Here is a 117,589-nt window from a genome sequence, read left to right on the forward strand (position 1 = left end):
GTTCAAGGTTACCTCAAAACCCTAATCGAGTATCACAAAAATATTTTATCAAATATAATCACAGCAGATACTTAGGGTTTATGTTTGCAAAAGATTTTTCAAATGAAGTATCCAAGCTCTCAAGTCTTGCAATTTGAATGCCAAGACTAGGAAGCCAAAAATACGATTTTACCAAACAAATATTTATATGTGAAATATTGTGGGAAAATCACACAAGCAATTACTCTCAAAAATATTTTCAAGACCTATGGTATTGTGAGAGTATTTTTCCAAGGAAAAATGATTTTGAATTATTCACAATAACACAATCAAATTTTCCTACACCTTGCAATTGATTTGCAAGTTAGGAGAACTAGAAAAATAAACTCTCTATTTCAAAATGATATTTGCTAATAAGTATGTAAGAGAGTATGAAAAAAAAAATGCTTGGAATATTGAGTATATAGAAAAAGAAGTATAAAAGATTGGAGAGAATTTTTGCTAATTACTTTTACTAATCTACTTGTTAATCAAGGCAAATGAGAGGGTATATATAGATATCCCTCAAATTTTGACCGTTGGGGACGTATTGGGGATTTTGAAAAAGTTTAGTTAAAAGTTAACCCCTGTTTAGTGCTTATTACCGTGGTTAAGAATATGGCAACCCGAGAGTTTCGGTCGACCATATTTAAGATTTTGTTGACCATATTACTAAGTTCGATCGACCATGACACTTTTGAACTAGAGATTTGGTCAACCACCTCAAGGCGATTTTGAGCCCCTTCGTGGGTTCGGTCCACTGAAGGAAAAGTTTGATTGACCGTTCATGTAGTTCGGTCGATCGTAGCCAAAATGAACTGCAATTTTGATCGTCCAAATAGTTGGGTGTCAGACACATGTCAATTTGGTTGACCTATTACAATACATTCAAAAACTGAACGGTCGACTCGATCGAGCGAAGTCAACTAGTTGACTTCTGACTGGTTCGGTCGACCGTGGCATTTGTATTGCCACAGGTTTGGTCGACCGAGGTCTCTTGAAAACTTTTCTTCTTCTTTTGACCTTATATAATTTAATCCCCACTTGTATGTGTTTGCAATTTTGGCTTAAAGGACTTAGACATGATATATCCTATGATCAATCATGGCCTTGAGAGTTAACCCCAAAAATCTGACATCGGTCGACCAAGGTGATCCCTAAGGTTAATCTATGGTCTTGAGCATTAATCCCTATTATGCATGAGATGTAGTTATTACAAACTGTAAAAAAAACTTATTACAATTACAATGTAACTTGAAAGAAAAACAAAAGAACTTCATGCTCTGCTCCTTTGCAATATCATTGTGCTAAATGATGTGCTTGTTTAAGTGCTTCTCGACTTCCATTTATCATCTATCACCCGTGCTAAGAAAAATAAACATATTTATACACTTAACACATAAATGAGATACTATGGTTTGTCATAATCAAAATAGGAGACAGACTCAAAAAGTCAACATAACTAAATGATGGATGGCCTACCGACGATGCCATAACCAAATCTGCTTCTCCTTACTACTCTACATAGGTTGTATCACTTGAGCCCAACTTGAACAAAAGTCTTCCATGTATTACAACCCCGCCCTCTTAGTACCACACCCAATGATCTCCTTGGTGAAAATATCTTGAAAAAGACAAAATGTAGGATATATTAGGGCAACACAATTCAATTCAGTAGTAGCTTGACAAACTAACATTAATTTATTCGAGAGAGATGGGACAAGCAAAGTATTGGATAAGGAGAGGGTGGGTGATAGGGTCACTATGCCAACCTCTGTAACAGGATAAGGAACACCATTGGCATTAATTATGCTAGTCCATCGAGGTTTCGTGATCTGAATAAAGTTTGAGTTGTCGAATGTCATATGGTCAGTGGCTCCAGAATCAACTAGCCAGCCATCATATTTACCTTGGGCTATGTTCAAACAAGCTTGTTCCTCATTACCATGATTAGTAGAAGATGTTGTAGTAGGGCACAGTTTGCGGGATGAGGGACAATTGTGGTGTTGCCTTAACCTGTGCTGCCCAACCCGAACCACTCATGATCTCATGGGCCTTCTGTGCCTTTATGTTATGCCACCACTCTGGATACCCGTGAAGTTTGAAACATGTTTTGCGGGTGTGCTTGAGATTCCCACAGTGGCTACATCCCCCTCCTTCTGTCTAAGACTTGCCTTGGTTGAGATGAGTGACTTTGTCACCGCCTATTGGCATCTTTTGGGACAATTGAATAGATGGAGGCTATCGTGGCCCCATCTTGGTGCTCTTGGAGTCCATGACAGTGCTGGTCGTGGTCTCGGTTCTTGCAAGCATGACAGCTTGACGAATGTCTTCTTGGTGTACATATGCATACACCTGTTCCACTGTGGGAAACGGCTGCATCTGCAAGATGTCACTCTGAGCCTTATCCAATAGGTTATCTAACCCATCTAGAAAAGCATAGACCTGGTCCTTTTGGAGAAGGAAACTAAATTTTTGTATATCTCCGGCACATCAGATTCACCTGACGAAAATCAATTTCTCACCACAATCCCTAAAGGTTGTTGTAGTAGGTGTCAATGGAGTCGCTCGCCTAGCATGTTCGTGAGACACGTCGTTTCAAATCATATACTTGTGAGGTATCAGTTCCGTCATAATACGTTGTTGCAATTGCGTCCCACACATCCTTTGTAGTGCAGAAATGAATGAAGTTGCTGATCAAGGATGGGTTCATAGAATTTATGAGCCATCCTTTCACAATTGCATTCTCGGTACGCAACTTTTGGAACTCTGGGTCAGTCGTCGAGGGTTCCGGGATATCACCATTGATATACCCAAGTTTTTCCTTGCTGGAGATGAACATCTCCACAACTTAGGACCAAAGGGCATAGTTTGCCCCGTCTAACTTGATGCCGATTTGTGGATTCATTGGATCATAGATGGGAGTTGAGTTCTTGGTCAAAACATTGGCCATTCTGGCTACCAGGTCATCAAACACCGTCATGGTGGTGTTGTTGCCATGAGTAATTATGTCTACCATCGTTGGCTAAAATGGTATAAAATGTTGTGATAAAGAAGAGAAGGGGCGAAAGCCCTAGACTCCCCGCTTTGATACCATGTTAAGACAAGAAGAAAATGCACACAATAATTACGTGGTTTGGATGACTCCAGCCTATTTCCACGAGAAATGTCACTCCTCCTTTCTTTCTTATTATATCAGTCATCAATTTATACAGATACAAGGGAAGTTAATTTTAACAAATGCACAATCTTCTCTTAAAAATAACATATTTATGTGCCAAAATAGAAAGAAGAATATACATCAAATATTCTAACCCCAATCATGGTCAATCAGCTATAAATGAAACGAGATAGCTTATGCCAACATATATATATATATATATATATATATATATATATATATATATAAACCAAATGGAAGAGGTCATGTGAATACATAATTGGACAAAATATTTACCTCAAGCCTTGGTTGATAGTGGTTCAACATTCAATGTATGTTCATATTCAACACTAATGTAATTGGGAATGGACAAGTCCTCAATAAGAGAAATGATACAATAGTTAAGGCTTTTGATGGAACCATGCGAAGTGTCATGGAAGAGATCGATCTTGACACTAAGATCGGTCTCTGTATCTTTATAGTTGCATTCCAAGTCTAGGAAATTGAGCCTTCCTTCAAATTTTTAATGGGCAAGCCATGGATCCATACAGTAAGGGCAGTTCCAGCCTTTTTACATCAAAAATTGAAATTCATTCATGGTGATCATTTGATTACTATGAAAGGAGAAGAGAATACCAAGACAATTCAACCAAATGTGATACCTTACATTGAAGATGAATCAATGGCTTATCCAACTTTTTGCAATAGGAAGGTAGAAATTCTAGAATCAAAATTTCTAGAAGTCAACATGGTAACTATAGAATGAATACTAAAACAAGAAGTTGAAATGAAAGGAGAAGCCTTGTATGAGTCTGGATTATTAATCCCAAATATTTGCTACAATTTTCCTAATTCATCAAATACTATAAGGTATGGACTAGAGACTATATTAGAAAAAGATGTCAAGATTGAGAAGTCACTGAATTGTTCAAAAGTAAGCCACCAATTGATCCGAGGGGCTTTAGCTGGATGTTTCAATACATAAGTGATTTACTAAACACAAACCTTTCTTTGGTTTTACTTGTAGCCAAATGATAAATCATCATTGTAAATAGGCTTATCATTTTATTTTTCTTTGTATTTGTACCATTTACCACTTCCCTATGCCATTCCTTGAACCCTTAGATTATTGATTGCAATGAGAGTACTTTATATAGTCTGAATGGTAAAAAATAAGAAACTAGAGATGTAAAGTAGCTTTTGAAAATGACTGAAGCATGAAAATCAAGCATATGGAAGATATGAAAAAGAGATTCAATGCCAAGGATGATCTTTGGTATCTCATCAAATCGGAAATGATGGAGTTCAAGGGTGCATTCATCTAATCAAGTAAAAAAGGAGGTTGAAGACAATGAACAATAGCATCAACAAAGAAGGATCAACACATTTGAACCAGAACAAAAAAGTTGGTCAAGTTTAGAGAGAGAAGCTCTCACCTCTCTCTAGGGAGAGGCGCTTGGCCGTGGAGTGCTACTGTTCTTGTGTGAATCTGGATCGTTCTTGCTCATCTATAGCGAGATTTGGAGCAGAAACTGGTGATTTTATGTTAGTTTGCTACTAGATGTACTGGGTTATGGCTTATCTTCGTCCGGATTGTGAGGAAGGTGAGTTGTGAGGTTTCCCGCCTAAGAAATTTTGAAAATGTCAGTCTCGGGATGTTCGGAGATGGAGGTTGATGAGAATGGATCCTTATCGCTGGTCAAGGTGTAGAATGACAAGAAGCAGAATCTGGAGGATGCTCTTTACTTCATCGCACTTAATGGTGGGGATAAAGAGTCATGGTCCCGTAGAGTAGACTCAGAAATTTTAGAAGAGTATGACAGATTGAGGAATGAGGTAAAACTGAAATTAGTTCAATCAAATCCTGATCTCTCCCCGGATACTCTCATGGATCTTGTTCAAAGACAACTAGGGCTGTCTGCATGTGAATCTGGGGGTACGGATGTTGCTGGGAGGGAAGCGAATATTAACACCCCGATGGTGTTAAATGAAAAAATCATGGATGCTCTGGGTCTGGTGGGTTCGCCTTCTGGTGATGTACCAAAAGGGTTTCTGGCTTCTGGCCATGATGCGAATGTTCGATGGGGTGATGTTGAGGAGTTACAGAGCCCTGTGATGCCTTCTCCAGTTAAGGTTCATCCGGTTGATCCTGAGGTGACTGGGAAGCAAGCTTTAGTGAATCCTCGAAAAAACACGAGGGTCCCTTGGTCTGCACTCTTTGCAAATAACAGAGCTCCGGAATCCTGTACTCCCATCCCTGCGTTTCCTTCAGATGGGTTGGGTGCTAGATTGAATCTGTCTGATCTCACGAGACCAGAGGATTCCTATTTGAAGTGCTTAGTTGGGTATTTTGCAGGTAGATACCCAGGAAATGCTACTATTAGTGCCATTGTGAACTCATGGAAAGCCAATGTTACCTTTATCAGACATGTTGACAACTGGATCGTCTTTAAGTTCCAAGATGAAGAAGACTTGGATAGGATCTTGCAGAAAGCCCCATATATCAAAAGAGGCAGAACCTTATTCATTAAGAGGATGCCAAAGAATTTTCAGTTTGGCCCTGAACATAGGACTATCCTACCTGTGTGGGTTCAACTGAGGAACCTCCCCATGGAGATGTGGAATCCCTTAGCTCTTGGGAAAATATGCTCTGAATTGGGTAAACCTTTGTGTGCAGATAAGCTTACGATGCTGAAGGCTAGAGTGTCTTTTGCAAGAGTCCTAGTTGAAGTAGATGTGGCTAAAGAGCCTAAGTACTCAGTTAAGGTATTCCTCCTAGATGATGAGGAACTGAATCAATCTATTATTTATGAAAATCTACCTCAATTTTGTACTCACCGTAAGTATGTGGGTCATACAGAGAGAATGTGTGGAATAAAAAAGCCCAGGGGGGGACCTGCAAAGGTTAAGACTGATGCTCCTGGTCCCTCTAGGGTTAAGGATACAGTTACTGTCCCGGATAAGGTGGGTCCTTCTGCTAACATTGTGCAGGATGCCCCTCCTCGTGATGCCAGTGTGGTGATTGACAAAGGTAAATCTGTGGTGGAGGATCCTGAGTCTTCTGAGAAAATGACTTTGGAAGAGGGTTCTCTGGGGAATGCTCATTTAAATGATCCTGCTGAGATAAGATCCCCCCCCCCCCGGAGGGCCATATTGTGGATACTGCTTGTGTGAAAGATCCAGTGCCCCATGAAGCTTGTGAATCCCCTGGGGATAACTTAGTGCAGCCTCAGCTGGACCTGGGTAAAGAAATGGATACCTCCATCCCCTTGGAGATTCCAGTGCAACAGGAATGCCAGACTCAGTCTGAGGGCCTAGGAGTGTGTGCTCTGCAGGCTACTGGTGTTCCTAAAAGAACTCCACCCCTAGGGAAACCAGGACACATTTCCAAGGACCCTAATGAGGGTTTTACAGAAGTAAGAAACAGGAAAGCATTGAAGAGGGGGGGGGGGGTGCCACAGTTCAACAAATCAGGAGGGGGAGGTCCAGCTCCCATTCTAGTAAATGAAGATCGCTTCTTGGAACATCAGGGGTTTAAATAAACCCTTAAAACAGAATGGGATCTCGGATCTCATTAGAAAGAATAAGCTAGATATGCTTGGTATCTTGGAAACAAAAATGTCTCTGGATAAACTTAAATCAATGATGCAGAAAAAATTCAGTAATTGGCAACAACTCAACAACTTTGACCTTCATGATGCAGGAAGAATTGTGATCCTCTGGGATCCACTAAAAGTCTTGGTTCAGACCCACCATGCTAGCCCCCAGGCTGTTCACTGCACTGTCAAATGCTTAGTTTCCTCTAACACATTCCTATGCAGCTTCATTTATGGTTATAATTCTCTGGTTGCCAGAAGACCACTGTGGCTGGATCTCATTCAGACTGGCAGTTCCTCTACAATGCCTTGGATGCTCCTTAGTGATTTTAATTCTGTCCTTAAGCCTGTGGAAAGGAGGAAAGGCAGTCCAGTATCTGTATATGAAACAAAGGACATAAATGATTGCTTTAATGAAGTTGGCTTATCTGATCTGAACGCTTCTGGATGTCTACTTACATGGTCTAATGGAAATGTCTGGAGCAAGTTGGACAGAGTTGTGGTTAATCAGTGTTGGCTTGGCACTGGTTGGAACTCCCATGCAGTTTTTCAATTTCCTAGAATACTGTCTGATCATTCTGTTTGCTTAGTAAATTTATTTGCTGACCAGGACCTGGGTGCTCTTCCATTTAAATTCTTCAACATGTGGTCCACTCATGCTGATTTCATGAGGATTGTAAAGGATGTTTGGGAAAATGAGTTTGTTGGTAAATTGCAATATTGCTTCTGCAAAAAGCTCCAGATCCTGAAAAAACCATTGAGACTTTTGAATTCCTCAAACTTCTCTCATATCTCATCGAGAGCTGAGATAGCCACTTCTGAAGTGAAGGACCTCCAACAATTGCTACACAACAACCCCTCATGTCAGTCCCTGCAGGAGGATTTGAAATCAAAGAAACTGAATGCCTTAAGACTTGAGGAAGCCAACAGACTATTTTTAGCTCAATTGTCCAAAAGTAAATTCATTAAGTACAGTGACAGGGGCTCTGCTTTCTTTCACATTCTGCTTCGAAGAAACAGAGCTAGGAATCATATTGCCTCTATTACTTTGCAGAATGGGAACCTATCTGAATCTTATGATCAGGTTGCCCAAGAATTTGTAACTTACTATAAGCAGCTATTGGGGTCTACTGGCTATAACTCATTAGTAGACTCTCACATCTTGGCTAGAGGTCCTGTATTAAATGAGGAAAAAAGAAATAGTATGATGGCTCCTATAACAGATGATGAAATTAAGGATGCTCTTTTCAGGATTGGAGACAACAAAGCCCCTGGTCCTGATGGGTTTTCTGCTGGTTTCTTTAAAAGTTCTTGGAATATTATAGGCAACGAATTTATTATGGCTGTCAAGGAATTCTTTGAGAGTGGGAGGCTACTTAAGCAGTTAAACCATACTGCTATTGCACTTATTCCTAAATCCAGCCATGCTACTTCAGTAAGAGATTTCAGACCAATTGCATGCTGTAATGTGTTCTACAAAGTAATTTCCAGGATTATAGCTGAAAGAATTAAACCAGTTCTAGATGACTTAATTAATCCTGCACAAGCTGCCTTTATTAAAGGTAGGAGCATGATGGAAAATATTTATATGGTGCAGGAATTAGTAAGAGGGTATGCAAGGAAGAGGATTTCCCCTCGGTGCTTATTGAAAATTGATCTTTTGAAAGCTTATGACTCTGTGGCTTGGCCCTTCCTCAAGGAGATGCTCATCCACCTAAAGTTCCCAGATAGGATGATTTCATAGATTATGGAATGTGTCACTACCACTTCATACTCTATTGCTCTAAATGGTAGATTTTTTGGTTTCTTCAAGGGTGGCAAGGGTTCCCTTTGCTCTTTGTAATTTGTGCTGAATATCTCTCAAGACTTTTGAAAACAGTGGAGAGCAAACATGACTTTAAATTCCATCCCAAGTGTGAAACTCTCAGACTTTCTCATCTTGTGTTTGCTGATGATTTAATGTTGTTTTCAAGAGGAAGCTACCTAATGAATTGCCTCAATAAATTCTCTGATTGCTCTGGCCTAGCAGTTAATGTACTGAAGTCAGAAGTATATCAAGCTGGTATTTGCCCTGTGGATCTGGAGAGTATTTTGAATATCTCGGGAATGAATCTGGGTACCTTTCCTTTTAGGTATCTAGGTATTCCCCTTCTGTCTTCAAGACTTAATGCTGCCCACTACTCTCCTTTGATTAATCGAATTGCAGGAATGTTCAAGGATTGGCCATCTCACACACTCTCTTATGCAGGAAAACTTGAAATCATTAACTCCATAATTCAGGGGGTTGAGTGTTTTTGGCTTGCTATATTTCCCATGCCCCTTAATATCTTAAAGCAAATTATTAAGCTTTGCAGGACCTTCCTATGGGGTGGCAGGAAAAAGCCATTGGTGGCTTGGAGGGAGGTATGCCTTACAAAATCTGAACGAGGTCTAGGTGTGTTTGATCTCTGTACTTGGAATTCTGCCCTTCTATCTAAAGCTTTATGGAACATCCATGCTAAGAAGGATTCTGTCTAGACTAAGTGGATTCATCATATATATTTGCTGGACCTGAACATATGGAGTGTTACTACAACTAAAAATGATTCCCCTTTGTTCAAGAAGCTACTATCAATTAGGGATCTGCTGGTGGATAAGTGTGGAGGCACTAATGCTGCAGTTAACATGCTTAACAGATGGGAAAACAGGAGTAATTTAAGCTATGAATTCTGGAGAGCTCATGGCCAGAAACTGGCTTGGCCTAGAGAGATCTGGTACAGAGGAATTCTCCCCAAACATTCTGTATGTCTTTGACTTGGTATGAAAAGGAAACTTCAAACTTGTGATAAACTGACTGCTGATGGAATTGATAGTACCTGCTGCTTCTGCAAGTCAGAAATGGAAACTTTGGATCATCTATTTTTTGATTGCAGGTACACTGCTGAAGTTTGGAAAGGTATAAGATGCTGGCTGGATATTCGTAGATCCATGTCAACTTTTAGAGCTGCTGCAAAATGGCTCCATAAGGAGGCCAAAGGGAATGGAACTCATGCAACTGCGCAGAAGATTGGATTTGTTGCTTGTGTGTACTTCATTTGGCATTTTCGCAACAGAGCAAAGTTTGAAAATCACTCCATCTCTATCTTGGAGTTGATTCTTTTGATTCAAAAACATGTATATGGGTCAATGTACGATATTTTTGGCTTATACACGGCTTAATTGTAACTCTAGTCTCATTAAAAGTGTATGATCTCTTTTAGGAGGTAAAAGGAGTAAGTTGTACTTGGCCTTAGTGGCCCCTGGGTATGCCCAGATGTGATGTTTTTCTAAAGTTGATCTTGCTTTTACTTGGTTGGTTCTTTGTTTAGCCTGGGGATGCCCAGTGTACTTGTAATTATTTACCTTGATCAATTATATTTTTACCCTTTGATAAAAAAAACAAAACAAAGAAGGATCAACACTACAAAGGACCCTGTGTAGCAAAGATAATTCTTTGGAGAAGTTCAATGTTAACAAAAAACGTATAAAGCTTTGTTTCTAAAAAAAATAATGTAATGACCTTTTTGAAAACAATAAAATTCAAGTTTTCACCTCAATATGTCTTCAATTTCAATTGTGAATTTATCATTATTCATGAGAGATGGTCTTTGAAAAAAGGACAAAAAAAAGAGAAGAAAATTATGGGAAAAAAAAGAGAAAAAGAAGAAAAAAGAAAAAAAAAAGGAGAAAAGAAAAGAAAGAGAAAAAAATGTGACTATTATTAAAAGAAGGATTTTACAAAGTACCATTTCAATAACATTTGAACTACGGATGGACTTCATCATTAAAATAAGATACATAGGCAACCTATTGAGTAAAATAATAGGTTAAGTTCAAACAATCATAAGGCTGAGGTGTCTAATAAGGATTTAATGTTTGTCATCTGGCCATATAAAGTAAAGCTCAAAATTCCCTCAAAAGACTTAGAATATTGAATGGAAGGTTTGCACAATTAAGAATGGGGCAGCTAAAGACGTTCTTTGAGGTTCTAAGAATGTTAACTAGGCCCCACAGGCATGGCACAGTGGAAAGCTTCGGGCATTCAAGTGTCAGCATCGTGGGTTCAATTCCTGGTTGATGCTCCCAGTTGTATCCTCCCAGTCTCTGGGTGAAGGGTCCTAGGCTTCGAGTTGGCCGAATGTCTAACCTAGGTATGACTAAGCGGTGACCACATCCAAACTTTACCATGAGCAGCGAGATATAAAAGAAGGGGAAAGAGATATATTTAAACTTGCTTAAGCTAAAGAAAGGAGGAGTAAGGACTTACAAAGTATAACATGTATAAAAAATAAAGATGATATTGTCTTGGTTAAGGATGAAGACATTAAAGAACGATTGTGAAGTTTACTAAGTTGTTTAATAAAAATCAAATAGAATGCTTAAACTTAGAATTGTCAAATGAAGAAAAGACTAAAAATATGAGATTTATTTGCAAAATTAGAGTTAACAAAGTTAAGTTTACACTAAAAAAGATGTAAAATGAGAAAACTATAGGACCAAAAAACATCTCAATTGAAGTTTGGAAATGCTTAGGTCATAACAGAGTTATATGGTAAACTAATTTATTTATTACAATTATAAAAACTAAGAAAATATCAGATGAATGGAGGAAAAACACTTTAATACCTTTATACAAAAATAAATGAGATATCAAAAATTGTAATAACTATCGTGGAATTAAACTTATAAGTCATACGATGAAACTATGGGAAAGGGTAGTTGAACAAATATTAAGGTTATAAATGAAGGTCTCAGAAAATCAATTTAGTTTTATATCTGAAAGATCTACCACAGAAGCTATATATCTTTTAAGAAGATTAATGAAAAAGTTTAGGAAAAAGAATAGGGACTTGAATATGATATTTATTGACCTTGAGAAACCGCTTGATAGGATACCTAGGGAAGTTATATGGTGGGTTTTAGAAAAAAAAAAAAAGTGTATGTAATAGATATACTGATGTCATTAGAATTATGTACGATGGAGTAATGACTAGTATGACTAGTGTAAGGACTATAGATGGAGAAATTAGAAAATTTTCAATCACCATAGGTGTACATCAAAGAATCTGTTTGGAATCCTTATCTTTTTGCTTTAGTGATGGACCATCTGAATAAAAGTATTCAAAAGGAGTTCCATGGTATATGTTGTTTGCAGATGATCTTGTATTCATTGATGAAACTAGGGACGCAATAAAGGCTGACTTAGAATTATAGAGAGAAGCTTTGGAATATAGAGACTTTAGGATAAGTAGAAATAAGACAAAATATATGAAATATAATTTTAGTAATGATATGAGGAATATTGGAGACAAAGTTAAATTTGATGATGAAGAAATAAATAGCACTTGTAAATTTCGATACTTTGAATCTATTATGCAAGCTGAAGGAGAAATTGAAGATGATGTAATGCATAAAGTTGAAACAGGTTGGGTAAATTAGAGAAGTGCTTCAGGTATACTCTGTAATCATAGAATACCCTTAAAATTAAATTAAATTTTTATAAGATAGCTATAAGACCAGCTATGTTATATGGATCAGAATGTTGGGCGATGAAGAAACTAAATATCCAAAAAGTAAAAGTTGCCGAGATGAGAATGTTTAGATGAATGAGTGGTATAATATTGAAAGATAAATTAAGGAATGAACGTATTCGCGGTAAATTAGGTGTAGCTCCTATAAAAAGATAAGATAAGGGAGAAACGACGCAGATGGTATGGATATTTGCAACGTATGTCATATAATGCACCAGTAAGAAAGAGTGAGTTAGTTACTGTGGGGGACAGTAGAAGGGGTAGGAATAGACTTAAAATAAGTTGGAAGAAGATAGTGAGTAAGGATTTAATATCCCTGAATTTGTCAAAAGAAATGGTCCATAATCGCATAAATTGGCGAAAAAATATTCATATAGCCGACCCCACCTAATGGAACTTAAGGCTTGATTTTGTTGTTGTTGTTGTTTGATTTATTTAAACTACTTTATTTTGATAATCAAACACTAATTTTTTATTCAATCCAATTTATCGCCCAAAAGGCCGATTGCCACTTGGAACAATTATACTGGCACATGATTGTTATGCTCAAGAGCAAATTTGAGATGAATCTACGTTACACTTCGTAGCATAGTAATGACCAATTTATGCACTTCTGAATTTAAATCATGAATCTATAAATCCAACTTTTCCATATTCTTAAGCCATCCTAACTTGAAATGAACTACATTTGCACTTGGGAACATTGTGATGTACTTTTTAATCATATACACACAGTTGTATTAGCATTTCAAAAAATACTGATATTTATCTTATCATGTATTAAATGATAATCTTACTACTTGATTATCCCAATAAAATGATACATTTGTTCTTTATTTTACTTTTTAACCATAAAGTGAAAAATGTATAAGAATAAAATTATCATTTAATAAATAATAAAATAAATTTGAAACATCGTATTTTTTATATTGCTAATAAATCTTTCCTTTTATTTTTCTAATTTGCACAGTACATGAGAGAGTGAGAGAGAGAGAGAGAAAAATTATTATTTAGACCGAGTTGACCACCTCATCCATAAATTAATCCAATAAAGTGGTGACAATTTATTTTTTTTTTCTTTCTTTTTTTTAAAAAAGTGATGACAACTTATATACTGGACCACATAAGTAAAATATAATTAACCTTTTTAATCCAAAAAAAAAAAAGCCATGATTAATTTCTCTTCCCATAAAATTATAAAAAGAAAAAAAAAAACACTCATTGCTAATTTTTCCTCCTAAAGAAAATTATAAAGAAATTTATGGTTAAACAATTACAAAAAAGTATATAACAAATATAATTATTTAACAAAAGAATCAAAGTTTGAAGTGTTAGTGGTTTTCATTAGTCATGCACTGGAACACATATATGTTTTATTTAATTGAAAATTTTGTCAACTTACTAAGCTAAATTTTTAATGAAAAAATTAGTATATTTATTGAATTTTTAGATATTCATAAAATTATTCAATCATATGATTATGTAAAATATATTATAAATTTTTTTGGCCTAACCATAAATTTTTTTTATAAAATATAAGATAGTAATTGTGTTTAATTTTCATATGAAAAAAAGTATAGTCCGTTCTAAAAAATAATATAATACGTTTGATAAAATAATAATTAAATGATGACTTATAATGTTTTTAATGAGAAATTAGATGGGAAATACGAGTAATAGAAAAAAAATATAAATTTAAAAAGAAAAATAATTATATATTTTTTGGTAACTTTTAACCATGAATTAATCAAAGATTTCTTTGCAATTTATTTTGGAAAGTATAATTAGCTATGAATTTTTTTTATTTATAATTTTTATGGAAAGGAAAATTAATTACAATTTTTGTATTTGTTTTGGTGAGAAATTTAATTATGTTTTGCTCATCTAGTTAAGCGTATAAGTTGTCATCGATTTATTAGATTAGTTTATGAATAATTCCTTATAATTTTTTTTTATTACATAGGAACTCCAGCCACCAATGAATCCTTTAGATCCTCTGATGCGGCACTAAACCTACGGATCAGCGTCTTCTGTCTTCAGGTCTCACTGATCAGGATAAAGTTCGGAATGCGGACACGACTTCTATGCATCAGTTGGATGTTCGGCCAATTCGACCCCCAGGACACATCTCCATTACCATCTACGGTCCCCGCTGACTCACAAAGTAAACTCTCACCATTCATAGGTATCGCTGATTCCGTGAGTGTATCTATCTAAAATTAAACACCCGATGCTCCTTCTTACTTGCTGATGTTTTTCCACTGCGTCATGTCTGTGGGGGCCTTATAATTTTTCTTGTAGGGATGGTTTGGGGAGAAAGACATAGTCCCTTAGGTAAGATTTGATAAAACATCAAGTTAATATTTGAATTTATATAAATAAAAAATATTGTTTATATATATATATATATATATATATATATGTTATTCCCAAAGGAGGAGTGGAGGAGATCACAGAGATGGACTTTTGACGTCGGCATTGCTTCCCCTAAGCCTCAGGAGAGGAGAGAGACGCGGCTCTCATGAATGAGGAAGCTTCGATGATAAATAAATGAACTGCTAAAAGTCCAACCAGTATCCGTGTTCTTTTCTTGCATTTTTCTTCGGTTTTGAAATTTCATTGGTCCGCTGAGGCGGGCGGCTGCCAATGCCACAGACGATTCTTTTCTTCCTCGTTTTTTCGTTTCTCTTTTTTCACATTTTTATTTTATTTTATTTTATCCTGTCGTCCTCTGTCTCTCTCTCTCCCCTCTTCTTCACCTTCCTTTCAAAGTCAAAGTAGAGGGCATTGGAACCCAAACAAACGGAGAGCAGACCCCTCCCCCCCTCTCTTTCTCTCTCTATCTCTCTAAACAAACCAGGAAAATAAAGTACGAGATCAAGCATTTTTCTTTCTGTTCTTTCAATCGTCGTGGTGAAGTTCTTGGCTTTTCACTTGATTTGTAGAAACAAGCATCCATGAGTTCCAACGCTCCGTCTTCCAGCGCCGGGGGGCCTGGATCGGCCGATTTATCGGCACCCAGAAGGAATTCCAAACGACCCAAGTGTAAATCCTTCTCTTGAACACTTCTTTAACGTATTTTATTTACTTATTTTTATTTTTTTGCAGTTTTGGGGGCGAGGGTGTTTGTGTTGTTGTTGGGTTCAATCACGAGCATCTAGATGTAGTTTACGGGTTTATGGTTCAATCCTGAGGCACCCAGGGACTATCTTGGGATTCTGGGTCCACTCCAGAGTACAAAGATGCTATGTTGGGTTTTATGGTTCATGTGTCCCGCTAGGATTTATGGGTTTAATCCATGACTTGGGGTTTATGGATCAAATTTTTAGAGGCACGCTGATGTTTTCTTGGTTTCTATGGTTTCAAAACATAAACACAGCTGCGTGATGTTGTGCATATCCTTCCGAAGTTCCTTACTCACTTTCTGACATTTTGTTGTCGTGTTTTGATTCCCTTGAATAAATTTATGACCTTTGCTGTAACTAGTTTACCTTCTTGTTCACTTAGTTGTACAAGCCCTAATTTTAGATGTTTTGACTTTCCATTGGTTTATAATTGTCTGTTCTGGCATAGATTAGTTTACGTTTTTGTTTGATCTTTCTTTGTTCAATTGTTATTGCTTTGATCCTTAAATTCTCCTTTGATCGTGTTGGAAATGGGTATTTAGTTGAAAGCTTGCTTGTGCAATTTGGGTAGAAAAAGCTAGTAAACTGGATTGAATTGGGTTTAATGGAATGCAAAATTGAATATTGAAATTTAAAAAAATAGCAAACAAAATACTGAAAAATTGATTCAAGTGCAATCAATAGTCATTTGAAAAATCATGATGAGATGCAACAATTTTCAATTGTGCTTGTGTATGTGTTTACCCAAACAGAATACTCCGACTTAGGGTAAGCCATCTTCACCAGACACAATATCAGGATAGAAACTGAACATTATTGAATTTCAATTAGAAAAAGTGCAATGCTAAGGATGCTAACACTAGAAAACTTGAAGAATTTAAAGGAAACAAAATATTGGAACAGAAAGGAAGCATTTGAAAGGGGATAAAATTGGTCAAAGACCTTTGCACACAGCACTTTGTCGTTTACTTATACGCTTGAAACAACTTCTTGGATGTTTCTGAATTTGATTCCAAGCCCTAGCTCTCATCGTTAGGCTTATTGTCTGTAACCTCTATCAATCAAATTTGTCTCCAAACTTGTCAGTTGCTGCCCTTATTATTTTGCCTAAATTATAGGAGGCGAGTCCTACTTTTTTGCTGACCACCAATTCAGCCAAAAAAATGGGATATAGGCTCTGCTGGCAGTTCAGCCAGATTTCCATGGGCCTGATCCTAGGAAGCACCGATATTGATACGAGACACAGATACACATGGCCCTGACATGGTGATATGTCAATTAAAAAAAATAAGGATGCAACATGGTGGGGATTCTTTAATTAATTATTATAAAAATATATTATTTGGGTTTAGATGACAAATATTGGTAACTTTGATTTAAAATGAAATATAAGCACCATACATGCAAAATTATGAATTACAAATTTAACAAGCTACACGTACATGATCATCAACTACATACATATTATAGAATATTGGTCCAACAACAAAATAATAACTCAAGGGCATACTGATGATGGGCAGGAGCATGGCTCATTGAGAAATTTAAAAAATAAAAGTAAAAATTAATGGATAGTGCAAAATGGTGATTGCTTTGTTTTTGGGAGGGGGTGCTGGGCACTAGAAGGTTCAATAGTGCCCTACAAGGCTGGCAGAGTGGCACTAGGGCTCCAAAACCCAGCCACTCCAACGTCTAAGAACCTCTTGACTCTCAGTCTCTGAACTTTTCTCCCTTTCAGCTGTGTCTCAGCGTTTTTTTTCCGTGCTAGGAAGTGTTGGGAAGTGTCTCAGCTGTGTACAGAAATAAAAATAAATTAATTTGTTTTTGATGTGTCGGGCAGGTTTTGGTATCCGACGCATGTTTGACATGGATTCTTCATGCTTCCAGGCATGTTGGTTTTTCCAAGGCCTGATCTTATCCCCCAATTCCAGCCATTAAGTTAACTTCTCAGGGATATCTCCACTTTGCCGCGCACAGTTGAATCTAAGGATTCCTCTCATTTGCTTGGCTTAGCTTTCTCACCTAACATGACATGTGGTGGGTGCCTATTTGACCTAAACAATATGATAATGCTTGGAATGTAGAAAAAAATGTGGCTTTTAGGGTAAAATGTAAACGAATAAGTTCTTTTGAACAGTAGTAATGGATTTTTTTTTTACTGATTTTTATTAGTTTCCTATATGCCCCAACATGCTGAAACATGTTTAGTAATTTGCTGCGTTGTTGCTGACATTTGCTGTTTTTGAGTGTTTGTGCATTTATGTTTGTATCCAACCGGAGTTGTTGGAATCTTATGATTCACAATTGGTTCATATGAATCTAAAAAAACAATTGAATCATTTCAAAATTTATCAATTCACCTTGTCATCTAAATTCTAATGAGTTGATTTGAATCTATTGATTCACACGATTCTAACCTATCTTACCCTGACAAATGCAACTAGTTTAAAACCCGAAAACAACATTTCTTTCATTTTTATTGCTTTTATTTTACACGATCACCTTCCATTACATTATTTTTGTGCTAAAAAGGAGGATAAAATAGAACTTTAGGGCTTATGTTGCCTTTCCCAAAACCATTCTTCATCATCCTAGAGTATAGTGTTTTGCTATTGAGAACAAAGGGCGGAACACTCACCTATGAGGTGGTACTTATGTTTCATTGTGTTGTTAAGATTCAAAAGTTGGTTTTTTTGTTTGTTTGTTCAATTATTATCATTTTTTTAGGTTAATTATTTTTTTCTTTTTTATTTAAGAAAGAATATGCATGAAAAAATTATTTTTTTAATTGTTTATAAACACCAATATTTCAATTTTTCATTATCTTTCTTCATTCCTTCTCTTAAACAACACAAAGGTCTTTTTTTTTTTTTTTAATAAATATTTCCTGATTCATTCTCTTACTTTTCATTTGTTTGGGGAAAGCATACACATAATATATGTATTTTTTTATTGTCAAAATTTAAATGTATTTATTTATTTGCTTGTTATTTATATATCAATGTATGCGCGCCATTTATAATTGTTTTTGGAAATTTGTATTGAATCATACTATTTTATTTGATTCTTAATTCCCAAAATTGGAATTTTAATTTATGATTAAAATCTTGATTTGACAACTATGATACCGATTTCTAGGGCATGAAAGCAAGATAGTAATGCTTTTTATCCCTTCATTGATGGAAATTTTCCTGAGAACTTTCTTTTTGAATTCATTTATCTTATTTTCTAAATAATATATTATTGAATTAAAGCTACTAATTTACATAAAAATAGACAATTCAAACGGGTAGCTCACTCAGTTGCTGGCTACGCCTCATCAAGCATCTCCCCATCCCCTTTAGGCTACTATGTTTGCTATAAGAGAGAATTTACATAAAAACTGACAGGAAAATTAGAATAAAGAAAATGCAAAGCAGAAAAAAAAATTAATGGTAATCATGTTCTATTTATTTGTGCCATGACAGCTGTATGTTAGGTAATTCTTGTCTCTATCCATTTATAATCCTTCAACTTCTCTCGACTATGGGGGTGTTTGGTAAAATTAAGTGGTTAAGTTCTGAACGTTCTGAACACTAAATTTGAATTTGATTTTGTGGATCAGTTCTGAATTGAACTTGTACTGGTCACTGAATCTAAAATCTGAATTATTTTAGCCATTTGGTATTTAATCTGAATACATGTTTTTTAATTCTAACATTCTCAACTCTTAGGAGCATAAATATTTAATAAAATTAATAAGCAATTACATAAGCTAAAATTTTTAATTTGAGAAAAAGTAGTATTTTCTTGTCATATATTAATTAATAACTATAAATGAAAATAATATAATTTATTGTTGTACAAAAAAATTTATTATTTTAATTTTAATCACTGGGGTAATGAGTTTTTTTTTTTCATTTTCATTTTTTATAAGGGATAAAATTGGGAAAAAGACCTTTGAATCTGAATCATACATATTCCCATGTCTGGTTTTATCATAAGAATTTTAAGAAAATTCAGACAATCTCTATTCAGAGGCTATTCAGACCAAACAAACACCCCCATATTTTTTTTTCATCTAGATATCTAGTAGATTGATGAAATAAATTTGCCGAAGTGGTTTGTTTGCCTGCCAATTTTTAGCAAAATTCTATGCATGTATGCATATGAAGGATCATAATATCATATCATATCCAATGCGCTTTCCTTGTTTTGTTCTTCTTTTGAGGAATCTTAGTTTCCATTATCTTTCAGTATGCACAGTTTTCTTTCTCAATATAATTAAGTTATTTTGTATATGTAGCCACAAATTCAAGAGTTAATTTATTTGTTTGCCCATTGTTTGGCATGAAATGTTTTATGTTATAAAGCTTTTAATTCTTAGCAACAGTTATTTTGTTGATTCCTGTTATTTTTTAAAATTGAGGGCAAGCCTTTTCTTGCGGATTATTTATTTGATGTTTTAAAAAGTTTATGCAATGTTCATGGGTAAGGTTACTCGCACAATTTGTATCAATACAGAGCTATATCAACTTGAATAGCATAGCAGAATCATAAATATGCCTGAATTGACCCTGAATTAATCAATTCATATGTGAATCAATTGAATTTGAATAAACTAATTCTGGCGATTCACCTCAGGGTCACATCCAGATCCTTCTTGGATCCAGTCGAGTTTGACTGGTTTAAAACCCAAAAACTCCTCTCCAATGTTTTTCTTTTTTCATCAAAAGTGGCATTTGCTTCCTCTCGAACACCGTTCTGTCTTTAGAGAGAGCGGAGCGCCACGACTGGTGGCCTCTCTTCAACTATTTTGATCAAGGCTGGATTTTGGGGTTTTCTTTGCACACCTGAAGCTGAATACTGTTCTGCCATTGGGGTTTTGTACTGGTTGACTGAGGTGGTTGAAGTTTGCAAAAGTGCTGAAGATTTAGAGATTTGTTTTTATGAATTTATTATCAAAATTTTTTTGGGGGTAGCTTTCTATTACTCTTCAATGTTTTCTAGTTCTTGGAGAAATCATGCTCATAAAATATGATTTTTTTATTGGTTAAACACCATAAAATTTGAACTTTTATTATGATCCTTTATCCCTTTAATTTTTTTATTGTTCCTTACTCCCCTTATATTGAAACTGTCAATATTATATCGTATGAGCATGCATCAATGTTCATAGGGTTATATAATACTTTTACATTTATTCACATGCATATGTCCGTCATTTTATTTCATTTCTCTATATATTTAGTTTGTTTACATATATATATTTATACACACACACACACACAAGTAAATTGAAATTGATTTTTTTGAAAATTTGTACTCAAATCTATTTTTATTCAGTTCTCAATTTTTAATTCCCAAATTGGGATTTCAACTCATGATTTGAATAATTGAATCTCAATTTGACCGCTAGGCTTAGTTTTACAGTGAGACAGTGGAAATGCTTCTTTGTCTATGAACTGAAATCTTTGGCATGTTCAAATTTTCCTTGTTCAGATTCAAGGTTTACTCAGCAGGAGCTTCCAGCTTGTAAGCCAATTCTTACTCCACGTTGGGTACGCTATTGTCATTTCTCCTGCCTATTGCAATTTCTATGTTGTCGGTTTCATAAATCAAAACTAAGAACACATTTCTTGTATTATTTGCAGGTGATATCTGCATTTATGCTTGTTAGCATTGTATTCATTCCTATTGGAGTTGCTTCTCTGTTTGCTTCCCGAGATGTATGTTCAAGACAGTGAAATCATTTTGCAGTATCTTTTCTAATTCGTTAGTTGATTGTCTTTTATAGGCTTATAAGAAAAAGTAGTTAATTTTTATATCTTTTTCGTTCCATTAGGTGGTTGAAATTGTTGACCGTTATGAGACTGCGTGCATTCCAGTGACCGATAGAGAAGATAAGGTGAAATACATACAGAGCCCTGGAAATAAAACCTGCTTCAGAACACTACGAGTGAGGTTCCTCTGCAACAATATATTGTAATTATCATCGTTGTTGCTGTTGGTATTAATTTTTTCTTATTTAAATATATATCAGGTTCCAAAGCATATGAAGAAACCTGTCTATGTATACTATCAACTTGACAACTTCTATCAAAACCATCGGAGGTATCCATATTTTGCACTGCTGTTTCCATAAGTAATTGCAAACATGACCTATATTGTTTCTTCATTAAAAATATTTTAATGAACATTAACTGAAGGAATCAACCTTGTCACCAAAGAGTTAGTTTTGTGAAGGACTATGATGATTCTTTTATCAAATCATGATATTTGTCTATAAAGTAAATTTTATTCAAAATTTTTAATGATTCATGTCATGACTTGAAGCAGGGCCTGTCTCTTATGCCTCTTATTTATCTGATCCCCATCCCCCCTCCCCCAATTATGCAGGAGCTTTTGAAATGTGAAAATAATAATTGTTCTACCATAAGAAAAAAATTATAAAAATTAATGACATTTTCTTGGTAATTGTCTTTTGACTGCTTTGTACTGAAGTGGGAAAAATTGCATACAGGAAATAATTTTAGAGAATTTCCAATACGCAGTAGTTTTTTGAACCGTGAGATAATTTATCGTTTTGTAATGGCAATAAAATAAATTCTTAAAATGGAGGAATGGATTGACTTATCATTTGTCAAGACAATGAAGAAATGGTTAAAAAATGAAGGAATTAACTGTCTGCTTTCAAAATTTTTTATGATTTATTAGCATTATCAGGAGAGTAACTGCTGTGTTTATGAATATATTTCACACATCTCATGACTTTATTTTAACTGGATACTACTCTTGTTACCTTCATAAAGATTGACATCACACCCCTCTCTTGATCTTTATTTGTATGCATATGGCATTTCAGATTTCAGAAGCTGATTTGCAGTAAGGTGGTTATATTAGCCTCTTCTTCTGTGACATTAAAAACAACTAATTCTACAATTATCCATAATGAAGAGACTATATTTTGTTCCACGATGTCAGCCCTATATATTATGGTCATGTTGTCATCTCGTATATTTCATATGCTTCAATAAATAACACATTACATTGCAGTTTTACGATTGCATTGATCAACTATCAATTATGATATATTCCTTATTCTTAAATTTTATTGTCAAGTTAAACGAAGGCCCTCCAGTCAGACGTTGAAAATTGATTTCCTCCAGTCAGAAGTTGAAAAATGATTTTATCTAAACCAATTTTTGTGTCTGAGCTTGATGATGGCTTTGTTTGAATAAGGTATGTGAAGAGCCGAAGTGATGAGCAGTTGAAATATAATAAAAGCGCATCTGAAACAAGTGACTGTGACCCTGAAGATACCACCGCAAATGGGCAGCCTATTGTACCTTGTGGTCTCATAGCTTGGAGTTTGTTCAATGATACTTATAATTTCTCTCGTAACAACCAACCACTGGCAGTGAACAAGAAGGATATTTCATGGAAAAGTGATAGGAAACACAAGTTTGGAAAAGATGTCTATCCCACAAACTTTCAGAATGGTACTCTCATAGGTGGTGCACATCTCGATTCTAATATACCGGTGAGTGTTTTATCCCATTTCCTTATTTGATCACACATGCACACACAGATTTTAGAATTTTGAAACTCTGGTAAATCTTGGATTATCCACCATCCCAATGTTCTACCTAAAAAAAGCCAACGTATAAGCTTTCATGTGTTTACCTTTGTGTTGTTCTTTATTGTCTATACTACAGGCCACCATATTCATTTATATTAAATTTCATGACAGTTATAGATTGATTTTTTAATTGCTTTTTTGCTAGAAAGAAATTTACACTTAAGGGAGACTGGCTTGTGCTGATGGGTATGTTGTGACCGAGTATAATTAACTAGAAAGATTGTTGAGTACGACAATCAGAAACACAGTACTGTACACTTAAAATTTTTACAACGAAATACAAGAATAATGACCCAGAATTAAGGTGTTTGAAGCCATCTCTCATTTATAATTTGGAATTGATTCTCCACCCCATTAAACTATCTTTGGGCCGTTTCTCTCAAATTCTGACATTCAGTTAGTCATTCTCATCCTAAGATATGGTTATTCTTACTTGCTCCAGTAGAAGATAGCTATTACTTGGAATCACTTGAACAGGGTGATAAGCTAGGTGTAATTTTCCCCCCTGGTAGGTAAGTGGGAATGGGGACATTGAGGTTGAAACCCAACTCAAATGCCAGGTGGGATGAGCCCATTACCAGTGGACCATCACATGCTTTTCAAACTATGTGTATGGTTTACCTTCATATGATAATAAAAAAAACCTTGTCAAATAAGCCTGTGATTAAGCAAAGAATATAGCCTTTGATGGAGAAAATAACAAAAAAGGACTACGTGTAGCTGACTTCAGAGGGTGGCTGAATTGAATTCAGGCTTTGTTGAAGTGGGTAATACGGTACATGTGAATAAGCTATTAAAAATCAACTGATGTGCAAGTATAAATGATTTAAATGAAAAATCATTGAGGTATGTGTCACTTTAATGAAAAAACATCGAGGTATATGTCACTTTAAATTGAAGTTTATTCCATGGACCAAATTTGCCTGAATCTTACCGAATGTACTTTGTTCAACAGTTGAGTGAGCAGGAGGATCTTATTGTTTGGATGCGAACTGCAGCTCTTCCAACATTTAGGAAGTTGTATGGAAAGATAGATGCGGATCTCCAGGAAAATGATGCTATAAATGTGATATTGGAGAACAATTACAACACGTACAGTTTTAATGGGAAGAAGAAGCTTGTGCTTTCTACCACTAGCTGGCTTGGTGGAAAGAATGATTTCCTTGGCATTGCTTATCTTACTGTTGGGGGACTCTGCTTCTTTTTGGCTATCACTTTCGCCATTGTGTATCTGGTCAAGCCTAGGTAAGATCTCGAGCCCACTCTTATCTGACCTAATTGTTGCTTTTGTTATTACCTCTGATGTTTCGTTTGGTTGGTCTGTGTGGGAAGCACACGCGAGTTGGTAAAAATTTCATCCTCATCTGTCTTGTTGACGCTGCATGCACTGGTGCTTATGCAGATATTCTTTTTAGTGATGCATGTGGATATGAGATTTTTATGGTGGAATGAGCATGCTTCTCCCCAATAATTAGCCAGTTGTATCTTGTTTTGAGAATTGTGTTAAAATAAATTGAATAGGGATTAGAGGGAGATCTTGTTGTAGGCATATGAAAGCATCATTTCTTTGTAATCTTCTTGCAAAAATGAAAGGGCAGGGATTTCTTAAGCTAGGCTCTTTCGGGACACAGTCATTTCTTCAAATGTTTTTAAAGTGCTCTCGGATGTTTTGGATCATCTGGGACACTTTTAATCTCAGAGACTGCAAGTGGGCAATGAAAAAAAAAGGTTTATTCTGATATTTTGTCAACTGATTGTGCAGGCGACTAGGGGACCCATCGTATTTGTCATGGAACAGAAACCCAAGCGGGCGTTGAGCAAGTTACTGCAATGTAATTTTATATGTAGTAAGATGTGTATCACGATTTTATATCGTAACTGAGCTTTCTGCCTGTTCACAATTTGATTTGATTTTTTATTTTGGTTTGACAGTAGCAAATTAAATTTTGTGTATAATTTTAGATATAAAAATATAAGGCGACCATGTCCACATCTGTTCTTGTAGGCTTCGCACTTGCAGCGATGTTAAGGAACCGGAATATTATTGAGCTTTGGAAGGGAAAGGAAATTTTGCTTAGTCTGTAAGGAATTAAGTTGCCCTAAATGTGATTAATTATAAAGCTCAGAAAGTCAGTTGTGGAAAATAATTTCTTTTGTTTTTGTTTTTCTTTTTTGGATTACTAAATTGATATTAATGTTTTTAATCCAAATATTAACAAAATTAAAAACAGTAAAAATAAAATTGTTCCACACAACGAAATGGGTTCAGTCTTAATCCATCCGTTATTCAACTGCTGTTAAATGGTGGCCGGGACAATTAAAGAATAGTTGTATTCTACAAGTCAACGGAAAAAACACTATTAAAGCAAGTAGATATAAAAATGAATTCAAGAACAAATCAGAAAAGAAGTACGTAGTGTCCAATGGATTGTGGATTATGGCTGAATTAAAATTATTTCATAAAAATTTTATTTATATCTAGAAATAGAAAGATTGCAACATAAAAATTAAAAAAATTATGGAACAGTGTCCTCATAAATTGAAATATTTCCTCATAAATCTGTAGATGGAGATAATTATTCCTAAATTAATTACAAGAATTATCTATCTTATTTTATGTTAGGGAATAAAATAAATTTTTTTTTTTTATGTTCCTATAAAATTTCCACACCATCTAATCCTATCACTCCTTTTCTAGGAATATGCATTCCAATTTGAAAATTAGTCCCTCACAGTTGATGCCTACATTTTTTTTTTTGATTACGCACCGGGTATCCACGTGTCCATTTTACGGTCCACGTGACTAATCTTGCACCCCTTGAAATTGATCCCACAACTCCAAAGAGAGGGTAAATTCAAAAGTTCAGGGCCTACCCTTGAATGTACGAGAGAAGTACACTTGTCACCATAAAACAAATGAGCAAACAACTTTTTATTGATCAATATATAATATGATTTAAAAAAAATAACTATTCTTAAATTTTTTACGCATTTCTTGTTATTAAATGAAACATAAGCTTTAACATGAATGACCTCATGAAATTATTCTCCACGCAACTTGGATTACGTTCCCCTTGTGTCATTCTAGAAATCTTATGAACCAAATGAAACCCTAGTGCCTCCCGCAAATGGAAGACTCCAAAACATGAGCCTACACTTGTTTTGACCTGAAAGGGGAAAAAGAAAAATAAAAATGAAGATCATTTTGGTATGCCATGCCTGGGTTGCTGTTCCGAGTACATTTATACACGATGCATTCCATTCATGCATGAAAAAAATTGGTCTCTTGTCAACTTCTCCTGGGTTAATTCCAACGAGTGCGAATCCAATCGGCCTTGATAAAAAAAATAAAAAAAATAAAGATGAATTTGAACTTTTCTAAATTAGCAGCCCAAGCTGGGTAGCTAGCTTTGTGAGCCAAATATATCAATAGGCAGTTATAAATAATAAGATACAAGGAGATGGTTCAAAGTACTCGGAGCAAGATGTTGGAAAGGTAAAGGCCTTCAGGGTAGGATGGATCAACAGGATGATCAGAAGCAGCCCCAGCCTGCCTAACGAGGGTCACTTTCCTCCCCGCCATTGCTGCCGCACCCTGCTCCCAAAACACAACAAATTTATTTGAATGTGATTGCTTTTCACAGGCCATCCCAGAAAATGTGACATGTACATGAATGAAGTTGTCTGGTCCGTACCAATAGAATGAAATGTAATGAAATTGATACTAATGTTTTTTTTACATGTTTGTCATATATTTTTCATTTGATTCCGTTCGCAAATATGCTCTAATCATAATATTTTTTTTTTTTCTCCGTCTTTACATTTAGAGCTTGCATATGGGTATTTCATGATAGATGTTAAAAAATCAATGCTAAAGGTGTTACTGGTTTATAGCTTATGAGACGCACAACATTTTTTTTATATTCTTATTTGCTTTAACACTAGACTAGTATTTATATAGTAATATTTAAATAGGGGGGGGAGGAGAGCACAGGCAAATTTCCATTCTATATATAATGGGCATCATATACACAATGCTCGTTAGATATAAATTCATTAAGATTTTAGAAAAATTATTTTTTAAAACATTTTTGTTTGTATATATATATATATATATATATATATATATATATTTATATTTTTTCTATCTCTAATGTTGATCTCGATCCCATTATGAATTATTATAATTTTTTTTGGCAAAATATAGTATAGTAATAGTAAGAAAATAGATATCAACAAAAGTGTATAATTCTAAATTAGTTAGCGGTGAGTTATGGAACATTTTCATTATTTATATGTATACATGCATCAGTTATGTATTTTTTTTATTTTTTATAATGCACTATAATTATGTATTAGTTATGAGTTATGCAACATCATTAGCTTTGCAATCAATATTTGGAAAAGTAAAAACCGAAATTGGGCAAATCTCAATTTAGGTAAACTAGTTCGCAGACACAATTCTTCAATGTTTTCATTCGTGTTCTATAAAATTAACTAATTCTTTACACTTTTTTACTTATTTTTCTAATTTAAATTAATTTTTTTTATTAGCATTGACTCTGTTTCACAGTGAATTATTGGAAGCTGCTAGGTAAAATAGGTCAAATACTAGTAAATTTATTTTATTGAAATTTAGAATTTGTATTGAAATACTTTAGGATGTTAAGAAATAGACACAGAGAAAGAATTATAACCATAAGTTATGAGTCAGCAATTTAATCTTAATGCGTTAACTACAAGTAGTAATGCAATTAACTGTTTTTTCTGCACTTAGTGAGGTTAAGAATGAAAATGAAGGACAAGCAGAAACTTCCAATAAGATGGAGAAGAAGCCAGAGATGGAAAGAAATCAGGACAAGTGGATTGATGCAAGCAATGGAGTCAAGACGACAAAGAAGAAAGGTAGGCCTAGGCCAAAAAGAACTGTCAAATGGCACGTTGATGTGAAGACAGCAGCATGGAATACAAGAGGTCTGAATGGCCGCCTACTAAAAAAAAAGGCGAAGTCAAGATGTATTGCTGGAAGGCCAAAAATAACTGTCAAATGGCACGTTGATGTGAAGAGAGCAGCATGGAATACAAGAGGTCTGAATGGCCTACTAAAAAAAATAGGGAAGTCAAGATTATTGCTTCCAATAATATTCAGTTATGGGCCTTTCTGAAAATACAATCAAAATGGAAAAGCTTAGCAAATTATCAAAAGCGTTAAAAATAAGAATTGGAGCTTCTTAAACAATTACAATCTAGCAGATAATTCTGGGATAACATGGGTTTGGCTATAACCCTTCTATTATTAATATTGTGAATGTAATTAGGAGTATGCAGCACATTACTATCAGTATAAGGTAAATGAAGGTATTAGATGGATTACTTTTCTCTATGGCTCAAACAGAACTTCTGAAAGGAAATATTTTGGGCAAGACCTCATATCTTTTATAGTTGTATTAAATATTCGCCTTGGGTTGTTTTGGGGGGATTTCAATACTTGTAAAGCTTGATTCAGAAAGCACAAATGGCTTAACTGCAGGAAATTCATCCAGGGGTAGATGATTTCAGGGGATTTTTTCTACTAAAATCAGTCCTTGAAGATGTTCCTTTTAAAGGCCCTTTCTATACTTGGTCTAATAAAAGAGAAGGATTTTGCGAGAAAGCTAGATAGCATTCTAACTTCTACTCACATCTCTTAAATCTTCCATCTTTGAGAGCAGAATTTCTTTCACTAGGTATCTTTGATCATAGTCCATGTTTAGTGGATTTTAGCCCCCTTGTCAATAATGAGAAGATTACTTCCCCCATCAGATTTCTAAATTGCTGGGTAGAACAGAGAGATTTTATGGGAATATTTGATAAAACTTGGAAAACCAGTATTAGTGGTACTCCAATATATATTCTTCGCCAGAAGCTGAAAATGTTGAAAGTCAAAGAGTTTCACAAGAAGAATTTTACAGACATAAGCAGCAAAATAGAAGTTCTCAAGAAAGATCTTGATGAAGACATCTTAACTTTATGAATGGAAACACTGAGCATCAAGCTCCAAATGGAAAAAATCACAATTATATGAATCTGATGAGAGCTGAAGAAAATTTGCTAAGGCAAAAGTCTAGAGCTTCTTGGCTTCATTTAGGAGACAATAATAATAATTTTTTTTCCCATGGCTATTAAGGAGAGGAAAGCAAGAGGACAAATAAGATTATTGTAGATGCTGATGGTGATAGTTTAACCTCTCAAGAAGATATTGCAAATGAACTTATAAGATTCTATCCCAATTCGATGGGGATGACAAATGAAGTAAAAGGCTGTAATCCAGATTATCTCAAGTCAGTCTTGAATTTCTGCTTGGTTGTAGATGTTAAAAAAGATGCTAGCTAAGGAAGTTAACAATGATAAAGAATGCTTTCTCATTTTCAAAGGATAAAGCCCCTGGACCAGATAGTTTTAACTCTAAATTCTTTAAGCATCGCTAGAGCATTGTTGGACAGGATGTTTGTAAAGCTGTCCATTTCTTCAAAGACAAAAATTTGCTGAAGCAATTTAATTATCCTCTTGGTTCTGATTCCAAAAGTAAAAAATCCTACACAAGCTAGTGAGTTAATACTGTATAGCTTGTTGTAATGTCATATACAAATGCATCGCCATGATTTTGGCTAACATACTGCAGTGTTGCTTTTCTACTTTCATAGGTCCTAATCAAACAGCTTTTGAAAAGGCCAGAACTATACAAGATAATATTCTGCTAGCTCAGGAATTATTGCATCCCTATCACGTATTCTAAAAGTTGACTAGAGACAAGCTTTTGACTCAGTTAATTGGGATTTTATCTTCACAACATTTGAAAGTATTGGTACTCCTATTGAATTCATCTGCTGGATAAAGAAATGTATCTCTTCACCTTATTTCTCTATTGTGGTCAATGGATCTATTAAAGATTTTTTTGAAGGCAATAAGGGGATCAGGCAAGGTGATCCTCTTTCCTCCTATATCTTTGTCATGGTGATAGAAGTCCTAACTAGATTCTTAAACTTGGCAGCTAGTAAAGGAGAATTGTCTTATTATCACAGGTGTAGCAAATTGGGTTTGAAAAACTTATGTTTTGCAGACAATCTTCTTATTTTGAGCCATGGAGATTCAAACTCCACTACTGCTATTAAGATTGTACTGAATGTATTCTATAGTATATCTAATTTTCATTACAATCCTTCGAAGTCAGAGATATTTTGTTCTGGCATGCATAATGAGACTGCAGGAAATAGCAAACATTCTTGAAATAAAGAAGGTTCTCTTCCTGTCAAATACCCTGGACTTCCTTTGGTAATTAAAAGATTAAGCAAAATAGACTCTGACATTCTTGTGGAGAAATTTACAGAAAAAACATATTCTTCGTCTCATAGATTCATATCATATTCAGGCAGATTGCAATTGATTAAATCTAACCTTCAGAACATTCAAGCTTGTTGGGCGGCTATCTTCTTTCTTCCTCGTTTTGTTTGTCTTTCAGGATTTGAAAAGAAATTTTAAATCTTTCATTTGTAAGGGAAATGATTTGAACTCAAAGGATTGTAAAATCAAATGGAAGGATATTTGTTGTCCAAAGAAGGAAGGAGGTCTTGGCCTTGAATCTTTGTCTGACTGGAGATTGATAACAGCTATAAAACTTTTATGGCACATTGCTTCAGCAAAAAAATTCCTGTGGGTAGTGTGGATTCATACTTATAAGTTGAAGAAGCATAGCGTTTGGGCTGTTAAACCAAACTCAAAAGGTACATGCACATGGAAAAAATTGTGAAGATCAGACAGCTAGTTTACAGTTGGTTCAAAGTAAAAATGGGAAATGGGGAGAAAGTGTACTTCTTCTATGATAATTGGATGTCATTATCCTCTCCAAGTGTTCACTTCAATGATCAAATACCAATTGAGTTGGGAATAAAGAAATGCAGAAGTTAAGATTTTTATAAAAATGGCAGATGGAATTGGCCAAAGAAGACTATCTCAAAATGCTGTGCAAATTAAGAACAGTATGTCAGAAATCTCAATATTTGATGCTGATGATAAATGCACCTGAATGTATACATCTCCATTTGACTTCTCCTTTAATTCAGCCTGGGAGCAAATTAGACATAAAAAAGACCCAATCACTTGGTGTTCAGCAAAATGGTTTAAAAAAAATATACCAAGATTTTCATTTGTTGCTTGGGTGACAACTCTGAAGAGGCTCAACACACTGGATAGACTTCATAAACAGGGATCAGTCAAAAGCCCCATATGCAGAATATGTGGTAACGCTACTAAAGACACAGATCATTTGTTTATTGTGATACCGCAAAAAGAAATATACACTGAAACTTATGCTAAATACAGTATTAGAAGAAGATGCAGGTCATGGAACTCAGAATTGAAATAGATTTGTTCTTTTTGAAAGAAGAATGACTACTTAAAACTGACGTGGACTGCCATTATATATCATATTTGGAGAGCAAGAAATTCTCTCGTTTGATCAGATTGCATTAAATCCTGAAACTATAATTTGCAAAGTTCTTCAGGATATTGACGTTGCAGCTTGTAAAGGGAGCTATTTTGGTTTTCATTGCAGGGTGCTGTTTTTGCTTAGTTTGCTGCAGATTCTTTGGTTGTCTTAGTAGTTCCTTTCAGTTAGTTTTCCTCTTTCTGTTGTAAGCTTCACTTGTTTTGGCCTTTGTCCTTTTGTTGCTGGTCTATTGCATATGTTTGGATTTGCTGTAACTGTTTTGATTGGTTCCCAATGCCAATATAATCTTCTTAACTTTTGCAGAAGAAAGAAAAAGAAACTTACTATCAACCGATATATCTATATATGAATAGATAAGAATCTTACTCTCACACACAAAACAAATGCTCCTGAACATAGACAAACACAGTAAATGAGACTTCATTAGCATAGCATGATATTATTTTAGTAGAACCAACAAATAATCGCATTCCCATTCATTCAAAAAGAACAAAATACAACTTTAGAACACCCATCCTTCAGTGATATGGAAGTGAAAAAAATGGTAAAGGTCATAATGACCACCGTTAAACCAATTTGCAATATTGTGTTTTCTTGTAACAGTCCTCAGATGGTTCAATATGAAGATTTTTGTGGTGTAGAAAATGTCGAGGTGACAACACCACCTTGTGAAAATAATGCCACCTTGTTTTCCAGTTTTTCAACATTTATATATTGAAAATTTTGGGAAACAATAAAATTATGCATTCCAACCTGCCTATACAAATATTGAAAAACTAGAAAATAAGGTGGCAATTTTTGTAATTATTAGAAAAACTGAAAATAAAATGAAAACTATTTTTCACAACTAAACAGACCCCAATTTTTTTTGCAGCTGTGCACATTAAAACAGAAATAATTACTTGCCTGAAGAACACGTAAGAACATCCCACTCTGGGTCATGGCTCCCGAACATGAACAAGTCATCAGAAGTCCACCTCTGTTTGTTAATCGCATGGCTAGCGAGTTTAAATTTCTGTACATGCCTGCAGCAGTTTGTAGAACCTGCCATTAACACTATTCTATTAAGCAGTATCCAAGAGTCATCAAATTTGAAGGAAAAAGAGCACAAAGAGAAACAAATGGCCTGTAGAACAAGCCACAATTCTTCTCCCTTTCAATTACACAAGGACACGGATGCCTAAGGTCATGCTTATGTGCACATAAGCATGGCCGATGACTCGATATACATTGTTGGCCCACAACCTAACTTAAGCTTTCAGGTAAAGTGGTAGTCTAACAGCCCCTATAATTGCTCATTCTTCTCCATTTGAAAAAAGAAACTAATAAAAGTATAATAGTAAAAATAAAAAATATATTTTTAAAAAATTAAAAAAATAAGAAATTAAGGAGCAGTGTAGCACCCAGTAAGCCTACAACTAGTAACAAGAATGCATTTTAGTCCGTCTGTGTAGTAACCCGATAAAAATAATAATAATAAAATAATAATAATAATAATAATAAATAAATAAAGAGATATTTTGGAAGAGATATTTTGGAGAAGATATTTTGAGATATTTATATATAAATATCTTGGAGGAGATATTTATTTTGATTACTTAAAGGCTAAGGTTTTTCTTTACAAACTCTCTCTCTCTAAGATTTCCAAGCCGTGCGTTGCTAGAATCGACGATCCGACGTAGCTACGTGGATCAGGGAAGGAATCTGTACAAGTTCTATGGATCAGAATTTCGTTTCGGAGATCTCAGAGTTTTTCCTGAAAATCGAGGTAAGAGTCGATTTTTGCTTTTGGTTCGGTAGATCTGTAGTATACGAGATTATACTGAAGTGTTGTGATACCAAATGTCGCGGTCCGCCTTTTTCACACCGTTGTGAAGGGCCGTGCGGCGCTAGCTAAAGCACTCTTGCTTAACTAGCTAGCCTTTTGTTTACCAACATTCATCCACGAAGCACTTTTATTAACATTCAATCAGATAGCAGCGGAAATAATAATCAATTCATGAAAGCCGTGGCAACCAAGCAGTAAATATTGAAGCAAACGTAATTCATTAACAAATCCTCGGTTGACATGTTGTACTTAGAGTGTTGTTCTTCGAGTATTAGGTTTTGGGGTTTTTGTACCGTTGTTTTGAACCATTTAGGTTTGGGGTTCAGAAAGCTAGGGCTTGAATTTCGGGTCGTTTCAAACTCCGATTCACATGCAAGTAAGGGGGTTATGTTAATACAGTGATTTATACAATATTTATCGATTGAAATGTTGAAATAACTTTTAGATATCGAGTTACGACGGTTTTAGGGTTTCCGGGCCTCGGTTTAGTAAACCGGCATTATTTTCAAAACCAACCGGTCAAATTCAATTATATTTTTATAATATTGTACTTGTCATTCTAGACCTTTTCACTAGTTGGAAATATTGTTTTCGTTGTTTAAAACCTGTACTGTGATATTAATTGTTTATAATTACTTTCGGGTTGTTTTCAAATGTGGAAAACTGTGTGGCAGGTATTAATGTTGTGAAATGGCTACCGGCCGGATTTCACGTAATGATGTGTTTTGTGAAATGATTTCAAAAGAGTGTTTAAATTGCTTAAATTGCACGATATGCTTTAGGAATCCTGAGGACTGATAGTGTAGGCACGGATCCGTTGCCAATGAGGGCACCATACTTTCGATCTATATGAACCCAAGTTGTATTGAGAGAGTAGGGGCGGTCTTAGTGTGAGTTTGCCTCTTAATCGTGTACCTAGGCTGTATTGAGATAGTAGGGGCGGTCAACCCCGATTGTGGGAATTTATACATGGTATAAAGTTTGAGGACGTGTCCTATCTTACATATCTGTACATTTATCTAATTGTTGTTATATACTATGGGGTTGTTCATATGATGAAAATGGGTTATGTATTTTACAATTATGGAAACGATGATTATATATGTTTATGTTTTTGTTAAACACTTAAAGCATGCTGGCCACACACTGTTATTAGCTTAATCGTCCCTTACTAAGAGATGTCTCACCCTATCATACAAACTGTCTTTTCAGGTCCTTATCGAGGTTGCGATTAGCAAGGACTAGGGCAGGGTAGCGATCTGTTTTTGAGTGAGAGTCTCCACGAGCTCGATTTTGTAGGGTTATGTTATAGGCTTTCAGAACTTGTAAAATGTTGTAAAAATCAAGGATGCATCGAGTATCATACAGTATTGTATATGGATGTTGGAATAGTTGTATGTATCTATTAGGCAGTTAGAACTCTGGCAATAGGTTGAGGGATATTTATGCTTTTCGCTGCGTATATATCTATTGAGAAGTATATCAAGTACACAGACGTCACTACAGTAACACTCGGGCCGTAAGTTGGGACCATGACGTTAGAGGTGGTATTAAAGCCTAAGTTTGCTAGGTTCTGCAGACTTTGATGGTGAGTGAGTAAATTACCAGAGTATTGGTTGTAATGAGATAGAGTTAGAGAGTTAGTCGAGTTTAAGTCTCGAGGCTCGGAGGCGGGAGTTCCTTCGACGGTCTTCTGTACTTTTCCGAGAACGACAATTTCAGAAAAACCATGGTAAATCCATCGATGGTTTCGTTTCTAGGTTAAGAGACTTGAATTGGATGTCGAGGTGAGAGGTTAGACGGTCTAGTGTGTAAGGGCTGTCGGTGTCTCGAATACATGTTGTTTAATCTTCTTGTTCCATATTTGCATTTATTGTGTTAAATGTGGAATGATTAAGTCGATTTTTACCTGTGTATAGGATGGAACCCAGAGGAAAGGGGATTATGGCAGGAGGCGATAATCACTTGGATGCCTCCAGTGAGGATGAGACTGTGGCTCCTGTGTTCCTTCGTGATATAGCGAAGCAGGCCAGGAAGGAACCCAATAGGGGTTCCAAGGAGCAGGATCAGATGGTTGCAGATAGAGGCTGCACGTACCAGCAGTTCCCCAAAACGAATCTGCCGACACTTTCGAAAGAGCTTAACCCGATTGCGGCAAAGGACTGGTTACAAGGGATGGAGGATCGGCTGGAGGTGTCTAAGTGCACAGAGGAACAAAAGGTTAAATACGCCGCCCTCAAGTTGGTGGGGGAGGCTAAGAGATGGTGGCGATCAGCTAAAGTGGTCGAGGAGCAGCACCCAGGGTACGTGTCGACTACCTGGAGTCGCTTCAGGGAGGTGTTCTTCGCACGATACTTCCCCATCACCACTCGTGAGGCGAAGTCTGAGGAGTTCTTCCACTCGACTCAGGGATTGATGCCAGTGCAGCAGTACGCGGCTAGGTTCGTAGAGTTATCTCGATTTGCGCTTCACATGGTTTCAGATGAGCCGAAGAAGGTTCGTATGTTTGAGAGGGGCCTGAAGCAGGCTATACGCGCGCAGGTGGCAGCGTTGATGGTCGAGGGCTTTTACGACCTTGTGGATAGAGCCATGGCGGCTAAAGCCAGCATCCAGGAGGGGGAGAGAGAGGCGAATCAAAAGAAGAGGCCTTTTCCCCAGAGTTCACAGCCAGGCTTCGACAAGAGTTATTGGAAGAAGTATGGTGGTCCTTCGGGTCAACAGCAGCAGCAGTCGAGATCTTAGGCTTCCCAAGGGAGTTCAAAGAAGCCAATGTGTCCCAAGTGCCCTAAGCAGCATTGGGGCGAATGCAAGTCTCAATTCACGGGCTGCTACAAGTGCGGGGAGTTAAGGCATCTGATACGAGACTATCGAGCGACAGTGACTCTCCCTTCAGCACAGGCTCAAAACCGGGGTGGTAACCAGGCACCTCAAGGTGGTCACCAGGGAGGCACCGCTCAAGCTAGGGTGTACTCGATGATGCTGGGCGACGCAGAGAAGGCCGACAATGTGGTGATTGGTACCATTTACAGCTTATCATATAATGCTGTAGTTCTTTTTGATTCGGGTGCAACCCACTCCTTTATATCTCGAGAATTTGTTAAACGGTGTGGAGTGGAGGCTCAACCGTTAGAGGTCGAGTTAGGTGTGGATACGCCATCAGGGTTAGTGGTGGTATGCGGTAGAGTGGTCAGGGATTACCCGATAGAAATTCACGGGAGGAGGCTGGCTGCCAGTCTAATCGTGTTTGATATGCATAGGTTTGATGTAATCCTAGGGATGGATTGGCTGGCATCTAGTTTTGCGAGCATTGACTGCCGTAAAAAGGAAGTAGTGTTCAAGCCTCCCGGAGAGCAGGAATTTCTATTTGTTGGGTCGTGTGTGCGTTCTAAACCACGGATCCTCTCGGCGATGCAAGCGAGACAGCTGCTTCTGGAGGGTTGTCAAGGATACCTGGCGAATGTGAAAGAGTCACCTAAGGAGGGATTGAAGTTGGAGGATATCCCGGTGATAAGGGAGTTCTCCGATGTCTTTCCTGAAGACTTGCCAGGGTTGCCTCCAGATAGGGAAGTGGAGTTTGCTATTAAGTTAGTACCGAGGACGGCACCAATCTCCAAGGCGCCTTACAGGATGGCTCCAGCTGAGTTGAAAGAGCTAAAGGAGCAATTGCAGGAACTTTTGGACAAGGGGTTCATCAGGCCGAGCGTGTCACCCTAGGGTGCACCTGTGTTGTTTGTGAAAAAGAAGGACGGGTCAATGAGGATGTGCATCGATTACTAGGAGATCAATAAGGTGACCGTGAAGAACAAATATCCGTTGCCTCAGATTGACGACTTATTTGACCAGTTGCAGGGTACTTAGGTCTTTTAGAAGATCGATCTGCGGTCCGGGTATCACTAGTTGAAGGTGAAAGCAGAGGATGTATCGAAAACTGCTTTCTGAACCCCGTATGGCCATTACGAGTTTTTGGTTTTGCCGTTTGGTTTGACGAATGCACCTGCAGCATTCATGGACTTGATGAACAGGGTGTTCCACGAGTACCTGGATAAATTCGTGGTGGTGTTCATTGACAACATCTTGGTGTATTCAAAGAGTCCAACAGAGCATGATGCTCATCTTAGAGTAGTCCTTCAAATACTTAGAGAGAAGGAATTATTCGCTAAATTCAAGAAATGCAAATTCTAGCTTGAGCAGGTTGCATTTTTAGGGCACGTGGTGTCCAAGGAGGGGATTTCAGTTGACCCAGGTAAAGTTGAGGCGGTAGTTGACTGGGCGAGACCAAAGAACGTGCATAAGGTTTGTAGTTTCTTGGGTCTGGCTGAGTATTATCGCTGGTTCGTCGAGGGCTTTTCTAAGCTGTTGGGTCCTTTGACACAGCTTACTAGGAAGGGTAGCAGGTTTGCGTGCACTGGAGACTGCGAGCAGAGTTCCCAAGACTGGTAGCAGGTCACGGCTCTAGTGTTGACCATTCTATCAGGGGATGGTGGCTTCATGATCTACAGAAACGCGTCTCTGAAGGGACTAAGTTGTGTTTTGATGTAACAGGATAAAGTAGTTGCCGACGCTTCTCGTCAACTCAAGGAGTACGAGAAGAATTACCCTACGCATGATTTTGATTTGGCAGCAGTTGTGTTTGCTCTAAAAATCTGGCGGCACTATCTGTATCGTAAGAAGTGCGAGACCTTTACCAATCATAAGAGTCTCAAATACTTTTTCACCTAGAAGGAGTTGAATATGAGGTAACGTAGGTGGTTCGAATTGATCAAAGACTACGACTGTACCATTAGCTTTCACCCCGGAAAAGCTAATGTGGTAGCCGATGTGTTGAGTCGAAAGTCAGTGGAGGCGTCGGTTTCAGCAGTTGTGGGGCAGCATCAGATCAGGATGGATCTAGAGAGATTGAGGGTAGAGCTGGTGGACGAGGATCACTAGGCCTTCGTTGCCGGGTTGGTGGTTCAACCAACTTTACGAGAATGAATCAAAGTTGCTCAGTTGAACGACGTAGAGTTGGTAAAGATTGTGGAGAAACTGCAGAGTGAACCACATTCAGACTTTAATGTCTCTAAGGATGGAATTCTTAGATTCAACACCAGAGCGTGTGTACCAGACGACGCAGAGATAAAGAGGATGATTCTGAAGGAGGCTCATCGCTCTCTCTATACTATTCATCCAAGAAGCACGGAAATGTATAGAGATATGCAAGAATCGTTCTGGTGGAGTAATATAAAGAGAGAAGTGGTCGGATTTGTTGGGCAATGTCTGACATGTCAGCAGGTGAAGGCTGAGCATTAGAGATCAACAGGACCACTACAGCCGCTTGACATTCTCAAGTAAAAGTGGGAACACATCTTGATGGATTTTGTTTCGGGGTTGCCTTCAGCGGTGCACGAATAGAATACTATCTGGGTGGTGGTGGATTGGCTAACGAAGACCGCACACTTCATTCCAATCAGAATAAGCTATTCTATGAAATAGGCTAGCAGAGTTGTACTTACAGGAGGTAGTACAAATCCATGGCATCCCGGTGTCTATTGTTTCAGATCGAGACCCACGTTTCACGTCTCGGTTCTAGAAAGGGTTGCAGGATACCTTGGGGTCACAACTCACATTCAGCACGACATTTCACCCACAAACGGATGGGCAATCTGAAAGGATGATTCATATTTTGGAGGATAAGCTGCGGGCATGCATATTGGATTTCGGTAACAGTTGGATCCAGTATCTACCCCTCATAGAATTTGCTTATAAAACAACTACCAGACCAGTATTGAGATGACACCATATAAGGCCTTATATGGTCGTCGGTGACGATCTCCGTTGTACTGGGATGAGGTAGGTGAGCGGCAGATTTTGGGACCGGAGTTGGTTCAGCAGACCTCTGCGAAGGTCGAGCTTATCAGAGAAAGGATTAGATCAGCTAAGAGTCAGCAGAAGAGTTATGCCGATACTCGTAGACGAGAACTGAAATTTGATATCGGAGATATGGTATTTCTGAGGGTTGCTCCTATGAAAGGAGTGATGAGGTTCGGGAGGAAGGGCAAGTTGAGTCCTCGGTACATCGGGCCGTTCGAAATCTTGGAGAGGATAGGTCTAGTTACTTATCGAGTAACCTTACCCCTGACCTTATCTAGGGTGCATGATGTGTTTCACGTGTCGATGCTGAGGAAGTACGTGCCAGATCCGATTCACGTGATCGATTATGAGTCCTTAGAGATCAGTGAAGCGCTAGCTTATGGTGAGATTCTGGTTCATATTTTAGATTAGAAGGTACGGAAGCTGCATACCAAGGAGATACCATTAGTAAAGGTGCTATGGCGTAACCACGCGGTTGAGGAGCCTTCTTGGGAATTAGAGACCGAGATACGTCAGAAGTATCCTCAACTATTCAAAGATGTTCAGAGTTAGGTAATGTAGATATGTGAGTGTATCCCTTTTTGCTTATGGTAAGGGTATGTGGATTGTCTCTGAGAGAGTTTGTATATGTAATGAGAGCTTCCGAGACTATTGTATGTAACCACGGTATTCCTCCGCCATAAGGAGGGTAGGTAATAAATTTGAGACGGGACTGCTATGTGGGGGGCCACCGGCTCTTCCTAGAGACTAAGCAATTAGAGTTCAGACGATTTGATAGGAACAGTTAGCAAATTTCGAGGACGAAATTTTATAAGGAGGGGAGATTGTAGTAACCCGATCAAATATATATATATATATATATATATATATACATATATATAATAAATAAATAAATAAAGAGGTATTTTGGAGAAGATATTTTGAGATATTTATATATAAATATCTTGGAAGAGATATTTATTTTGATTACTTAAAGGCTAATTTCTCTCTCTCTCTCTAAAATTTTCGGGCTGTGTGTTGCCGGAATCGACGATCCGACGTCGCTACGTGGATCAGGGAAGGAGTCTCTACAAGTTCTACGGATCAGAATTTCGTTTCAAAGATTTCCGAGTTTTTCCAGAAATTCGAGGTAAGAAGTCAGTTTTTACTTTTGGTTCGGTAGATCTGTAGTGTACGAGATTATACTGAAGTGTTGTTCTTTGAGTATTAGGTTTCAGGGTTTTCGTGCTGTTGTTTTGACCCATTTAGGTTCGGGTTCTGAAAGTTAGGGCTTGAGTTCCGGGTCGTTTCGCACTCCGATTCACATGCAAGTAAGGGGGTTATGTTAATACAGTGATTTATACAATATGAATCAATCGAAATGTTGAAATAACTTTTAGATATCGAGTTACGGCGGTTTTAGGGTTTCCGGGCCTCGATTCGGTAAACCGACGTTATTTTCAAAACCAACTAGTCAAATTCAAATGTTATATTTTTAGAATATTGTACTTGTCATTCTGGACCTTTTCACCGGTTGAAAATGTTGTTTTTGTTGTTTAAAACCCGTACTGTGATATTAATTGTTTATAATTACTTTTAGGTTGTTTTCGAATGTGGAAAATTGTGTGGCAAGTATTGATGTTGTGAAATGTTGGAACTATTGTGAAAATGCAGGAAGTTTATTTAACGGCTACGGGCCGGATTTCACGTAATGATGTGTTTTGTGAAATGATTTCAAAAGAGTGTTTAAATTGCTTAAATTGCACGATATGCTTTAGAAACCCTGGGGACTGATAGCGTAGGCACAGATCCGTTGGCAGTGAGGGCATCATACTTTTGATCTATATGAACCCAAACTGTATTGAGACAGTAGGGGCGGTCTTAGTGTGAGTTTGCCTCTTGATCGTGTACCCAGGCCGTATTGAGACAGTAAGGGCAGTCAACCCCGATTGTGGGGATTTATACATGGTATAAAGTTTGAGGGCGTGTCCTATAATGCATATTTGTACACATATGTAATTGTTGTTATATACTATGGGGCTGTTCATATGATGAAAATGGGCTACGTATTTTACAATTATGGAAACGATGATTATATATGTTTATGTTTTGGTTAAACGCTTAAAGCATGCTGGCCACACATTGTTATTGGCTTAATCGTCCCTTACTGAGAGGTGTCTCACCCTATCATACAAACTGTCTTTTCAAGTCCTTATCAAGGTTGAGATTAGCAAGGACTGGGGCAGGGTAGCGATCTGTTTTTGAGTGTCTCCATGAGCTCGATTTTGTAGGTTATGTTATAGGTTTTCAGAACTTGTAAAATGTTGTAAGACTCAAGGATGCGTCGAGTATCATACAGTATTGTATATGGATGTTGGAATAGCTATATGTATCTATTAGGCAGTTAGAACTCTAGTAATAGGTTGATAGATGTTTATGCTTTCCGCTGCGTATATATCCATTGAGAAATATATCAGGTACACAGACGTCACTATAGTAACACCCGGGCCATAAGTTGGGACTGGGGCATTACAAATGGTATTAGAGCCTAAGTTTGCTAGGTTTTGCAGACTTTGACGGTTAGTGAGTAAATTACCAAAGTATTGGCTATAATGAGATGGAGTAAGAGAGTTAGTCGGGTTTTAGTCTTGAGGCTTGGAGGCGGGAGTTCCTTTGATGGTCTTCTGTGCTTTCTCAGGAATGGCGATTTAAGGAAAACCATGGTAAATCCATTGATGGTTTCGTTTCTAGGTTAAGAGACTTGACTCGGATATTGAGATGAGAGGTTAGACGATCTAGTGTGTATGGGCTGTCGGTGTCTCGAATACGTGTTGTTTAATCTTCTTGTTCCATATTTGCAATTATTGTGTTAAATGTGGAATGATTAAGTCGACTTTTACCAGTGTACAGGATGGAACCCAGAGCGAAGGGGATTATGGCAGGAGGCGATAATCACCTGGATGCCTCCGGTGTGGATGAGACTGAGGCTCCTATGTTCCTCCGTGATATAGCGAGGCAGGCCAGGAAGGAACCCAGGAGGGGTTCCAGGGAGCAGGATCAGATGGTTGCAAATAGAGGCTGCACGTACCAGCAGTTCTCCAGAACGAATCCGCCGGCATTTTCAGGAGGGCCGAACCTGATTGCGGCGGAGGACTGGTTACAAGAGATGGAGTATCTGCTGGAGGTGTCTAAGCGCACAAAGGAACAGAAGGTTAAATACGCCGCCCTCAAGCTGGTGGGGGAGGCTAAGAGATGGTGGCAAACAACCAAGCTGGTCGAGGACCAGCGCCCAGGGTACGTGTGGACTACCTGGAGTCGATTCAGGGAGGTGTTCTTCGCATGATACTTCCCCATCGCCACCCGTGAGACGAAGTTTGAGGACTACCTGGAGTCGCCTCGGATTGACGACTTGTTTGACCAGTTGCAGGGCACTCAGATCTTTTCGAAGATCGATCTGTGGTCTGGGTATCACCAGCAGAAGGTGAAAGCAGAGGATGTATCAAAGACTGCTTTCCGAACCCAGTATGGCCATTAAGAGTTTTTGGTTATGCCGTTTAGTTTGACGAATGCACCTGTAGCATTCATGGACTTGATGAACAGGGTGTTCCATGAGTACCTGGATAAATTCGTGATGGTGTTCATTGACGACATCTTGGTGTATTCAAAGAGTCCAGTAGAGCATGATGCTCATCTTAGAGTAGTCCTTCAGGTACTTAGAGAAAAGGAATTATTCGCTAAATTCAAGAAATGCGAATTTTGGCTTGAGCAAGTTGCATTTCTAGGGCATGTGGTGTCCAAGGAGGGGATTTCAGTTGACCCAGGTAAAGTTGAGGCAGTAGTTGACTAGACGAGACCAAGGAACGTGCATGAGGTTCGTAGTTTCTTGGGTCTGGCCGAGTTTTATCGCCGGTTCGTCAAGGGCTTTACTAAGTTGTTAGGTCCTTTGACGCAGCTTACCAGGAAGGGTAGCAGGTTTGCGTGGACTAGACACTGCGAGTAGAGTTTCTAAGAGTTGAAGCGGCGCTTGGTCACGGCTCCAGTGTTGACCATTCCATCAGGGGATGGTGGCTTCGTGATCTACAGTGACGCGTCCCTGAAGGGACTAGGTTGTGTTTTGATGCAACAGGGTAAAGTAGTTGCCTACGCTTCTCATTAGCTCAAGGAGTACGATAAGAATGACCCTACGCATGATTTGGAGCTGGCAGCAGTTGTGTTCGCTCTAAAGATCTTGCGGCACTATCTGTATGGTGAGAAGTGCGAGATCTTTACCGATCATAAGAGTCTCAAATACTTCTTCGCCCAAAAGGAGTCGAATATAAGGCAACACAGGTGGCTCGAATTGATCAAATACTACGACTGTACCATTAGCTATTACCCTGGAAAAGCTAATGTGGTAGCTGATGCGCTGAGTCGGAAGTCAGTGGAGGCGTCGGTTTCAGCAGTTGTGGGGTAGCATCAGATCAAGATGGATCTAGAGTGATTGAGGGTAGAGTTGGTGGACGAGGATCCCTAGGCCTTCGTTGCCGAGTTGGTGGTTCAACCGACCTTATGATAACGAATCAAAGCTGCTCAGTTGAACGACGCAAAGTTGGTAAAGATTGTGGAGAAACTGCAAAGTGAACCACATTCAGATTTTAATGTCTCTAAGGATGGAGTTCTCAGAATCCACACCAACTATGTGTACCAGACAACACAAAGATAAAGAGGATGATTTTGGAGGAGGCTCATCGCTCTTTCGAAACTGTTCATCCAGGGAGCACAAAAATGTATAGAGATTTGCGAAAATCGTTCTAGTGGAATAATATGAAGAGAGAAGTGGTCGGGTATGTTGGGCAATGTCGGACATGTCAGCAGGTGAAAGCTGAGTATCAGAGACCAGCAGGACCACTACAGCCGCTTGACATTCCCAAGAGGAAGTGGGAATACATCTTGATGGATTTTGTTTCAGGGCTGCCTTCAGCGGTGCACGGACAGAATGCTATCTGGGTGGTGGTGGATCGGCTAACGAAGACGGCACACTTCATTCCAATCAGAGTCAGCTATTCTATGAATAGGCTGGCAGAGTTGTACGTACAGGAGGTAGTACGACTCCATGGCGTCCCGATGTCTATCGTTTCAGATCGAGACCTACGTTTCACGTCTCGGTTCTAGAAAGGGTTGCAGGATGCCTTGGGGTCACAGCTCACGATCAGCATGGCGTTTCACCCACAGACGGATGAGCAGTCTGAAAGGACAATTCAGATTTTGGAGGATAAGCTGCGGGCATGCGTGTTGGATTTCGGTAATAGTTGGATCCAGTATCTACCCCTCGTAAAATTTGCTTATAAAACAGCTACCAAACCAGTATTGAGATGACACCATATAAGGCCTTATATGGTCGTTGGTGCTGATCTCCGTTGTACTGAGATGAGGTAGGTGAGCAACAGATTTTGGGACCAAAGTTGGTTCAGCAGACCTCTGCGAAGGTCGAGCTTATCAGAGAAAGGATTAGATCAGCTCAGAGTCGGCAGAAGAGTTATGTCAATATTCACCGACGGAAACTGAAATTTGATATCGGAGATATGGTATTTCTGAGGGTTGTTCCTATGAAAGGAGTGATGAGGTTCGGGAGGAAGGGCAAGTTGAGTCCTCGGTACATTGGGCCGTTCGAAATCCTGGAGAGGATAGGTCTTGTTACTTATCGGGTAGCCTTACCCCCGAACTTATCTAGGGTGCATGATGTGTTTCACGTGTTGGTGCTAAGGAAGTACGTGTCAGATCCGTTGCACGTGATCAGTTATGAGTCTTCAGAGATCAGTGAAGCGCTAGCTTATGGCGAGGTACCGGTTCAGATTTTGGATCAGAAGGTACGGAAGCTGCGTACCAACGAGATACCATTGGTAAAGGTGCTATGGCGTAACCACGCAGTTGAGGAGCCTTCTTGGGAATTAGAGGCCGAGATACGTCAGAAGTATCCTCAACTATTCAGAGATGTTCAGAATTAGACAGGTAATGTAGATATATGAGTGTATCCCTTTTTGCTTATGGTAAGGGTATGTGGATTGTCTCTGGGAGAGTTTGTATATGTAATGTGAGCTTCCAAGACTATTGTATGTAACCACGGTATTCCTCCGCCATAAATGAGGGTAGGTAATAAATTTGGGACAGGGCTACTATGTGGGTGGCCGCCAACTCTTCCTAGAGATAGAGCAGTTAGAGTTCAGACGATATGATAGGAACAGTTAGCAAATTTTTAGGATGAAATTTTAGAAGGAGGGGAGATTGTAGTAACCCGATCAATATATATATATATATATATATATATAATAATAATAAATAAATAAATAAATAAAAAGATATTTTGGAGGAGATATTTTGGAGAATATATTTTGAGATATTTATATATAAATATCTTGGAGGAGATATTTATTTTGATTACTTAAAGGCTAAGTTAGGTTTTTCTTTATAAACTCTCTCTCTCTCTCTCTCTCTAAGATTTCCGGGCCGTGTTGCTGGAATCAACGATCTGACGTCGCTACATGGATCAAGTAAGTAATATCTAAAGGTTCTACGGATCATAATTTCGTTTCGGAGATTTTTGAGTTTTTCCCGAACATCGAGGTAAGAGTTGGTTTTTGCTTTTGATCAGGTAGATCTGTAGTATACGAAATTATACTGAAGTGTTGTTCTTCGTGTATTAGGTTTCGGGGTTTTCGTGCCGTTGTTTTGAACCGTTTAGGTTCGAGGTTCGAAAAGTTAGGGCTTGAGTTCTAGGTCGTTTTAGACTCCGATTCACACACAAGTAAAGGGGTTCGGTTAATACAGTGATTTATACAATATGAATCGATTGAAATGTTGAAATAACTTTTAGATATCGAGGTACGGCGATTTTAGGGTTTCGGGCATCGGTTCAGTAAACCGGCGTTATTTTCAAAACCAACTGGTCAAATTCAAATGTTATATTTTTAGAATATTATACTTGTCATTTTGGACCTTTTCACAGGTTGGAAAAGTTGTTTTTGTTGTTTAAAACCCGTACTGTGATATTAATTGTTTATAATTACTTTTGGGTTGTTTTCGAATGTGGAAAACTATGTGGCAGGTATTGATGTTGTGAAATGGCTATGGGCCGGATTTCACGTAATGATGTGTTTTGTGAAATGATTTCAAAAGAGTGTTTAAATTGCTTAAATTGCACGATATGCTTTAGGAACCCTGGGGACTAAGAGTGTAGGCACGGATCCGTTTCCAATGAGGGCACCATACTTTTGATCTATATGAACCCAGGCTGTATTGAGACAGTAGGGGCGGTCAACCCTGATTGTGGGGATTTATACATGGTATAGAGTTTGAGGGCGTGTCCTATCTAGCATATCTGTACATTTATGTAATTGTTGTTATATACTATAGGGTTGTTCATATGATGAAAATGGGCTACGTATTTTACAATTATGGAAACGATGATTATGTATGTTTATGTTTTTGTTAAACACTTAAAGCATGCTGGCCACACACTGTTATTAGCTTAATCGTCCCTTACTAAGAGGTGTCTCACCCTATCATACAAACTGTCTTTTCAGGTCCTTATCGAGGTTGAGATTAGCAAGAACTGGAGCACAGTAGCTATATGTTTTTGAGTGAGCGTCTCCACGAGCTCGATTTTGCAGGTTATGTTATAAGTTTTTAAAATTTATAAAATGTTGCAAGACTCGAGGATGCGCCGAGTATCATACAATATTGTATATGGATGTTGGAATAGTTGTATGTATCTATCAGGCAGTTAGAACTCTGGTAATAGGTTGATGGATGTTTATATTTTCCGCTGCGTATATATCTGTTGAGAAGTATATCAGGTAAAAAGACGTCACTACAATAACATCCGGGCCCGAAGTTGGGACCGGGGCGTTACAGTGTGAGTTGAGGACATGTCTAGCAAAAAAAAAAAATGAATTTTATGACATGCTGAGCAACAATGTCAACAAGTTTCTAGCTCATGCATTATATACCCAAAGAGTGATACATATGCATAAAAGATCCTGAAAATTAACATATAAATATGTAGTATGACTATGGTTTTTATTCAAAGTTGTTATAACAATTGTATGAGTGTGTATGCTTGACTAAATGTTATTTCTCTTTTACCACTCCTCGTATGCAAAATCTTAACATTTATTTTCGCAGGATAATACATATAATATATATGATTTGAAGAACTCTAACCAGGGCAGCTTTGATGACAGAGAGGTGGTGCGTAGAGATAGAGGATGATGCAGTAACTGCCAACTCACAAGGTAGGCAGTTAAGCCACTCCCACTAAGATAAGAACTCCCCCTCAAGTAACTGCTCAAAAACTGTATGAGAACTCTTAAAAGTCTAAAACTTATAAAATGGAGGGAGAGCCCCAAAAATGGATGTACGCAATCCTAAGTAACCCCACAATGATCTCCATCTTTTATCCCAGTTACCTTACATATGATAGTGCATGTTAGTAAGGGTATGACGATCATTATGATGTACATGAGATATACTATACACAGGGAGACATATCATTGAGTTAAGTTCTCCATTTACCAAATTCCTTTAACATGGTATCACAGCATGATTCCAAAACCTTAAACCCTAGAGAGCTGCAATCACAATCAAACCAAATCAGAACCCCTCAGCCTTATGCTTGACTATCACCCCAGGAGGGTGGTTTATATCCTGGAAGAGCTAAATCCCTGTCAGAAGTTGCCAGAAACTTGTTGGACAACACTGCTAGATCATAAAGACAGGATTCCTTCAACTTCTCAGGAAAAAACCAACACAACGGTTGTTCACAGCCAGTGCCAATCTACTAGTCCCTGAAAGATCATTGCCGGCAGCAGCCAACATGCCCTCACATGCCGATCACAGGCTGGCAACTCTGACGCAACACATGGGCATGTGACAATGTGAGACATTGTTGAAGCATGTTTTTATTTCAATTTGGCTTTTCATGGCTCAAGCCTTCTTGTAAACCATGACATCAAGTCAGTTGCTAAAGCTTTTAGCCCCCAAAGTTGCAGCCTTGCAGTTGTTTGCTCACATTTAGATTGAGTGCAATCTTCCCATACGTGTGTTAATCTTGGTATCTATTTGTTGGCACTTAGCAGTAGTTGGGGCCATTGGTAGAGCGGTTGCTATGTCATCGTATTTGTGATTCAACCTGTTGGTTGGATTGTTTCTCTTGTTTGCTGTTGGCCAGGTTATTGTTTGTTGGGATTGCGTCCATGAATCCCAAAATTGTTTGATTCCTCACTGTTACGACCTATTACAACAAAGAAATAAACGGAAATAATTATTTACAGTTAAGGCTGTCAATATTTATGTGACAGGCTTAGCAGTTGTCTGCTCACAGTTCAGGAAAAAGTCTTCTGTCTCATTGCTGTGGAATTCAATGGAATCCCAGATTGCATGGATGTGTATACATCTTGACATGCATAGAGATTTGAGACTACATCAAGCTTCTATGTTCCAATAATGTGACCCACATGACCATATGTATGATCTCTCCTGGACTTCTTTCAAACATGGTTTTAAAAGCCAGACCAGCAATCAACCAAGTGAAGGCACTGGGTCAGTCGAACTGGCCAGACCAGTGGGTCAAACAGGTAGTTGAACCAGTAATTTCAATATAACATAATATAATTTATATATTAATATTGATGCATGTATTTATGTTTGTATATTACAATGATAATATTATATTCATTAGAGATAATTGGTAAAGATGTTGGTCATAATCATGTATTGGCTAATTACAATAAAAAAATAATTACTACAAATAATTTGAATTTTGCAATTTTTTACTTTCCTAAAATATTATTAAAATTTACTATTATTATTGTTATTATATAATTAGTCCAACAATTATTAGAAGGCAGAATGAGAGCGTATGATTAATTATTATTAAAGAGTCAAACAATTGAGAAACATATTTAATCCATGTGCAGTACAAATTGTGTATATTAAATTTTAAATGTCAATGATAACAGAGCAGTATTTGGTTGAGTGACGGCAGGCAGCTTCCCACATAAGTATTACACAGGTTCAATTCCCGTCCGCTACATTACAATGAATTATTAACATAATTTTTTTGTAAACAGGCAGTTTATGGAGAAAAGGTGGGTTGAACAGCCAATGACTCCGGTCCAAGCCGATTCACTCTAGTTCTGAGCAGGTCAACCGACTCATCACCAATTTGAGACAAATCCGGTCCTGGATGGTGGGTGACCAGACCAACAGGAGTCCAGTTCTGATCAAACCAATCGGACCAGATTGTCCAACCCAGGTTTTAAAAACATGGTTTCAACCAAATCAGAGGGATAAGAGCGTCACTGAGCTGAGAGTAGGAATTTGATCCTGCAATAGCCCCTCAATCTAGAGGTTAGAATATAGCTACCAAAAAATTCTAACACCCTAGCAAACCAAGTATTGGTACGAACACTCCATAACATGGACCACATTTGGCCTAGAACTCTAAATCTGATAATCCAAATTTTTAATTTAATATTTTTCAAATAACATAGATATGTTAGTTAAAAGTGGGAAATCATGACATTTTAATTCTATAATCTATCATTACTAATTTATTTCTCAACATAAAATCTCGTCTTCATTTAGAACACCTCAACGTCCTCTCCAAAATATAAAGTGTCATTACACTTTCTTCACCAATATATCTATTTATGTGGACCCCTAACGTTCCAAATTTTAGAGCATGTGCTGTACCACGATCCCGTTCCCGTTCCACGCACTAGGAAACATTGGTTTAGACCTTCTGTGTCATGCACCAATGTGGGGTTTGAACTTCTACACTAATCCCTCCAATGAGTCTTTGCAAGCCACTCTGTATCACACAGAGCAAAAACCAAGGAAACATTAGTTTAGACCCTCTGTGTCATGCACCAACGTGGGGTTTCAACTTCTTCACTAATCCCTCCAATGAGTTCTTGCAAGACACTCTATCACACAGGGCAAAAACCAAACCTGCCCTTGCAATCATGAATCGAAGAAATGAAATCTGACATGCCCAATCACTCTCATCATGTATCAAGAAACCTCGCCCCCCTATAACTGAGCCTTCTTCTTGTATGTGAGAGGAGTGAGATCCCAATAGCTAGAAAACTCTAGGGTGATGCCTAAAGGCCCTTTTGATGCAGGGGCAACATCAATGATCAACAACCATGAGAGATACAAGGGAGGAAAGGGGAAGAAAGAACGGAGGAGTGAGCAAGAGAGGAGATACAAGGGTGAAACACACGCTTACTTTCTCAATTCAATTTCAACAACTCCCTAAAACATGGCTTTCACACACTATTTATAAGAAAGCCTCTTTAAATGAAATTACGCATATACCCCTAAAACTACATTAAATTACATACCTCTAAAACACACAATAGTACACATAAGCCCCCAAATATGCATAATACTATACTAATTAAATGAAACGTATAATAAACTACTAACTAAATCCAATAATCCCTTGACCCAATTCTTCTTAATTATTCTCCTACAAGGGATCTTCCCAAGGTCTTGCTTCTTATTATGCTTTTTGTACTAACCAATGCATTTGCTACTTTTTGTACCCTAATGAACTAGGTTTTTTGGGACTACCTTGACAAATTGTGGTTGTCTACCTTGACATTGTGGTGTTTAGGTCCACTATAGCTAACCACAAAATAGGCTCTAGGAAAATCAATTGTGCCTTGAAGGGGAGAAGTGTGCCTTTGCCCAGAAACACATTAAGTTCTTAGGTCATATCATTGAAGAGGGGCGGATGTGAATGGACTTAGAAAAAGTTTGGACAATTTATAAGTGGAAACCACTGACATCTATAAGCGAGCTACATTCAGGCTCCAGGAAAATCAATTGTGCCTTGAAGGGGAGAAGTGTGCCTTTGCCCAAAAACACATTAAGTTCTTAGGTCACATCATTGAAGAGGAGCAGACATGAATGGACCCAGAAAAAGTTTGGGTAATTTATGAGTGGAAGCCACTGACATCTGTAAGCAAAGTACACTCATTCCTTAGGCTTGCCAACTACAAAAAAGTTTATTACCCTCGATGAATTGTGCCATTAATACATTTGCCAACAAAGGGGGTATAGGGTATAGTGGTCTTGGTGAGAAGACAATCAATCAGCTTTGATGAGCTTAAGCATAAAATTCAGAGGACCCAAAATTAAGCTCTCTCAAAAATAAAAAAAGCCATTTTCAAATGGATGCTTCTCACTTAACGCTACGAGTCCTACTGCAGAAGGGAGCTAAAAATTGACCAATAAAAAATGGAACTACATGGCCCAAGAGAAAGAGCTCCTAGCCACGGTATAGTGCCTCCAACTCTAGCAGCACTCTCTCTAGGGGTGGCAAAACGGGTCGAACCCGACAGGTGACACGCCCGTTTAAATCGGGTTTGGGTTAAAGCAAGCTAACCCGTTTGTAAACAGGTCAACCTAGACCCGACCCGTTTATTAAGCAGGTTAGGCAGGTTCGGTGTCTTCATTTGAATCAGCTCCTATTAATGTCTTTCAAACGTTGGTATTCCTTGTAAAATACTATCCATATCTTCCCAAAATTGTCTTATAAGATTTTCTACTAAGCCTATTTGGGAAGCATAAACACTAATGACATTCACTATCACTAGGCCTAGAGCTATCCTAATTTTAATGATCCTATCCCCTATTCTTTTAACATCCACTACATAATCTTTTAGGCCTTTGTCAATAATCCCTACCCCATTATTATGTTTTTCTTTTCCAGTGTACAAAAGTTTAAATCCTGATTTTTCAATTTCTCTAGCTTTCTCTCCTACCCATTTTGTCTTTTGAAGGCAAATTAAGTTAATTTTCCTTCTAAACATTATTTTCATTATTTCCATACTTCTACCCATAAGAGTCCCTATATTCCAAGTTGCTTATCTAATCAAAGTTTCTTGTGCTAACTTATTAGTCCACTCCCTTCTCCCGGTCTATTCCCTCGACCTAGGTGAATTTGGTAAAAATTCATGATTATAAGATTTGACAAAGTTTGACGCTAGCTATCAGCTACCTAACACAACCTTGCTCCTTTATCAATGCTTGGGACCAGCTGTGTGTACAAAGATAATTTGTGTTACACAGGCAAAGTATACACTTTGAGTTTTTTTTTTTTTTTCAAATGCAAACTTATTTCACATAGACAATTTTCTAAATCACACCCTACAACCAGTTGAAACCACACAAACAACACAATGCACTTAAAAAATCTAAAGCATACAACTTTGGGTGTGAATCCAAGCTAGATTAAAATAAAAAAACAAAAACAAACTGCAATAGTATTTGAAAATTTTGGTATAATCCAAGATTTGCAAATAGAAAACACAAAAATGCATATATTAAGCCTACAAATCATAAACACAAAATCTACACTACCAACCAACTAATGGAAAAATAATAATAGTAATAAAAAAAAAATAACAAGAGAGGAGAAGATCTCACCAATGGCTGAAACTAAAAGGTAATGACAACCGACTGAAAATACTACAGTAAGTACCCTTTGGTGCCGAAAATTTGATGTTGCTAACAAAAAATCAATCAAAGAATATTGAAGCAACAAGGGGTTACAAGAATTCTTCAATCTAAATTCAATATTCGAATTCAAGATTAGCGATGGAGCTTAGTAGTATATGGTGCCGGCATAAACTCTCATTGGACTCACGCTCCCTCACACGTAACCTTGATCAAAGTTGGATGTTCTTTTTCGACATGATATTGAGCTAAAATGTGCAATCTTGCGTATTTTCAGTTGAAATTATGTGGACTCAATCCTTTGGAAGAACTCAAAATTTGGCATTTATAGAGAGATGAAAATACTAATTGCAAAAATAAATAAATATATAAAAATTTGAGGATTTGATTTCTTTACTTCCAAGAAAATAAAATTCAGGAAGTGGGAGTGTGTATGCAACTCAAGATTTCATATTATACAACTTGGAAGACGAAGAAAAGAAGAGGAGAGGGTTAAGCTCCGCAAGATGACAAAGAAACTTGTAAAAGGAACCTCTTTGAAGAGAACGGAGGGTGGTGGTTGGAGTCCAAGATGTCAAATTTCTTTGCTACTATGGTGAGCGATGGTCGAACCCAAAAGAAAACTCGTACAAGAACATCGATGAAACATCAAGAGAAATCAATAAACTGGAACCACTGCTGAAAATTTTGCAGCTAAATTTTCAAAGCAGTGTAAAATTTTTAATTGCAGAAGCTGCAGCACTTGAGGATGCGTTCTTTGAAGAAAGAGGAATCAACATTCCCTTTAAGAATATTTCTTTAGGCATTCAGTTGGACAAATTCAGAGAATTGTTGCCATCACCATCCATCTATGCCCATGAAAGGGTGCTGTAGTGGAAGCAACCAGAGGATAACAAGAAGTCCCCATCGTCGCTGCCGAGATGGGTGGTCTTCCTGCCAGCAAACGGCAGAGATGTCTTAGTTGACAGAACCACCTCTTCACGGCATTTGGAAGGTGACAGCATGTGCAATCAACAAGCAGGAACTGAGGTAGAAGATGGTCAAGAGGTTCTTGGAGGATCTTGCCTGACATCAACGATACACCCACCCCATATCTCCTTTGATAGTAAAAGAAGAATTTCATTAATAGAATGAGAATATACAGCTTAGAGAATAAGACATCAGCTTAACGACGTCTAGAAAATTTAGATAACAAACACAAAGAAACAACCTGGAAACTAAAAGAAAAACAGGAGAAAAACTAACACGAATCTAACACTCCAACACATAATGCCAATCATGTTTAATATTGAAAAAGCTCACTCCTTTAAAATTCCCTAGTGCCACACACCAAAGAGAAGCCAAATAATGTATCTTTACCCAAACCAGCAAATGAGACAATTTCTTCCCAAGAAAAATATGCACATTATGCTCCATCCACAGCCCCCAAAAGACTGCCAACAAAAAAAAAAAACATTTTCTCCCTTTCCCTTTTCCTGCCAAAACCAGCTAAAGAAACAGCTATAAGGTCCTCCGCCGCCCCAAAAACTCACCCAACATTCGCCTAAAATAAAAAATAGTTTATTCCATACCCTCCAAGAATAATCACAATGAATGAACAAATGCAATGCAGATTCTAAACAATTAAAACAAAGAACAGAGATGTCTGGAAATTTAGCCTTCAAAGGTCTCCTAACCTGCAGCAAGTTATTGGTATTAATTCTACCAAGCACAACCAATCACATAAAAGCCTTGATTTTAAAGGGGACTCTGGCCTTCCAAATGGATCTACAGATAGCAAAAGGTAAATTATACCTGTTCAAAAAATCAAAAAAATATTTGATAGACTAAGCCCCCGAAGGATCCAAGGACCAATACTGACTATCCTCCTCTAAAGAAAAATGAAAGTTCTAGAGAGCCCTATTACCGATCGAGATGTTAGATTCACTAGAGCATTTTGGGACAAACTCTTCTGCCTAATGAGATAGAGCCTCAGTCTCTCCATAGGCTACCATCCTCAGACAGATGGTCAGGAACACGTTAATGGGTTGTTGGCACAGCACTTTGTGAATGCTAAACAAGAGAATTGGGTTCACTATTGGATAGAGCTCAATTTTGCTTTAAATCTAAAAAATATTACACAACTAACAAAAGTTCCTTTGAGATTGTAACAAGTAAGCAACCTGCTCTCCCAAACACCCTTGACAGGCCATACAATGGAAATTGCCCATAAGCATACCAATTTACAAGGAATTGGATGCAAAATATAGATTTAGCTCAAGGTCAGTTAGAAAAAGCTTCAAAACTCATGATTAAATGGGCAAACATAGGGCAACATCCACATTAATTCAAAGTTGCAGACCTCGTGCTTAGGAAAGTGCCACTAGAAATGCAATGCTTCCTTCATAACAAAGTTAGGAGGCTTATGGAAGTATGAAGGTCCAAATCAGGTAATAAAGAAAGTCACACAGGCATCATACGGAGTTGAAATTCCTAAGAGGATGGCGGTCCACCCAATGTTCTATGTCAGCAACTTGAAGCTATTCAATGCAGATGAAGAAGATCCTAGTCAACAAAAACCAAGGAGACCAACCATTTCTTGAAGACAGATTACAACTGGAGATGTTGAAGAGTCCTCGCATATAGAGTCATCAATGAAAAAAATCGTCAGCAACAACAATACCTAGTTATGTGGAAAAAGTGGGAGAAGAAGAGACCACTTAGGAGAAAATCAAAGATCCAATATATTACTCTAAAGGGACTTCTTACCCTATATGTATTCTCCGGAATTTGCATTATAAATTGAAACTCTTTGAGTTAATGTTTGTACTGTTGCCTTGTTTATTGAATAATATAAGTAGACCCTTTCATCTCTTTGTGTTGTGATGCCTAGTTACGATGTGTACTGTTCCTCTGTCAATGCCATACTTATAACTCTTACCTACGTGAAACAAAGATAAACTTTAAAATTATTCTCATTGCCACAACTTTGGTTAAGGTGACTTATGTGATGCTCCTTTATGCACGCTTAGAAGAGTGAATGTTGGTTGTCTCGGGTGGATGAGAGCTCTCAATAAGTGCCTCATGGCCCTTCAAAGCATTAGTAGTTATGGGTTCATGACACCTAGCCCATGTCCTTCGGAATGATTCACAAAGAGGCTACCACCATGGTGAACTCCTTTGTGGTAAATTCCCTCCTTGGCATACAACACCATATTAGTCAGCATAGCTTGAACTTGTTGAGGGAAAATGATCATGTGATCATCAAGTTTCCCACAAATGGAATCAAGGAACTCATAGGTGATCAAATGATGGTTAAGTAGTGCTATGACAAAACAAATAATGTGGCAGTCACTAGCTAACTTCAAAGCCAGCTCTTTGGTAAGAACGATTGGCAAATTTTGTTTATAACTTCAAATATAAGGCAGGAAGAACCAACCAAGTGATGGATGCCCTAAGCAGAAAAGTGGAGTTAGTAGCACTAAAGCCAGTAATCATCTGTCAACTAGCACATTTACTTTTTCCTTGAGAGACCTTATCAAAAAACACTTGGCAGCCGACTAGAAAGCCAAGGAATTAGTGAAACTTGTTAAAGAAGGGAAAACTCAACAATTCTAGATGGAAGATGATCTCTTGGTGACAAAAGGGCAATGATTGTATGTGCCAAAATCCAAAAACTTAAGAAGGATGTTATTAAAAAAGCCTCGCGACACCTTACGAGCAAGACATTTGGGATGGCAACATATGTCCTAATCAAACAGGGCATTATTGGCCACAAATGGAAGATGGCATCATGAGGTATACGAAAACCTATTTGATTTGTCAACAAGATAAAGTCAAGAGGAAGAAGATACTAGTTCTGTTAGAGCCTTTGTGATTACCAACAAGGTTGTGGGAGTGTCCCTAGATTTTATCACCTCTCTTCCAGTAGTTTGAGGACCATGATGCAATCCTGGCAGCAATCAACCGATATTAAAAGTATGGAATTTTTGTACCCATTTCAAAACCTTGTTTTGGAGAGAAAACAACTCAACTATTCTTTAACCATATAGTGAAGTACCGGGGGGTGCCAAAGAGCCTCATTACTAATTAGATGTCAGATTCATTGGGGTATTTTGGGGCGAGCTCTTTTGCATTATGGGATCAAGCCTCAATCTATCCACAAGCTACCATACTCAAAACAAACGATCAAATAGAACACTTTAATGGGTGTTGGTGTGGCACTTTGCAAATATTAAACAAAATAATTGGGTTTCACTATTGGATACAACTCAATTTTGCATTTATTCTCAAAAATCTCTTGCAACTAACAAATGTCCTTAACAGGTCAGCAACCTACTCTCCCACAAATCCTCGACGGTTCATATAGCAAAAAAGGCCCAAAAGCATACCAATTCATAGAATTGGATGCATAATATAGAAGTAGCTCAAGCTTAATTGGAAAAGGCTTCAAATTGCAAAAAAATAGGCAGACATGGGCAACATCCACAGCAGTTCAAAGTTGAGGACCTCATACTTGAAAAAGTGCCACTAGAAATGTTCAGCTTCCTTCGTAACAAAGATAGGAGACTCTTGTGGTAGTACGAAGATCCTATTCAAGTGGTAGAAAAATTCAGACAAACATTATACAAATTTGAAGAGCCAAAGTGGAATGCAGTCCACTTAGTATTTGACATCAGCAACCTGAAGCCATTCCATGCAGATGGAGAAAATCCCAGCTGACTGAAACGAGGAGACCAACCATTACCAAAAAGCATGATACAACCAAGGATGTTGAAGAGATGCTCTCATAGAGTCACCAATGAAGAAGGTTGCAAGCAACATCAATATTTAGTTACATGGACAGGGTTGGGAAAGAAAAGACATGAGTTGGGATAAGATCAAAATACTTCAACATGCCACACAAAAGATTCAAGACTTCCTGAATTCCAAGACAATGACGACCCAGCTAGAAGATTAAAGACATACTAAAGCAAATCGACAAGGAAATTGACTAATTGGGTGGGGGAGAATGTCAAGGGATGACAATGCAAGGGGAAAGAGGTAATGGGGAAGATAATGACCCCATATGTTACTCTCGACGAATTTGTTACCCCTAGATGTATTTCTTCAAGAATTCGTATTGTAAATGGAAACTCTCTTGTACCGTTGCCTTGTCAATTGGATAGCATAAGTAAACCCTTTTAACTTTGTGTATTGTGATGCTTGGGTATGATGTGTATGCTTGTTTTGTGAATTGTTGACCTTATAAGTCATATCTCGTTTTGATTAGGACAAATACTCTGGTATTTAATGGTTGATGAGTTTGTGTGCAAGACCAATCAGAAGTATCATATGGTGCACGCACATGGGCTTAAAGAAGACAAAGACCTAGAATGTTTATTCATTGTAATTTAATTAAGTTGTTATTCGGGTCTATAATAATTAATGCTCAATGGTATGTAATAATTAATGCAATACATGCATGATAGGGTAGATAAGCTCAGTGATGACCATAGACTGACCATAGGGGGCCACAAAACCTTAGGGATCACCCTTCAGTCGACCGATGCAGGATTTTTTCGGTGTCCTCAAAAAGGCCTAGACTGACCTTAGGTTCCCCATGCATGCATAAATGAATGCCCTATCAAATTTAAGTTAATCATCATATGAATAGGAAAAATATTTTAAAAAGAAAAAGACTGAAAAGGCCGAAATTGGCACGTTCGGTCAACCGACCTCAGTTACACTGAGATCCTTGGTCGACCGAACTCCCACCGGGTCAACAAGTTGACCTCTCAGTCGACCGACCAGATATATGTAGGCAAACTTGGTCAACCGAACCTCCCCGAGTCAACAAGTTGACCCCCTGGTCGACCGACCAAAATTATATGGGCAACGCCCTGGTCAACCGAACCCCCATGTGGGAATTTCCAACCGCCCGATCGATCGTACATCGTAGTTCAAATTGACCCAGTCGACCGAATCACGTGGAATTGGAAAATCACCCTTGAACCATGCAATTCCGATAGACCATCCTTTTAGTTTAAATTTCTCCCGGTCAATCGAACGCAACCACTTAGTCAACCAAACCTCAAGTTCGGTCGACCAGTGCTCTCGGGTTGGCAAGAATTACCGAGGTTAAAATGCAGTTAAAATTTATTAACCTCAGTTAAACTTTTTCCAAAATGACTAATATGTCCTGAACGATTATATTTTTGGGGAATTCTATATATACCCCCTCATTTGCAAAAATTAGTCAAGGATTAGCAATCTTAATTAGCAAAAATCCTCTGAAATTCAAAAAATCCTACTTCCATTTTTAAGCCTCCTACACTCATTCTTACTAAATTTTATTGCTTAAATTTCTTTGTAAGTGTGATTGAGTGTTCTTCTCATAGGCTTAAGTTGTCTCTTGTTCTTGTTGATTGAAAGTATTTTATTAGAGAGCAAAGCTTTAAGTTTCCCTAGGAGACTTTGTTAATAATTCTTCCTTAGGAATACTCCATTGAATCTTTGAGTTTTGCATTGTCATTGCAATACTCAAGGAGTTCGTATTGGATTTTGATTGCTAAAAATATTTTATACATCATTTTCAAAAATATCTCTCGTGCTTATCTTTGAAAAATTTATTTTGAGATATTTGCTTGAGTGCTAAAGATCTTTGTTACTATACATTTTGATTGAGATTATCATTTTAATACAAAGATCAAATAAGGCTTTACAAATCATTTTTGAATATCTCCTGTAATTTATTTTTGAGAAAAACATCTGTTGAGATATTTGAAGCATACTTGTGATCTTTGTTGTTGCACTGTAATTGAGAATATTATTTTGACACAAAGATCCTATCACTTACACTCTCACATACTGATTGCATTATTTGCATAAAACTTTGAGAGTAGATACTAAGACTACACTGAGTTTATCTTATCATATCATTCGATAGTGTACTGATTACATTGATACATAATCTACTTAGTTGAGAAGCATATTGATTGTACGCAAATTTTATTGTGAAATCTATTGTATTCCAAGCGTGACCTAAGGGGGCAGTAATCCAGCCCGGTAAGGATTGGTTGTTAAAGGTTGAGGTCGGTCCTGTGTTAATTTGACCTGGTTGTAAAGGTTGAGGTCAGCCCTGTGCTAATTGACCTGGTTGTTTAGGTGTCGCTCCATCCGCTAAGTGAGCCTATAGTGGTAATCCTTGTGCTTGTTAGCTAAGGCAAGGACGTAGGCAGTTTGCCGAACCTCGATAACATTTCTGGTGTCGTCTCCTTTACTGCTTTATTGTGCATGCTTGGTTAAATTTCTATTGCAGTTTAAATTTCGTCGTATATTTACATTGATTTATTTTACATGCACTAGATTGACCTTAGGCTTGTGTAATACTGTTGTTAGTGGATTGACTTAGGGGATAAAATTTTTAAATACCAATTCACCCCCCCCCCCCCCTCTCTTGGGATTGCACCAAAGCTAACATGAATGTCTGTTATAAACTTATACATATCACTCTTCCTAATTGAAATTGTTGTTGCCATTAACATTATCCTCATTGTTACCACTTTGGTTGAGATGACTAATGTAATGCTCAAGCCTGTAGGCTTGAAAGTGTGAACGTTGGTTGACTTGGTTGGGCAAGAGCTCTCAACAAGTGCCACACGACCCTTCCTAATGTCAATATCTACAAGTCCGTGACACCATACCTTATATCCAAGTATTCAAGATGAGTGAACCAAACAAAATGATTCCCTTGAGATAGTGTTTGTATTCTCGGGCCTAATAAAGTGATTCCAAGAGGGCATTTAGGGTACCTGAGCCAAATGCACCCCTTAGGGATGTCTCCTTCATTCAACTTGTGCTAAAAAAAACAAATAACAAAGCAATAAATTGGTGGAAGGAACATACCGACCCTAGTTTTAGTTTGGAGTATCTAGTTCGAGAAAACGCAGAAATGGAAACCCGGCATATAATGGTCATCTAATGCTTCATAGAGAACCATTAATGCTCTAAATGCTTCTAGTTGATTTAATGGACGCATCTACCATCGCAAGGTTCTAGTGATGGAATATGCAATTATGCAAAAAGAGGCTCCATCATAATCTTCTCGTTAGATGTCATATCTTCTAATGATCTAGGATTGGCTCCATTCAGTTTTTACATCTACTTCCTTGACCTCTATGGATATTTTCTTGATTCCTTCATCAATTGGATTAGCTAGGCGGAGCCCTTCGAGGAAGTTGAACTCCTGTGGCCCTCAAAGGCCTTACCTTCATCATAAGGGGCTCCAACCACACTCCGTTCTTGGTGGGAGCTATAACCTGCTGACAGCACTTGCACATTATAGGCTAGCAGGCTCATTAGATTTTTGATCGCCTAAAATTTTTCCAAAGCAAAATGCATTGTGGGGAGCTTCTAGGAGGGACACGTCGATTTGAGTTGCTAGTTCACCAAGGTGATAGAACACTACAGGATTTTAAGTTGCCCCATTATGGAACAGGACTTAAAAATAGCCTTTTCTCTAGTACCAATTAATGCTAAACTACTAATGAAGACTTTGGCAAGAACTCTAGTACAGCCACTCATTGTCCTATAAACAACAAAAAATAGGGTGACCAACCAAGTGCTTAAGAGAAACCCTTTCATAAATGACTGAGCCACTTGGATGAATAATGCAGATTGCCATGAGGTTGATTATGATTGCATAGGTGTCACCTTTCTTTTTATAACTTCAAGTACATGTATAGTTTTTACTTGAGGGGAAACTCTCATCTTAGTAGGAGTGGAGAACTCAAATTGCCTCCATGTGACATGGCATTAACGATGTGGCCTATCTCTCCACATGCCACCTCTCTCTAAACCAGGCAAAGCAGAGCAGCGAATTGGATAGGATAATCCATGGCAAATAAGGTGGATTATCAAGTGAGTAAATCACAATCCAGATTCAACTCAATTAAGTGGTTGTTCGGATTAGGATAATCCATAACAATTGGAAAATAATCCGTTATTCCTAAGAACAATATATTTTCTTGATTTGATCGATAAATTATTTTTAAGATTGTAATTGAAATTGTGTTTGAATCTATAATTTGGTAGATTGTAAAACACTTGCTAAATAGAAAAGCATGTGTTCCTAAAACTAAGTTGTAAAGGTAAAACAACTATCTAACACATTTACTAAATAGAAAACATAATTATTATCAAAACTATAATCATAAACATAAAACAACTAAGTATTTAAATCTAAATAGAAAATATAAATATTCTTAAAATGTAATTCTTAGAAATCGACAAAAAACACACAATTCTAAATGTAACTTTCCATATAAATTTAATATTAAAGCTTAATTATTATAAAAAACTAACGTTAAACAAGTTGACTGATGAATCTTTATCAATTACTTTAAACCTTGAAAATCTCTATAATCAGTTGTAGTGTTCTAATTAACCACATTATAGCATCCACTATAGACCTAGCATAGCAGATTGAATCAAATAAATTTTGAGCACCGTGACGAATTAGGCCAATAATTGGATAAGTGATTTGCATTCCATATCCAACTCATTTAATATGCGGATCAGATATGAGTAAGTTTAAGCAACATCAACCTCTCTCAGTACAACTAAAGCCCAAGCAAATTATGTTATCCTGATAACAGAACCGACAGTAGACATCTCTCTCTCTCTCTTTAATTTGACAACTGAACCAACATCAACCTCTCTCAGTACAACTAAAGCCCAAGCAAATTATGTTATCCTGATAAAAGAACCGACTCTCTCTCTCTCTCTCTCTCTCTCTCTTTAATTTGACAACTGAACCAACATCAACCTCTCTCAGTTTAACTAAAGCCCAAGCAAATTATGTTATCCTGATAACAAAATCGACAGTAGACATCTCTCTCTCTCTCTCTCTCTCTCTCTCTCTCTAATTTGACAACTGAACCAACATCAACCTTTCTCAGTACAACTAAAGCCAAGGCAAATTATGTTACTCTGATAACAAAACCGACAGAAGACATCTCTCTCTCTCTCTCTCCCTTAAAAAAATCAGATGACCTCTCTCGCAAGTAGAAAAACTAAAGCCCAAGCAAATTATGTTACTCTGATAACAGAACCGACAGAAGACATCTCTCTCTCTCTCTCTCTCTCTCTCTCTCTCTCTCTCTCTCCAAAAAATCAAATGACCTCTCTCCCAAGTAGAAAAACTAAAGCCCAAGCAAATTATTATGTTAACCTAACAGCAGAACCAACACTAGACATCTCTCTTCCTCCCTCCCTCCCTCCACATGCACACGCACGCACGCACAAACAAAAGAACCCATAGAGAAAGAGGGGGGGGGGGGGGGGGAGAGAGAGAGTGTGTGTGTGTGTCTATCTTTGGTCCGTGTGTAACCATATAGAGCCAACCCAAAGTAGTGAGACTTGATAATTGGATTATGATAAAAAAATTTAGCCCAAACTCAACCTGAACTTCCGTTTTGTGTGTGTCCATCTCTGCTAACTGTGCATAGCCAACCCGAAGTTATGAGACTTGGGCTCTGTTGTTGAAGTTTTGGGTTTGAAAAACCAAAATTTCTCCTAGTTTGTATTGAAAAGCACCTTTTTCTTGCTAATATTGTATAAAATAGGATTATATGCATGTTACGATACCTTTTTCCGAGGTGCTAATTTAGGAGGATCCATAATAACTATATCCCATGATTCATTCCTACAAACAGCGTCTTTCATAAACTCAGTTGCATCTTGTCGCATAAATGATATTCTTCCGAAATCTAGGTTGTTTAGAACTATATTTTCTTTGGCAAGCTCCAAAGCAGGCAACGATGTATCAACACCTGGTAGATAAGATAATCAATAGATTAAAATAGACTTAGGTATGGTCAAAATCTTAATAGTGATTAATTAGCAACATCAAGATAGAACTGCTTCTGTTAGCAACCAAATGATCTTCTTTATTCTAATTTTGACAATCAGGGAAGGGAGGTGATGATGCACCAAAGTAATTTGTAGGCAATAATTTATGGTAGACTATTTAGATTCTTCTCAGGAAGGGAAAAAAAAATGAGGAGACAACAGAGTGAAATATGAAGTGACTTATCTTAAAATCTCCAATGCCTTTTTTCTCTTTCCAAAATAAGGCATTGGATAACTGCTTTTGTTAGAACTAGCCTCCACAGCTCTCAGACACCTTAATCCTTACTTAAGGGAGAACTGAGAAGACAACTCTTATTTTAAACAATGTTCTCATCTCTCAGGCATATATATAATTTTTTAACCCTTATATCTAAATAAATTTAAAGGGTGTTTTTGGAAAACAAACAAGCAGAAAAAGTTGGGCAATTCTCTTTCTAAAAGTACGTATTACTTCAAGGTTATTATGCTTTGATTGCAATTAATAAGATCGAGAAACTCATAGAAGATTAGAGGCTCCGACCATTTTAAGAGCTTCATTAGAATTTTTTTTTCTTTTTTTCAAGTTACTCCCAAACAAACCCTTGCAAAAGGCAACTGATAACTTCCCAGAAAAGACAAATCCAATATAACACCAGCTGAAGCATGACCATGACAGTGAGTAACAAAAGAAAATTAGAATTCTCACCAGTAATGATTAAAGAATGGTCCATTACCATGTTATTTGATTCGCAGGTATAAAGAAAAGCTTTAATTTGGCCCAAGTCCATACTAGTCCAAACTGAAGAATTTTCGGCTAAACCTCAACAAAAATTGATTTTCAAATTCTAATTATTTGGCCCACAGTTAGAAGAAATTTCTTCAGGATTTATATTTTTTTTGGAAGCACACTTGGGATAAATTATTTCAATAGAATTTTTTGAATTTTGGAAAAAGTCTCACTTATAATAAAAAAGAAGCCCAGTCGCTCTGTCCAACTTTATATACCTTAAATGCAGGTCTCCATTCTAAATCTGACTTGGCCCAATTTTATACTAAAAGTATGAATTTTCAATCCATACAATTTACAATCTTAAAAAACATCATTTCAAAATTTTTTACAAAAAATTGAAAGGAAAGAAGAGAGTTACAATAATGAACTATACCAATCACATCAATGGCACCACCACGAGCTGCATTCAGAGCAAAGCCACCACTATAGCAGCACATATCAAGAACTCTCTGACCATTTGAAATTGATGATATGAACTGACGGTTTTCTCTCTGATCAGCATAAAATCCCGTTTTCTGGCCTTCCAATGAGATGGCATAAGAAATCCCATTTTCCATAACCTGGAATCAAGAAATTACAAGATTTCATAAACCAATCATGTTCAACAGTTTCAACAGAACACAAAATCACAAATGTCACACAAAGTGCTCCATGAACAACTTTATCTGCACTCAGGTATGCACATCGAGGGTGACATGTGCTAGGTGTGCCCTGTGCAATTTACTTAGCTCTGAGACCTTAGGATCTCAGGATGTGGTTGAGTTATCAAAAAGCCTATTTTCTTCCATCTAATCATCTCAAACATCATGTTTTGTTCATAGAATGGAATGCGTTGGGAATGGAATTGAATAAAATTAAATGAACAGCACACAAAAATCAGTGACAAATTCGATTCCATTCCATTCCTACATAACAAACGTATAAGAGAAAACCTTTATTAAAGATCGAATCAATGTACAAAAGAAGAGGACTAGATGTCATAACAAACATAAACAAGCTGACAATAGAGCTATCTTCCAATCCCTTTGAAGGCCAGGTAGCCATAAGCTCAAAAAAAAATAAAAAAATAAAAAAATAAAAATAAAAATAAAACAGAACAAAACAAAACAAAATAAAACAAAACAAAAAAACAGTGTGGATTCAAAATGAACCCAAGAGCAGCACTCTGCCCACAAGAAATGGGGACAAATTGTGTGGCTCTTACATATTCTCATGTTCCTCTCAATCCATAGAGCCCATAAGATGGCAAATATTTTTTTGGTAACAAAAAGTGAATCTAGCAAGGAAGAGAATAATTTCAGAGAATTGAGGATAAGAAAACCTCTCGGTAAAACAGAGATAGAAATGCAATTACATTAGAGCTTCCTTTTAATCTCTTAGGAGGACATCAGACAGCGACAAACCCTCAAAAACCCCAAAAGAATGTGCTTAAAATGAGGCATAGAGAAAAACTTTATCCCAAAGTAAAGGAGTGATCTTCTTATCTCTGAAAATACTGGATTTCCTTTCAATCCACATCACCTGCAGCACTGAAAAAACTGCAGAGACCAAAAACTTCCTTCCTGTTTTATTCTTCCCAAAGCCCCAAAACTTTAACTTTTAAAAAGTCAAATATAGATTCCGGAGCCACCCATTCCTCTCCAAAAAACGAAAACAGATTGTTCCACATGTCTCTCGCCACCTTACAAAGAAGAAATAAATGGCTAGAACCCTCATTTGAACCACTGCACGGCATACAAATATCTGTACTAAAAGCTTTGTACGGTCTCCTAATCTATTAACGCATCATTCGTATTAATCATATTGAGTATGAGAGTCCAAACGAAAGCACGGACTTTAAGTGGAACCGTTGCTTTCCAGAAATTTTTATTTAATAAAAAAGGACTAGGGTTTGTGGATTTTGTAAGATTTGAGAAAAAAAACTTTGAAGAGAAAGACCCCAAAGTGTCCCCAATACAATGCCTTGAGTCCTCCCACAAATTTGGCAAGAAAGAATCCAACACACTCAGCAAGCGAGTTAACTCATCAACCCCTCTTTTATTGAGACTCCTAAAAAAATGGAAATCCCAAGAAAAAGAGCCCCCCTCATTGAAATAAAATGCTGAAATTGGAGCCTCATGGACAGAGGAAAGTCTAAACAAGCATTGCACTAACAGCTCCAACAAAGACTCACAAACCCAAATATCCTCCCAGAAACGAATTTTATCCCCAATCCCCACTTCCAAACAAGTAAATGGAGGAAAGGGGAAAAAAAAAAATGACAAGCTACCTGTGAAATAAACTTCCAAGGACTTGCATGAGTAGCATTGCCACTTCCTTTGGAATCCCACCCATTCCTGTGCAAACCATATTTACTCGTTATTACTTTATGCCATAAGGAATTAGGTTCTAAGGGAACCCCCATAACTATTTCCCAGTTAAAGAAATGCTTTTAAAACCACATAACCAAGTCGCAAGTCCCCCTTCAAACTTAGGCCTCCTAACAACTTCCCAGCTAACCAAGTAATCCCTTTTATTCTCCCTACTACTAGACCACAAAAAATTCCTCATAATATTTCCAATGTCCTAGCCACCCAAGGAGGTCATTTGAAAAGGGATTCAACTCAAATACCCTAAAAAGTGGATCCCGCTCTAATAGCTCCGAATTTGTAATAAATGGAAATGTTGGCTAGGGAAGCACTGATAAGTGTTATTCTAACTCCTACAGAGAGACAAGCCTTCTTTCAACCCTCCCATCTATTGCCTACTCTCCCAATCACAGAATCCCAAAAAACATCAGACACGGGATTTCCCCCAATAGGAAGACTAAGATACAATAGCTTCCAAGAAAGAGATTCACAACCTGCTAAAGATCTAAAAGTCTCAAAATCTCTAGTACACCTATTGATACCCGCAGGCCACTCTTAGACAATATTTTGGACCATTTCTCAACTTGTATGTGTCACCCTTGCATAGGGGCCATGCTAATCTTCTATATATCATAAGATGGAAAATATAGCACCACTCTATTGAGCTTTGTCATCTTTTCTTGAACCGAAGTCCCTAACCTCAAAAGCAATAGATCATCCACATTCCTCGGCACCAACCAATCTTCACCAAAATAAGAGGGCATTCCAAAGTGGTGTGATTATTAAAGAAAATGGCTATATCACTCCATTTTAAAATATTCAAGGTAACAAAGAATTGTGTTTCATCAATATCTAAAACCAGTGAAAGTACCAGTGTTGGGCACAACATGGCATTAGGAGAATAGGAATCATTTTCAATCCATCTACCTTTGACAGCAATAACATGTGTTAACAAAGGAAGGATGAAGCACAAATTCATAATTTACCAAAAGTTTTCTAGAATATCTTCTCACTTGTTGCCATGGATCCATTTCCATAATCTTTTAAGCTTTGATAAGGAATACTGCTAATTTTTTTAAAGGGAAAACACTATTCAAACTGCCAGAAAAATAATTAGCTAAAAAAATTCTAACTATTCCCTGGTCTTGGAGTCTCGCTCATTACACACACACACACACACACACACACACACATATATATATATATATATATGTATATTTTCTGATTGGTCCTTCAAAGTTCAACAAGTAAATCTGTAAAGTATTAGTAATTTTTTCACTTCAATTTTTGGTGGTGCCTGACATGCAGCTAGTGCAAGATCATAAAGATTCATTGTTTGTTCCCTTTTTTTTTTTTGGTTACACATTGTTTGTTCCATATAAATAAGCTATGTTGCAGTTAGGTCACAGCCACCCAATTGCTATGATTCAACAGTCAATCCATCTTTGGGAGCACATGCCTCTTTGGGAGGCATGTGCTTCAATTTCTAGTATGGTCAGCGTAGTAAGGAATTGACTTAGCTACTCTGCGCGGGTCTATTCTGAATTGTCAAAGAGGCCTCCATGGTTTGCTTTCTTTCATCAAGCAAAAGGGCTTGACAATCATGAGATGAGGATATTAACAATCTGTCAATGAAGGCATACTGCCATTAACATTGCACTCAATCAAGGTGTTGAGATGAAATTGACATTCTTTTTTTATTAAAAAAAAAAACTATGTTAAAACCAGAACCAAAAGGTACAAATGTTCCGGTACACATTTCTGAGCAACTATTTGCCAAAATGTGCAATCTGATATACTTCACATCAGAGATATTCCTAGCTAGCCTAGGTACCTGCGGAGGTTAGAGATGAGTAGGTAACGTATGTACGTGTCAGTCACATATGGAGAACAAATAGCACAAGTGGATATAAAGGCTAATTGGTGTGCAAGTGTGATGTTCATGTGCACACGTGGAACCTCTTTCATGAGCCCACCAACAAGAACCATGTATAAAATTTTATTGTTACCATAAATTGACAATGTTAAAGGTATCGGTGTCTCTCAATACCATTGAAGGATGATGTCTCCAAAAGGCCACAATTCACATTTGTGTCATATGCTACAATGAAATTATGGCTGGTTATAGTCTTCTACCAGTTGATGTGCCACCATACTAGTTTTCTACACTATTTTTTTATTTTTTGAAAATAAATTGAACTTTTAAAACTTGAAAAGAAAATCTTATAACAATATTCATCATAGTTTCTTCCATACTCACCAATGAAACTGAAAATTAAGATTAAACTAATTGATGGTAAACAACCCAAGAGTTTGGTGAAAGAGTAAGAATTATATTTTAAAATTTTACTTCCATTGCTTAATAAATCAGATTAAAACTTTAATTTGAATCCATACTACTTATCCTTTGATTAAGTATACACCTTTATGTAATTATGCTATGAAATTTAAAATATGAGTATGTCCTCTTGTTCATTATTTTTATGATTTCGTATTTTATATTACATTTATTAAAATAGTGAATATAACTAACACATTGTTTTCCCTTTAGTGACAAAATAACAAATATAACATTTAATATGTTCGGTAGATGTTTTTTTTTTTTTTATCGATAAAGATAAAAATATATTAAGGGGAATCAAGGGGACACCAACCCGAAGTACAAGAACTCAACCACACTAAAGGGTGTCACAAAAATCAAAAATTATATTGAACTCTTTTGCTACAAGACCACTATGCCAACCAGTAATCACAGTAAACTACTGCTCTTTGCCGATTTGAAGCGTTGAGATTGCGTTTTTGAATACTCTTCTGATCCTCTCTTTCCAAACACATCAGAAAATTGCGAGAGGAATGAGAGACAATGCCTTCCTCTTTTCCTTTGTTGCCCAGGTCCCTCTCGAAGCCAAGAGCTCCCCTCCAACAGATCTAGCAGTAACCCGCTGTTATCCGATTAGAGTCAGAGCCACATTCCAAAGATTTCAAGTCCAAGGGCAATGGAGAAAATTGTGGCCTACTGATTCTACCTCAGCCATGCAAAGGGTGCATTTGTTGGCAATGGAGAACCCCCTACTCTACAAGTTATCCAGGATCAAGATCTTACCATAAGCTACTAATCTTACCATGTTTGGTAGATGTTATATATGATTTAATTTGAGATTTGATTTTAATATTTAGAGTATTAGTATATTTTAACTCAAAGCATGTAAGTTTCTAACAAGTTTGCCAAAGCAATGGACAAATTCACAAACGCAGTGTCTAATGAGTTGCTTAACATTTAAATGACAGCAACTGTTACAACATGAACATCCCAATCACGAACCGCCACCATTTTTTAAAACTATATCCCAAAAGGTGGTTGTGAAAACAATTTGAATCAGAGCACCTTATAGATAAAGGAGCTTAAGTATCAAACACTCATCTCCATATCTATTACACATATAAAAAGGATTCTGACTTCGGTGCCCATTTCTTAATCTCCTAAATTACCCCATATAAATGTTGGTTGAATAGTAATGCTACCTAGCCCATAATTACTTATACTTAACACTTAAATATTTTATTAGTAATTCATAAGAACAAAGCCTTGGCTCAACATTAAAGTTGTCTTCGTGTGACCTGGAGGCCATGCGTTCAAGGCGTGGAGATAGCCTCTTGCAAAAATGCGAGGTAAGGTTGCATAGTGTAGACTCATCATGGTCCACCCCTCCCTGGACCTCCATATGCGAGAGCTTTGTGCACCAGCCTGCCTTTTTCTCCATAAGTAATTCATAACTCTCTTTCTTTTTTTTGGTGTTTACTTTTTAACATTCTAAAATTCCCCTATGATCCTCTACAAATTCTAAATTAGGGTTAAAAAAATTACTATTACTTAACCAACTTTTGCCCACCACCTCACAATAATTTACAGAGGTATAGAGATTAAATGTTAGCGACGTAGAAAAAATTTTAGTTAAATCATAAAAACATAAAATTTAATAATTTATACAAAATGAAGACATCTCACATGCATCGTGTTTGTCTAATGGCTAGTTCGTATATAAAAGGGATTCCATACTTTAGTGTCTACTACCTACTTTTCATTTCTTAAAAGATCCTTCACAAATATTAATCCCCATTTTACTTTGAATAGCATCTTCTTTTACTCCCACAGCCACTGCCTCCACAATTGGTTTAGCTACCCATATTTCCCCATTTTGCAGTGAGTAGTTGAATGTCCAAGCATTTTGCAGCTATTGCACTTAATTGGCTACCAAGCATATTCCAACTCAATTGTGAAGATCTACAACTATGGCAGATCTAGATTCATATCAATCTCAACACAGAATCTGGCATAAGACAGATTTTTCACTTGTTTTGTGTAAGAATCCAGATAAAGAGTGTTCCCTACCAAGTTTGCAGTGTAGCTTAATGCCTTAGCAGTCCAATAAACAGAGGGCACATGGTGAAATTTCACCAAACAGGCACCTTATCCATCTTTAAACTTTTCAATTCAGCAGTTGGACTCCATTATGATAAGAATAAGGATTGGTTCCGATAAACCAAGGTCCATTATTCAATATCCATTCTTTATCTGCTGCATTCTCAAATTTAAACATGCAAGAACCAGAAGCTTGAGAAAAGATTTCTATTTTACCAATTTTCTTCCAATTCTTGTCAATTCTGTTTCACACGTAAGAAAATGGCAGAGGCTTTCCTAAGAATTAACGAATAAGTGCACAGCTCCACTTTTCTGATCCAAGAGTAAATACATTTACTGGTGGATCAATAAGAATTCTCCCCTCAGCTTTCTCTGGCTCAAAGTATTAAAGATTATACTCATCTACTTTCTCTTCCCCAAAGTCTCTCCAATTTAGAACTGTAGCCTGATTACCACATCCTTCCTTCTCATTATCCTTGAGAATATGTTGAATATCCTTCAATGCCAATATCATTTCATTGAAAATCATTACCTGTTAGGTCCTTGATTTCTGCTGCAGAAGGTTCAGTTGCCATTTACAGAAGTAAATTGGCACTGAAATCCAAAAGGATCAGTACAAGATCAATAGGAGACATCAAAATTCATGAACAGCCAAGAGCTTTGAGAAATCCTACTATTCACGTCTCGAATAGTAAATATAATGAAATGTGTGTGTGTTTTTGGCATCTCAAAAATAACCTATAACTACTTATAAATAGCATAAGTATCTCATATATAACACCACAATTGAAATCTTTCTTTGGTTCTATATACATCCTAAAATATTCACATACAAATTAAAAATTTAAATAAAAAAAGTTTACAATTACTTGACCTAGCCAACAACTTATAATATTTCAAAGTAGAATAGAGGGTAAATGTTAAAAAAATATAAAAATAAAAAAATGTAAAAGACAAATGAATTGTGTTAAAAAAATTTACAACATATTATTACACATGCATCATGTGTGTCATTCAGAAGTGATAAAGCCATCAACATTTTTTTTTTTTTTAAATTTGCATCACTTTGAAATTTTAACTCCGCCTGTGATGCACTTAATGTCCTAATTTTTTCACACACAGCCGGTCCCAAGCCCGAGTTAAGGAGGAGGGTTGCGTTAGGTAGCTGACAGCCAGCATAAAATTTGTCAGATCTCTATGATATGAATCCTTACCGAATATTTGCTGGGGCATCCCCTACGAGCGACGCGTTGCACTTGAACCACCCGGGTGTAGCAAAAAGTGGGCGAGGGAGGGCTAGGTCGTCGCCCCGAAGCGACGCGCCGTGTCGACACCCGGATACGGTGTCAAATATGCGAGGGTTCCTACATCATTCTGGACGTGGGCAGGTAAAGACGTTAGTTCAAGAAACTAGGATTAGATTAACAACTTGGAATATGGAGACACTTACGGGTAAAAGTATGGAAATTGTGGATATAATGATTAGAAGAAGAATTAATATAATTTGCCTTCTAGAAACTAAGTGGGTGGGGGAGAAAGCTAGAAAAATCGATAAATCAGGATTTAAACTTTGGTACACTGGAAAAGAAAAACATAAGAATGGAGTAGGCATTATTATAGACAAAAACTTAAAAGATAGCGTTGTGGATGTAACTAGAGTAAGGGATAGAATTATAAAAATCAAAATGGTATTAGGACAAGAGATAATAAATATCATTAGTGCTTATGCTCCTCAAGTTGGCTTAGCAGAAAATCTTAAGAAACAATTTTGGGAAGATATGGATAGTATAATACAAGGCATACCAGGGACTGAGAAAATATTTATAGGAGGAGATCTGAATGGACATGTTGGAAGAGATAATAAAAATTATGAGAGGATACATAGAGGATATGGATATGGAAACAAAAATGAGTCTGGGGAGATGATCTTACACTTTGCTATGTCATATGATTTTAGTATAATGAATACTTGCTTTAAGAAGAGAGAAGAACACTTGATAACCTTTAAAAGTGGACAAAATAGAAGTCAAATAGATTTTTTTTTAACTAGGAGGGTAGATCGTTTATCATGCAAGGATTGTAAAGTTATTCCAAGTGAAAGTCTAACCACACAACATAGAGTCTTAGTGTTAGATATATGCATTAAAAAATGAAAGAAAAAGGATAAAATAAACTAGTGTAGGAGAACTAGATGGTGGAACCTAAAAGGAGAAAATATAATAAAATTTAAAGATAAAATGATCAAAGATGGGGATTGGACCGTAGAGGATGGGATAGATTCAAATACTCTTTGGAATAGATTAGCTAGCTCTATTGAAAAGATAGCAAAAGAGATTTTAGGTGAATCAAGGGGAAGATTCTCAAATAGCAAAGAAAGTTGGTGGTGGGATAAAGATGTACAAAAAATCATAAAGACAAAAAGAATTTGGTATAAAATGTGGCAATAATGTAGAAACGGAGATAACTTTGAAAAATATAAGGAGGCAAGAAAAGATGAAAAAGGGCCGTTAGTGAAGCTAAATATAGATCATTTAATAGTTTGTATGATAGATTAGGTACAAAAGAAGGGGAAAGAGATATATTTAAACTTGCTAAAGCTAGAGAAAGGAAGAACAAGGACCTAGGAAATGTAAAATGTATAAAAAGTGAGGATGATATAGTCTTGGTTAAGGACGAAGATATTAAAGAAAGATGGCGAAGTTACTTTAGTAAGTTGTTTAATGAAAACCAAATAGAAGGCTTAAATTTAGAATTGTCAAATGAGGAAAAGACTAAAAATATAAGATTTATTCGAAAAATTAGAGTTAACGAAGTTAAGTTTGCACTAAAAAAGATGAAAAATGGGAAAGCTATGGGACCAGATAACATCCTAATAGAAGTTTGGAAATGCTTGGGTGATAACGGAATTATATGGTTAACTAATTTATTTAATACAATTGTAAAAATTAAGAAAATGTCAGATGAATGGAGGAAAAGCACTTTAATACCTATATACAAAAATAAAGGAGATATTCAAAATTGTAATAACTATCGTGGAATTAAACTTATGAGTCATACAATGAAACTATGGGAAAGAGTAGTTGAACAAAGATTACGGTTAGAAACAAAGATCTCAGAAAATCAATTTGGTTTTATGCCTGGGAGATCTACCACAGAAGCTATTTATCTTTTAAGAAGATTAATGGAAAAGTTTAGGAAAAAGAAGAGGGACTTGCATATGATATTTATTGACCTTGAGAAAGCATATGATAGGATACCTAGGGAAGTTCTATGGTGGGTTTTAGAAAAAAAGGGTGTATGTTGTAGGTATATCGATGTCATTAAGGATATGTACGATGGAGTAGCGTAAAGACTATAGATGGTGAAACTAGAGAATTTCCAATTACTATAGGTGTACATCAAGGATCTGCTTTGAGTCCTTATCTTTTTGCTTTAGTGATGGACCATTTGACTAAGAGTATTCAAAAGGAGGTTCCATGGTGTATGTTGTTTGCAGATGATATTGTATTAATTGACGAAACTAGGAATGGAGTAGAGGCTGAGTTAGAATTATGGAGAGAAACTTTGGAATCTAGAGGCTTTAAGATAAGTAGAAATAAAACAGAATATATGAAATGTAATTTTAGTAATGATAGGAGGAATATTGGAGACAAAGTTAAACTTGATGATGAAGAAATAAATAGCACTTGTAGATTTCGATACCTTGGGTCTATTATGCAAGCTGAAGGAGAAATTGAAGATGATGTAATGCATAGAGTTAAAGCAGGTTGGGTAAAATGGAGAAGTTCTTCAAGTGTTCTATGTGATCATAGAATACCCTTAAAATTGAAAGGGAAGTTTTATAGGACAGCTATAAGACCAGCTATGCTATATGGATCAGAATGTTGGGCGACGAAGAAACATAATATCGAAAAAGTAAAAGTTGCCGAGATGAGGATACTTAGATGGATGAGTGGTATAACATTGAAAGATAAATTAAGGAATGAACATATTCGTGGTAAGTTAGGTGTAGCTCCTATAGATGATAAGATAACGGAGGGACGACTCAGATGGTATGGACACTTGCAACGTAGACCTTATAGTGCACCTGTGAGGAAGAGTGACTTAGTTACTTTGAGGGGGGCAGTAGAAGGGGTAGGGGTAGACCTAAAATAACTTGGGAGGAGATAGTGAGTAAGGATTTAATATCCTTGAATCTATCAAAAGAAATGGTTCATGATCGTATAAATTGGCGGAAAAGGATTCATATACCCAACCCCACTTAGTGGGACTAAGGCTTGGTTTTGTTGTTGTTGTTGTTGTATCACTTTGAAATTTTAAATGCATTATTGCATTTAAGAACCAAATGAATACTTTGAAAGGAGAACTGTGGATGTACTTCAAATGTTCTTTCAAATCTCAAAAACGCTCTTCTCTTATACTGTTACAAAGCTTGAGCCTCTATTAACTTGTCATGGTGGTTATCAAATTCTTGTCAAACATGTGACCATGTAATTCCATATCAGGGTGTAACTATTTTACATATACTTGATATGCACACAAGAATGCATAAACTATTCACAAAGGCAAATTCAACATTGTTTTCATCAAGGTGAGGAAAATAATTGTAATGCCAAAACTGCCCTTGTTTCTATGCAGGCTGGGATGTCTTCATCACTTACTCTCATATAAAACAAACATCTGCAAAATTATTGATAAAATAAGCCGATAATGCAGCCAATTTTACACGAATATAATTTTTTCCTCATTTCTGCTATTCAGTTATATGAGCAATGAAATGTTTCCCAAGAATCATCTTAATAAAATGTGCTTAGATGGCCATAGGTCATCCCACCCTCACTTTTTTCTCAAATTGGCAAATTCTTGTAAACAAGCTTGATCAAAATGCTGATATATTTAATAAGGCAATGGCAATGCTAAATTATCTATAGATTGTTAAGATTTTTTAATAGTGACTTTGTTTACTAAATAGAAAATTTTACCTCATAAAAAAAAAACTAAATAAGAACAATAAGTAGATATGGATATGCACAGGCATGCATATTTGTATTTCACACTCCTAATATTTATCATATTACGGTAGGTTATATACATACATGTTTCTTTTAAACAAAAAGGTATACGCGTGTCAACTCTATAACGATGCCCTTTCTGCATCATGTCCATGCTTAGCAGTCCTCAGACACCCCTCTGACACTATCCATCTCTTCATAAACATATTCATGATTTGTTTAAACAATTTTCACTTTCAGGCCTTTTCCAATACTCCCCTAACAAGCCCCTGGTGCTTCTCCAACATACTCCAAACATAATAATGACACACTGTAGTAAAATTTTCTTTCTATTTTATTCATGAAAAAAATCATAATTATAAAATTGGGACAGCCACAATGATTTTTTTTTTTTTTTTTTTTTCTAAAAAAAAACTGAAACTGATCAATGCTTACAATGGAAGAGGAGATATATTAAGAAATCTTATTTTTGGATAGATATATATTAGCCACTACTAACATCTTAATCTTTTAGGTGTTGGGTTAAGTCATGTTATCCGTGTTTTCCCGTTAGGTCCATTATAAACACACTTTGTTCAGTTCATGTTTGCATTTGTGTTTGTGCACCCTTTTAAGTTCATTTATTTGCCCCTTCACAAGTGAGACAGGATTGCATGTGAGGGGAAGTGCTGGCTAGCTTGATATACATTGTTGACAAACCTAACAAATTCAGCTTTTGGGTACAGTGGAGTCTAAACACCTATGAAATAAATAAACAAAGAGTAGGGTGCTTCTATGCTGATTATATTTGTTTAATATATGGAGTAATGTGAATATAAAAAATTTGATATTTTTTCTATAAATAATATATAGAAATAGAATATTATATATTTATTAATTGTGATCTCACTACCTTGTCATGGCTTATATTTTTTTTTGCATGCTTCATTTGTTCAAAGAGAAGTGAATAGAAGAGGAAAGAAGAAGGGTATTTTTCTCCGCCTCACTTGTTTGGTTGACATAAGATGGAAAAAAGGGAAAAAAAGTGGAGCAAAAAAATCAAAGAGAAGGGACACATTTTTTTCTCCCCCAAATTGGAGAGAAATGGAGAGAGTACACAAAAAACCTAAAACACCGCTAGACAATTTTTAAAGATGGACAGTGAACTCGTAAGGTGGAGTATTGGCTTCTTTCCCCAGGTTTCTCTCAAAGAAACACAAGCTCTAAAGGAACTGACACCTTTTTAGGTAAAATAAAAAATACACAGTTTTCTTTCCTTCATATAGATGAAAGGTTTTGCAGCACTGTGGATTCTTTTTTTATCAGAGAACCTGCATTGCTGCATTTAATTTATCTGATGCAGTTGGATGACTCCCCATTGGAGTCTTTCTTTAATACAATTTTTCTTATTTGCTAAAAAAATAATAAAACAAGGATCCTCTCCTGTCATCAAAATAGACAGGAGAGAAACTAGTTTTGTTTTTCTCTTCTCCTCTTCCCTCCTACAAGTTTGTTTTCTCTTTCCCCACTTCTCTCCAACTAAACAGTGTCATAGTTAGCCATGTCACCATATCTGTCATGTCAGACTAGTATCCGCACCCATGGTTTACAGACAACTGCACTTTCTATTATTACAAGACGAATATTCAAGGCTAAAAAACATGCCAGGTCAGTTACTATGAAAGAACTTGGATATTAGGTCACTTTATGAACCTCAAATGTGCACTATGAAGTGTATCAAGGAAGATTCTACCTTTACCCTCTCAAGAGAACAAGGCAGATGTGTTTCCTTCAGATCTTGTAAATCCAATCCTTCCTCCTTCAAAATCTCAACAGAGGGTCTCCAGGCCATGTGACTAATTTCATCTATTCTACGAATACAAGCCTCAATTTGTGGCTTGTACTTCTCAACCCAAGCAGCAGATGATGCTATTACAGCTAAATCTCCAAAGACATCAATAATAAGACCTGACAACCTGTTAGCTTATCCCAGCAGAAATTCAGTGTACAGTGTTTAAAGACAAAAACTGTTAAAACAAGGAGAAAAAAATATATCGGCAATGAGTACTGAGACATAACTACAACAAACTATGAAACCCAAAGAATGAGGTTTTCAATTTATTTGAATAACTTCAAACCATTTCCATCAAACTGATAAATTAACATGTTGGATAACTTATATTTAAATTTTTTGGCCTTTGCAATTAGGTATAACCACAAAACAGAATTCGTAAGTTTAGACACCTATGGTTGATAAGGCCTTGAAGACTTTTGCAGGCTTTGTTTGCCACCCAAGTTAGGATGGAGCTATTATAAAGGAGCTGATTCACATTGTTATAAAAAAATGTTTGGCTTTGACCAAAAAACCAACTAAAGAGGAGAAGGTGTTTCCAAACATTAAACGAAAACTGTTGAACTTGTTGAATGTATTAAATGACAAAAATGGATACTTTTGTAAACCTGCAGAAATATTTGAACGAATAGATGACTATTAACGAACATTTAGGTCAAATATGATGTACAAAATTTACAAAAAAAATTTAACTTTTTATCTTAAAATTTTCAAATTCCTAACTTTAAGTTCACCAGGGAAAGAAAAAAAAACTAGAAGTAAGCATTTTAAAGCTTGAAAAGGCTTTTCACCAAATGCATCTAGCCTGATCTTTTTTTTTAAAAGGAAAAGTTAGTCCAAAAGGGGCCACAATTCTACCTTCAGATATAATTTTTTAATATTTATTAGCAGCACAGATTTGAGCTGAGCATATACTTCTTTAATTCTATAAGTCCCATTTGTTCGAACTATGTGGTGTTTAAAATATCTTTATATTCTGCAGCAGGTTTCAAGCCTAGGAAAAATGTGATTGCATTAGCTAGAAAACCAGCGCAAAATTTTAACTGAAAATTTTACGACAATAGTACTTGATTATTGCCAAGAAAAGGGAATAACAGCAGTTTACCTACAAAGAGTCTTAAAAGTTTGAAAAAACTGGACGATAGAAATAGCCCAAGATAGAGAAAATGGCCAAAACAATGTGTGCGGCCACCTCCAAACACTTGGAATCAGACTCCTTTAAATTAACGAATTCTTAGAATCACTAGGAACTACTTATGCATGAGAAAGTAACCATTAGAAACCGGCACGTTCAACTCCATCATGAACCAATAACACTCAAAACTGAATACAACCCAACAAATATGATTAACTAACCTACACAGATGCTTGACACTTTCAAAAAGAAAAAAAAAAATGAACAATAACTTTCAAACCTTCATCCCAATTACTCGGGGCAATTGGAATTTGGAATTTGGAAATTGAGTACTTGTCTGCAGAAAATTATTTTTAAGCACATGAACCAGCATAACAATAAATTTGCACATAGGACAATCTGAATGCACATCGAGAAGTGGATGATGGAAGGAGGCTTCCACCTCGACCTAGAGCCATATGAAGGACAACTTTTACTCAAGTAATAAACTCGAGAAGGAGAACCAATACAAACAGTATTATCCCAAAATAATAAACACATACCTGTCCCCTTCACTATTAACAAGCCGATAAGCATTTGTATGGTTAGAGGGAAGCCCCAAATTTCTACGTAATTTTATAGCAGCATCAATTCTTGTTTCAATCAGTTTCTCCATATGCAATGCACAGGAAGGATCTCTGCACCATAAAATGAACAACATAAAAAGCCTTTTGTAAGAAATAACATCAGATTAGGAAACCCATATCTAGCAAGTACCTTGAGGCTTCTTCTTCCAGCTGCATGATCCGCACACAAAACATAGAAACTGAATTATATAAGCCCCAACCGATTGGTTTCTCAGTCCCATCAGCAACAAGTACAATGTCTCCAGTCTTGGGTGGTGGTCTACCAATTATTCTATCAACTGCCCCACTATAGACCATTGGACTCCCATCCCTAAAGATCTTTGTCTTTCCCTTTTTAAGGACAACCTTTACAATACCTATCAACAGAATAAATTACTAATCAGCAATAAGGTCTAGATAATTGCACACATTTGGTTGAAAATTGGAAACAAAAAATTATAATCTTATACCAGTTTGCTTAAGGGGAGCCAAGGCACAATGGTATAGTTGTTGCCATGTGACCCAAAAGTCACAGGTTCAAGACATGGAAATAGCCTCAAACAAAAAATGCAAAGGCTATGTACCAAAGACCCCTCATGGTCAGCCCCTTCTCAAACCCTACATAAGTGGGAGCTTTGTGCACTAGGCTGCCCTTTTTTTTTAATCAGCTTACTTAAGAAAGAGAACATCTTCCAAGTAGATGGAACAAGGAGATTAATGATAAACAATCTAACAAAATAGAATCAATAATATTTAAAACTAAGGTAACATCATGACAGCTCTTGCTTGCATAAGCATGAGAATAAATATTCGAATTGTTAAATGCACCTATGCTTTTAAATGCAAGGACATACATAGGGGTGGCAAAACGGGTCAAGACCCAACAGGTAACCCGTTACCCACCCGTTTAGACCGGATTGGATTTGAGAGGAGACAACCCGTTTATACCCAAACCCAACCTGTTTCATAAATGGGTTTAATAGGTTTGGGTTGGGTACCCGTCGGGTCACCCATTTATGTTTTAAAAAATAATATTCTATAATTTTTATTTTTGTTTTTGGTCTTTTGGATAAATAAACTCTGCCTGTGATGCACTTAATGTCCTGATTTTTTCACACACAGTTGGTCCCAAGCCCGGGTAAAGGAGGAGGGTTACATTAGGTAGCAAACAGCCAACGTAAAATTTGTCAGACCACTACGATATGAATCCTTACCGAATATTTGTTGGGGCATCCCCTACAAGCGATGCGTTGCACTTGTACCACCTGGGTGTAACGAAAAGTGGGCGAGGTTGGGCTAGGTCGTCATCCCAAAGCAATGCGCCATGTCGGTGCCTGGGTACAGTGTCAAATATGCAAGGGTTCCTGCATCATTCTGGACATGGGCAGGTAAAAAAGTTTGTTCAAGAAACTAGGACTAGATTAGAAACTTGGAATATAGGGGCACTTATAAGTAAAAGCATGGAAATTTTGGACACAATGATTATAAGAAGAATTAATATAATTTTCTTTCAAGAAACTAAGTGGGTGGGGGAGAAAGCTAAAGAAATTGATAAATCAGAATTTAAACTTTTGTACACTAGAAAAGAAAAACATAAGAATGGAGTAGGAATTATTATAGACAAAAACTTAAAAGATAGTGTTGTTGATGTAAATAGGATAGGGGATAGAATTATAAAAATCAAGATCGTATTAGGACAAAAGATAATAAATATCATTAGTGCTTATGCTCCTCAAGTCGGCTTAGCAGAAAATTTCAAGAGACAATTTTGGGCAGATATGGATAGTATTATACAAGGCATACCAAGGATTGAGAAAATATTTATAGGAGGAGACTTGAGTGGACACGTTGGAAGGATAATAAAAATTATGAGAGGATACATAGAGGATATGGATTTGGAGACAAAAATGAGTTTGAGAAGATGATCTTAGACTTCGCTATGTCATATGATTTTAATATAATGAATACTTACTTTAAAAAGAGAGAATAACACTTAATAACCTTTAAAAGTGGACAAAAGAGAAGTCAAATAGATTTTTTTTTTTTTTAACTTGAAGGGTAGATCGTTTATCATGCTAGGATTGTAAAGTTATTCCAAGTAAAGCCTAACCACACAACATAGAGTCTTAGTGTTAGATATATGTATTAAAAATTGAAGAAAATGGATAAAATAAATCAATGTAAGAGAACAAGGTGGTGGGACCTAAAGGAAAAAAATATAATAAAATTTAAAGATAAAATGATTGAAGATGGGGATTGGACTATGGAGGATGGGATAGATACAAATACTCTTTGGAGTAGATTAGCTAGCTCTATTAAAAAGATAGCAAAAGAAATTTTAGGTGAATCAAGGGGAATATTCTCGATAGCAAAGAAAGTTGGTGGTGGGATAAAGATGTACAAAAAGCCGTAAAGCAAAGAATTTGGTATAAAATGGGAATAACTTTGAAAAGTATAAGGAGGCGATAAAAGATGCAAAAAAGGCCATTTGTGAAGCTAAATACAAATCATTTAATAGTTTGTATGATAGATTAGATACAAAAAAAGGGGAAAGAGATATATTTAAACTTGCTAAAGCTAGAGAAAAGAAGAGTAAGGACTTAGGAAATGTAAAATATACAAAAAGTGAGGATGATATTATCTTGGTTAAGGACGAAGACATTAAAGAAAGATGGTGAAGTTATTTTAGTAAGTTGTTTAATGAAAACCAAATTGAAGGCTTAAGCTTAGAATTGTCAAATGAGGAAAAGACTAAAAATATGAGATTTATTCGCAAAAATAGAGTTAACGAATTTAAGTTTGCACTAAAAATGATGAAAAATGGGAAAGCTATATGACCAGATAACATCCCAATTGAAGTTTGGAAATGCTTAGGTGATAACGGAATTATATGGTTAACTAATTTATTTAATACAATTATAAAAACTTAGAAAATGCCAGACGAATGGAGGAAAAGTACTTTAATACCTATACACAAAAATAAAGGAGATATTTAAAATTCTAATAACTATCATGGAATCAAACTTATGAGTCATATGATGAAACTATGGAAAATGGTAGTTGAACAAAGATTAAGGTTAGAAACGAATGTCTCAAAAAATCAATTTACTTTTATGCCTAGGAGATCTACCACAGAAGATTAATGGAAAAGTTTAGGGAAAAGAAGAGGGACTTGCATATAGTATTTATTAACCTAGAGAAAGCATATGATAGGATACCTAGGGAAGTTCTATGGTGGGTTTTAGAAAAAAAGGGTGTATGTAATAGGTATACTGATGTCATTAAGGATATGTACGATGGAGTAATGACTAGTGTAAGGACTATAGATGGAGGAACTAGAGAATTTCCACTCACCATAGGTGTACATCAAAGATTTGCTTTGAGCCCTTATCTTTTTGCTTTAGTGATGGACCAACTAACTAAGAGTATTCAAAAGGAGGTTCCATGGTATATGTTGTTTGCAAATGATATTGTATTAATTGATGAAACTAGGGATGGAGTAGAGGCTGAGTTAGAATTATGGAGAGAAGTTTTGGAATCTAGAGGATTTAGGATAAGTAAAAATAATACAGAATATATGAAATGTAATTTTAATAATGGTAGGAGGAATATTGGAGACAAAGTCAAACTTGATGATGAAGAAATAAATAGCACTTGTAGATTTCGATACCTTGGATTTATTATGCAAGCTGAAGGAGAAATTGAAGATGATGTAATGCATGGAGTTAAAGCAGATTGGGTAAAATACAGAAGTGCTTCAAGTGTGCTTTGTGATCGTAGAATACCCGTAAAATTAAAAAGGAAGTTTTATAGGACAGCTATAAGACAAGCTATGCTATGTGGATCAAAATGTTGGGCGACAAAGAAGCAGAATATCCAAAAAGTAAGAGTTGTCGAGATTAGAATGCTTAGATGGATGAGTGGTATAACATTAAAAGATAAATTAATGAATGAACATATTTGCGGTAAGTTAGGTGTAGCTCCTATAAAAGATAAGATAAGGGAGGGACCACCCAAATGGTATGGACACTTACAACGTAGGCCACATAGTGCACCAGTGAGGAAGAGTGAGTTAGTTACTGTTGGGGGCCAATAGAAGGGGTAGGGGTAGACCTAAAATAACTTGGAAGGAGATAGTAAGGATTTCATATTGTTGAATCTGTCAAAAAGAAATGGTCCATGATCGCATAAATTGGCGGAAAAAGATTCATATAACCGACCCCACCTAGTGGGACTTAAGGCTTGGTTTTGTTGTTGCTGTTGTTGTTGGCTTTTTGATAAATAATATTTTATAGTTTCAAGTTATATAATTAGATTTGTTGAAAACTTGAATAGGAAAAAATGATACACAACACAAACAATAGATTATATTTATATTGGTGCTGTTTTTATTTTATTATTAAATCATATTTTTTCAAAACAAAAATTAAAGAGATGTACTATTTTTTAAATTTAAAAATATTTGTTAAGATATTAATAAATAAAATAAATGACTAAATGAGTGTTGTTTTAAAAAAAATTAAGCCAATTTTGGTGAAATGTTAAAGAAAAAATTAAAATAAATATATTATATTTTTAAACAGGTGCTTAGCAGGTACCCATTTATGACCCGTTTATTAAACATACAGGTTTGAGTTTATAGATTATTTACCCATTAATAAACGGGTCAACCCGAACCCAAACCCAACCCAACCCTATTTAACAATCACCCATTTATGACCTGGACCATGAACCTGTTTTGCCACCCCTAGACATACATAGGACTTGTCTAACTATGGCAAACAGTTTTCATTGAATCATTTTTCATTTTTTTATTTATCCAAATGAACACAAGAATGCCACCTTGTTTTCCAGTCCAACATTTGCAGACAGAACACAGAAAACAACAGAAAGATATTTTTCTGACTTTCCTGCACAAATGTTGGAAAACTGAAAAGCAGGCAGTTTTGTAATTTGTTAGAAAACTGAAAATAGAAAATGGAAATTGTTCTCCACGGCTAAACAAACCCTAAGAATTGTCAAAGCTACCTCTCCTAAAGTGGACATGGCTACAGCTAATTTTTCAACTCCATAACATTTGTATAAAATATATAAACAAAAATAAAAAGCTTTCGCATTATTTGGTCATGGAAATAATTTTATTTTCCATTTCTAATTTTTTAAATATTTACAAAAATGCTACTTCGTTTTCCAATTTTCTAAATTTATATAGAAAAGTTGGAAAACATCTTTCCATTAGTTTCAAGATTTCCAACTTCTTCCTTTGCTTCTGGAAGCATGAAATCCGGATTTTCAACTTTAATTTGTGAGAATTGCGTATTGAATTTCTACTAAATCCACAAAAATCCAAATCTAAGCCCCAAAAGCCATAATCCCAAATACTACTTTATATAATTTTTGGAAAATTGAAAAACAAGTTGTCTTCTTCTGTAATTATGGAGTGGTTGAATAATTATAATAGAGAGTGGGAGAGTTGGCTAAATCCTCACGGCGCAAGTTAGTGAAGATGAGCAAACGTGCACCATTTTCTCTGATTCTTAATTTCATAGAGTGCAGGTTTTCTGATAGTGTATCACTGCATTTGTGTTCAATCTAATCCGTATTGATAGTTAAAACAAATTTGCTACCACAAATTTCATCACCAGTGCCAAGAAAAGCTGACTCTACTGCAAGCAAATTCAAAGAATCCACCGGAACTTATTTAGATGTCCAGCTGAATAAAGAAAATAATGTAGATACAGTAAATCAAAGTGATCCTGTGGCCTCTACAAGTTGGAGTAATCTGTTCAAAAATGATATAGTTTGTGAATCAGAATTGGAGTACTTCAAGCCTTCTATTGTGGATGGTGAATTGTTAGTAGATCCGCCAGCAGAGTTGTTTAATCTTGGTGCAGGTAAATGGAATGGTTGACTTATTGGCAAATTCTTGGGTAAACCCCTTCCTACTCTTATACATGCACTGTTATTGAAAAAAATTGGAAAAGAATTGAAGGAGTTGAGATTTTTCACTTGCTACTGGTTCATATATATATATATATATATATTGATTCTTAAAAAAGGATTATATGTTTTAGATCCTTGAAAATGGACCATGGTTTATTGGAAACCATCCTATCTTCTTCTTTGAATGGAAAGTGAGCATGAAGATCTGAAAATGGATAAATTTCCAATTTGGGTGAAATTCAATCATATACCTTCAATATAGTGGAATCAGACTGGTTTGAGCTACATTGCAAGTTCCGTTGGAAGGCCTTTATATCTAGATTCTATACGAAGCAAATGAAGAGCTTGACTTTAGCAAAAATCTGTATTGAAATTTATCTAAATAAGGATTCCCCCTATTTTTATTTTTTATTTTTTTTAAAAAAAGGCATCCTCAAGCCATACAGCTCCCACTATGCAAGAGTAATGGGAGGGTAGTCACAATGTATGCAGCCTTACCCCTTCTTTATGCAGAGAGGCTGTTTCCTTGGACTCAAACCCATGACCAACCAATCACAAAGGAGCAACCTTAGATTGATGCAAGGCCTGCCTTCAAGGATCTGCCCTACTTTGTTGATATTAAATTGCCAAATGAGGAAGTTCCGACTATTAATGCTGAGTATTCTTGGAAGCCAACTAGGTGTGCTAAATGTTCTAGATTTGATCACAATGAAAAATCTTTGTAAGGCTACAAAATTTTGTATAGCCAAAGGAAATACTAGTAAGGAGAAGGGTTTTAAGCAAGAAGGCACCTCATTTATAAATGATATAAAGTAGTCAGAGCGGAAAATTGAACGAACAGAAGAACAGCAGACTAAGCTTGGTTGCACAAGAAAAATTCAGCTGAATAAAGAAAACTCAATTTCTATTTCTAATAGTTCTAATAAGGAGACTGGACAGACTGAAAAGGTAGCAATGCAGCAGAAAACATTGGGTGTGCAGTAAGTGTTCAGTTATCTGATGATATTTTTACTTCAAATAGTTTGAAAACTTAAAAGAATGAACTCTGTTGCTCTTGCTGAGTGTGGACACAATCTTGAATCTTGGACTTCTCCAAGATTCCCAAAATTCCGAACCCACTTTTGTGACCAAACCTCGCCCACTTAAAGCAATCTGCTGCTCTACAACCAGCGTAGCTCCAGCTGGCGCAGGTAATTCTCTGCCACTCTAGCGCACCTCTGCATTGGCAGATTCTCTGCCTCCCCAGTGTAGCTCTGACACATACTCAGCGTGACTACGTGCAACCTCAGCAATTGCCCACTCTGGCTGATGCTGGGGCTTCTATTTTAAACAGAAGAAGAAGAAGAAGAAGATATTTGGTCTCTCTGCTTCTTTATCTCCATCCTCTGCCTCATCCTCCAAAGCTAGGTTCTCTCCAAGAAGCTAGTGCGAGTAAAGAACTCAATGCCTTTGTGCTTGCTTCTTCGAATGAAAGGAAAGGGTCCAGCTAGCAGAGAACTCTTGATAGAAGCAGCAGTTTTGTTTTTTCAGTTCTATTTGATAAGCTTGCATGAATGTTCGTGTTTAAACAACTCTGTTTCTCTTAGTCGAGTTCTCGCAGAGTTGTTGTTTACTCAGTTTGGAGTTCTTGGGTTCTTCTTGACTTCAATTAGTTTTTGTTTTCTGGAGTTTGACGAGCATGCAAACTTTTTCTTCCTTGAACTTGCAATCTGGCAGATGCAGAGAGCTCTGGAGTCGAACCTTCAACAAGAAGAGAGCTCCTAAGCCTTTCTCTGATTCTCTCCCAATTCAAAAGCCAGCAGTACTAACTACTAACTGCTAATTACTAATTTCTAGTGTCTCAAAAGGCGAAAGTGTAAGTCGTGTTGGAGACAATCTAAAAATTATTCTGTTCAATCCAAAATAAAATTTGCAAGATCACCAATCTTGATTTTGGATTGAAAAAATTCTTGCAATCCCTCGTTGCTTTTCATATTCTTTGATTGGTTCTTTTTTATTCGGTGTTAAATTTGCAGCATCAAAGGGTACTTACTGCGGTATTTTCAGTTGGTTGTCATTGCCTTTTTTTTTATTGGGGCACCCAATTTTTGCCTGGAATTCAACATTGTCATTTTTAGCTGCCGGTGAGATCTTCTCCTCTCTTGATGTATATATATATAAATGTATGTATGTATGTATGTACGTATATTCTCTCCTTGATTGTTGGTTAGTAGAGTAGATTTTGTGTTTTCATTTTGGGGACTGGAACATATGCATTTAGACATTGTGTTTTCAAGTTGTAGGCCTAATATATGCATTTTGTGTTTTCTTTTTGCAAATCTTGGTTTTATTTTTATTTTTATTTTTTCATAAGTACAATTGCTATTTTTAGTCTAGCTAGATTCACATGCTAAAATTGCATGTTTTAGATTTTTTAAGTGCACTGTGACAAATTGAACTCCGCCTGTGATGCACTTAAATGTCCTAATTTTTTCACACACAGCCGGTCCCAAGCCCGGGTTAAGGAGGAGGGTTGCGTTAGGTAGCTGACAGCCAGCGTAAAATTTGTCAGAACACTATGATATGAATCCTTACCAAATATTTGCTGGGGCGTCCCCTACGAGCGACACGTTGCACTTGAACCACCCAGGTGTAGCGAAAAATGGGCGAGGGTGGGCTAGGTCGTCGCCCCGAAGCGACGCATCGTGTCGGCGCCCGGGTACGGTGTCAAATATGAGAGGGTTCCTGCATCATTCTGGACGTGGGCAAGTAAAAACGTTAGTTCAGGAAACTAGGATTAGATTAGCAACTTGGAATATAGGGACACTTACGGGTAAAAGCATGGAAATTGTGGATACAATGATTAGAAGAAGAATTAATATAATTTGCCTTCTAGAAACTAAGTGGGTGGGTGAGAAAGCTAGAGAAATCGATAAATCAGATTTTAAACTTTGGTACACTGGAAAAGAAAAACATAAGAATGGAGTAGGCATTATTATAGACAAAAACTTAAAAGATAGCATTGTGGATGTAATTAGAGTAAGGGATAGAATTATAAAAATCAAAATGGTATTAGGACAAGAGATAATAAATATCATTAGTGCTTATGCTCCTCAAGTTGGCTTAGCAGAAAATCTTAAGAAACAATTTTGGGAAGATATGGATAGTATTATACAAGGCATACTAGAGACTGAGAAAATATTTATAGGAGGAGATCTGAATGGACACGTTGGAAGAGATAATAAAAATTATGAAAGGATACATAGAGGATATGGATATGGAGACAAAAATGAGTCTGGGGAGATGATCTTAGACTTTGCTATGTCATATGATTTTAGTATAATGAATACTTGCTTTAAGAAGAGAGAAGAACACTTGATAACCTTTAAAAGTGGACAAAATAGAAGTCAAATAGATTTTTTTTTAACTAGGAGGGTAGATCGTGTATCATGCAAGGATTGTAAAGTTATTCCAAGTGAAAGTCTAACCACACAACATAGAGTCTTAGTGTTAGATAAATGCATTAAAAAATGGAAGAAAAATGATAAAATAAACCAGTGTAGGAGAACTAGATGGTGGAACCTAAAAGGAGAAAATATAATAAAATTTAAAGATAAAATGATCAAAGATGGGGATTGGACCTTAGAGGATGGGATAGATTCAAATACTCTTTGGAATAGATTAGCTAGCTCTATTAAAAAGATAGCAAAAGAGATTTTAGGCGAATCAAGAGGAAGATTCTCAAATAGCAAAGAAAGTTGATGGTGGGATAAAGATGTACAAAAAATTATAAAGACAAAAAGAATTTGGTATAAAACGTGGCAAAAATGTAGAAACGGAGATAACTTTGAAAAATATAAGGAGGCAAGAAAAGATGCAAAAAGGGCCGTTAGTGAAGCTAAATATAAATCATTTAATAGTTTGTATGATAGATTAGGTACAAAAGAAGGGGAAAGAAATATAATTAAACTTGCTAAAGCTAGAGAAATGAAGAACAAGGACTTAGGAAATGTAAAATGTATAAAAGTGAGGATGATATTGTCTTGGTTAAGGACGAAGATATTAAAGAAAGATGGCGAAGTTACTTTAGTAAGTTGTTTAACGAAAGCCAAATAGAAGACTTAAATTTAGAATTGTCAAATGAGGAAAAGACTAAAAATATAAGATTTATTCGAAAAATTAGAGTTAACGAAGTTAAGTTTGCACTAAAAAAGATGAAAAATGGGAAAGCTATGGGACCAGATAACATCCCAATTGAAGTTTGGAAATGCTTGGATGATAACGGAATTATATGGTTAACTAATTTATTTAATACAATTGTAAAAACTAAGAAAATGCCAGATGAATGGAGGAAAAGTACTTTAATACCTATATACAAAAATAAAGGAGATATTCAAAATTGTAATAACTATCGTGGAATTAAACTTATGAGTCATATGATGAAACTATGGGAAAGAGTAGTTGAACAAAGATTAAGGTTAGAAACGAAGATCTCAAAAAATCAATTTGGTTTTATGCCTGGGAGATCTACCACAGAAGCTATTTATCTTTTAAGAAGATTAATGGAAAAGTTTAGGGAAAAGAAGAGGGACTTGCATATGATATTTATTGACCTTGAGAAAGCATATGATAGGATACCTAGGGAAGTTCTATGGTGGGTTTTAGAAAAAAAGGGTGTATGTTGTAGGTATACCGATGTCATTAAGGATATGTACGATGGAGTAATGACTAGCGTAAAGACTATAGATGGTGAAACTAGAGAATTTCCAATTACCATAGGTGTACATCAAGGATCTGCTTTGAGTCCTTATCTTTTTGCTTTAGTGATGGACCAATTGACTAAGAGTATTCAAAAGGAGGTTCCATGGTGTATGTTGTTTGCAGATGATATTGTATTAATTAACGAAACTAGGAATGGAGTAGAGGCTGAGTTAGAATTATGGAGAGAAGCTTTGGAATCTAGAGGCTTTAAGATAAGTAGAAATAAAACAGAATATATGAAATGTAATTTTAGTAATGATAGGAGGAATATTGGAGACAAAGTTAAACTTGATGATGAAGAAATAAATAGAACTTGTAGATTTCGATACCTTGGATCTATTATGCAAGCTGAAGGAGAAATTGAAGATGATGTAATGCATAGAGTTAAAGCAGGTTGGGTAAAATGGAGAAGTTCTTCAAGTGTTCTATGTGATCGTAGAATACATTTGAAATTGAAAGGGAAGTTTTATAGGACAGCTATAAGACCAGCTATGCTATATGGATTAGAATGTTGGGCGACGAAGAAACATAATATCGAAAAAGTAAAAGTTGCCGAGATGAGGATGCTTAGATGGATGAGTGGTATAACATTGAAAGATAAATTAAGGAATGAACATATTCGTGGTAAGTTAGGTGTAGCTCCAATAGAAGATAAGATAAGGGAAGGACGACTCAGATGGTATGGACATTTGCAACGTAGGCCTTATAGTGTACCTGTGAGGAAGAGTGACTTAGTTACTGTGGGGGGCAGTAGAAGGGGTAGGGGTAGACCTAAAATAACTTGGGAGGAGATAGTGAGTAAGGATTTAATATCTTTGAATCTATCAAAAGAAATGGTCCATGATCGCATAAATTGGCGGAAAAGGATTCATATAGCCGACCCCACTTAATGGGACTAAGGCTTGGTTTTGTTTGTTTATTGTGATGTTTGTGTAGTTTCTACTGGTTGTAGATTGTGCTTTCGAAAATTGTGAACTAAACACAAGGAAGGTTTTTACTATACTTTTTAGTGCGATTTAGTTTTCTTTATGTTTAGATTGCTCAGGCAGGTGTGTAGGTTTTTAGCTCTTGCTTTATTGTCTATGTGAAATAAGCTTGCATCCAAAAAAAAAAAATTCAAACTTGCACTTCTCTTGTGTAACTCAAATTATCTTTGTACAAACAGTTGGCCCCAAGCCTAGAAAGGAGGAAGATTGTGTTATGTAGCTGACAGCCAGCGTAAAATTTGTTATATCTATATACCATGAATCCTTACCAAATCCACCCGGGTCAATGGAATAGACTGGGTCAATATATAAGGGAAAGGACTAAGAAGTTAGCACAAGAAACTAATATTAGATTAGCAACTTGGAATATAGGAACACTTATGGGAAAAAGCATGGAAATAGTGGAAACAAGGTTTAGAATGAACAGTGTTTTAAAAAGCTCAATCGAGGCTCGCCTCAAGGCAAAGCATGCTTAAAACGCATTGAGGCTCAATCTGAAATACCAAATTCCAAAAAGGCCAACACATTACATGCTGAGGCTTACGCATTTTTACAAAAAGCACGCCTTTTGCGCCTTTTTAGTTGAGGCTTACGCATTTTTGGGTGTGTGATTCTCAAGTTAGAATTGGTTAGAAAATTCTAACTACATGTTTGTACAAAAGGAATGTCATAATATGAGTTTATTTCTAAAACTCTTGAACCTAAACCTTTCTAAAATAACTGGACTTGTATTCTTATGTCATGAAAATAGTTTGAACTTTGTAATGATATAGCTATCTCTTGTCATGATTTATGTCATGTATTCAAGTTAGCAATTTTTGAATGGCCAACAAGTATTTGCAAAGTACATCTAGCTTTTCTTTTTTACATTATATTTGTAATTTTCTAAATTTTTACTTTATTTTAAATATATATAATTTATTTTAAAAAAATTTATCTTGGACAACAAATTCTCAAAAGGCTTACGCCCCAACACCTTCAAGCTTACGCCTCGTCTTTTGAGGGATAAAACGCCTCGCCTTACGCCTTTGCCTTTTAAAACATTGACAATGAAAATTAACTTAATTTGCCTTCAAGAGACGAAATGAATAGGGGAGAAAGCTAGAGAAATTGAAAAATCAGGATTTAAAATTTGATACACTAGAAAATAAAAACATAAAAATAGAGTGAGAAACATAAAAATAGGGTGGGAATTATTGTAGACAAAGATTTAAAGGATAAATTAGTGGATGTTAAAAGAATAGGGGATACGATCATTAAAATCAAGATAGCTTTAGGCCTAGAGATAGTATATGTCATTAGTGCGTATGCACCCCAAATAGGCTTGGCAGAAAATCTAACAATACAATTTTGGGAAGATATGGATAGTATTTTACAAAGGATACAACATCAGAAAAGACATTCATGAGAGCTGATTTGAATGGACACATTGAAAAGGATAATATAGGTTATGAAAGGATACATGAAGAACATGGATATGGAAATAAAAATGAGGCTGGTGACAAAATTTTAGATTTTGTCATGTCTTACAATTTGGTAATGTTGAATACTTGCTTTATAAAAAGAAAAGAACACTTAATAACTTTCAAGAGTAGGCAAAATAAAAACCAAATAGATTTCTTCTTAACTAGGAAAGGAGATCATCTATCTTGTAAGGACTATAAAGTTACTCCAGGTAAAAGTTTGGGCACACGGCATAGAGTCCTAGTTTTAGATATACATATTAAAACATGGAAGATAAAGAGTAACGTAAATCAACACAAGAGGACTAGGTGATGGAGTTTGAAGGGAGAAATTATAATAAAGCTCAAATATAAAATGATCAAGAGTGTAATTAGACAATAAGGGGTAAGGTGGATGTGAATACTGTTTGGAGTAAGATGGCTAACTCTATCATAAAGAAAGCAAAAGAGATTTTAGGTGAGTCCAAAGGAAGATACTCCGGTCGTAAAGAAAATTAATGGCGCGATCAAGAAGTGCAAAAAGTCATTAAGACCCAAAAAAAAAAAAAAAAAGGTTAACATATGGCAAAGTTGTAGAGATACAGAAAACCTCGAAAAGTATAATGAGGCAAGAAAAAATGAAAATAAAAAATAAAAAAAAAATATAAAAAAAAAAAGAAGGGAAAAAAGCTATAAGTGAAGCTAAACATAGAGCTTATGATACTTTATATAATAGACTAGATACAAAAGAAGGAGAAAAAGGGACATTTATAAACTTGCTAGAGCAAGAGAAAGAAAATGCAGAGATTTAGGTAGTGTAAAATGTATAAAGGATGAGAATGATAATGTCTTAACTAGAGAAGAAAATATAAAAGAGAGGTGCAGAGATACTTTGATAATTTGTTTAATGAAAACCAAAATGAAAGATTGAACTTGCAAGTGACAAATGAGGAAAAGTCTAATAATATGAGATTTATTTGCAAAATTAGAGTCCTTGAAGTTAAGAAGACTTTAAAAAAGATGAAAAGCGGAAAATCTATAAGACGAGCTAACATACCAATTAAAGTTTGGAAATGTTTAGGCGATGAAGGAAGTATATGGTTAACTAATCTATTCAACATTATTCTACAAACCAAGAAAATGTCGGATGAATGGAGGAAAAGCACATTACTGCCTTTATATAAAAATAAAAAATAAAAAATAAAAAAGGTGACACTTTAAATTGCAAAACTATCGTGAATTATGATTATGAGTCATACTATGAAACCTTGAAAAAGGGTAAGTGAACAAAGAATAAGACTAGAAATGAGTATTTCAGAGAATCAGTTTGTTTTTATGCCTGGGAGATTGACAATAGAAGCTATGTATCTTTTAAGAATAATGGAAAATTTTGGGGAAAAGATGAGAGACTTGCACATGGTTTTTATTGACCTAAAGAAAGCATATGATAAAGTACCTAGGGAAGTTCTTTGGTGGGTCTTAGAAAAGAAGGGGGTATACAATAGATATACTAAGGTCATTAAGGATATGTATGATAGAGTAATGTCTAGCCTTAGGACTATAGGTGGGGAATCTAGAATTTTCCAATCACAATAGGTGTACATCAAGGTTCTACTTTGAGTCCTTATCTTTTTACTTTAGTGATTGATGAACTCACTATGGGTATTCAAAGCACGATCCCTTGGTATATGTTCTTTGCAAATGATATTGTCTTGATTGATGGAAGTAGGAGTGGAGTGGAATCTAAGTTAGAACTTTGGAGAACCATTTTAGAGGCTCAAGGGTTTAGGATAAGTAGGAATAAAACAGAATATATAAAATGTAATTTCGGTAACACAAGGAGTAATGGAAAGAAGTTAAACTTGATAATCAAGAAATTAATAAGATTTGTGGATTTCAATATCTTGGATTTATTGTGCAAGCGGAAAGGGAAATTGAAGAAGATATAATACATAGAATTAAAGTAGGTTGGATAAAATGGAGGAGTGCGTCAGGCATGTTGTGTGATCATAGAATACCTTAAAATTAAAAGGAAAGTTCTATAAGACAGCTATAAGGTCAGCTATGCTTTACGGTTGAGAATGTTGGCAACTAAGAAACAACATTACAAAAAGTAAAAGTTGTCAAAATGTGACTGTTAAGATTAATGAGTGGTATAACATAAAAAGATAAATTAAGGAACAAATACGCAATAATCTAGGTATAGCACCAGTCAAAGACAAGATAAGGAAGGGGCAGCTTAGATGGTTTGGGCATTTGAAACGCAGACCTAGTTGCACACCTGTGAAGAGGAATGAGTTAGTTATTGTTTCTAGCATGAAAAGGGGTAGGGGTAAGCCTAAAATAACATGGAATGAGGTAGTGAGGAAGGATTGATAGCTCTTAATCTAGTAAAGGAAAATACTCTCGATTAGCTGAATTGGTGGAAAAGGATTCATATAGCTGACCCCACCTAGCAGGACTTAAGGCTTGTTGCTGTTGTTGTTGTTGTTGTTGTATTGAAATCTTAAAGGCAGCGGAAGATCAAATTCCTGTGGAAATTCTGTTGATGATACCATCCAAAGAAAGGAAAATATGGGAAAATCTAATCTAAGGAACAAAGGTGTTATAAAGTTGAAAGTGTTATTCCCTCAGGAAATGTAATCAAAAGTGGTAAGATTTATCAGCCAAATTCAAACCGCTCAGACTAAGGTAAAGGACATTACGACTAATTCAATCCCAAAATAGATTGACATGGTACATATAAAGGAAGGAGTGAAACAAGGTTAAGAAGAAGGGAAGGCCTTCAAAAAATCAAATTCATCCAAAAGAAATTTGCAAATCTCTTTTTAAATGAGCTGTTCAATAGCATGTCGAAATATAAGGGGTTTAAAAAATCCCTTTAAAAATAAAAGGAGCTAGAAGCCTAATTTCTGAATATAAGCTTCAAAAATTTGGGTTGCTTGAAAGTTTTAAACAAAAATAGAAGCAAAGAAGTTTGCTGAGGTTACAAAGGCAATAGATAAAGATTGGATCTCCATGCACAACTATGATGAAAGTATATACACTGGTAGGGTGTGGATTGGTTTCAACCCTAAATTCATTCAATTAATTGAAGTGAAGAAGCATGAACAATCCACCAGCCTTCATATAAAATTTAATAATATAGTATGCTGGATCTCAGTCCCACATGGTTCAAACTCAGGGAAAGAGAGGAATGAGTTATGGAGCTTCCTACAGGAATTTTCTGTTTTGAACTGGGAAAATCCATGGATATTAATGGGTGATCTTAATACAGTCAAGGAGATTGGGGAAAGCAGCTCTGAGCTATCAATTGGAAGTCTGAATAGTATGAGGGACTTCCAGAATTTTCTGTTCAATTCAGATTTGGAAGATTTCCCTGCAATTGGCCCCATTTTTACATGGTCAAACAAATGAGAAGATGGTCCCATTGCAAAGAAACTTGATAGGGTTTTGTTCTCATACAAGGCAAGTGAAATTTTTCATACATCCCAAATTGAATTTCTATCCCCGGGGATTTCTGATCATGCTCCTGCAATTATCAAACTAAATCAAAGAATAGAATTATCTATCAGAGCTCCTTTCAGGTACTTAAATTGTTGGACTAGACATGTCACATGAGAAGCTTATGGAAACTGCTGCTGAAGCATGCAACATTATTGTTAATGGATCCCCAATGTTCTTTCTTACACTGAAGTGAAAGCCGTTGAAGGGAAAATTAAGAGCATTCCATGGAGTATATTTCAGCAAAATTAACAGTAGAATAAATGCAGCTAGGGAAATTATGTTGCCTGCAGAAATGGAGTTAATATCTGGTACTATATGCCCTGAAACAGCAAAAGCTAGAAACTTAGAATGGAATCATATGTTCCTTTATAATGCAGGGGAAACTCTCAAGCAAAAAGCTAGAGAGAAATGGATAAAGCTTGGAGATAAAAATAACCAGTACTTCTTCTGTTGTGATAAGAGATTGGAGAACTAAATCCCAGATAAGATTCTTGAGAACTTCTGAAGGCAAAAGAATTCCTGAAGAAAACATAGCTTCTGGTTCTTAAGCTTCTACACAAACTTGTTGAGGGGGACTGATGCTAATGTTAAACATTATAGCTGGGGTTATCTCAAAGAAATTATTGACTTCACTTGGAACTCTAAAAATCAGAAATTATTAGGAAAATGTGTGACAGAAGAGGAAATTAGAGATGCCTTATTCTCTTTTTCTGATGAGACATCTCCGAGGACAGATGGGTTTAATGCAAATTTTTTTAAAGTCTGTTGGCCCTTAATTAGCAAGGATGTAACTGCAGCTGTTTTATCTTTTTTTGGGGACCGTAAACTGTTAAAGCAAGTAAATCCCCTTTTATAACATTAATCCCTAAGGTTAAATACCCCACTCAAGCAAAGGATTTCAGACCCATAGCTTGTAGCAACCTACTCTAAAAGAGTATAACAACAATCCTAGCCAATAGGCTACAGAAATGCATTGGGGAATATAAATTTCAATCAGACAGCATTCATCAAGTGCAGATCTATTTAGGACAACTATTTGTCAGCACATAAGCAGTTAAATAGCTATCATCTCAACAGGAAACCGAGAAGAATTGCACTGGAAGTTGATCTGATGAAAGCTTTTGATTCTGTACATTGGGAGGTTATTCTGAAATAGCTTGAATGTATTAAGACTTCAATGACCTTTGTGGATTAGGTTGAAGTATGCATATCTACCCGCTTTTTTACAATATTAGTAAATGGACAACCTGAAGGTTTCTTTAAAAGTCAAAGGGGAATCAGACAAGGTGATCCCATTTCACCCTATCTTTTTGCTATGGTCATTGAGATATTAACCAGACTTCTGACACATGCTGCTAAGAAAGATCACCTGGCTTACCATCCAAAATGCAGGTCAATATAAAGTCTACAGCTTGTATAAAACATATTCTTCACATTTTTGTATCTAATTACTGGCCTTAAGTGTAATGCATCAAAGCCTGAACTCTTTTACTGAGGATTTAATGGAAGTGAGGCAAAATCTGTGGCTCAAATGATTGGTTTCTCTTTGGTAAACTTCCAGTGAAGTATCTTGGACTACCACTGGTCTCTAAAACGACAAGCAGCGCTGATTGTGAAGTATTGACTGAAAGAATCTCACTGAAGATTAATAATTGGACCTCAAAACTATTGTCTTATGCAAGCAGGCTGCAACTAGTGAAATCAGTTTTGAAGAATATTCAGATGCAATGGCCCTCTGCCATTCAGCTGCCTCTTGGGGTAGTCAATGATCTTGAATGTTGGAAATTTCAAGCCTTATTTTCTTATGGAAAGGCAATAACTGAAATACTGAATAATGTGAAGTAAAGTGGAAAGAAGTGTGTAAACCACTTGATGAACGGGGTCTAGGTACAAAGCTAATCTCAGAATGGAGTAAGGTAATATTGACGAAACTAATATGGCTAATCTGTACATCAAAACAATTCTTATGGGTCATATGGTTTCACACATATAAGATCAATCAGATGGAAAAATTTCTGGAAAATCAAAGAATACCCTTATGATTCATGGTTGTGGAAGAAAATACTCAGATTCAGATCTTTGATATATCCTCTTATAAAGCATCAGGTGAACTCAGGTTGTTCTATCTGCCAGTATATGACAATTGACATCCTCAAAGTCCTCTTACCCATCAACATGGCACTCAGCTTCAATTTCATCTTAGCATTTCTAAAGTGTGCTTCACTTGACAAACACATCCATGATGGATTTTGGAAATGGCCAAGGAGAATGTCAAGGAGTGTTAAAGAAATGATCAGTTATATATGTTTGCCCATCTTCTCTGGCTGCCGATATTATAAAATGGACATTATCAAAAACAAAAAAAAAATGGTAATTTTCTGCTGCAACAGCTCTTGAATATGTTAGAGAGAAAAGTCAAAAGATTAATTGGGCTCAGATTATATGGACTAAACATGCCATCCCAAGACATGCATTTATTTGCTGGTTAGCTACTCTGAATAGGCTGCCAACACTGGGAAAACCAAAAAAGTGGGTAAAATAGATAAAAACTGCTGCAGACTTTAATACGCGTTTGGAGTCGAGGGATCGCTTGTTTTTTGAGTATTCAAACACTCAACTGATATTTCCTGGAGTTCGCTCAGGACTGAATGTAAATAGAGCTTCCGTAAGCTGGGATAGTACTAGTAGTATTGGTATATCAAAGCCAGTTGGAAATCAAAGAAAGGAGAGGTTGAAAGATTTGTATGGTCAGCTGCTATATACCATATATGGAAGATGAGAAATGCTTTGTTGTGTGCTGAAATTGAACCAAATCTAAGCTCTATGGCCAAGCACATAGTAAATGATGTGAAGCTTAAACGAGGACCGCTGGCTTTCAATTCTTAGATTGCTGATGTTGAAATTGTTTAAATATGTGAATTGCACTATCGTAATTCCCTCACTGGTAATATATAAAGCTTATTTCTTAACCCCCCAAAAAAAATAAAAAAATAAAACTAAGCAAACTCATTATTTTCTACCTTTTAGTATCGATCTTGAAATTTTAAAAATAAGCCGAAATTTTTTACAATTCTTTGAAAAACTTAAAAATAGAAAATGAAAAACGTTTCCACGACTAAGGGCCCTAAAGCTAAAATGACTTCATTTAAATACACATATTAAATATACAGCATAGAGAATACACGATGTCTTATTATAAACTGATAGATGCAGCGAAGAAAAAAATTAAAAAAATGATAACCACGTGATTGGAAAGGCAAGCAATCTTATGAATAAAAATGCAATAACAATTCTTCCCCGCCTTTTCAAAAGTGAGTTCCTTTTACACCTTTTGTTTTCGAGACAAAAAGGACTTCTAAATTGCAGAAAATATTTCATTATAATAGAGATCAAAAAAAAAAAACGAAATATCGTCCTTTATTTCTATGAAGAATGCGAAGACGGACGGCCTGATAGCAGAAGAAGTACCGACAGATGCATAAACGATAGGAACAATGGACGATGATAATGCTCAACAAAGCTCATATTTAACTTCAACCCGCAAATATAGTCAGAGAGAAGGAGAGACCCTTGTGATGATTTGAAGCGAGTTGCTGAAGGGTGGTAGTGGTGGCTGGTGATGAAGGAAGAGAAAGGGACTTCGCCAGGAGCGCTGAAATCTGCATGCCTCGATTCGACGGAGCCGCAGCAAAAACTTGCGACTGTCAGAAGTGGGCGAGAAACGGTTTCGGACCTGGCTTCCACTGTCCCGGGGATATCCCGTTTCCCAAACCTCTCCCACCCATTACTTCCCGGCTCGTGTTCGGAGTTCTCCAAAAGGGTAATTTTGGAAACACATTCCATATGAAATAGGTGAGGCAAAACCGATTAACGGGTCGGGTTAAGATGGATAATAAATATGAATTGGAACTAAATAGATTTGAATTCGGATTCATCCATTTATTAATAAGTAACTATTACATAAATTCAAACCCACATATTTAATAAATTGATTACTGTTTAAAATATATAATTTATTTATTTAAAAAAATTAAAACATTTCATATAAAATAAGTTTTTTTTAAAAAAGTAAAACGCTTCTTCATTTTATTTTTGCATAGGTCATAAACAGGTTACCTGTGGAATGGCTCGAGTTGAACCCGTCTAACCCATTTGATAAACAGGTCGAATCCGGATTGATCCATTTACAAACGGATCAGTTTGTATTAAACTCAAATTTAGTTTAAATGGAAGATCACGGGTCACTCGTCGGGTTTCGACCCGCTCTGCTACCCCTCCGATTAAGTACTCCTTGAAGTATAAGTTGAATATTAATTTTACAAAAACACTTAACAATAAACATTTTTTTAATGTGCTCTCAAAAAGAGTATATAAATATACATATACTTGCACAATAATGTTATGGAATTTTGTTAATAAAATATTTTTAAGAATATTTTATTTGGTTTGCAAGATTATACTATTAGAGGCATTTTACAAAAATTAATTATAAAAATAATGATAAAACTCAATTACAAAGTATTAAATTATGTAGATGAAGGTTATAATGCATAATATTTTAGCTTTTAAAAATTCATAAATTACGTAAGAAAACAAAAAGAACTTCAAAACGTAAAAAAAAAAAAAAAAAGTGAAATACAAATTTAGGCATTGCACAATATTTTTATATATTTATAAATGACACCCAAAATATTGGCATAAAAACAGAATTTGCAACAAAGCATTCCCTTCAACCATTCAGAAAACAAAAATTCGGATTCCTTGAAAATTTTCTTTGTGATTCTTCATAACATCCTACAGTATAATATTTTAACCTAAATCCAAACTTGTCATTGGGATATAAAAGAATAATGGCAATAACAAAGTTTGTTGAGCATGGGTGTGGGTGTGGGTGTGGGTGTGGTTAGGACATAATTTTGCCCTATTTTGGGTTTATTGATTTGTGATATAAATTTTATTTGATATCTTTAATCTCTGCATTGATAAGTCAATACCTACCACACCTACCATTGCTCCTCCGATCAAGCCATCAATCGCTCCTCCAATCAAGCCTCAATTCTCTCCTTGAGTCTTGGCTGCAATCACACTACATTCACTCCTGAACATGTATAAAAAACAATGTATAGCTTGTATCATTAAGTAATAAAAGTACTAGGTTAATTTCTTCATTATGGTATCAGAGCTTGTTGATTCCTAAAATCGACGAAAGGAAAACAATTTCTTCTCCTGCTGCTCTTATTCTCCTCGCTGGGAAACAACTTTTTCCCTCTACCAACAGCCACTTCTTCTCCAAACACCAATTTCCAGCAAAGTAGCTGTTGTCCTTAGCTCCATTTTCAACAGCTCACGGCCCCTCCAATTTCCCGCAACTCATGTACCCTCCTCCATGCTGCCACCCAACACTCTCGGTAAATTTTTGAAAAATCAACGGGCCTCATTAGTTTCACTTATCTTCTTCTAAGCCGACGGCCATGAAATTTCTCCTCGCCGGCGAAATCCTATCCCAACAGCCGTGAAACTTCTTCACCCCAACACTCTCCTGACATCCTTGTCTTCCACTCCATTATATATATTACCTTTTTTGTCTTCCACTCCACTACCCACATTAAGTATTACTTCTTTTGCCTTCCACTCCACTACCCACATCCTATATTAATTTTTTTATCTTCCACTCCACTGCCAACATTAAATATTAATTCTTATCATTTTTTTCTCTATGCAGTTGTCTTCCCTTCCCAAGCTTTCATCTATTTTTCTAGCCATTTGCCCTATTCTGCCCTTCAAATTTTCCCTTACTAAATTCCAGATTCCCGTACTCCTATATATAATTTCCACAACCTAGTACGTCTAACTAGTTTATCTTCTCCCATCTCTTTTAATTATGGCTAAACCAAGTGAAGCTATAGTTATATCTGCCAACGAAAATATTCATGTTGTCTCAATCAACACATCCACACTTATTCCGCACAAGCTTTCAAGCGGGGGAAACTATTTTGTAACGACCTGCTTAATAAATTGATTTTATATATATATATATACACACACACAATAACATTCTACATGCTCTGATACCATACTAGAGAAAACCCAAACATAAACCTAAGCAGCAAGAAGCATAAATCACATAAACATAACCATATGAAAATATATACATAATACAAAACCAATACCACTCAATACCAAAGTACTACATGTTTCCCAAAATATACACATATCACTATTTCTCAAAATACCCTCAACTAGCTAGGGTATACAAAATTTCTCCCAAAACATACTCCCTCTCTGACAGGGCACCACTAAAACCCCTCTATCTGCGAGCGTGATCTGCTCGCCTACCTGGATCACCTGAAAAATGATTCAACACTAGGATGAGCCAACACTTAGTAAGACAAAATATGCTATTACTAGTGTGTGGCAAATGAGCTACTATATCATGAAGATCTATTTTCAAATAAACATGTATAACTAAATATATTAATAAAGTATAAGTGATAAGATCCACCACCCCTGTCCCTATTGCTTAACATGACAGTATTGGAGTTTATTATTCAAAATACTTCTAATATAAGTAAGTATGTTCCCTGTTTCTACAAAATTATACATACGTGATAATAACTGAAAATGTTCCCTGTGGATATCTGTATATCATGACTTACCCCCTCATGACAGGGTTGTGTGGCCTATAGGCCGGATTTACCCTGGCTGGCCAACCAAGAATAAATCACTATACTTCATCGGTCAATCTACCCACCTCAACCCATATCTAGATGGGGAGCCTAACCTCTTCAAGGGCCTAGGTGATCAACCTTACCACGTATTATCTAAATAGGTGGTTGCACTCATAAAGTAACATAATATCTATAGCAACGATATCGTGCTCTATAGCTGCATAGTCCAACAGGGTCTGATATCATATAATATATTTCTATATACATATTTATCTGATTTACCATGATTCTGAAATACTGAAATAACCATGATACTGCAAAAACTGTAACTGTAGTTCATACGTAATATTGAGAACTATATAATCATAACACCGACATCTACATAGTCATAGTACTGGGACTACATGATCATAATACTGATATTCGTATTATCATGGTATTGAGGTTCAAGAAATCATGGTACTAAAATATCGAAAAATCAGAATACTGAAATATCGTAAAACATATCTCCATACTATATTCATATTCACAAGCCACACAATACTGTAATACATAATTTTCATCATTTAATAAAGTGTATAATATTTTAAATATACCTAGTATAGCATATTTCCCTTACCTGACTATTGGAAAGCCCATATGGAATACTAGTCTAACACTCGCAGGGCCTCCTACACAACACCCTGAAACAATATTTTCCAGAATAAAATATCAGTATTTCATCGCCTACATCATTTCTTATAACTACCATAGGGCCAAAAATAGGCTAAAAGACCTTACCCTGAATTTGGGATGAAATCCAACTTCATTTCCCCAATGATCCGCTCCGGCAAACTTGCAGAGAACTTCGCTAGGAGCGTCGTGGTGGCGTTAGATCATCGATCCGACGACTAACGGGGCCAGAATCGTAGAGAGAAGGGAGAGAGAGATGTAAGAGAGAGAGAGAAGCGTGGAGAGTGAATAAAAATCGGATTTTTAGCTATTTATAGGGCCAGATTCGTCGACGAGACACATCACCTCGTCAACAAGTCTTTCAGTAAATTCGTCGACGAAACCCTGTTTTTGTCGACGAAATTCAGTGGCCTAAACCGTCTCTCGGTATTTTCTCGTCGACGAAGTCCTGTGTTCGTCGACGAAATCCTAAAGACATTCATCGATGAAGTTTGGCAATTTTCTGAAATTATTCTTATCCCCAAAATGCAATGTCATTGACGAACGCGAAGCGTTCGTCGACAAAGTTTCCGGCCTCCTTCTGTTCCTGTTTCCATTTTCCTCTCTCTTTATTATTAAAATAATATTATTCTTCAGGTCACTACATATTCAATGTGGAACTCCCAGATAACCAATCTTCTTCTTAGGTATGATCTCATCGGATTTATAGATGGAACTTATCCATGCCCACTAGCTAATAATTCAAAGTACAAAATATGGATTCGTCAAGATCGACTACTACTTCTTGCTATCCAAACAGCTATAACTAGACTAGCAGGACCAATTGTATCTCGATGCAAAAATGTTGAGGAAGCATGGCACAAACTCAAAACTACCTATGCGAACAAATCTAACACTCGGATGGTTAGTTTAATTAATTCCCTCACCAAGGTTAGTCAAGCAGGAAAGAGCATTTCTGAATTCATGCAAACCATTAAAACCATTATTGATGATCTTGCTAGTATTGGGCATGATATGAGTGATGGCGAAATAGTAGTACATACGCTCAATGGTCTTACCGATGATTACAAAGAACTAAAAGTTGTCTTGCGTCCAAGAGAATCACCCATCTCCTTTGAAGAATTAGTGGAAAAGCTTATGGACTATGAAACGAGTCTTAAGCAATTACACTCGACAGACTCTCACATCACAACCCAATATTCACAAAAGCATCAAAACAAAAAAGGCAGAAAAGGCACCTTCAATACTCTTCCAAAATAGTCTCGATTCAGAGGAAACAATAATGGCTACCCAGGGAACAACGACAATCAGCTTTAACAAAATTCCTATAGAAACCGTGGCAACCACAATTTTTCCAGCAGTTTACAAACTCAAGGACTCTTGTCAAACTCCTCAAATCAGACTTGGCAGCCTAACTTCAATGGGAGCCAACCTCGGGTCGTCTATCAATTGTGTGACTAGCCTGGTCATGTTGCCAAAATATGCAGATCGTGTTCCTTACCCATCACCTGGCCGCAAGCCAACTTCACAACTCATGAAACTTCGAGTAATCAATCAGGTTAGATAGTAGACTCCGGGCATCTCACCACATCACCTCAGATTTGCATAACCTATCCATTCACTCTGAGTATGGTAGCAATGATGATGTCATGGTTGGAAATGATAATAACGTTCCTATCACTCATATTGGATTTACCACTCTTAATCCACGTGATTCCACTTTCAAACTCAATAATGTTTTGTATGCATCTAACATTAAGAAAAATCTTCTTTTTGTCTCTCAATTTTGCTCTCACAACAATACCTCTATTGAATTTATTTCCTAATTCTTTTCTTGTGAAGGATCTAACCACGATCCTTGGTGCGAGGCTGGAATAGAGGAAACATCTTTGAGTGGCCTACTTCAATTAGCAGAACAACCTCTTCATCACAACACTAGGCTCTCACAACAACCTTGTCTAGACCCTCCCTTCCAACCATCAGTATCTGGCACAGTCACCTTGCTCATCCGTCCTCCAAAATTCTTCATCAAATCATTGCCTCTCATAAACTACCTTTCTTTTAGTCCAACTCCTTGTCTCACTATTGTAATGCATGCTTATGTAATAAAAGTCACAAACTCCCTTTTGGTGTCTCGTCACTAACTTGTTCTAGACCTTTGGAAACTCTATTTATAGATGTTTGGGGTCCTGCTCCTCTCCCCTCCTTTGATAATTTTCACTATTACGTTATTTTTGTGGATTACTTTACCAAATACACTTGGCTTTATCCTATAAAAAAAATCATATGTTACTTCCGTCTTTGAACAAATTAAATCTCTCGTTGAAAATTATTTTTCTACAAAGATTAAAATAGTTTATATAGATGGAAGTGGCGAAGCCACTAGTCTCATACATTTTCTCTTTCAGGTTGGTATTCAACATCTCAAATCTCCTCCTCATACCCCAGAATATGTTGGCACGACTGAGCGTAAACATCGTCATGTTGTTAAAACTGCACTAGCCTTGCTAAATCATGCATCTGTTCCACTCAAATATTGGTCCCTAGCATTGTTCGTTTACCTTATCAACCAAATGCCCTCTCCAGTAACACATCACCAATCTCCCTTCTCTCATCTCTTTAAGCAGTCACCTAATTATTTATCCTTGAAAATATTTGTTTGTCTATATTATCCATGGTTGCGACCCTACACCTCTCACAAACTCCAACCACAGTCCCATCCTTGTATATTCATTGGCTACTCAATTCCACGTCATGCCTATGTGTGCCTTGATCCCTCCACCAATAAAATCTACACCTCTAGACATGTCATGTTTGTGGAACACACTTTTCCCCTTTAGAATAACAAATCTCACACCGCATCATCTTTCATCTCACCCTCTTTCTCCAATTGGTTATCCAAATCAACTCAAGTGTCTATTCCTGCATCTCTTCCTAATCACTTCCAATTTCCAGTCACCTCTATCCCTCGAGTTGAGTCTATGTCTCCTCCTCTTACTACTACTTCTCATGGTGAGTCTTCCTCTTACCAGACTGAATCTCCACACCAGGCCATTTCATACTCAGGACCCTCCTCCACACCTCCACCGTCAGATGCATCCAATCCTTCCCAAGTAAGTATCTCATCTCCGATATCCTCTCCTTCATTTACAATTCTAGCAGAACCTCAACCTTATAATACCAGGCTACGTAATAACATTACAAAGTCAAAACATATCTTTGACCTTCACACAACCACCACTCCCTCTACTATTGAACCTTCCACTTTCAAACAGGCCCAGCAACACCCCTCATGGCGACGAGCCATGAGCAACGAATACAATGCCTTACTCTCCAATCACACATGGTCTCTTGTTCCACGCAATCCCACACACATGTTATTTGGAATAAGTGGGTCTATAGGATTAAAAGGAATCTTGATGGGTCCATAGCTCGTTACAAAGCTCGCTTAGTGGCCAAAGGTTTCCATCAACAACCTGGGATAGATTTTTTTGAAACCTCTAGCCCAGTTGTCAAACCTGCAATTGTTTTGTTATTACTTACTCTTGCTGTGACTAACGATTGGCCTTTTCACCAATTAGATGTAAATAATGCGTTCTTGCAAGGCTTTTTATCTGAGGCAGTCTTCATGGACCAGCCCCCTGGCTTCACCCACCCAGATCTTCCTGATCATGTCTGTTGCTTATGCAAGGCTATATATGGGTTTTGACAAACTCCTCGCTCATGGTACCGTGAACTTCACAATTTTTTTATATCGGAAGGCTTCACCAACTCTCAGTCAGACACCTCCTTGTTTATGCTTCATTATTCCGATACAGTTCTTTATCTATTAGTTTATGTGAATGACATCATCATCACTGGATCCTCCACTGCTCATGTGACTACCTTCATCACCAATCTTTCCAAACGATTCTCTCTTAAGGATTTTGTTAATCTCTCATATTTTCTTAGGACTGAAGCTCACTTTACCTCTAATGGTTTGTTTTTGTCTCAAAGGAAATATATCCAAGACCTCTTGCATCAAGTTAACATAGCCATTGCCAAGCCTGTCTCTACCCCTCTTGCAACTATTGAAGCTCTCATATTGTCATATGGTTCTCCACCAACTGATGCTACCTTGCATCACCAAACTCTTGGGTTGTTACAATACCTCTCATTGATATGTCCTGATGTGTCCTTTGCCATTAACAAGTTATCTCAGCTCATGCATTCTCCTTCATGCATTCTCCTTCTTCCCTTAATTGGTCAGCAGTTAAACACTTGCTCCGCTATCTAGTTGGAACTCTTGACTATGGCATCATGCTTCGCAAAAACTCACCTCAGAAACTTCATGCATTTGTCAATGCTAATTAGGTTGGTGATCCTAACAATCGAACTTCAACCTCTGCTTATATTCATTTTCTTGGCACCAATCCCATCTCTTGGAGTTCTAAAAAGCAAAATACTATCACTCGCTCCTCCTCCGAGGCCGAATACCGAGCTATTGCCTCTACTGCAGCAAAAGTAAATTGGGTAATGAATCTCCTTCAAGAGCTGCATGTACTTGTATCCTCTACTCCAATCATTTACTGCGACAACATAAGTGCTACTTATGTATGTGCCAATCCAGTCTTCCATTCTTGTATGAAACACATCGCCATTGACTTCCACTTTGTTCATGATCAAGTCTACAGGTCACCTACGTGTGTCCTATGTTCATAATTCTGATTAACTAGCTGACTTTCTTACCAAGCCGCTAGCTCAGTTGCCCTTTCTTACCCATCGAACCAAGATTGGTGTCCTCAACGACCAATCAATCTTGCTAGGGCATGATAAGTCAACACCTACCACACCTATCGTTGCTCCTCTGGTCAAGCCATCAATCGCTCCTCCAACCAAGCCTCAATTCTCTCCTTAAGTCTTGGCTGCAATTACGCTACATTTACTGTGTATATATCAACATTCACTCCTGAACACGTATAAAAAGCAATGTATAGCTTGTATCATTAAGTAAAAAAAAAATACCAAATTAATTTCTTCATTATGCATTTGGGAACATAGAATTTGAACTCTAAATTTATATTTAGGTTTGAGTAAAACATAATACAAAATTGATTTTGGTTTCTTTTAAATCCTAAAAGATTTAAAATGAAACTACAAAATCTATGCCCTACCTAAGAGGGAGAATGAGATAATTAAAGTGAAATTCTTTAACTAAAGGATCATGCTTAACAACACATACATCTCATTTCTTTTTTTTTTTCCTAAAAATTTGAAATTTGAGTTAAAATGAGCATTAGGTGTAGTGACCCGAATAATTATAATATTTAAATAATATTAGAGAGGGAAGAAATATAAATTGGAAGGGATAAAGGAAGAGGCAGCAGGCCTCGTCGACGAACGCGAAGCATTCATCGACGAAGTTACAATTGGGCTCATCGACAAGTGTACGTTTCATCGACGAGAAAATACCGAAGAGCAATCCTTTCATTTCTGAATTTCATCGATGAGAAACAGAGTTCGTCGACGAACTTCCTTCATGACCTCTTCGACAAGGTGATGTGGCTCGTCGACGAAGGTCACAGTATAAATAGTTCCAAACGCTTTTTTTTTTATAGAAATTCAGCGTAGAATCCTCCCTTCTCTCTCCCTTCGGTTCCCCAACCTTCTCTCTAGTTTTTTGGGTCCATTTTTCACCGGATTGAAGATCTGAAGCCACCACGACACTCCTGGGGAAGTTCTCTACATATCTGCTAGAGTGTATCATTGGTGAGGCTAGTTCGGAATTCATCCCAAATCCAGGGTAAAGTTTTCTACTCAATATTTGACTTTTTGTCAGTTGTAGAAAGCGTAGTACGCGTAGAAATACTGAAGTTTATTTCTGGGAAATATCATTTTCAGGGTGTTGAACGAGGAACCTTGCGAGTGCAGGAGTTTTCTCTTAGGGGCTTTTCAGGACTTAGGTAAGGGGATAAATTAAGTTAGTTATTTTATGAAAATGTATGTATGTTATTATAACATCTGATTTTAGGAAAATAAATATATTTACTTATATATTTTATGTTTGGGAAATACTGCTGTAAAAGATTATATGTTTAATAATATGTATAAAACCTATTTCGTGTGGTATAAGTAAGATTCATAATGAAATACTGTTTTCTGGGAATATGACAAAGATACATATATGATTTGACGGCGTACGGGTCGTGCTATGTATGTGATTTGCCGGCGTACGGGCCGTGCTATGGATATAATTTGCCGGCTTACGGGCCATGCTATGTATGTGATTTGTTGGCGTACGGGTTGTGCTATGGATATGATTTGCCAATGCATGGACTGAGCTATGGATATGATGTGCCGACATACGGGCCGAACTACGATAAAATATGAAATACCGAGGTACGGGCCAATGATTTTATGAAATGTATAAATATACAAAATGATGCAATGATACTGATTTGGCAACTAATAGTATGAAATATCCATGTATCACAGTTTGGTTATATGCTATATGTTATCAGAACCTGGTTGGCTTGGTCTAGGCTAGCACTTGCACGGTACCGATGCTATGTGTTCATGATTCATCATGATATTTGTGTTAACGCTGCTATACGGAGTACCGTGAGGTTGGATGGTCGATGTAGTTTTAAGAAGTGTGAGCACCCCTAGTGTACAGACCAAGTTTGGCAGACCCATTGGACTTACAGACTATACTTTTGACTTGGCAGTGGTCGGCCAACAATTGTCAGGTCCCGCCTACGAGCCACACAACCCAGTTATGTGGGTATAATACATGACAATAGCCAGCTAACCTACTAGGATTATTTTTGTATTATTATTATATGAGATGAGTTATACTATAAGAATATAATATGTTCTGTCATGTTATGATTATAAATGTTTTTCTCAGAAATGATATATACAATTTTACTGGTTATGTTCATGATTATATGTATATCACAGAAATGCTCATGTTGCCACACACTAGTGTTAGTTTATTTCCCTTACTGAGAGGTGTCTCACCCCGAATTATATGAACTTTTCAGGAGCCCCTGATAGGAGAGCGGGTAAAGCTTCACTGTGATAGTTACGGCTGATCTGCCCTTTCTGAAGGGTATGTATTTTGTGATAGGGTCAATTGGATTTTGTGGGAATGATCCTAGGACTCATTTGCGTGGTTTATATATGTATATACAGTAAATATAGCAACTCTGGTATTGTGATGGATGGTATTGTATATAGTATTTTGGGTTATTTATGATTTTATGTTTTCTGCTGCTTAGGCTTCCATATTGTATTTCTGATATATCCCTAATACCCACGAGTTCAGGTTGATCATGATCCGCTGGATTTATTATGTCGATTTATATTATTCAAGGAAAAAAAATATTTATGGAAATTAAATAGGTCGTTGCATTAGGTGTTTGAAGATTTGTGTCTATTAATAGAAGTTGGTCTTTATATGGAGGTTAAAGATTTATCATAATTTAGCTTTTAGAATTTGAAGCTCTTCAACGAAGGTGTAGTTTGGCCCCTATGTAGAGACCCGAAAAATTGAATTAATGAGAAAATAAAGAAAAGAAAGAAATTTGGTTTGGTGTAAACCAAATCGTTAACGGTTTGGTGGGAGGCCAGTAAATCGTCGACGATTTTGTGTAACCACGGCTCAATAATGATAAAACGGTGCAAAAAAAAAGGGTTAAAAACCCAAACTGTTGACGGTTTGGGAAATCATAGACGGTTTTATCTAGTAGTGCCGAATTAAAAGGGAACTGCAACTTGTTTGGTTTAAACAAAACATAATCCCTCTCTCTCTCTCTCTCTCTCTCAACCCACGGGCACCCTCTCCCTTACCTCTTCGATTTTGCTCCGATTTCAGCTCAATTTGACGATTAGATGCTACCACGAGGTCTTAGGAGCGACCCTTTGCAGGTTAATCAGAGTAGATTTTTGATTTAGGCATTCTAAGTACCACTCCAAGCCTAAGGTAAGGGAGATGAATTATTAGTTGATTTACAGTTTAACTAGTTATTGGAGTGTGTGGGCCTAGGAAATGTGAATATGATTATAATTATAGAGTTGAGTTGATTGAACTGGGGAAATATGATTACAGGATTTTGAGCTCCGAAACTCCGCAAGCGTGGGTTTAGGATCTTTGCAGGAATCCTCTCAGTAAGCAGGTAAGGGGAATAAATTATAATAGGTATTTTTGAGAAATTAACTGTTGATTAAAGTATGTGAAATTGAGAACATGATATATAGTTTTAAAAAACTATGATATGGATATTTTCCCTCTGATTATTATATTATGATTATCAGTTAAAATTTACGTGGCATGAGAAATATGAAATGACCGTTTTATACTAGGAATGTGCTATATACTGATAAATATGATTTGCATTTAGAAGTAATAATATGAGTTATATAGATATTTTATACAGAAATGAAAATATGAGATATATTGATATGTTCGATATGGATATGAAGATATGAAAATATAGATATGTTTTTATAGAAATGATGATATATGTTTTTATTCAATAATTATGAAATGAGATACACTGATATGCTTTTACTGGAAAATGATGAAAATGTGTTATATAGATATGTTTTCAATGAAAAACGATGAAAGATGATATATAGTTATGTTTCTATTGAGAAATGATGATCTAAGTGATGTATAAATATGATGAGAATTATACAGATATGATGAGATATTCAAACATGATGAAATATAAAAATAGAAATGTGGAAATGAGAACCCTGATGGACTAGAGTTATATTAAGAGCATGATACTGTTGCTAGTATATGTGTTAGTGCAACCATACGTCTTGTAGAGAGTGTGGCGAGATAGTCGATTGAGCTTGTGAAGGGTTGTGTTACCCCCTGGGATCTGGACTAGGATTGGATAGGCCAATCATACTACAGACGTGTTTATTTTTTATCTAACATACTAGGCCAACCACGGTTAGGTCCCGCCTACAGGCAACACAATCCGGTCATGTAGGGTGAATATATGATGATGTGGCATGAGTATCCTCAGGATGGTTTCACATTAAAGACACGATAGTTGTATGTTATAATATGATGAACAACCATGAGTTACGAATGCGTTGTGTTATATGTTGGTGGATACTCATGGGCTAGAATATGAATGTGAGAAATGAAATGAAAAATGATCAGCCATAAGTCACAGACGCGTTGTGCTATATACTAGTGGATACTCATAGGTTAGAATATGATTCTGAGAAATGAAAGCTTATGAAAGCATGTTGAAATATGATGATGAGAAATGAAAGCTTATGAAAGCATGTTGAAATATTATGATGAGAAATGAAAGTTTATGAAAACATGTTGATATATGATTCTGAGAAAAGAAAGTTTATGAAATTATGTATATATATATATATATATATATATATATATATATATATGTGATTATGAGTATAAATCTGTATGTTTTTCGCAGTTTATATAAACTTATGTTAGTCACACGCTGTTTTAATATATTGTTTCTTCCCTTACTGAGATGTGTCTCACCCGAATATGAATTTATCTTTTTTAGGATTTTATCGAGATCGAGCTAAGAGAACTCGAGATTTTATAGCATTTTTGGGAAATAGAAAGAGAAAAGGGTATATTTTTATATTAATTTTGAGATGTATATTTTATGTTTTATGTTTTATGTATTGAAGTCTTCAGATAATGAATAGTTGTGAATACTAGTATTTGTGAATAATGCTTTGGAGACATGTATATATGTGAGTACAGGTGGTGAATAGTTAATTTGGAATATGGAAAGGAATAGTAAACTCTAGTATTATATAATTGGAGATTATATTTATATTTTCCGCTGCATACATGATATTAGTATGTGGATTATCAGGTAAATGAATGGATTAGTAGCACTCCAGGCCCACGTAGAGGGTCGGGGCGTTGCTTGATATGTTTCAATTGCAATGGTTTGTATATATTTCTAGTCTAACCTTATTTATTATGTCATTTCAATCTTTAATGACTAGTTATACATTTTTTTTTTTTTTTTTTTTTTGTGCATTATTGCTATGCCCAATTTTCAAATCAAATAGGGGGAGTGGTTTTAAGCTAATTCCTTTTGGGGGAGTTAAATTTTTTTTAAGCAAAAACTTATAATGCTCAATTTTTTTTTACTTTAACCATTTTGCTAATACCAAAAGGAGGAGAATTGCTTGAGCGAAATGTTGCATATCTCCTACACTCATAATTTGAATGGTCTAAGCTTAAGTGTGCTTTAAACGCAAAAATTAAATGCATGATCAATTTGATATGCCTTTTGCCTTGTATATGCTTGTGCTATATTGTCTATCTTCAAATTATGCATATTCTTAGGGGGAGTCTTTTCAGGCTTAACCTATTTTACTCTAATGCGTTTGTCATCATAAAAAAGGGGGAGATTGTTGACTTTTTGAGTTTAATCCCTAGTTTTGATAATGACAAACCGTATGTTACTAATGTGTGTGCTTAAGTACTTGAACAGGTTAATCTTTCATAACACACACATGAAAGTGAAATGGATGTCAGAAAGACCTTAAAGAGCACATACTCCCAGCATATTCATATATGGCATCTGAAGTAGTGAAAGATTGAAGACCTCTCTCTTTATTGTATTTGCATTTATTCTTTTGGGTCTATAATATTTAATATGGTCTGTAATATCTGCATCAAATGCATGATTGGACTAAAAGCTCAATGACCATAGAAAACACTGCTCGACCGACGCCAGGTTTTTAGGCTAAATTAGAATGCATGCCTAGACCTTATATCGACCCTAAGTCCCTACACAATCACTTGCACAAATCCCCTCTTTCTTACAAATCATATTATGTGTATCAAGGGTAAATTCTAGTAAGAATCTGGACTTAAAATAAAATTTAAAAGGCTTTCGGTCGACCAAATCCAAAGCTATATAGAAGTTTCAATCGATCGAACTTACCAGAGTCAACATTTTGACTTCATGGTCAATCGTTCTAAAATGAACGTGCCTTCCACGATTGACCGAACTGACTCATGGCTGACCTCCAACAACTAAATTGACCGAACCTAGAACGATTCAAAATCACATTAATACGGTTGACCATATCTCCAGTTCAAAATGACCACAGTCGACCGAACTCAGCAATACAATTGACCGAACCTTGAATATGGTCGACTAAAACTCTCAAGTTGAAATTTTTTAACTGCAGTAAAACAAGGTTAATTATATTTAACCTTCATTAATCTTTTCTAAAAAGACTCCTATGTCCCTTAACGGTTATATTTTTGTGTATATCTATATATACCAGTTCATTTGGAAAAATTAATGATGGATTAGCAAATATCATTAGCCAAAACTCTCTGAATTTTCAAACCCTTATTTTCTCATATACAAGCCAAAAATCCATCTCTTACTCATCTTACTTACTAAAATCTTTTAGTAAGAGTATTATTGAGATTGTTCATATTAGCTCACACTCTCATTGTATACGTTTGATATTGATTTTATTAAGAGTGAGCTTGAGAGTTCCCTTGTGATTTAATTCATATGTCTTCAGTGGGAATACTCTCTAGAGCTTGTGAGTCTTGCATCATTATTGCAAGTATTCAAAATCTTGTTTTTGCGTGCTTTTGTACAATCATTTTCAAACAAGCTTGATTTCAAATATCTCCTATACTTTATACTTGTTTTTGCATCCACTATCTCCATGTTTTTATCTGTAAATGTCCCTATATTCCAAGTTATTAATCTAATCCTACTTTCCTGTACTAACTTTTTAAGCCTCTCCCATTTGGAATGACACTTAGCCTAGCCCACCCTTGTCCATTTTTCGCTATATCCGAGTAGTATAAAAGCAATGCCTTGTTCACATAGAACATCTTAGTGAATTTTTTATAAGGATTCATGCCATTCAAATCTAACAAGTATTACACTAATTGTCAACTATCTAATGCAACTCTATTCTGTGCGAGCTTAACGCTTGTGTATGTAGACATATTTAGGGCACTTAGTGTCTAACATGTGTGAATTCCTATATTTACCAATTGTTGATTGATAAAAAATTAGTGAATAATTGCAATAGCCCTATATTGAAAGTTATAAAATAAATGTAAGCATAAATTTTTATTTTTAAAATTTAGGGTGGAAAATGACTAGTGCATAAACTGGCGTGCCTAGTCCAAAGTGAGGCTAGAAATGAGTGCGATTTGTCCATGAAAATAAAATGTTGTTAAAATGAGTATGTTTAACTATAAATCATAATATTCTTGAACTTTTTGAATTTCAATATAATCTATGCAAGTGATCTTTTTTAAAGTTAGTAAGTGGTTGATGCAAACTTGTTTCAAATTCAATGCTTGAAAAATATAATTCCGCAAATCCTAACAGCCTATTTGGTTTGCTAAATGAAATTAAAGTTGGCAAAGAATTGAGGGAGGATGGAACCAAGGCAAAAACAGAATTGCTTTTAAAATGCAATTAGTGATTTCGGCAACATGAAATGGCTATAGGAACCCCAGTTTTGAATTTTTTCCAATATTAATATTCTTCAATAATGAAAAATAAGCCATTTTTTTTTTTTTTTATAAACCCCCTACTACATAATTATTTAATTAATTATAGTTATAATTTATAATAGTGATTAATATGTGCTATTATTATTTTTTATTATTCATAATAATAATAATAATTATCCTTAAAACAATTATTATTGCATAGCAACAATACTTAGTATTATTACTATTTGTTATTATTTTTATGATAATTTTTATCATAGAATGAGTCTAATTCTATGATACAAAACTAGATTCTAGCAAATCCAAACTAGAATCACAATTGGGCCAATGGAGTGAGATTCGTCCCTTGATTCTGCTCATCAAACATAAGAACATGATCTTATTACTAAAATTGAATTCCATATAAGCCTTAAAAAGAGTAGTTTTATGATAATTAAATTGTCTAACTCAATAAATTATGCACACAAGGATACTTGCTGGAACTTTAAGATGATAAGACAGTTACGAACAATTACAAACTAATCTCAACATTTTGCCCATATTTAGGTGGAATCCTCATCATGCAGCATTATAGAACAATAGTTAGGAAATTATGTGCCTTGGTGGCACTTAATGTGGCATCCAGCATAAGCTATGCAATTAGGAGCATGTTAACTATCCCAAACCGTGGACAACTACTGACCCCAACTTATCCTTTGGCCTTGCATATGTCGACACAAGAGGGATTGTACTGTTGTGTTCCTACATATTTGGGTGTCTATTTCCTCTGGCTAATGAAAGATGAAGGTTGGGAGATGGTGCTCCATTAATACCTTGGCGCATGGTCTAATTAACCAATGGATCGGGCGAGGACCACCTGGTTCCATCAGACAGGAGGAAAAAAATATAGAAATTTAAGCCGTGTTATACCGACCATAGTAGATAATAATCACATTTTTAAAATCCCTGCATTTGGCTGTCATCACAACAATTCAAGCAAAATTCTCTTTGAGGAACATGTCTAATTGCCCAGCCCATATATTTTACTTGACACAGTAAATAACTAATTAAAGCCCTTCGAACTCTAAAATTTGGCATCGCCAGCCTGCCTACACATTCACATGCGATATCCCATGGATGTTGCCTCTAGTAGAATTTGGAAATGCACATCCACGCGATAACATGGCAACACGGGGGGTGCGGTGGCGATCCTCAAATCAAAAAGCTTGACCAAAATTTTGAAAAATTGCCTGGCCCAACTTCAGCTGAAATCTCATCGAGGCATTGGGCTCAAGCTTGGACTGAGCTCGCTCAAATTTCCACTGGGAAAAGACATTTGGACTGAACATGACAAATTTCTTTAGAGCTGAACTGGGACATACCCGGAGCTCAGCCCCATTGACAGCCCTGGGCCAACCTGCGGGCAGTCCCAGGA

General features: G+C 36.4%; 3 protein-coding genes and 1 non-coding gene across 10 annotated transcripts; 2 read left to right on the forward strand and 2 right to left on the reverse strand.

Moving 5' to 3' along the window:
• Nucleotides 1-2,067: 2,067 nt before the first annotated feature.
• LOC131143832 (uncharacterized) lies at nucleotides 2,068-8,518 on the forward strand. Its single transcript, XM_058092202.1, has 4 exons — nucleotides 2,068-2,409; nucleotides 4,889-6,263; nucleotides 6,362-6,594; nucleotides 6,830-8,518. The coding sequence occupies exons 1-4, from the start codon at nucleotides 2,068-2,070 to the stop codon at nucleotides 8,516-8,518; spliced, it is 3,639 nt and encodes a 1,212-aa protein (XP_057948185.1).
• Nucleotides 8,519-14,748: 6,230 nt separating this feature from the next.
• LOC131145240 (ALA-interacting subunit 1-like) lies at nucleotides 14,749-25,213 on the forward strand. Its single transcript, XM_058094393.1, has 8 exons — nucleotides 14,749-15,368; nucleotides 20,930-20,988; nucleotides 21,082-21,156; nucleotides 21,273-21,386; nucleotides 21,471-21,541; nucleotides 22,670-22,970; nucleotides 24,025-24,314; nucleotides 24,832-25,213. Exons 1-8 carry the CDS (start codon nucleotides 15,281-15,283, stop codon nucleotides 24,884-24,886), a joined length of 1,053 nt encoding a protein of 350 aa, XP_057950376.1. The 5' UTR covers nucleotides 14,749-15,280; the 3' UTR covers nucleotides 24,887-25,213.
• A 1,140-nt stretch (nucleotides 25,214-26,353) lies between these two features.
• LOC131145121 (uncharacterized) lies at nucleotides 26,354-100,146 on the reverse strand. 7 transcript variants are annotated; one of them, XM_058094209.1, is made up of 10 exons: nucleotides 99,896-100,035; nucleotides 88,227-88,386; nucleotides 80,924-81,083; nucleotides 79,861-80,086; nucleotides 79,647-79,781; nucleotides 77,871-78,093; nucleotides 64,732-64,918; nucleotides 63,326-63,510; nucleotides 32,461-32,598; nucleotides 26,354-26,664 (listed from the first exon to the last, which is right to left on the reverse strand). In XM_058094209.1, exons 3-10 carry the CDS (start codon nucleotides 80,940-80,942, stop codon nucleotides 26,536-26,538), a joined length of 1,242 nt encoding a protein of 413 aa, XP_057950192.1. In that variant the 5' UTR covers nucleotides 80,943-81,083; nucleotides 88,227-88,386; nucleotides 99,896-100,035; the 3' UTR covers nucleotides 26,354-26,535. The 7 variants fall into 7 exon arrangements, with proteins under 7 accessions (XP_057950192.1, XP_057950196.1, XP_057950193.1 ...); XM_058094213.1 differs by lacking the exon at nucleotides 80,924-81,083; XM_058094210.1 differs by lacking the exon at nucleotides 88,227-88,386 and having other exon boundaries at nucleotides 80,924-81,043; nucleotides 99,896-100,027.
• Nucleotides 67,268-67,373, reverse strand: LOC131145293 (U6 spliceosomal RNA). Its single transcript, XR_009134076.1, has one exon. It is a non-coding gene; the product is annotated as a U6 spliceosomal RNA (small nuclear RNA).
• Nucleotides 100,147-117,589: the final 17,443 nt, after the last annotated feature.

Source organism: Malania oleifera, chromosome 12 (assembly GCF_029873635.1).
Source record: "Malania oleifera isolate guangnan ecotype guangnan chromosome 12, ASM2987363v1, whole genome shotgun sequence".
NCBI lineage: Eukaryota > Viridiplantae > Streptophyta > Magnoliopsida > Santalales > Ximeniaceae > Malania > Malania oleifera.

What these genes read in the sequence shown, in the direction of transcription:
- LOC131143832 (XM_058092202.1), top strand. Translation starts at nt 2,068, where the DNA reads ATGGGCCTTCTGTGCCTTTATGTTATGCCACCACTCTGGATACCCGTG. An exon ending in AACGGCTGCATCTGCAAGAT is followed by an intron (nt 2,410 to 4,888) that starts GTCACTCTGAGC and finishes GTCAAGGTGTAG; the next exon opens with AATGACAAGAAGCAGAATCT. An exon ending in CTAATGAGGGTTTTACAGAA is followed by an intron (nt 6,595 to 6,829) that starts GTAAGAAACAGG and finishes TCAATGATGCAG; the next exon opens with AAAAAATTCAGTAATTGGCA.
- LOC131145240 (XM_058094393.1), top strand. Translation starts at nt 15,281, where the DNA reads ATGAGTTCCAACGCTCCGTCTTCCAGCGCCGGGGGGCCTGGATCGGCC. An exon ending in CTCTGTTTGCTTCCCGAGAT is followed by an intron (nt 21,157 to 21,272) that starts GTATGTTCAAGA and finishes TCGTTCCATTAG; the next exon opens with GTGGTTGAAATTGTTGACCG. An exon ending in TTCTATCAAAACCATCGGAG is followed by an intron (nt 21,542 to 22,669) that starts GTATCCATATTT and finishes TGTTTGAATAAG; the next exon opens with GTATGTGAAGAGCCGAAGTG.
- LOC131145121 (XM_058094207.1), bottom strand. Translation starts at nt 99,992, where the DNA reads ATGCAGATTTCAGCGCTCCTGGCGAAGTCCCTTTCTCTTCCTTCATCA. An exon ending in CTGGAAGAAGAAGCCTCAAG is followed by an intron (nt 79,782 to 79,860) that starts GTACTTGCTAGA and finishes TTTATGGTGCAG; the next exon opens with AGATCCTTCCTGTGCATTGC. An exon ending in GTTAATAGTGAAGGGGACAG is followed by an intron (nt 78,094 to 79,646) that starts GTATGTGTTTAT and finishes ATAAGCTAACAG; the next exon opens with GTTGTCAGGTCTTATTATTG.